Source organism: Rhinopithecus roxellana, chromosome 6 (genome assembly GCF_007565055.1).
Source record: "Rhinopithecus roxellana isolate Shanxi Qingling chromosome 6, ASM756505v1, whole genome shotgun sequence".
Lineage (NCBI taxonomy): Eukaryota > Metazoa > Chordata > Mammalia > Primates > Cercopithecidae > Rhinopithecus > Rhinopithecus roxellana.
The window spans coordinates 25,885,606-26,029,784 of record NC_044554.1 but is presented as its reverse complement, the minus strand read 5'-3'; the positions used below and the strand labels follow the sequence as shown (position 1 = coordinate 26,029,784).

General features: G+C 39.3%; 1 protein-coding gene and 1 pseudogene across 1 annotated transcript; one reads left to right on the top strand and one right to left on the bottom strand.

Moving 5' to 3' along the window:
* Positions 1-24,544: 24,544 nt before the first annotated feature.
* On the bottom strand, positions 24,545-142,437 carry MET (MET proto-oncogene, receptor tyrosine kinase). Its single transcript, XM_030933077.1, has 22 exons — positions 142,043-142,437; positions 118,375-118,424; positions 113,873-115,086; positions 88,688-88,879; positions 76,797-76,931; positions 75,856-76,029; positions 64,106-64,266; positions 62,085-62,187; positions 61,849-61,985; positions 60,993-61,154; positions 60,130-60,229; positions 56,350-56,568; positions 49,461-49,607; positions 47,609-47,765; positions 47,274-47,414; positions 44,065-44,295; positions 41,679-41,759; positions 40,195-40,376; positions 37,062-37,171; positions 35,689-35,854; positions 27,157-27,293; positions 24,545-27,061 (listed from the first exon to the last, which is right to left on the bottom strand). Exons 2-22 carry the CDS (start codon positions 118,415-118,417, stop codon positions 26,851-26,853), a joined length of 4,203 nt encoding a protein of 1,400 aa, XP_030788937.1. The 5' UTR covers positions 118,418-118,424; positions 142,043-142,437; the 3' UTR covers positions 24,545-26,850.
* On the top strand, positions 89,346-89,397 carry LOC115898458 (annotated as a pseudogene).
* Positions 142,438-144,179: the final 1,742 nt, after the last annotated feature.

Here is a 144,179-nt window from a genome sequence, read left to right as displayed (position 1 = left end):
ACTCGGGGTCATTTCTGAAATATTTGTTGGAAAATAAATGTAAACTGGAGAAAGTAGCATGTTGGCATAGTTTCATTTATATAAAATTTCTCTTATCTGATTACCCCAAGTCTCATTGCTAGGAGTATAGGCGTGAGCTACTGTGCCATGCCATCATGTTCTTTTTCTGTTCTAAGATCTCATCTAGGACACTGCATTATAGTTAGCCCTCACGTCTCCTTAGGTCCCCTTGGCTATAACAGTTTTTCACACTTTCCTTGTTCTTGATGCCTTTAATAGTTTTGAGGAGTACTGGTTGGATATTTTGTAGACTGTCCCTCATTTGGGATTTATCTGACATTTTCCCCATGATTAGACTGAGGTTGTGTGTTTTCAGGAGGAAGACCACAGAGGTCAAGTGCTGTTTTCACTATATCGTATTAAGGTTGCCTACGACCAACACGACTTAGCATTGTTGATGCTGACTTTAATCACCTGGCTGAGGTAGTGTCTGCCAGGTTTCTCTACTGTAAAGTTCTCATTCTCTCCCCCTTTCCATAACTGTACTCTTTGGAAGGAAGTCACTATGCTCAGATCCTACTTAGGGAATGGGGGATTATGCTTGACTTTTTGAGGAGCAGAGGCTATGTAAATTATTTGGAATTCTGCATGGGAGACTTTTCCCTTCTCCTCCATTTATTTATTCAATCATTTATTTATATTACTACTGATTTATGAATTTTATTTTATACTTTAGGTTATAATATGATATTTCTTTTCTTTCTTTCTTTTTTTTTTTTTTTGCGACAGAGTCTCGCTCCGTTGCCCAGGCTGGAGTGCAGTGGCATGACCTCGGCTCACTGCAACCTCTGCCCTCCAGGTTCAAGCGATTCTCTTGCCTCAGCCTCCCAAGTAGCTGGGATTACAGGTGCCTGCCACCACACCTGGCTGATTTTTGTGTTTTCAGTAGAGACAGGGTTTCACCATCTTGGCCAGGCTGTTCTTGAACTCCTGATCTCGTGATTCACCCGCCTCAGCCTTCCAAAGTGCTGAGCCACTGTGCCCGGCCTATGATATTTCTTTATATTGTTGCTCAAATTGTACCAGTTTTGGCTACTGGGAACTCTTTCAGTTAGGTTTTATGTTCCCATCATTGTGTATCTTTACACAATGTATACATGTATCTTTATTTTAGGATTTTCTTACTTTTCTAGCACTGGAAAATGCTCCAGGATCATCTTGTTTGGTAGGTATTTTCAGGACTTATCAAAATAACATCAAGCATCTTTCTTTCTTTAGGAATTTGCCCAATTACTGTGTATTTCCAAAAGGACTATCTTATTTATTTCTTGCCCCAGTCTCAAATGCATGAGTTAATGACCTATAAAAACCCACTGAAGGCTGGGCTTGGTGGCTCACGCCTGTAATCCCAGCACTTTGGGAGGCGGAGGTGGCAGATCACCTGAGGTCAGAAGTTCGAGACTGGCCTGGCCAACATGATGAAACCCCATCTCTACTAAAAAAATACAAAAATTAGCTGGGTGTGGTGGCAGGCTCCTATAATCCCACCTACTTTGGAGGCTGAGGCAGGAGAATTGCTTGAACTCAGGAGGTGGAGGTTGCAGTGAGCCGAGGCTGTGCCATTACACTCCAGCCTGGGCGACAAGAGCAAAACCCTGTCTCAAAGAAAAAACAACAACAACAACAACAAAAAACCACAGTAATGAAATACTTTTCTTGTGACAAAGCAAGAAATAAGACAAACACAGAAGTGCCTGTACATACTATACCATAGCAGAACAAACCCCCACAGCCAACAGATTCCAGAAAGAACAGCATGAAATCAATGGGAGATATTGCAAGTTCAAAATGGTAGGTACATAGAACAGGCCACTGAAGACTGATCACCTTTGAGATAGAAACAAGTGGCAATGTAGGAAGCAGGAAAAGGAGAAATTAAAAAGCAGACCAGCCAAACTTGTTACAGTAGGCAAAGTTCTCTTTGGCAGAAGCAGGATGGATTCTAATATTGTTATCAATTACAATCATTTACATAAACTTCCATTTTATAAAAGGTACTTTTATAAAAGTAAAAGTACCTTTCTCACACTTTCATTAAAAATGAAAATGTAGAATGGTTTCATTTGGTCAGGTCTCATGGAAGGCTCTATAAGTGAAGCCCACCCCAAGCCAGGAGCTCTGCTTACTGCTCTTAATCTTCAATGCTTTTGCAGACCATCAACTCAGGAGTCCTCACTTTGTTACTGAAGTAAGTAAGCACAAAACAAAGGTTGCATTTCTTTGGAGAACTGAGAATCATCTGGGGCCCAGAGATTCTTGAGGTTGAATCCTAACTCTAATCAGGGTGTGTGTGTGTGTGTGTGTGTGTGTGTGTGTGTGTGTGTGTGTGTATTTTTTGAGATGGAATCTTGCTCTGTCGCCCAGGCTGGAATGCAGTGGTGTGATATCGGCTCACTGCAAGCTCCGCTTCCCGGGTTCCCACCATTCTCCTGCCTCAGCCTCCCTTGTGACATGTAACTTACCTATATAACAAACCTGCACATATGCCAGTGAACCTAAAATAGAAGTTAAAATAAATAAATAAATAAAATGTGGGTGGAAGCAGATAAAGAGAAGAAAACACAGTTGGTTAAAGCAGAAGGAGCTGGCCAAGTGGCAAAAATGTAACCAAGTAAAGGGTGGCATTCCATACCACCTGTGCCACAGATTTGTACATAGCAGGGCAATGACAACTCCTGTGAATTCGTTCATTGACCCATTTGACAAATATTTTTGAATGTCTATTATGTGTCAGTCTCTGTCTAGGCACTATACAGAGATGAGCGAGAAATCAGTTCCTGCTCTCCTGGAGCATATATTCTAGTGGAGGAGAGACAGGTAATGCAGACGTAAACATGTAGATCAACAAAGTGATTTCAAGTAATTACACATAATAAAAAGAAAATAACACAGGGTTATAGGACAGGGCATCACTGAGAGAGTGGAAGCTATTTGAGACTGGATGGAGGGAAGGCCTCTCTGAGAATTATGAGAAGGGGCTAGCTGATGGAAAGATCTGGAGCAGAGAGTTCCAGGCAGAGGAAACAATTAGGGTAAGATCCTGAAGCAGAAAGAAGCTTAGCAGAAAGAAGACTGGTGAAGTGGGAGGGTAGTGTGCTAGAGGGGGTGGTGAAAGGAGACGGCTTGGAGAGGAAGCTTAGGCCCAACCATGTAAGCCTTAACAAACTGTGGTAAACAACTTGGATTTCATTCTAAGTGCAACAGAAAGCCATGGAAGGATTTTAGATGGGAAAGTTACATGGCCTGATTTATGTTTTCAAAAGGTCACAATGTCTCTTATGGAAGAATGGATTGAAGTGGAAGTCTGAAAGCATGAGAAATGATGGTGGCCTGATCTTGGGGTTTGGGAGCAGAGTTGAGACAGACTGTGGCTCTATTTTAGGAATGGAGCTAATAGTATGTACTTATAGGTAGGATGTCAACAGAGCACCATTGGATGAATAATGATGCCATTTGCTGGATGGTGGAAGACTTGAGGAAGGGCTGTTGGTGGTCAAGAGTTCTATTTTTATTTGTTAAACTGGAGGTGCTTGTCACATGATGATGCCAAAGAGACAATTAAATATATGAATTTAGAGTTGAGGGGGAGATGTGAATTTGGGATTTGATAGATGTTATTTAAACTATAGGACTGGATAATGTTACCTATGGAGGGAGAGAGGATGGAAAAAATGGGTTCTAGGACTGAGCCTAAGCTCTACAACATTAGCATTTCTGCTTAGGAAAACAGTTAAGCAAAGGAGACTGAGAAGGATCTTTCTGTGACATATGTGGAAAATCAGGATGGTACGGTGTCACTGAAGCTGAGAAGAAAGTTAACCAAGGAAGAAGAAGTGATCAATTGGGTTAAATGCTGTTGAGAAGGAGTATACAATTGAAGGTGGAATCAACACCATTGGTGACTTTGACAAGAGCAGATCCAGTGGAATGAGAGACAGGAAACATGACTGGATTGAATCCAGGAGAGAAGGAGGCCTGCAAGTAGAGGTTGTGTCTTTCAAGACATTTTAGTGCAAAAAAAGAGAGAAATTTAATATTGCTGCTGCTTACTGATTCTACCCTGTGCTAGACATTTTTGCAGATGTTATTTACATTGTTCACAACAACCCTCAAGGTATTTTTAAATTTCCATTGTATAGATAATTAAAAAGATGATCAAAATGGTAAAGAAACTCTCATAAGGCCACATCATTAGCAATGGCAGAGCTGGAATTCAAGCCCAGGTCCTTCTTAGTTTAAGTCCTATTTCATTCTGTTACACCATTTTCTCACTGGAGCAGTGGGTTACTCCATTGGGATGATTTGTAGGGACCTAAGAATTCCCTCTCAATTTCTGGGTGGAAATATACTTTTTGAATTATTGCCTTCCTGAAATTTCACTATTAGGGATTAAAGAAAACCTGTTCTTGAAGGTTTTTCAGACTTACTAAACAGATTTTTTTTTTTTTTTTTTTTTCTTCTGAGATGGAGTTACCCTCTTGTTGCCCAGGCTGGAGTGCAATGGCACAATCTCAGCTCACCACAACCTCCGCCTCCCAGGTTCAAGTGATTCTCCTGCCTCAGCCTCCTGAGTAGCTGGGATTACAGGCATGCACCACCATGCCCGGCAAATTTTGTATTTTTAGTAGAGACAGGGTTTCTCCATATTGGTCAGGCTGGCCTTGAACTCCTGATCTCAGGTGATCCACACACCTCAGCCTCCCAAAGTGCTGGGATTACAGGCGTGAACCACCACGCCTGGCCTAAACAGAATGTTAACATGATTTTTAAATACTGTCTATAAGCTCATGACATCCCACCCTTTTCTCAATCCAGAACTTTCCTTTGGGTTCCGGGGTCATACATTCAATTTGACATTTGAATGTCTTACAGGCATTTGAAAAGTGACATATTCCAAATGGTATTATCGACTTCCACACCCACCTCTTCCAATTGTCCACATATGAGTGAATGGTGACAGGGTCCTTGTCCTTTAATTGCTTAATGCAGAAACCTAGTAGTCATCTCCTAATCCTCTCTTTCCTCATTCTCTACATCAGATCCATCAAGAAGTGTGTCTATTTTTCCTTTAAAAGATGGCTCAAATCTGTCTGTCCTTTTCCACATTCAGCATTCCCACTTTTGCTACTGCCCACCTGAAGTGGGTCGTTCCCACAACAGCATCTCGCCTGTTGATGTTAATTTCCTTCTAGCACTTATCCCATGCTATTATAATTTAGTTTCATGTTTTGTCTGTTACATGTCTCCCTCTCTAGAATGTAAATTCTATGAGGATAGGGACTCTATTTTCATTACTGTTGTGTTCCCAGTGTTTAACAGAATTAACACAATGCCAGGCACATGATAGATGCACACCAAATATTTTGGTACATGAATGAAAGGATGAATGAAAACATAATTTCCATGTGGAAGGTGGGGGCCAAAGTCAAGGAAATAGCCCCAGCCAACTGTGACTAAAACAACAACACTTTCCTCCAAAATAACCCACACAAAGTCAGCAAAGTCAGTCTCTCCACAGTCTTTGGGACACTGGCCCCTGGGGCTGGCTCCCTACCGATGACATCCTTTCCTTCTTCTCCTGGGTAAGTTGCACGTTATTCTTCTTTGACATGGCAGTAATACAAAGAACAGCTTCTTGTTCAGTAGTTTACAAAGCACATGCAGGTATATAACTTTAATAACCTGTGAGATGGGGAATCATGTTTTACAGATGGGACATTTTAAGAGTAAGTGAATATGAGTTGGTAAGGGCTGAACTGAGTGTTGGGCCCTCTGACTCTAGTGCAACTCTGCTTTCCACATAGCACTCTTATATTTTCTATAGAAAGGATATTATAACCAATTTCAAAGTATACTAATGTTGTAAGGTCAATGCTATGTGATTTGCCTAAGCACAGAAACCTTTCTATTGAAAAGGGACATCTACTTAAGAATTTTACTTAGGGTTCAGCTTGCTCATTTCTGAAAGTTAGGAAATAAGCTAAAGATTGTAATGATTTATAACTTTCTGAGCCTTTTTTTTTTTTTTTTTTTTTTAGGGACATGGTCTCACTCTGTCGCCCAGGGGCATGGTCATAGCTCATTATAGCCTTGAACTCCTGTGCCCAAGCAATCCTCCTGCCTCAGCCTCCCGAGTAGCTGGGACTATAGGCATGTGCCACCATGCCCAGCTAATTTTTTAACTTTAATTTTTGGAGAGATGGGGTTTCACTATGTTGCCTAGGCTGGTCTTGAACTCCCGGCATCAAGTGATCCTCCTGCCTTGGCTTCTCAAAGTGCTGGGATTACAGGCATGAGCCATTGTGCCCAGCCTACTGAGACCTTTACATGTAATGATCTCATTTCTTCCTCAAAATAACCAACGGAAATAGGTAGAATTGGTTTTATTATCCTCATGTTTGAGACAAGTTATCTGAGCCTTAGGAAGGAAAGGGCTTAAGGTTATCCGCTTATAGGACATTGATTAAAAGCATGAATTCCTAGAGGAACACTACCTGTGTTTGGTTTCTGGTAGTAATACAATCTTGGGTGAATTCTATAATCCTCTGTGGCCAGTTTTTTTTTTTTTTTTTTTTTTTTTTACTCAAAATGAGGATAATAATGGTATGTAGCTCATCAGATGGGGTAAAGATTATATTTGTTAATCAATGTAAAGCATTTTATGTAATGTTTGACACATGGTAATGTCTCAATAAATGCTAACTATTAAAAAGTGACTAAGTCAGGCCTTGGACCAGTTCTTTGCTCTAACTTTATATCATTCAAGTTTGCCATATACTTATAAAATCAAGTGGAAACAAATTTCTTTTGAAGTGCTCTTTTGGGGAGCATCTTAGGCCCAAGAATGTCTTGTTTAGATTTTTACTTAAATCGTACCTGAATTGCAGAGCGAAGATAAAAATTTAATGTTGCTACATCTTATGAAATCACTGCATATGATGTAATTTTGGCAGAGAGTATGCTGAAGATCATGATATCAACATAATTGTTCTTTTTCATAGTTTTCTTCCCAACCTTAAGAATGTGGCAAGGTCTTTTTGTTATGACATATGCTCAGACTTACTGTGTGTCAAGGAGAAAACTTTTCTTTCAACATCACATGTTTAACATATCAGAGGCTGCATCAATTATTTATCACCTTTTCTGTGTCTTTGATTTCTGTGCAGAATATGTTATTCCAAGACCTGGATTAATTTAATCAATATATTAAAAAGAAAGAAAACCAATGGGAGTAATACCAAGAACAGGAGCCATGGTCCTCAGAACCCAGGAACTTATAAATTATTATGACCATGGTTACCTCCCTAGGCAAATTCACATAAAACAAATCAATATTATCTGTCCTTGTTAACAGGTTACTTCATTCAAACAAAAGTTCTAATGGAGCAGGTACTGCTCTCTCCAAATTCCCACTTTTGGCAAAATCTTAATCTTCGCAATGGGTTTTCAGTTTCTTAGAAGGAGAGAAATGACATTCCTTTTTCAAAGGAACCTCTTTGATCACCACTCTATTCTCCTTTCTGGTTTGTCTGCAATCTCTGTAGCTTATCTGGTCACACATCTTTCTAAGGCTCTCCTATGGGATCATGAAGCTGAAGTGCAGATCCTCAGTACCAAGGGCAGGTCTTGATGTTGGTGCTGGTTAATTTTGAGTTTTCAGCCACTGCCACCACCTTATCCCAAGAGAACTCCATGCTATTCCCATACTTCACACTGGAAAAGTCTTCCCTGATGTCCAGTGACAATTTTAATTCTGAGGTTAATACTGAATTGGGTAGTAATCTTCATCTCCGACATGTGGAAACTCTCAACTAGTTTTACATTTCTGTTTATTTTTTATTTTTTTGTTTTGAGACAGTCTTGCTCTGTTGCCCAGGCTGGAGTACACTGGCTTGATCTCGGCTCACTGCAACCTCCGCCTCCCGGGTACAGGCAATTCTCCTGCCTCAGTCTCCCAAGTAGCTGGGATCCCAGGCGCCTGCCACCATGCCCAGCTAATTTTTATATTTTTAGTAGAGATGGAGTTTTACCATATTGGCCAGGCTGGTCTGGAATTCCTGACCTTAAGTGATCCACCCACCTCAGTCTCCCAAAGTGCTGGGATTACAGGCGTGAGCCACTGTGCACGGCAGAGTTCTACATTTGAAATGATGCTGGAGACGTCCTTTAAGATCTTTACAGTTCACGTTCTAAAAAGTGGGAAAATAAAGATGACCTTCTACTTTGGAATTTGGTGAGAGTTGTAGCATGATAAGGTTGAAGAGCTACTCTTTAGAGCTAGAAAAACTGGGCTGAAATCTTGGCTCTGTTACTAGCTGAATAATGTGGATAAATTTTTAATCCATCCTTAATTTCAGTTTTTTTTTTATCTGCAAAATGATCATACTAACACCTAAGTGGTAAGCTATTTGGAGGATTAAAAAAAATGATGTATATGAGTTTCAATGCCCAATGCATAGTAAATCCTTGGCTTTTTTCTTTTTCTTTCATAGTGCAAGTGCCATGGGGAGCTAAGCTTTATATCGGGGGCTCACAGACACATTTGATATGGCCTGAGCAATTTTATTTTTTAAAAAATGGGTTGACTGGGCATGGTGGCTCACGCCTGTGATCCCAGCACTTTGGGAGGCCGAGGCGGGCAGATCATGTGGTCAGGAGTTTGAGACCAGCCTGATCAACATGGTGAAACCCCATCTATTAAAAATACAAAAATTAGCTGAGTGTGGTGGCATGTGCTTGTAATCCCAGCTACTTGGGAGGCTGGGGCAGGAGACTTGCTTGAACCCAAGAGGTGGAGGTTGCAGTGAGCCAAGATCGATGCCACTGCACTCCAGCCTGGGAGACAGTGCAAGACTCAGCCTCAGGGGGAAAAAATGGTTTAAGGCCAGGCACGGTGGCTCATGCCTGTGAACCTAGCACTTTGGGAGGTCACGGCAGGAGGAGCCCTTGAGCCCATGAGTTTGAGACCAGCCTGGGCAATATAGCGAAACTCCACCTCTACAACAACATTTAAAAAATGAGCTGAGTGTGGTGGCATGCATCCATCTGTGGTTCTAGTTACTCAGGAGGCTGAAGTGAGAGGGTCACTTGAGCCCAGGAAGTCAAGGCTGCAGTGAGCCATGATCGTGCCACTGCATTCCAGCCCCCTGGGTGACAGAGTGAGACCTTGTTCCAAATAAATAAATAATAAAAAGAGCTAACATATATTATAAAGTTGGGAAATTTTTTATAAAAATCTGGTTAGCTGGCTTTTCTCAGAGAGAAAAAAAAGAAGATGTGGTAACATTTAGCCCGAATTACTAAAGGGCCAATCTTGACTGGAGTTTAGAACTATGAGAATAAATATAACTTAGAAGCTGCTGGAGGCTGGGCGCAGTGGCTCATTTCTGTAATTCCAGCACTTTGGGAGGCCAAGGCAGGCAGATCACCTGAGATGAGGAGTTCAAAACCAGCCTGGCCAATATGGTGAAATCCCATCTCTACTAAAAATACAAAAAATTACCTGGGTGTGGTGGTGGGCAATCCCAGCTACTTGGAAGGCTGAGGAAGAATAGCTTGAACCTGGGAGGTAGAAGCTGCAGTAAGCCAAGCTCCCACCACTGCACTCCAGCCTGGGCAACAAGAGTGAAACTCCATCTAAAAAAAAAATAAAAAGCTGCTGGAATCCCTCAAACACTTTAAGTCTTGAAAGAGATGTGACCATGATCTGAGTCACATATAGTTACAACTTCTGTTTCTCAGAGTATAGATTAGCTTGCTATTTTATTTTCCTTGTTCTGTACAGTGACTGGAGAGAATTAAGTGATGTCAGGGACAAAAACTTCCTCTTTCTTAGTTAATGGTCCTTATTACGGATTAACTTTCCCTTTATTGTCCTGCTTTGCTTAGAACACGTGACAAAAATCTCATGATACTTATACTCTCTGTAAAAAATGTTAAATGTATCCTTCCCAAAAGAAATGCTGCCTGTAACATATTAAATTGCTATAACTATGCACCAACCTTGTATGAAAAATGTCATAATCTTGCTAAAAACTCTCTATTTCTGTATGAATAAGTGAAACCTTAATTTCCCATTTTGAAGCACGGATTCCATTCCTTTGGAGTTTGTGTTTCCATGTGGGCCATCCTCAAACTTTATGCTTGAATAAACTCTCTTTATATTAGACCCTGATCCTTTTGTTTAGTTTAGGTTGACAGTACTGACTGTCTCCTTTAGATGGGGTGTACATCCTGCATTTTATCATAGCCTCCGGTATACCCTATCTTTCTTATTGGTTGGGTATCATAACTTTCCATGACGTGCCAGACTTCTGTGGGGGGTTGTTTGAGATCCTTGGAGTTAAAAGTCCACCATCATTAAGGTATGTACTTGAAATTGTTTTTCTGCAATATTGGGTCCAGGAAGACTCTCTAAGACCTTTTAAGGATGGAGGACATAATGCCAGAAAAGACAGATATACTGGATTACATGAAAATTTGAAATTTTTATATGACAAAAGACATAAACATAGTCAAAGGACAAATGATTGTCTGGGAAAATAATTTGTAATAAATAAAAATGGTTAATCTTTCTTTTTTCTTTTTCTTTCTTTTTTTTTTTTTTTTTTGAGATAGAGTCTCACTCTGCTGCCCAGGCTGGAGTGCAGTGGCGTGATCTTGGCTCACTGCAACCTCCACCTCCTGGATTCAAGCAATTCTCCTGCCTTAGCCTCTCGAGTAGCTGGGATTACAGGTGTATACCACCACGCCCAGCTAACTTTTGTGTTTTTAGTAGTTACAGGGTTTCACCATGTTGGCCAGGCTGGTCTCAATCTCCTGACCTCAACTGATCTGCCTTCCTCAGTCTCCCAAAGTGCTGGGATTACAAGTGTGAGCCACTGCGCCCAGCTAAAAGGTTAATATATCTATTATACAAGAAGATTTTGCCACCTGCTGAAAGACAAACAATTGAATAAAAAATTGAGGAAAGGATAAAATGGGGCAAAGGCTGTGGAAAGGCAATATAAAGAAATGCAGATGGCTACAAAACACAAACACAGGAAGTCAACTTCACTGTTAATCATGAAAAAGCAAATTATGACAGCAGTAAGAAACCATTGTTTACTTAGTCGGCAGTAATGAAAAAGAATGCTGATGTCCCATGCTGGTACAAAATAGGGAAATAGGTATTTTCAAATATCGTTGGGAGTGTGAAAAGGTGCAGTCCTTGGGGAAAATAACTTGCCTAATATCCAATAAAATACAAACAGTGTTTGACTTAGTGACCCCACTTTTGGGACTGTATCCTAGAGTAAAAGGCCAATATGTTAGATTACATGTAAAATATTTTTTTTGTAGCATTGTTTGTAACAGTGAACAAAATAAACAAAGAAAATTGGAAACGGCCTGAGTAGATTCTAACATCCATTCTACAGATGGTCAGGTAGCAATGACAAAGACTGAATTAGAAACTGGAGGAATACCTGTGATATGCTGCAAAGTCAAAATAAACTGTTGCAAATTATGTATACAGCATGATCCTATTTTTGTTTAAAACTCTAAAATCAACATATGTGTATATCTTTCTGTAAAAATGAGAGGCATGTAAATACGGAGGTGAGAGAATCTACAGGAACAGAGGGGTGCAGGAGGAGATTGTTAGAGTCTGCTAGAATGTTAGCTATAAAAAAATCACATCTTATTTTGTACATAGAAGGCATACATTCCTTATGTAAAAAAAAGTCAAATAAAAACATTTTAAAATGTTTTTCTTTAGCAGTGGGCAACTTACATGTTCACTCTGCTAAAGCCCCTCGATCTTGAGGAAGCATAATGATGAAGTGCTTTCAGGCACCCAATGGTGAAGCTGTCTGTTCTGATTAGGGATCAAACCTTTGACTTTAGTCTCAACAGCACAAACTTCCAACTGAACCAATACCCGCTGTTTACGCATCATCATAGCAAACTCAGAGACTGCTTGCAAATTATGCAAATATACACTGGTAGAGGATCACACACCTCCCTAGTTAACTATGCTTTTATTATATGTTAGGCCTTTTAGTTCATAAACAATTATGACATTGCATTTCAGTATAGTGTGAAGGTAAAAGTATGCAGTCTTGGCTGCAGATATAATAAATGTAATTGCCCCTTTTTTATTGATTTACTCAGTGTTCTTTAAAATGTGGGATTAATGTCATGTAAACCATATCTGCTATTGTCACAACCACCTATAGGTTTCAGATTAGTAAAGTCTTTGAAATATGACTCTCCTCAGCAGAAAGGAATCTGCAGCACTTGGCATAAAGATTATAATCTTTGGCCTTCCTGTGGTAAGATTTATAACTGTGACCTTAGGCTCTATTTCTTTTGGAATATAGTCACTTTAAGTTACCAGTGATGATTGCTTTGAGTTACTAGGTCAGCATGAATTGCCTAATACAATGTCAGCTTCGTGCTTCCCAAGGGCTGGGCGGTATTAGGGACACGAAACAAAGTGAATTTTAATGTCCGCAGAAGGCAGTGCTCTGATATATGAGCCGCCTCAGTAACAATGAATTTCCATGGCAGGAGATTTCAACACCAATTCTTAACCTCTTCCATGTTCTGCATTCTTTAATTCATGAAATATTATGAGTTCATTTTTAATTAGGTGAAATGATCTGAAACTAACTGGTAAAAGGGAGGAAAAGGAGGAGTTACATGCTAGCTTTACCTTAGGGCTAACCTTTTCCTGGAATGATAAAAGAAGGAGTTGTATGAGCTAAATTCAGCACCCTGCAATGCTGTGAATGCACTTTGACCTAGAAGCTGAAATGAAGCCTTCCTCCCACTGTAGTTCAAAAATGAAGATTCATGTTAATACCCGGGTGGCAAGCAACAAAGTATGTGTAAGTTTGGTTTTTACTATTCAAACATTGCCTGCTTTCAACAATTAAGTCACCTACAGTGTAAGAAACCAGACCCTTCTTTGATACACTACATTTGAATGTGTTGTCAACACTAGATGGCACTCAAGGGTTGCTTTTCTAGCATGTTCTTCCAGTTCCAAAGTCCTTTGCCCTTAATTACCTCCTTTAAAAAGAGCAAACATGCTGTTTAAACAAAGGGTCCCTGTAGTTGCTCTGTAGTTCTGTTTTTATATTTATAGTCATGTAATCAATATGTTGGAAGAGTAATTAATTTTTAACCTCAACCTATGGGGAGATCAAATGTTAGTGGAGTTAATGGATGGAACAGGCTTCATTATTCTAAAGTAACACTAATGATTAAGCAGGGAAGAAAGTTGAGGGTTGTAAACAATAGTGCCATCAAACACAATCCTATAAAGCAACAGTGCAACGTGATCATGGGATGCTGACCTCTTGCCAATCTTCTTCAATATGACTGTTGTTTCTGTTTTAGTTATCTAGATCCTGCTGTGTGATTGAAATAGTCTCCTAACTCATCTTTTAATATATTTCCTCTAACAATTAATGCTGTTGGAGTTATTATTTCTAATAATAGTTCTGATTTTGTTGCCCCTCTGTTTTGAAAGCCTATCCTCATTCCCCATTTCCTAACACCTTAGAGTGATATTAAAGGTGCATCTTGATTTGGGCTCTCTCTACACTCTTGGAGCATGCACCCCAGTTTCTAGATTCTTCATCCACAATATTTCTGCAGTGCTTCCTGTGCACCAGCCTGTGTGCTTGTGTTCTTCCAAGAGAGGTAACCCAGTGAACAGCATTGCAGAATGTCCATGGCACAAAGGGTTCTGGGTGGACAAGATCCTGGAAAGGGGTGCATTGGCATGGCCAGAGCTGAGGGGCTGGAAGCCCAAAAGAACAAAAAACTCATCTTTTTTATTCTGATTATATTTTCCTATTACTCAACCCCAGCCTTGAATATCCAAACCTACTTCCCCAGATCATGAGAAAATAAGAGAATCATTCTGTTATAGGTGGGGAGACTTATCATAAATTGCACACCAAGGCTCATCATCAATAGACACATTACTGTTTTCCCCAAATATTATTATATTCAGATGAATCTTTCTTGTTCCTTAACTATACTTGTACTTTTCTGACTTCATTGCTGACATGATCCACTTTATGGAGGATGTCCTTTTCCTACCTATCCATCTGGGCCCAACTCAGAAGCATCTTCCACATAACCTTCCTCAATCTCTTCTTTTATAAGGAAGGTTTTAAAGTGTATTGACTCAGGTTTTCCCTCCTCCTTCCTGAAGGGCAGGAAGCCATCTGGACCACAAGGTGACCTTGAGGATAGAAGACATGCCTGGGGATAGTAGAGTAGAAGGATGGGAGCCTGGGTCCCTGCCAACATCGTGCAGCTTCTACACCAGCCCCCAGCTGCCCATCCTTCAATCTGTTTTGTCTAAGAGAAAAAGCTCATCTCCTGTAAGCTACAGTTGTTTTGGGATTTTCTGAACCTAATTCTGATATACATGCTATAGGTTAATTGTGGGTCATTGCTTTTTTTTGTTTTTAGGAACTTTGTCTAATTATGATAAGATAAATGCTTTCATATAAGTGTAAGCAGGAGTTAAGATGTTTAAAGGGAACAGGTAAAAGAGGAATGCACAATTTTCTCCTTTCAAAATAGAAGACAGTAGTGGATATAATTTGTGTAATTTAACATGCAAACTCTGGAACAATTTCAATGAAATGAAATTCAGAAGAACAGAGGAGACCTGTCATTTGGGATTACTAGTTGTGATCTATAATGATTTGCTATGGTATGATCTTACCTCACTGTTACAGTCAGTGGGGCCTAGATAAATTGAGCTAAAGGAAGTGTTAGTTTTTTACTCCTTTGCTATGCAGGCGCTCAGTTGTCTTTTTTTTTTTAGAGCCAGAGATTGATTATATTTGCATGGTGGGAATTGGTGAGGAGGGAGAGGATTTAAACAAAAAGAAGAAATTAACATTTGTTGGGTATCTTTAATAGGCTAGTAGCAAAATGTACATAATTTTAAAAAAATCGGCCAGGCACGGTGGCTCATGCCTGTAATCTCAGCACTTTGGGAGGCTGAGGTGGGCAGATCACACATAATCTTTACTAAAAATACAAAAATTAGCCAGGCATGGTGGCACACACCTGTAATCCCAGCTACTCGGGAGGCTGAGGCACGAGAATTGCTTGAACCTGAGAGGCAGAGGTTGCAGTGAGCTGTGACTGCGCCACTGCACTTCAGCCTGGGTGATAGAGTGAGATTCAGTCCAAAAAAAAAAAAAAAAAAAAAAAGCCAGAAATGGTGGTGCACACCTGTAATCCCAGTTACTCAGGAGGCTGAGGCAGGAGAATCAGTTGAACCTGGGAGGTGGAGGCTGCAGTGAGCTGAGATCAAGCCATTGCACTCCAGCCTGGGCCACATAGCAAGATCCTATCTCAAAAAAAAAAAAAAATCTTTGTAGGTGATAAGCTAGCATTTTACGACGAGATAAGTAACGCCTCTTCAATCTCACCTCCCTGACCTCTAAACACTGTAGTGCCCTAAGGCTGCATCCTTGGCCCTCTCTGGTATCGATCCTTAGATAATCTCATTCTGGTTCCATGGCTTCATACCACCAAACGTTGATAGTTTTGTTGTTTATCTGTCATCTTTCTCTTTTTTCTCTTTTCTTCCTTTCCCCTTTTCTCCCTTCCGTCCTCCCTCCCCCTGCCTTTTGTCTCTCTTTCTTTCTCCCGGCTTTGGAATAAATGCCCCTTGGAAGCAACAGTCTTGGCAAGTATATTGCCTGCTGTATCTTCCTTCTTTACTATAGCACCTATCATGTAGAAGGGTCTCAGTAATATTTTTAAATCAAATAAATGAAAAATCGAATTTGCCATTGGGCAAATGATGACTAGATGGCAGAGCTGAGATAGGAACCTGGCCCTAACTGGCTTCAAACCTTTGTTCTTTTGATACAACTCCTCACTAACAGTCAACCAGGACTCAGGTCTTCTTTGGTATTAAAGGAAGCATGAGCAATTTTAGCTAAAAAAGTAAAGAATTTCAGTAATGATTTGGTTAATTTGTGTTCCCTCTAAATGATTTTACCTGAACTCCACGGATACTTTGGCTAAGTACACATTTTAAAATTGGAATTATTTAAATAACTGCCTAACACACATTTTTTTTTGCTCCCATTTATTATTCTTTCTACGTATGAAGAACCATTTCCTTTTAAAAATAATGTTGCCCATACCCTTATGAACTAGTTAATTTTCTTTCCAACATTTTCTTTTGGGCCATGTAGATATGACCTAATAGTCACTGCAATAATGCTGTTGTTTCAAAGGGTAGAGACCTTTTTTCTTATAAAAATTGAATGTGAAGAAAAAAAAAAACCCTCATACAGTGTGAGAATGCCTGTTTTTCTTGGTAGTATTTCATTTCCTTAGCGAGACTATTTTCTTCTGCTTTCCATTGTCAGCAGACAAAAAATATACAATTAAATCAAGGAAACCTGGCAGGGCCGATTTGGGAAAATTGAGTGAAATCAGTTTCTGATTTGAACAAAGAGCAGTTTATTATGTTGGAAAAACACTGTTCTGATGAGATTCACGCTCAACATGTCTCATGTTAGCACCGGACACCACCGCGGAGCTCCATTTGTGTTTATCTTTGAGAGGGGGTAGTGATTTTACCCCCAAACTTTGAACTCCAAAGAGGACATGGAGTTTTTTAAGGGTCAGCTAGCGACCAGCACCCAGAATGTTCAAGCAGAGGCCCAGGGCCAGATTCACTGCCTTCTCCAGCCTTGAGCTCTTTCATTCTGAGGACGGATTTGTGTAAACAACTCCAGCAATTATGTGGGAGCAAATGAAGTGCTGGGGTTGGTTAGAGGGAATTTTGTGAATCAGATGAGTTCTATGGAGATTTTTAAAGTAAAAAAAAAAAAACAAAAAAACATTCTGATGAACCATAATAACACTTTGTACTTGTATAAAATCTTATACAATTTAATATTTACGTTCAATGCTGTGAGGTATAATCTTAATTTTTTATAGACAAGAAAAGCACAACTTAAAAAGATTAAGTGATGTGGAAGGTCACACAGGTAGTAAAGTCAGACTGGATCAGGAACCTGGTCCAGTTTCTATTAGGTTGATACTACCGAAAAGAATGAAGAAAATCAATGTCTGTTTTCGTGATTTTTACCTTCAGACTTTTCTGAACTGTGCCAAACTTTGGACACCTTTGGAGGTAATTTTATTCTAGAGTCTTGAATAAAAATAACAAAAGTAAAATCAACGTCTCCAACAATGACTGCCACTCTTTGAGAGCTTTGCACACATTGTTTCATTCAATCTTTGCACAATCTTAAGAGGAAGCCACTGTTAGTATTTCTACTTTACGGATTCAGAAACTGAGGCTTAGGAGGGTTAAGCAATTGGTCCAAAATCATACTACTGATAAGTGGTGGAAATGAGTCTGACCCAGTGTGTCTGATTCCCGAGTGTGTCAGCTAACCTCTGTGCTATCATGAATATATCCAGAGTGAGAGTGGGGGTGGGTGGGCCTGCCAGGCAGTCTCTGGGCACTGAATTATGACTGGATTAAGTCAGTAATATGATGTCAGGCAACTCAGGTTTCCACATGTGGCTCTTTATGTAACAGGCAAAATTAGATTGGTGTGCTTCTGCCAAAAGGACAGTTGGACCGAAGGCAAGTAACTTGCTACAGTAAACAACCCATCTTCATGATGCATGTTTGCCACACTTAAGTACAGTTCAGCCTCCTAAAAGTTGTCAGTCAGCTGAGATTCTGAAATAATCTTTCACAGAGTGCTGCTTATCATAAATGGGTGATTTATTTTTATTACCTAAGTTTAAACTTTTTATAACTTCCAAGCATCTGGAAACTTTCACTGCAAATTTCCATTGAGAAACAGAACTAGAATTTTAGAAAAGCACACTATTTTGTTGATGAAAAATATATTTATTCTGCTTTGGCAAATAGAAACAAGTGAATCTGTTTCTTGAATTTTTTTATTAAGAGAAAATCATTTTAATCTCCTCTCCATTTGAATAAAAGTTGAGCAAAACAAATGTAAAGGATACTGGTTTGAAGTAATATCAAATTATACGTCAGTGGGGGAAGGGGCAGTTCCCAGAGCTTGGTCTAGCCCTGTTTATATGGCTCATACCCCAAAGGGGGAAATTTCTGTTGGGAGTTCAAAGTCACAGAGGTAGAAGAACAATCTTCTTGACTGGGGAAGGGTGTGCTGAGTCATAGTCCAGTCAATAAGACAAAGGCTATTGAAGGATGTAGTAGAGTGTCTGGTTTAGTTTAGTTCCACTGATGCAGAGTGGAACATTTCTGGAAAAGTGCGTTAATATTGGCTACTCCTGGGGAGTGAGGATGAAGCGGGAGAGAAAGTGGTAGGAGGATATTTCCTCTTCACTTTGTATCTTTTTGTCCAGTTTAAATTTTTTTCCTCAAAAATGTATTTTATGATAAAAATAAACAAAACGAAACAACAAAGGATCTGCTCAGGGAACATCTAGGAATGGGCATAGGTTTTAAAGCAGGAAAGTGAAGTGATCAGATACATAATTTTAGTAGCTCTTTTGGGATTATAAGGCAGAGGCAATACGGAGAGCTAGAATCAAGAAGTCAGCTGTTAGAATAATCTTGAAATAAGATGTTGAGTAATAAGTTCTAAGTGAAGTATAATTTTGAAGCAGTATTCTAAAGCCCACGTAGAAGATCATCTTTTTTTTTTTTTTTTTGAAACAAAGTCTCATTCTGTCGCCCAGGCTGGAGTGCAGCGGCCTGATCTCGGCTCACTGCATCCTCCGTCTCCCGGGTTCAAGCAATTCTCATACCTCAGACTCCCGACTAGCTGGGATTACAGGCACCCGCCACCTCGCCCAGCCAATTTTTGTATTTTAGTAGGAGATGGGGTTTCACCATGTTGGCCAGGCTGGTCTCAAACCCCTGACCTCAGGTGATCCACCCACCTCGTCCTCCCAAAAGTGCTGGGATAAAAGTGTGAGCCACTGCGCCCGGCCGAGGATCCACATTTTCTTCAGATCACAGTATTTAAAATAAAATGATTTGAGGCAAACCTAATGTTAGATCTTTGATATGCCTGCACTAGAGGGAGTTGAATTTGTATTACCAGATTACTTCTCTGTCAGTAAAACAATGCATAAGTAAACATATCCTTAGACTAAAAGTACAAAAGTACAAAAGTAAAAGTACATACAAATATCTGAAAGAAGAAAATAATAAAGGATCTATAATTTGTGAACAACAAACAAATTTAAAAAATTGAGTAAGAGCAGGAAATGATGCATTTTTTTTTTTGCATTAGCTTCTCCCGCCACCCCTCTTTGAATCAACCAGTCTCCATAATGGCAGCCCTGATTTTTTACTTTCTGTCACTGTAAGCATTCATTTACTAAACCAATAGCAGTTCATTAAGCAAGACTAATTCCTGAGAGCATTACCTTAGACCATTTGCTTTTAGGCAGTCATTAATTCCCGTGACATGTCCTGGGATTAGATCATTATTGTTGTCATTATTATTTTTCTCAATTAAATTTGTTTTCAAAAACGCATCTATGTTGTTTTAACGCTACATATTTCCTTTCTGAAACATGTTTTTTAGTGCTTTTGGGACGGTGATTTGCTGCTTCTTCATCCAGGTGTTTCCATAGGCCCTTTCTCACAGCTTAACAAAAAATTAGAAAAAGTTTTGCAACAGTATCACACTAGGATATCTGAGTGTCTCTGTAATTTTTCTTTACTGAGACTTCTAAAATCATTTCTGAGGACCACCTGACTGACTTTAGACATGTGGCCTCTTGGGGGCAGGATTTCACAAAGCCTCTGAATTCAGCGTTTCTTGTTTACAAGAATTGTTGCCACTGATGAATATGGTGGTTGTTTAGTCACAGTTCTGCAGAAGGAAAGCCCCAGTTTGTCTATAATGGAAGGAGCAGATGTCACAGGAACAAAGTGGCCAAAGTCAAAGTGAGGGCTTTGACTGGCAGAGAACGGGCTATTACCACATCTCCACACTTAGGCTTAGAGACATAGAGAAGAAAACTCGTAAAAACAGCGGTGAAAATTATAAACATCCAAGAAAGGTAAATGAAATATGGTGCTTAAAAATTCCAGGCTGCCCAATAAAAGTAGGAACTGACATTACAGATCCCCTGGACCATAAATGAACAACACAAATGGTTTGGAGAACCAGCGAAAAACAGTTCTGACATGTTTGGATGCCAAAGATTTTTAAAGTTGATCTCTTTTGGCCTGGTAAGATTTTATGCATTTTTGTCGTTCCAGCCAAGAGGTCTAAGGATTAGTGGATGTTTCTGCCAGCCTGGAACTCATGTGGTGAAAAGAATGTACTCATGTGACAGTGAAAAATTGAATGCACAAAGACAAAGGGCTTCTTTTCAAGAAAGGAATAAGAACTAATTCTCATTGTAATCTGGGCCCAGTGCTTTGAAAATAACGTTAAATTAATAGTTAATTTAAATCAGAGATTTCTGTTTATGCATCCTAAATATGGCCATTTTCATCTCAGAATCACTTCTCTAAGAGTACCTAGTTTTCCACTGGGTTTGGTGGCTCGCACCTATAATCCCAGCACTTTGGAAGGCTGAGGTGAGGGGATCACTTGAGGCCAGGAACTGGAGGTCGGCCTGGCCAACACGGATAAACCTCATCTGTACTGAAAATACAAAAATTAGCTGGGTGTGGTGATGCATGCCTGTAATTCCCGCTACTTGGGAGGTTGAGGCAGGAAAATCACTTGAACCCAGGAGGTGGAGTTTGCAGTGAGCTGAGATCGCATCACTGCACTCCAGCTTGGATGACAGAGAGAGAGTCCATCTCAGAAAAAAAAAAAAAAAAAAAAAAAAAGAGAGTAACTAGTTTTCAGAATGCTTGAACAGTTAGGGTTTAACTACCCACGAGAATTGGACTTGAGCCCTGTTCTAAACTGGTCTATATGAGGAGCTAACTCTTTATTAAAATAATGAGAGTAATAATAAAGGAGTAGGAGCTATTTGAATATTTGGATGCTAATTTATATACACTAATAATTATAAATATATTTGCTTATTTTAACCTACATGTTTTATTGATAAGAACAAAAATACATTCATCAGAATAGCTCGGGAACATCAATGGAAGATAAAAGGGAGAAGACAGAAGTGCTTTCGGTTTCAAATGTTTGTTAAATATTTGCCTTGAAGCCAACATAGTACTAGTTGGATGACAAGATAGTAAGTCCTATTAATGATGGGCTTTTCATTACAGTAGATATGCTTTTGCAATTTTCCTAGATTTCTGCCCCGGGGTCACATAGTAAGTCAATAGTAGTTATAAACCTCTCAGCATTGTGATCAATATCTTTGGCTGACGTAATCTAGATCTCTGGAATAATTTACAGCAAAGGACAATTTGGGCAATCATCCATTTTATTACCTTCAATTCACCAACTGAAATATTTCATTGGTTTATGACTGAAGTTCTTTCCAATTCTTTGATAGATAAGGAATTGAGATAGTCCTGAAAGAACCCCTCAAATATGAAAAAGAAAAACAGCAATAAGCATTTCTTCCTTTGGGGCATAACGTCTGCATACCTCTCTGTGTCTTGGAACTGTCTGAAGTGCTACAACAGTGAGTCATATGTGCCTGTGTAACTTGCTATGTGTGTCTAGTCATGTATTCCTTGTCTTCCGAACACATAGCACATAACTAAAACAATACTCTACTTACTTTACGTTTTCTTCAACCTGAATGATCATTAACCATCTATTAACATTTGAGCAAAAATAAGGAACCATAATAATTTCTAGACACCAATACTGAAGACTATGATCTTATTCTTGCACCCTCATGCAACACGCCTGTCATTTAGACAGAATGTTCTCCTCCATGTCTGTTGTGTATTCCAGGTCTAAAGGCTAAAACAGAAAAAAGGAACCTGTCATAGGAGAAGTGATTAGAATGATAGTGGGGAGTGCAGAGAAAGAAGTGAGGGAGTTCCCTTGCCAGTGCCACTGTCTTGTCACCTTTCTCCTCTCTCACCCTCACTGTCATTATCAATGCTCAGGATGAGGCAGAATCATAGCTGTTTCTACTGTATATAAAGCAGGTGTGAGGTGAAGAATGGGGTAAGAAATTGGCTGGGCATGGTGGCTCATGCCTATAATCCCAGAACTTTGGGAGGCTGAGGCGGGCAGATCACCTGAGGTCAGGAGTTCAAGACCAGCCTGGCCAACATGGTGAAACCCCGTTTCTACTAAAAATACAAAAATTAGCTGGCGTGGTGGCGGACACCTCTAATCCCAGCTACTCAGGAGGCTGAGGCAGGAGAATCACTTGAACCCAGTAGGTGGAGGTTGCAGTGAGCAAAGATCATGCCACTGCACTCCAGCCTGGGCAACAGAGTGAGACTCTGTCTCAAAAAAAAAAAAAAAAAAAAAAAAACCAAAAAAACCAACAAAACCAAACAACAACAACAAACTAAAACAAACAAAGACAAAAAGAATGGGGTAAGAATTTGGATTTAAACATCTGTAATGCCCCTCCTAGCCTCATTTTGCTTTAGCTAACTAAGGCTACCTATACATGGGCTTTTATTGTCTAAGACTAAAGATAATAATGATATTACAATAATTGAGCAACTATGGTATGCCAGGTGCCTTTATACACTTTTTTTAAAGTTCTCAAATAACTTTGTGGGGGTAACCATGATTAACGTATTTGACAGATGAGAACACAGGTTTAGAGAATTGCAATATGTTGCCCAACCTGAGTCAGGGCTTGGTCTGTTGCCCAGGAACATGCACTTTGTATATGTTTAAACTGTGATGCCTCTTCAAGACAACTTAAAAATCTAAGAAGTGAATAATTCTAATATTCATTAATTATGTAATTTTATCTGTCTGTTTCATCAAATTCCTTGGGGTGAGAAGGACTGTTTATTTTTATATCCCCATTACCTAGCAGTGTCTGACATACATAGGTGCTTGATGAATATTCGTTGAGTTAAATAAAATACTAATCAATTTCTTTTATATAATGCTAACTCATTTCCTGAACTAAATCAGGTAGATTAACAATGCCAGATGTCAGCATTCAAGCATGTGATGTATTTCTACATGTTATATATCCCTTCTCCCTATTTCTTTAAAGACGGAATCCACTGTGTAGGTTAGAGAGCAAATATATAATTGATGCTTATATGGTGAAGCGAAAACCCTGTGATAATTAAAAATGCATAGCACCAAGCCAAACTTTATAAAGGTCTATCTTTCTATTTCTCTTTCCCCAGAAAAGTCTGCCTTCTCCATATCAGTGTTCTCCAAACATCATGGGAGCTACCTAGGCAATAACTCTATCCCTGGTAGTTTAAAGTAGGCTGGGTGTGGTGGTTCACGCCTGTAATCCCAGCACTTTGGGGGGCTGAAGCAGGTGGATCACTTGAGTCCAGGAGTTTGAGACCAGCCTGGCCAACATGGTGAAACCCTGTCTCTACAAAAAATACAAAAATCAGCTGGGTGTGATGGCATGTGCCTGTAATTCTAGCTGCTCAGGAGGCTGAGGCAGGAGAATGGCTTGAACCCAGGAGGTGGAGGTTGCAGTGAGCCAAGATCATGCCCCTGCATTCCAGGCGGGGGAATGGGGGTTGGGGCAGAGTGGGATCCTGTCTATAAATAAATAAATAAATAAATAAAGTGATGGGGAATAAGAAAATGCTGTTTCGGTTCAGCAATTATTTGAGAATCTACTAAGTGCTGGATTCTAGAGATGTAAAGGTGACAGGTTCTTGTCCTTATGGGAGACAGTTGGATTGAACTTCCTGTGGAAATGCATCTTTTGAGTAGGAGAGAGTTTGGCCATGAGCGGGGATTGAATTATCTCCCAGTAAAGAATCAGTCTCCACTGTATTTTGTAGGCATTCTTTTAAATTGGGTTTTTAAAAAATTAGATTTCTCCAAAGTGTCACACAATTCTTAGATAGCTGAAGTTATCACCTTTGAATTCCCTTACCATTACAAGAATATACATGGAGATAACCTGAAGGTAATTTCTCCGGTAACTGGGGGTAAAAGGGTGGGCACCTGTGTAGATAAAGAGTAGTTTTGATGGGGCAAGAAGGTCTCTCTCTCCAACCCGCACCTAGGTATCTGTGTGCCAACGGTGGGGCTGCTGATCCATTTTTGTGTCTTCTAGTCTAAGGACACACCTTGCTGGAGAAGAGCACCATGATAAAACAGGAACCAGGTGCTCTAGAAGTTGAAAGATCGTCAGAAAAATGCAGGTAATCAGCAACTTAGACCAAACCCTTGGAAAGACAGAGACTTCCTGAGATTCGGGGATGCATGTTGTTTTACTACTTCCTCAGCATTCACTTGACTAAGGCTCTCCTATGTGGAGGAGCTCCATGCAGCCAGGTTAAATCAATCTTAGGCTTCCTCTATCATTATGCAAATGTAGGTAATCAAGCATGACTGGCAATAACCAACTATCAGTATACAAGGTGTTGCATCACTTTATTTTAATTGCATGATTTATCAGAACAAGAACTATTAACATACAAAGTACCATTCAGTTCAGCTGCAGGTATAGGCAGTGACAAGTATCTAATTCTTAGAAGAATCACTTACTCTCACAATCTGTCCAGACACATTAATCTAAGGACAAGTTTATAAATAGCAAACATGATTTTCACATTGCAGTGTTCTCAAGAATGTATATACAAGTGGGTAGTCCTGTTGATGGGATGTTTTCCCGAGTTCTTTCTGTTCTTGATGTGTTCATTCTTTTGACCCTGGTAGAGATAGTTCTTTCTTTCCACAGAGCAGATTTTCTTTTGTCATCCACCATTTACAATACTCTGTGAATTGGTATTACTTGTTAGATTTATGAAATGGCAATATTTGGATTGTAATAGCTCTTGAGTACGATTCCTTGTGTCTTCTGGTAAGTCTCCGCGTTATCAGAGAGCTTTTAGTTATAATCACTTTCCTGCAACAACAGCCAAACTCAACCACTGAGTTTCAGTGTGACACACCCTCTTTGTAGCTTGCTGGGTTAACCCTTGGCTTCAAGTCCTGGTGATGTAATGAGGGTGGGGTGTATTGGCAATCAGTACATTTCCTTATCGCAATTTACAGTCATTGAAAATCATGCTGTCATTAATCCCAGTCTGACATACCTTTTCTCAAATATTCACAGTGCAGTGTTTTTGTGGCCTAACAAAATTTTTCTCATGTCATTAAAAATAAACATTTTTATAAAAATATAACACTTTAAATGTTTACATCGACAAAACCAGTTAGAGTAACCTACATACACCACATGCACTATACAGTAGTAAGCACAAAATTCCACAGAATGAAACATCACAAAGTCCTGCTCAGGGTGGCTATTCCATCCAGGTGAAATAGCTGGGATTTTCAATTGCCTTTTTCATTGTTTGTTTCTAAGGTATGTTTTGCTTAACACAAAACACACCTTAATGCAAAGTAAAACTCCCCAAAAGTTTTGTTTCCAATTGCTTGTGTGGTGGGAAGCTGACACCGAGACAGAGGCTAATCTTTTCAATCTATCCACCCTTTCTTTGCTCTACCTATGAGCTGTGATTGGAACCAATGAACCTTTTAATAAGATGTATCCTGCTTTACAAACATGCTGACTTACCTTTAAAAATATTTATCAACAAATTACTTGTCTTATTTTGAGTCGTCATTTAAAAAAATACACACAAAACATCTACATGTTCACATTCATTAGATCAGAGTAGCATCATTCTCAAACAGTGGGTTTTTATATGACAACTAAATATTTCATGATGACTAAATTATTTCATACAAATCTTCTTAATGTCATCTATGTACAATACATCCTGTACATTTATAAGCACATTTTGTGTGATGCTATTTTGAAACTTTGACTGTATTGCCTGTAAATATTCTTCCAACCAAAGGAATGTCTATACAAAAATTTAAAAGGGCTGGGTGCAGTGGCTCATGCCTGTAATCCTAGCACTTTGGGAGGCTGAGGTGATTGGATGTCTTGAGTCCAGGAGTTTGAAACCAGCCTTGGCAACGTGGCAAAACCCCGTCTCTACAAAAAATACAAATATTAGCCGGGGATGGTGGTGTGTGCCTGTAGTCCCAGCTATTTGGGAGGCTTGAGCCTGGGAGGTGGAGGTTGCAGTGTGCTGTGATCACGCCACTGCACTCCAGTCCCAGCAACAGAGTGAGACCTTGTCTCAAAAAACAAACAAACAAAAATTTAAAAGGGAATGTTTATTTAATGGGCGAATGACACCATCAGTAATGAAAAATGTTATTGACCATACAACACACAAAAGTTTTTTGAAACACTAGAATTCTAAATGAGTGGCCTGCTCTGGGGCTGCCACGCCTGTCCTGAATATTACTATCTCTGCTGAGTTTTCTGTGATCAAGAAGCCCTCAAAATTCACTGCTTCAGATTCCCATATGAAGTCAAGTGGCACCTGATTTTTAAAGAATTCAACCCAGAATTCAAGTTTTGGGACTCCAATATGACAGGAGTGTTGTCACGGCTGCGGGCCGTTGGTCCGTGGCCTGTGGGACCAAGCCTCTGGTTCTGATACTCTGTCAGATAAGAAATTCTTTAGAATCCAGTAATTTAAATAACAATACAAGTCCTATAATAGTGCAATTTTGGCAAGAGCAAAGAATATCGACGGCTTTTTAAAGGTCAGGCAGTGAAAAAATCATTGGACAAAGTGTGGACTGTTGCTTTGACATTTTACTAGCGCTCTGATGTCTCCCAGAAGGAGGCTGGTCATGTGTCCACCTCGTCATCAGCGTTATCTTCTGATGACAACAGAGAAGGATATGGAGCGACACATTTTACGTTCACATAAGTAGCGTTTACATGGACATAGTGCTCCCCAATGAAAGTAGAGAAGATCGCTGATATCCGGGACACCAGTTCAGAAAAGGATGGGCGCATTTCGGCTTTAGGGTGCCAGCATTTTAGCATTACTTCATATCTGTTTCAAAAAGAAAGAAATGCTGTAAGAGACCCTTTGAAGGCAGGCATTTCTGTAAAAGTAAAGAATGTAAGAGGTACAGAAAGACTACTTACAAGGGGTCTGGGCAGTATTCGGGTTGTAGGAGCCTTCTCCCTTGCAACAAGTAAACAGTTATATCAAAGGTGTTCACGTCAGGATAGGGTGGGGCTCCTCTTGTCATGAGCTCCCAGAGTAGTACGCCAAAGGACCACTAGTAAAACAAGAAACAGGACAGTCCAGGTGAGAGATGTGACCATAGAAATACGAAAGGAAATCAGGAGGTCTTGGTAACTAAACTTGGCTTTACATACTCAATATGGTTTCTGTTTTGGGCAACAGTTTTCTTAAAGGCAATTATTAAGCTATACATTTCATGACTTGTTTAAACAGGTAAGGTTTAGATTATAAATAAATGTAAAGTTTTCAAAAAGAATATCTGAAGTCCACAAGATGATGAAGATTCCATCTGTAGTTAGCAGAATACCTCTTCCAAATTCTCTCCTGCAGTTTCAAAGCATTAACATGTTTCTATCCTTTTCTTTTCTGATAGCTTTGCTATGATTGTACATTACTTGTAAAAGAAGAAGAAAGCCTCCCAAAATTTAAATTTGTGTGGTTTCAAAATAAACGTAAATACTCTTTAAGAAATGTAACCACATTGAAAGGTTAATATTAAAAGGGAAGATCTAAATCTGCAGAAGTAAAAATCCATATTAAAAATCAGAAATAATAAAACTGCAAGGCAACAAGTCTCTCTATTGAAAATTAATTTCAATAAAGCTGCCACATGAAAATGTTAAATGTTAAATCTTGTAAAATAGCCGTATCAGTACTATATAGGAAGATCACAGGGACATGGAGAGGTTAAATGACTTGCTAAAATTCCCCAATACATCTGAATCCACAATGGGATAAACATTTAAGAGTTCCTGACCCTTAGGTCTTGTTTGGTCTACCGAACTTCACTAAACATGCAATTTCTTGATTTAAAACACTGTGCTCAGGATACACCAGGTCATACATATTATCTCCCCCGGACATGTGCCCACGCAAGAATGACACTAGGAGAGTCAGCATGGCCTGAGGCTGCCCCTGTGGAGAGGATCTGGGGGACAGTTCTTGCCCAGCAACACTTCCAGGCCACTCTAAGAGTAGGAAGCATAAGGAGGAAGAAATGAAGGAAGCTTGGAGCAGAAGGAAAATCCACACCAGACAGCTGGAGTAGGAAGACATAAAACCAAGAGGCAAGTGTAGCTTGTAGTACCCAGCAAGAAGGAGAATAAAGCCTGCCTTTGAACACTGCGACTGAAAGAAAGAAATGAGGTAGATACTGTAATTGCTGATACGAATTTCCATTAATGACTTCTTTGCCCAAGTGCAAGAACCCTTGAAGGCTGCTGACTGCCTTGATCTCAACAGAAAACTCAAACCCCTTGCCAGAAGGGAGCTACAGGACTTTGCTGTCTAATTCAGCTTTGCAAAACAGAAGTTTACAAAGCCTGAAAATCTTAGCAATCACTTCTGACAACATCATTGTGTTAACTTTCAAGTCCCAGAATATGCGCTAATATTTAAAATCAATTTAACAAGTATCAATTGACCCTTGATCACATACGAGTAGGGTACTGTTCATGTTACTAGATAGGTCCCAGGGCTGAATGAACAAGGTTAAGAGAATTGTGCAGGTAACTGTCACACAGGACAATAAGATAAGAGCTGTAATATAGAGCAGTAACATCAAAGAGGCACAAAGGTTGCCAAAAGTCAAAGAGGTAATAGTAGGGTACTGAGAAAGGCTGCAGGAAGAGAGTGACAGTAAGGTGGGTCTTGAGGAACAGGGAGACTTTGTTTTATAGGTGCAGGTAATATGAGGGCAGAGAGACAGTTTTGGGTGGAGGGGTGGGGCCAGGAGTAAGAGTACACATGTGTTCTTTCTTTTCTTTTTTTTTTTTTTGGAGATGGAGTTTTGCTCTTTTGCCCAGGCTGGAGTGAAGTGGCACAATCTTGGCGCACTGCAACCTCTTCCTCCTGGGTTCAAGTGATTCTCCTGCCTCAGCCTCCTGAGTAGCTAGGATTATAGGAGCCCACCACCATGCCCGGCTAATTTTTGTATTTTTAGTAGAGAAGGGGTTTTGCCATATTGGCCAGGCTGGTCTCGAACTCCTGACCTCAGGTGATCCACCCTCCTCTGCCTCCCAAAGTGCTAGGATTACAGGCATGAGCCACCACGCCCGGCTGCGTATGTGTTCTTATTAAACCATAAGTATAATAGTTCACGTTGCTTGACATGTTGGAGTAGGGGAAGAGATTAGGGACCCATAAGATTGAAATGGGTCTGTGCTGTGGAGGTTTTTAAATGTTCAAAGTGGGTTAGACAGGGCAGGACAAGGTGGCTCACGTCTGTAATCCCACCACTAATGCATGCCGAGCTTAATACCTAGGGGATGGGTTGATAGGTGCAGCAAACCACCATGGCACACATTTACCTATGTAACAGATCTGCACATCTTGCACATGCACCCTGGAACTTAAAATAAAATAAAAATGGTTCAGATGGTAAATTTTATGTATTTTTTTGCCACAATAAAAAAGGGATGAATTACTGATACATTGCTACTACTGACACAACAACATGGATGGCTTTCAAATGTAATATGCGAAGTAAAAGGAGACAGACTCATAAGACTACTGACTGCATGATTCCATTTATATGACATTTTAGAAAAAGTAAAACTCTAGAGACAGAAAATAAATCTGATTTTCTGATTTCCAGGTCCTGGGGATAGGGTAGAGGTTGACTACAAAGGAGCATAAGGAAATTTTCTGGGATGATGAAACCATTCTATGTCCTGATCGTTGGAGTGGTGGTTACACAACTGCATGCATTTGTCAAAACTTGAAGAACTGAACACTAAAAAGAATGATGAGTGGGTAGATTACACAATGGTGATGCCGTTAATTGAAGCCAGGAGGTGAGAAATTGAGGGTTTGGCAGGAAAGAATTTGATTTTGAATGTGGTAAATTTGTGACATTGATGATGACATCCAGGTAGAGAGAATCAAAGGTGGTTATTGATGGGAATGCTTCCAATTGTTGGTGGAGGATGACCCCTAATGACAAAAATCCAGGGAGAGAGCTACATCTGAGAGAAGGAAGAGAAGCCATTGAAGATAAAGAAAACAACCTAGAAGCAGGAGGAACACCAGAAGGTTCAGTGTTCCAGAAACCAAAGGAAGAGGACATTTCAAGAAAAATGAGCATTACGATAATGTTAAATGCTTCAGAATGATGAGGCAGATAAGAACTGAGAACAAGGAAGTCAACACACAGTTTAATGGAAGAACTTGTATTAAGTGTGAAACAATGTGTAATACAATTGCAACACCCATTGCAAAAGGGATCAGAGAAGGGTGTGAGTGATTTCAAGTGTAGTGACACTCCGATTTTGTTTGAATGGACTTAAAGAGTATTCAGACTTTAGCCAAACTCCATTTTGGCATTTTCTAGAAAGAAAACCCAATCTACAAGCAGGCAAGTTTTTGGTCATAGGTTTCAACATACACACAGCTCATTACATGCTTCTGGAAATGTTCCACGTCAACATTCAAGATTGTGCTGTCCTGGAAGTAAAACACTGTGCAAATTTATCCACGCAGTCAGTAACTATTTCCCAAAGCAGCATTACGTACAGATTATTCAGCTTCAGCCTTTATGTAGCACAACATAGTGTCTTTTGATGAGAGCGAGACAGAAATAGCACCATCCTATGTACAGAAACCTATGTAAATTTCCAGTCAAGTATCTGAGTGACTGTAGCTATGGGGGAAGCCTTGGCCTCTTGCTGTCTGTGTGTGTTTGTTGGGGAGGTGGTGGTATTGTTGTGTGTATGTGGCTGTCAAGAAGCTTAGAATCCCAACACTTGCCCTAAACATCCAAAATTTCATCAGGTTCTTTTTCATAAATCAGCTTTTTTGAGGTGTAATTTATAGATCATAAAATTCACCAATTTTAAGTGATTGGTGATGTTTAGTAAATTAAAGTGATTAAATGATGTTTAGTAAATTTATATAGATGTGCAGCTATCATATCATCACAGTCCAGTTTTAGGTCATCTCAACATTCCAGAAAATTCCCTCATGCCCATTTGTGGTTTATCTTCACTCCTTCTCTGGGCCCCAAGCAACCACTGATTTGTTTTCTGACTCTATAGTTCTGCCTCTTTCTAGAAATTTCATATAAATGGAACCATTCAACATGTAATTTTTTTATCTGCCTTTTTTCACTTAACATAGTGTTTCTGAGGTTTATCATACTGTAGTAGGCATCAGTAATTCCTTTATGTTGATGAATGGTTTAGTCCACTGTATGGACACAACACATTTTGTTTATCCATTCACCAGTTGATGGACATTAAGATTGCTTCTGATTTTTGGCTATTATGAAGAGAACTACTATAATCATTCATGTACAAATCTTTATGTGGGCATGTGTTTCATTTCATGTGCTCATTAGCTAGCTATTCATACATCTCTTTGGTAAAATGTCTATTCAAATCTTTTGCTTACTTAAAAATACTGAGTAATTTTGCCTTTGCTATGGTTTGAATGTGTCCCCCAAAGTTCATGTGTTGGACACTTAATCCCCTCCCAATGCAACAGTGTTCAGAGGAGGGACCTTTAAGAGGGAATTAGGTCATGAGGCTCTACTCTCATGAGTGGATTGTCATTATCTTGGGAGTTACTTCATTATTGTGGAAGGGGGTTTGTTATAATAGAGAGTCTGGTCACCTCTTGCTCTCTCTTGCACTCTCTCACACCTGTGTGATGCCTTTCACCATGTTATGACACAGCAAGAAGACCCTCAGTAGATGTGCCCCCTTGATCTTAGACTTCCTGGCCTCCAGAACTGTGAGCCAAATACATTTCTGTTCATTATAAATCACCCAATTTGTGGTGTTGTGTTATAGCAGCACAAAACAGACTAAGACAGTCTTTTTTTTTTTTTTTTGAGACGGAGTCTCGCTCTGTCACCCAGGCTGGAGTGCAGTGGCCAGATCTCAGCTCACTGCAAGCTCCGCCTCCCAGGTTCACGCCATTCTCCTGCCTCAGCCTCCCGAGTAGCTGGGACTACAGGCGCCCGCCACCTCGCCCGGCTAGTTTTTTGTATTTTTAGTAGAGACAGGGTTTCACCGTGTTAGCCAGGATGGTCTCGATCTCCTGACCTCGTGATCCGCCCGTCTCGGCCTCCCAAAGTGCTGGGATTACAGGCTTGAGCCACCGCGCCCGGCCGACAGTCTTATTGAGTTGTAAGAGTTGGCTCGGGCTCTTAATGGCAGACTAACACTCAAGTCTGAATGAACAGCATGTTCTTGGAGGATGGGTTAATTCTCCCTATCTTTTGCCTTTACCTGCCACTGTCACTAACATGTCCCCAGTCTCCCTCTCTAGCATCCACTTCTTTCACCTCTTTCAGAATCTTTCAGGATCAAAATCCCAGGCATTAAGCAGTATCACTTTCTCTTATCAGTCTCATGCATGCTGAAGCCCTGGTCCTCCATCATGACCTGTGACCTACTTACTTATTGAAAACAAACCCCCAGTCACCTCAACTTATTCTCTAATAGTTCCCCTACCTCCTCACAGGACCTGAAACAGCTTTCACTTGAAGCCACAATTTCTTTGAAACTCTTGCCAGTAGGGGCCACACCTTTCCCTCTTGCTGATTCACAGATAGGTGGATGAGATGACTTCTTGCTTCCCGTGTCACACTCAGATCTCTATCCCATCATCTCTCAAAAGCTACCAACCCTTTCTCTTCAAGTGCATGTCCCCCATGAACATTATTTTCTGACTACCTTGTTTGCACATTTTCCTTTTTGAGTTGTTATCCTCAAGGACTGAAACATCAAATGTTTCTCTACTTCCAGACATCACAGTCCTCCAACTTACAACATGTGAATAGAATAAGTGTACTCTCCAGTCCATTCAACACCTGGGCTCCTCAGCACACTCTAGACTGCCAAAGCACTCAAGTTACTCAGCTTCCAAGACCCTTCTGGTGTACTGAGTAGCAGTTGGCTCTGTTGAGCATCCAATTTCTCCTTGAAAATTTCTCTTCCTCTGACTTTGACGGTGGTCTCTGCTCCTGGGTCCCTTACCTCACTGCTTTTCTCTTTCTCTTTCACTTTGTATACGTAGGTTCTATTGAATAATTGCTTTTGGACTCTCAAAAGCATATTCCCAGCCTTGACCCCTGCTATGGACTGAATTGTGTTCCCCGGAAATTCATATGTTGAAGTTCTAAGCCACAGTGTGACAATGTTTAACGATGGGGTCGTTTAGAGGTAATTCGGTTTAGATAAGGTCATGAGGGTGGGCCTTCATGCTGGGATTCGTGCCCTTTTAAGAAGAGATACTAGAGAGCTGGCTGTCATTCTTTTCCTTTCAAGTCGTCTTAGAGAATGATTGGTATGGTTTGGATTTGTGTCCCCATTCAAATCTCATGTTGAATTTTAATCCTCAGGGTGGGAACTGAGGCCTGGTGGGAGGCAACTGCACCATGGAGGTAGATTTCTCCCTTTGGTGCTGTTCTCACGATAAAGTTCTAAGGAGATCTGGTTGTTTAAAAGTGTGTGGCACCTCTCCCCTTGGTAACAGCTTGTCCCCACCTTGGTCCTGTTCCTGCCATATAAGATGCCCCCTCTCCCAAGTTGGTCCTGCTCCTGCCATGTAAGATGCCTGCTCCCGCTTTGCCTTCTACCATGGGTAAAAAGTTCCCTGAGACCTCCCCTCAGTGCTGGGGTATTGCCGGGTGGGACTGTGAGAAGAGGGCCACCATCTTCCATTCCCCAGAATGGCAGATCCACCGACAACTTGCACCGCGTGCCTGGAAAAGCTGCAGGCACTCAATGCCAGCTGATGAAAGCAGCCATGGGGCTGAGCCCTGCAGAGCCACAGGGGCAGAGCTGCCCAAGGCCTTGGGAGTCCATCCCTTGCATCGGTGTGCCCTGGATATGAGACATGGAGTCAAAAAAATTATTTTGGAGCTTTAAGATTTAATAACTGCCTTGCTGGGTTTTGGACTTGCATATTTTGGCCAATTTCTCCCATTTGGAATGGGAGCATTCACCCAATGCCTGTACCCTCATTGTATCTTGGAAGCAACTAACTTGTTTTTGATTTTACAGGCTCATAGGCAGAAGGGACTTGCCTTGTCTCAGATGAGACTTTAGACTTGGACTTTTTAGCTGATGCTGGAATGAATTAAGACTTTGGGGGACTGTTGGGAAGGCATGAATGTGTTTTGAAATGTGAGAAGGACGTGAGATTTGGGAGGAACCAGGGCGGAATGATATGGTTTGACTCTGTGTTCCCACCCAACTCTCATGTTAAATTGTAATCCCCGATGCTGAGGCAGGGATGTGGTTGGAGGTGACTGGATCATGGGGGCAGATTTCTTCCTTTGGTGCTGTTCTTGTGATAGAGTTCTCAGGAGATCTGGTTGTTTAAAAGTGAGTGGCACCTCCCCCAGCCCTGTTGGTCCTGCTCCTGCCATGTAAAATGCCTGCTCCTATTTTGCCTTCTGCTATGGGTAAAAGCTCCCTGAGGCCTCCCCAGCCATGCTTCCTGTAGAGTCTGCAGAACTGTGAGCCAATTAAATCTCTTTTTATAAGTTACCCAGGCTCAGTATTTCTTTATAGCAGTGCGAGAATGGACTAATACAATGATTAAAGATTGCAGTCTAGTCTGATTACAGTTTTGTTTCCACATTACCAGAGAATAAATTCCATACTCTCTAGTTCGGTTTTCAAGGAACTCTATGACCTAGTGTATTTTTCTCAGTTTATTCTCGTAACTTCCCTCTGTGTTTTCTGTTCTTGCCAAATAATCAACTAAGTATTGTTTTCTTAGAACTTTACAGGTGCTTACACCTTCCTGCTCTTCTGCCACACCTGGATCGGTATTTCCATTGCCCAGCTGCCCAATTCCAAACCTGCTATCCTTTAACCCAATTCAAATGCCACTTCTCCTTAGGGTGGAAGGGGAATGTGGTGAATCTGGCTGCCCAGGTGAGTATTTCTCCCAGCCTCAGCACTCAGGTGCATGCCTTTTGAGGGCTGGTTCTGTGCGAGAAGGATGGCCTTTGCAGATAAGGGAAGTCACTTTACTAGCTAGGCCCAGGAATCATGCCCTCACTGCTAGACTGCCTCAGTTACAGCTTCCAGACTTCTTGATGTGGAATTCTTGCTCGCCTGGGGCTATGAGAATCAGGGCTCATTCCAGGCCACCTGTGTCACAGTCATTGTTGACCATCCCATCTCTTCCCTTCAGAGCCAAAGTTCTTGGCCGACAGGGTTCATGCCTGGTTCAGCTCTGGGCTTCCTAATGAGCCAATACGTTGCCCCACTCAATAAATATTTTTGAATAAATGAGTGAATTTATGAAAATATACAATGTGTACATATCAGACAAGTTCATTTTTACATATGAAGAAAACTGGAATTGGTGATGTTGAATTTCTTTTTAAATTAAGTAGTGATAAAATTTCAAAAAATGTTGGATATGAAAGTAAAAGAGGAGAAAGTCAGAGACAACCAATACATTACCACATCTGACTTGGTGGTAAACTTTTGAGTTTGCAGACTTTCCAAAGCCATCCACTTCACTGGCAGCTTTGCACCTGTTTTGTTGTGCACACTATAGTATTCTTTATCATACATGTCTCTGGCAAGACCAAAATCAGCAACCTTGACTGTGAATTTTTCATCCAGCCTACAGAAAGGACAAAAATTATTACCCGTGGTTGAAACAGAATAATTTACAATGATGCTGAATATCTACAGATTAAACAAGTGGCTTCAGTATTTGAAATCCATAACTTCTGAAGGAAATACTTCATCTAGCCTCTATTGACTGACACCAAATTACAACAGAATTCTTGAATAAAAATGCTCGACATTGGCATTGCCAGTTCAACAGGCTGAGGAAAGAGATCATGAATTGTATGGCGTAAGAAAGTCCTTTTTGCTTTAATGTAGATCTGCAGTAGTTAAGTCTGTCTTCCCTGTGGGTTTACTTTGGTTGCTAAAGGGAGTATGCCAATTGACTACCCAAGCAATCACCAGTCTTCACTTGTCAACTTATTAGCAATACTCATTTTTATGGGAGAGCATGACAGGGGACTGATAGTTTACTTTTTCATTCTTAAATGAGCTAGGTTAGCACACAAAACTCATATATCCCACCACTGAGGTAATAGAGAACCAGGATACACAGTGAAGCATCTAAGAAAAACAGCAAAGTTCAACAAAAATCAATTTCCGCTATCTGGAGCTATGCATCCTCTGTTTAAGCTGGCTTTTATGTTGTTACATTGACCAAAACCAAGGTAGGAAATTAATAGCACAGCTCTTTCATTCACACATACCATAAGTCATGAATCAGTGCTATGAAAGGGAAAACATGAACTCAATTACAAACTGTTGACTGTTGTATTATATAGCCAGGCAGCCAGACACAAATAAAGTTCTTTGTATATTCATTCCCAAATACCATTTTTGGTAGGGCTTCTGCAGCCTGGCTTCAAATCTACTCTTGGGAAGTTGCAATATGTTGGTATTTGTGTTCCCAGCCCTCTCCTTTTCACTGTCAAATGTTGAAGATCAAGTTCTCCCTCCCCAACACTAATGCAGTGTGAAACCACAACATTGAGAGCTACTGGAGGGAAGGGCTGAGAAAAGCAAAAGTACACAACAGCTGTTTAAGACCCCCTATGGAGAATCCTTTTAAATTCTCCGTTGGATAAAGTCTGAAAGTCCCACCCACATCCCCAGGGCTTACACATCGATTTAAAGTTGTAACAGAAATAAAGGACTTTTGCATGAGAAGAGAAAACAGCCTAAGTAGCATTGAACAGTGGGAAACAGATTCCTCCTTGTCACTTAATTTGGACTGTGGGCACAGAGATTCTAATACTTACATACAGTTTCTTGCAGCCAAGTCTCTGTGGACAAACTTTTTGCTTGCAAGATATTTCATGCCTTTGGCTACTTGAAGACCAAAGCCAATAAGATCTTTTACAGTTGGATTCTGCAATCAAAGAGAGTTAGAAAAGCATAAACTAAGCACCTACTGCTCTAATTTTGATCTTAGAATTCTGAAATGTTTATTTATAAAAAATTATTTTGTCTCAAAAATTAGTTTGGGCTTGGTGTCTCAAGCCTGTAATTCTAGAACTTTCAGAGGCCAAGGCGAGAGGATGGCTTGAGGCCAGGATTTTGAGATCAGCCTTGGCTACACAGTGAGATCCTGTCTTTACTCCCATGCACCGTCCACAAAAAAATTAGCCTGGTGTGGTGGTGTGCACGTGTAGTTCCAGCTGCTTAGGAGCCTGAGGAGGGAGGATCACTTGAGCCCAGGAGTTGGATACTGCGGTGCACTATGACTGTGCCACTGCACTCCAGCCTGGGCAACAGAGACCTCGTCTCCAAAACCAAAAAACAAAACAACAACAACGAAAAGTGTGCCCCATTGACAGATCAACCATTTGTGAAGTATTTATTGTATGCAAAACACCAGGCTAGTTGTTTTCATAAATTACAGCTACTTCTACACTTCTGTCAGGCAGGTGTTATAGGCTCCATTTTCCAGATGGGAAAATGGAGATGTTTTAAAATGTGGTTTCATTATTTTCCAGGTATGATGAGGCCAACAGAACAGGAGACCAATGCCATTGAAAAGATAGTTTACTACTCACAGTTTGCTTGAGGAGGGGGAACACCCTGTCATGCAGGGTCACATGGTGGAAACCCTGGGGTCTGGAGGCAGGGAGAGTGAGGGGAAAAACATGAGCAAGAGCCTTCATTGTGGTTTCCCTGGGGAGAAACTGGTAAGGCAGGGTAAGCAGGTTTGGAGCTGGCCAATCTGGAGTATTTCAGCAGGCTCCGAAGATAGTTCTAGTTGTCTGGAACTGGGCCCTGGGGTGATTAGGGCAGGTGGATAGTGGCCCAAAGTGTAAGAGCCTGATAAAGGAAGAGGTTAGGTAAGGGCTCTGGATTGGTTGGTTTGCACAAGGCAGGTATGCTTTGAAGGCAAGTTGTTTACTATTTGTAGGAATTAGCTAGCCCTGGGAGGGACAGTTCCTCCAGGGTCAGTAAGGCCCAAGATGTCAGAACATTAGAAACACGCTGTGAATAGAGGAGGCTCAGAAAGAAATCAACCCAAACCACTCAGCTGTCAAGTCTGGTGATGTCACCGGCTGGCAGTCAGGAACGGGGTATTCTCCTTCAACAGTCATTGAGGAGTTTGTCAGTGCAAGATGTAGTCAGTGGGAACCCTGCAAAAGGGCTGTAGCCCCCCTCAATGCACACAGCATAGAGAAAGGCCAGTTCCTGGTTTTAGGTTTCTCTTTAAGGCACATCTGGGTTTGTGGTTGTTCTCAGTATCAACTCCTTGGATTAAAAAAGGCCATGGCACTATTCTGTTCTGGATAACAAGAAATCTCTATCATGCTTTAATCCTGGGGTAACAGTACTCTAGAGAAGGTAGTACCTCCAGCCACATTAATCCATCAGGGTAATAACAAAAGTTGAAGCCGGAAAGTGGGGTCTGTCAGGGCAGCTGTGTGCTTTGTAAGGTCAATTCGCCTTATCTGCAAAAGTTCACTACCAGGGAATGTTTTATTCTTTTGGCTGAGTAGTATCTCATTACTCTCCTAGAGCTTATTTTCTCTGATAATTTGACCCCATATTTATAAAGTTGCTTTTGATCAACTTCATTATCTCCCACAGAGACTTGGAGAGCAGGAACAAAGACAGAGCCTGAGGCCATCTATGAATTCAGTTCTTGAGATTCTTCTTCCCACCCTCCCTTGTCCTGGCCTGGTGACTTTTAAGTCCTGGCATAAATGTCATGAGAAGAATCTACCACTTGCAAGAACCTAAGAACCTTGTTTTGTAACCCTTAGCTGATTCATTCAATAACTGTTTACTGAGAGTCTATGTGCTAAACACTGTTTCAGGTGTTGGAGCCATAGCAGTGAACAAAATACACAAAAATCCTACCCTCATGAGCTTCCACTCTAATGGGATGAGGCTATGTGTACATATATATGCTTATATATACATCTATATAGCTATTGTTTATTTGTTTATTATCTACTACAGTGCTATTCAATAGAAATATAAAGCAAGTCACACACGTAATTTAAAATTTTCTAGTAGCCATACTCAAAAATAAAAAGAAACAGGTGAAATTAATTTTCACAATACATGTTTCAACCTCAAAAATCCAAAATATTTCAGCATGTAATCAGTATAAACAACTACTAGTGAGATATTTCACCTTTTTTTATACTAAGTATTCAGAATCTGGGATGTATTCTACACCATACATCACACTTCAGTGCAAACTAGCCTCCTTTTACATGTGGCTCATGGCCATAGTATTGAACAGCTCAGGCCTTGTGTATCAGATGACGGTAAGTGTGATGGGGGAAAATAGAGCAGGGAAGAGGAGTCTGTAGCCATGAGGGTGGGTGGTCATTTGCAAGTTTTAAACAGATTAGGGAAGGCTTATGTTGAAGATGACATTATGGCCAAGAGCTGAAGAAGATGAGGAAGTGAGATATGTGGCTATTTGAGGGGAGAGTGTTCCAGGCCGAGGGAGCACAAGTGCAAAGAGCACCTGAGGTATGAGAGTGGATGGTAAGGGCGAGGAACAGCAAGGGACGCACCTGGAGTTAGTTTTTCAGGTGCCTTCTAGAGTTAACATTCCATATGGACTGAGGCTTTCTCAGCTTCCACTTCTCCTGTGCTGTGCACAGTTTCTGGCACACAGTAGACATGCGAAGGTGACTAAATGTCCCCATCAGGGCGAAGGTAGAACAAGGTTGCTTGCAGAGCAAGTGAGAATCACCGGTCCAGGAAACCCTTCCGGTGTCACTATTTCCCACCAGGATAGAAGACTTTGAGGTACATTTGAATGATGCTAACATTTTAAATGGGCATTTTTGGCTACTAGCTTTTTAAAGACTCAGAGCAGGCAGGCCTGTTTTGAAGGGATGGCTGGCTTACAGCTAGTTTGCCAGTCAGTAAGCTTGGCAGTCAACTTACATGAGTCTCATTTCGAATGAAATTTCGAAGATCTCCATGTTTCATGTATGGTAGGACCACCAGTGGAGACCCTTCACTTCGCAGGCAGATTCCCAGGAGCGAGAGGACATTGGGATGACTAAAATCTTTCATGATGATTCCCTCGGTCAGAAATTGGGAAACTTCTCCTATGTCAGTGATTCCTAAGAAATCCAGTGGTGGAGACATTAACTTCATTATGGAACAGTGAATACTTCGTCAAATTTAGATAGGAAGAGCAATGAAATGGAAAGCCATACAGTTAGCATCTTGTCCTGAGGGTTTGACTGCAGAGTGTTCTTTTTACAACACATCTGAGTGAATGATGCCACTCTGCACTATGCCTTCCAGTCACCTACACCCACTTTTGCAAGACAGAGTCCAGTCAGCCACCAGATTGTCTCCTATAAACTTAGTGCAAAGTTTGTACTTAGGTTTCATAAAGACTGTACCTTTATTTCCCTCATGGTCAGACTTCCAACAAAATTAACCATGTAGAACACTATTTAGCATGTTGATTTGTATTTTTAAAGGACTGAAATAGTTGTGGCAGTAAAGTATCTTGCAGGAAAACTTTTCATTTGTGCACTTAAAGCTCATTAAGTCCCATATAAAGTTTGTAGTAGAGCTGGTTACCATTTTTCAGGCTGCTGCAATTTGCAAGCAGAAAATGAGAAATGGGAGTAGAAAACGCAAGCATGTGAGATCTGTCAACACAGGCAGAGCCAGGGACACTATGTATGTAGAGTACGCTGTTTGTGTAATATAGTAATTTATGGCTGTAATTATGGTTTGGGGTCACCAATGAAGACTTAGTTTGTATTTGGAAGCATTCCCTTAAACAGAGCATGCATTTCATCTTAAAAAGATTTTCTCAATAACAGCTAAAATTTTAAGTAATGTTCCAGCACTAAAAAGGGGTAAGTTTCATTTATTTAGAAAGTTCATGTATGTGGAATGCCTCATTCTCCAAAAATGTGGATAAATGAGGTATTACCATACTTATGATTTTTCAATTTTTGGCCAGCGTCGTTTTCTCCTGTTTGTCTTATTTCATTTTTTATCTTTTTAATGGAAGTTGTGGTTAAAAAATAATTATAGTAACGCCTCTGGGTAAAATGAGTCATTACTTCTGTATGTGCCAACATGCTTCCAATAGTTTCCATAAATGTCACTTGCAAAACAAATATTATAAGCCAGACATAGTTATAGTTAAATGATACTCAGTTCATCCAAGAACCTCATTTCTCTTACCCCCTTATTAATGAGGGCTCTGAGGGATCATTTCAGAGGAAACAGTTCAATGAAAGTCTAGAACAAAACAAATTTTCAGGATTAGGCCTATAATTTCAGTGGTAGCTGATTTTTCCACAAGGGGAAAGTGTAAATCAACATTTTATTATAAGCTATTTATTAGATTGCAAACCACAAAAGTATACTCCATGGTTAAATAAAATGCCACCTACTGTTCAAGGATTTCACAGCACAGTGAATTTTCTTGCCATCATTGTCCAACAAAGTCCCATGATATACACAACCAAAATGCCCTGTGCAAAAGAAAGAACTTGGTTAGTACTGCATCACATCTAATTATGAAATCATTATGTATCAAGCCTTTTATGAGCTTCGTTTTATTCCTTCTTCTTTCTATACAACAAAAGAGTATGTTTAAAAAATACTTTTAACAATACCATTGTAGGTGTGTAGGTGTGTTTGTAAATATATATGTAGATGCGACACCTTTCACCCAAGAATATAAGCAATGTGATGATTTAATTCATGAATAAGTTGTAGGTGATATGATTCATATTAAAGGCTGATCTAATAAAATATTCAACCATAGTGGAACCACTGAAAAGGTGAGTAACATCTGCCTCATCAAATAAATGTATTTTTAAGGATGACATAGTATTTTAAAATATGAAAATAAAGTTAACCCACATGAAGAACTAAAATGAACACATAAATAAGAACTAAAAGAACACATAAAATAAGTTCCCTATATTCTAATAAACTGAAATGAAATAAAAACATTACCATTAAAAATAAGATTAGTATTATAGAATAAGGATTTCCCCATTAGTCACTGGTTAATACGTAATCCAGGCTGGCAGAAACTGACAGGCAGTTGCCCAAATGAAGCCAATTCACCCTGACTCACTTCATCCAGTTCTCTCTGGCTTTGACCACATAATTTTCCCAATGGTAGCCTTTTATCCAGTGGCAGTAATTTTCCCCAGAGGTGCCAAGTGTCTGATAGCTGTGTAAGTCATTCACTAATTAATTCATCCAGCTGGCCAAGACACCTTGAGTGCCTCGTATGTGAGTGTCAGGCATTAGGCTACCCTCTAGTAATGCAAAGAAGAATAAAATAAAACCTATGCTTTTGAGTGCTCCTATTCTCCTGGAGAAAAACATATAAATACATAGTAGCTAATATTTATAGAGCTGTTAGTGATTATAACTTCAAAAAAATTGCCATTTTAGTACCTTTCATGATAAAAAATTCTAGTTTTCCAGTGTGTAGAATTAGAACACAATTAGTGGGTCCACACATTCTAAAATTGATGCAATTACTGAGATTTACAGGCCTATGACAGAACTATATAATGCTCTGAAGAGAAATGGAAAGATGTTTGTTAACAGTGAAGCCACTCTTGGGGAAGAAGGAGCACGGGAAGGATTACGCCCTGGGGTGTTTGACAGAAGAATGTGTGGATGCTACCACAGGGAAGTGAGAAGGCCTTGTGTTCATATAAGACAAATCACGCCGTCAGCTTCTCTTGTATCACACTGGCAGATGCCTGTACAACCTCTTGCAGCACATATAGAATAAAAGGGATCAGAGGCCATTTAGTATTAAGGGTAAAAGCTTTTTAGAAAAAAAAGAAAAAAAGAGTGAAGTTCATTTCCTGGTTTTTGATTGGTTTCTTTTCCTGTTAAATATTTCCACAAATACTGTTTATGCTAGCTGTTATTGCTGCTCTGGTTAGCTTATTACAAATATTCATTTATCTTTGTATAAAGAAATTGGAGTGCATTGTAGAGATGATATATGTTGCTTTAGATCAGGGGAATGCTATAAATTCTCTGTCTTCTGATGCCGTCCAGCAGTGTACAAACTGCTATAAACCAGGCTTCGTAGAGTTTGTCACTGTTCTCAGGGTAAAGAAAGATTGGAGAGAGATTGAATAAAAATATTCAAAATCAAAGGAGTGATATTTATTTAGTTAGTTAGTTATATTTCTTTATTTTTTTGAGACAGAGTCTCGCTCCGTCGCCCGGGCTGGAGTGCTGTGGCACAATCTTGGCTCACTGCAACTTCCGCCTCCCAGGTTCAAGCAATTCTCCTTGCCTCAGCCTCCCTAGTAGTTGGGCTTAAAGGCATCCACCACCATGGCTGGCTAATTTTTGTATTTTTTAGTAGAGACGGGGTTGCGCCATGTTGGCCAGGATGGTTTTGAACTCCTGACCTCAGGTGATCTGCCTGCCTCGGCCTCCCAAAGTGCTGGGATTACAGGTGTGAGCCACTGCACCTGGCCCTGAATTTTAGAAGAAAGTAAATGGCACCTTCGAAGAAACTATAGTTGCTAGTACGCACAGGATGAGGATGAACTGTGATTTAGTTCTAATATGTTTGGGGGATTATGCAATTGCTTCCATGCACAGGGGCAAATCCCCACAGATATGATTTACAGGGCTGCATTTCTACAGAACAGAAATCAAGTACACTTGTTATCACTGCTCTGTCAGTTGCTTTCTCCATTGTCTAAGTTCCTAATCTGCAAAGGCCAAAGATAAAATGCTTACTGGAAAATCGTATTTAACAAAAAGCTGAGTGGAAATACTTACCTCTTCCTATGACTTCATTGAAATGCACAATCAGGCTACTGGGCCCAATCACTACATGCTGCACTGCCTGGACCAGCTCTGGATTTAGAGCGCTGAGGTCAATGTGGACAGTGTTTTGCAGTAATGGACTGGATATATCAGAGTCTCCACTAGTCAGGATGGGGGACATGTCTGTTAGAGGATAGTGCACTTGTCGGCATGAACCGTTCTGAGATGAGTTAGGAAACTGATCTGTAAGATGAAGGAAAATTATTAAAGAACAACAGTAAAACCTCATTTAATGGGGATTGAAACAGGAAGAGCTTTTATAGTGGAATTAGTTTGATAAAGATGATAATAACTTGGGGAAAGATACTGAGTTATATATACAAGCATTTCATAAAATGTTTACAGATTTTCATTTAAATAGACTAAGTATTAACTTTGAAAGCTTTTTACCCTCATTTCCTTAGACATTTCTCTTTTTATCAATAGGAAAAAGCCATGCTTACAGTTTATTTTTGAATATACTATGTCCTTAAGAATGGAAGCAACAAAGGTAGTTGAGCAATTGCCTGATCTCACAAAAATCCAGCTCAAATGTAAGAAAATGAAAAAGACACCTTTTTGAGAGACTACTATTTATTAATGGAATTAATTACTATTGTGCAAAACCTATGGATTCCTGGCCAAGGGAAAAATACACATATGATTGGAAATAAATACTGGTTATATTCCCAGAACTGAAACCTTTTCACATTAGTAGTAAATTCTCCACTGTGCAGTGATGGCACTGGATTTAGTGTTACTGTTGTTTAGAGAAGGCATGTTAGGTCTCGGTTAGTGGACCATCTTTATTGTTTAGTTAAGGGCATTACGAAAGGGGTAAACATTCTTTATAAGTTGATCTTTACAACCAAAGCTCTGTAAGAACCTCAGGCAAAGTTCCCTTTTGCAAGGAGAAATGTTTTTCATTTCAGGGGAAGAAATTGTGCTGATAGTCAATTTCTTAATGCCAAATAGGGCCAAGAAGTCATCCTTTCCACTTTCCCTTTCTCTTTCCACTGGGAATTCACATATATCAAGGAGGAGGCATCATAGCCACAGCAACTGGCAGGAAGATAAACTAGGAATAGTATTGAAATGTATTAGTATGTAACACAGGGAGAGGGTTATGTGGGGGTTCCCTATTGGCACCAAAATATATCGTTTGTTTGCAAATAAGCAGGAGAATCAGAATCTGAGAGAAGGGCACAAAAAGAGTGCTGTTAGTACCTTGACTATTCCTAATCCCACTTAAGCATTTTTAGTATTTTCTACAGTGGACAGTTTGATCAATAATAAATGAACTTGGCCAAAAGTGGTTCCAGAAAAGCCTTGGGCATCAATGATTTGGGCATCAATTATAGTAGACACTAGCCAGAAAAAAGACAGGTGCAACCTTTAAAGAGGGATGTGGAAGATCAGGGAAGTACCTGAAATGTTGGGTGGGTGAGGAAGGAAGGAGCCTAGCCGAGTACTTGCTCCTTTAATTCCAAGGAGTCAGGGTCTCCAAACCTTCCCCAGGGGACTGAAAATGCCAATCAGCCTCTCTAAACTCAGTTCTTTCATCCTCACTTCCCAAGACTTTGCATCTGGAGATCAGAGCTCTAAATGCTTAAAGGTGCAGACATTGAGGGAAATCCTTGGTGAGACACGGATAAAAGTCCTTTGGCATGAAAACGTGACTCTTCAGCTAAATTCAAACGTGCAGAAACCAATTGAAACCATCATTGTGCAACCCTGGTGTCACACCACATAGAACTCTAGGTATCCATGAAAAAGACTGATGAGAATGCTGTCCCCACCGGATGTAGAGAGGAAAGATCTGCAGTTGCCTCTTCATTAGGTTTTGGCTGTGCACCTATTTTCTCATTCTCTCTAGATGACCCTCTTTTACCTGTTTTCTTTTCATGTCTCCAAGGAGCAGGCTCAGTGGAGAAAAGAGTGTGAAACTCAACCTTCTTAGCAATGATGACAGAGCTTTGTTGAGTAAGGAGGTTCAAAGAAGATTAGGTAAGTTTTTTTTTTCAAAGAAAATTTGTAAATTTTAATGATCTCAGATTAGAACTATGAAATGTGCATATAAAATACTAAATGTGGGTATAAAATACCGAATAGATCTAAATTTCAAAACAATAAACTAGGTTTGATTTTTCCACATGGATAAAGGAATGGATTTTTAAAAGTGAATGGAATCAGGGCAAAGACAATGTTTACTATGTGTATCTCCATAGAAGTAACATAAACTTCAAAACACAAGAGGTGGTGAGTGTTGAAAATGTTAAAATGTTAAGTGCTTCATTGCTCTTGAACTTGTTTGGATGAGCAACTTCTAACTTTTCCAGTGTCCTCAATGATCTATGACTCATTTTATTTGTCCAATGGTAAATATTCAACCAAGGAAATGCTTGTACTTGACTCACATCCTGTAATTTCTAAAGATAATGGAGCTGATACAATACAGACATTTTGCTTTTACCAGGAGATTTAAATAAAACAGCGTGAAAAGCTCTGGTTAACCTGAACATTACTAGGCATAGTGTTTTACAAAGCTGATGATATTGACCCCTCCTTTTTTTCATAGTGTAATCGAAGGTTTTCCTTGGCTAAGTCTCAAAATACATTCAAGTCCTAGAATACTGTGGGAAAAAGGCTGTGTGCTAACAGTTCATTGAGAACACTTCAAAGAATTACTAACAGTATAGTTTCAATGTTTGGGCTTCAACAGGTAAAAAATGCAGCAGTTCCAGCTTACATTTAAATAACTATATTTTGTAACTTAACTCTTCCTGGATTGTAAAAGAGAGCTTCACAATTTCTTACCATTGCACTTAGATCATAAACAAATTACTTTTGCTCAAATGATTTCAAAATTAACCTTTCCGTGAGATGAGAGCTTATGGACTCTAAAATCATAATGTAAAATCATAATATGATTTTATGTTAAAATATGATTAAAATATGATTTTAATGATGTAATATAAATGTAATATACATTTTTAAATGAACATAGGTTCATTTAAAAATAAGAGCCATTTAATGCTGTGTCAAATACTTATTTGTCAGAGGTAAATACTTCCTTAAGGTTTTTATAAAAATATAAATGCAAAACCAAAAATAAACAACAAAGTCACAACCCACTGAGGTATATGTATAGGTATTTCTCAGAACAAGAAACTGAAATATACCTTCTGGAAAAGTAGCTCGGTAGTCTACAGATTCATTTGAAACCATTTCTGTAGTTGGGCTTACACTTCGGGCACTTACAAGCCTATCCAAATGAGGAGTGTGTACTCTTGCATCATAGCGAACTAATTCACTGCCCAGATCTTAAAACAGAGAGAAAGAAAGAGCTCGTTAAAGACAGCTATCGTGGGTCCCAGGAGACTTTGACCCAGTGCCCAGAACTCATGGGTTTTATGGACTATGTATAAGACAGCACACAAGAATGTATGACAATCTTAAACTGTAATGACTGTGTTCTTAAGGTAACTTCTAAAAACGAACCGTAACAAAAATGCACCTTTAATTTGCTTTCTCTTTTTCAGCCACAGGAAAAGCCCAAGTAGTAGTAAGAGTGCTATTGATATTGAGACAACACCAGCAATCAATCCTGTGAAATTCTGATCTGGTTGAACTATTACTTTTCCAAGGACGGTTGAAGAAATTGCTTGCTTCCACTAAAAATGACAAATAAAGAAAAGTCAGCATTTAGCCATGATAGATATTTATACTACACAGGTTGTAGCAAAACCTCTTTGGGCCCCGAATACCACCTGGTTATTGCCATTCTACAAATGGCATAACTGCTTTCAGGATAGTAAGAGATTCCTCAATTTTGCTCCAGTGTTCAAATAATTAGGGGACACTGATCCCTGAAGTACTTATATGGTACTTAGCTGTTTGTATTTTTAACTAGGTATTAGGGATAAAAAGATCTACAAAAAACAGGAACTGAAGTGTAGAAGGGGAGACAGACATATAAATAAATGATTACAGTACAGTGTGGTATGTACCATAGAAGTGTGACTAAATAGTAATCAACAGAGACAATGGGACATTAATTCTGTCCTGGATGGTGGGGTGGAGGGCAGAGAAGACTTCCCAGAAGAGGTAAACAATTGCACCATTATGATGCAACAATAAAGTCTCAAAATACTTTTACTTCAGTTTTGATACACAGCAGAAATCTTTGAAGTCCCTTCTGGCTCTAACATTTTATGATTTTTAGGATTTACGGTCCTTCTGAAATTCCAGCTCTGATCTCATGATTCAGCCTTTGATTTTCTAATTTTTGTGTGTTTTTCCATTTCATAACTTTTCAGAAGACTTCAGGAACCCTTTAAAAATCACTTACTCTTGGATAAATGTGGGATATATACAATGGAATATTATTCATCCACAAAAAGGAATGAAGTACCGACATATGCTACAACGTGGATGAACCTTGAAAACATTATGTTAAGTAAAATAGGCCACACACAAAAAGACAAATATTGTATGATTCCACTCACATGAAATATCTAGAATAGGCAAATTCTAGATCTAGAGAGTAGATTAGAAGTTATCAGGAGCGGGAGGAGAGAAAGGTGTGTGGAGTTGCTGCTTATTGGTTATAGAGTATCTGTTTGGGGTGATGAAAAAGTTCTGGAATTAGGTAATGCTGATGGTTACACAACACTGTGAATGAAATTAATGCAACTGAATTGTACATTTAAAAATGGTTAAAATGGCAAACACTATGTTACATATATTTTACCACAATTCAAATAAATTGACAATATAATATACCAAAACCCATTGAACTGTACCCTTTCAATGGGTGAATTGCATGGTATGTGAATTACATCACAATAAATTTGTTAAAGAATAAGAAAAGATCACTTGCTTTGGTTCTAGGTTGTTTGATTCAGTTGTCTACATGAAAAAAGTTACTGTAAAGTAGTTTAATCCTTATTTTACTTTGTTTGATGCATGCACTTTCCTTTATTTATGGGACTCTATGCATTAGTGATCACTGTGATTGGCAGTGGAACACTGGTTCTGGCCTCCTGGGGTGGTGGGAGGCAGTAGAAGGACACTCTTGGAGACATCCTTATTTCTTCTGAGAATTACAGCAAATTTTGGGAAGAGTGTGGCATGATGGAGAAGCAGTGTGGGTTGAAAGAACTTTTGAGATCTACCTCCCAAGCTTGGGGAAGGAGACAATGTGACAAAAAAAGTCACTATTTCTAAAATAACAACAGGAATGGAGGCTGAGTTGATGAGCCAAAACCCACACATAAATGAGCTTTAATGATTTATTTTAAGCCTGAGAATGACATAATTACACTGGTTTCCTTATTTACATCATGAGAGGAATGCAGGAATCCCACCTCTATATTTAGCTCGCTGTTCAATTTCAGCAGGTCATTGGGGACCGTGCATAAAACGGCTTCAGAATGTAAGTGTATATTCTCACAACTCTTATTTCCAACTTTTAACACTTCACCTTTAACTGCTTCAGGGTCAATATCATTTCCCTGGTAGAAAAAAAAAAAGGTTGTTAACACTTCACAGTTCTGCAGGAATGCTAACAATGGCAAAAGAATATAAATATACCGCAAACACAGGCCATGTTGTTTGCCAAGGCACATGATTCTATGATACTGATTTTCATGGCAATTGGGATGGCTGAAGGGGAGCGAGACAATTTCAGGGCACGTACTGGTTAGGAATTATATAACTTTTGCATCAAATTGGACCTTAGAGAAAAGGAAAGAGGTTCTTGCTTCACATCCTTAAACTCAGAATGATGTCTTACCTATCATCACCTCACTATTGTCTTCGGGGGTATCAATGTTTGGCAAAAAAGACGCCATTTAGAGATTCTGTTGTTGCACTACCTAACACTGCCTAATGCAGAGATTCTCAGCCTTGACTTTGCTTTTGGAATCACAGTGAGAACTTTAAAAAATACTGATGCCTGGGTCTCATCTCCAGAAATCTGATGTTAAATCGTTGTTAATGTGTTAACACTGTATTATGTTATGCTAATATTAATACATTCTTTGTTTGAGTTGGGTAGTTTACTTTCATCCTTCTTGCACACTTGAGTCCTATGCATAAATGAATTCATTTTTAAAGAAATTTATGTGAGATGCTGTATGACCATTATAATTTGAGAGCACAATTCTATTACTTTGAACGATTACATAGTTCCACAAAAAATTTTTCTAAAGTTAGTTAATGTGACATATTTAGTTAACTGAAGTTGCTATCAGGCATTTTAAAAACATCAACATTTTGTTTGAGAAACCTATAATTAGCCTTGCAAAAGAAGTGCAAACCTAGGTATAATTTCTCATATCAAGACCTAATGAGTACAGTTATTTATTGAGCAAGCTATTATTTTGAGGTGACGTATATCAAAACATATTACTATTTTTCTTATGGATAAAGACCAGCCCGTAATAGCTACAATGCTGCTACTTTGTTTTATATAATCTTTAATACTTGGCAAACTCCATTCACATACATGGTCTCATATGGATCTCAATAGATTGATTGGTCAGGCAGTTATTACTCCAGGAAAAGAAGTGGGAAGAAAATACTTCTTTATAACCTGCTGTTGGAGTTTCAGATAAAATGGAAATAGACAAACCCTATCCTTATGGTACTTCTAAAAGCCGTATGTGTAGTTGATTGAACCAGGTCAGCCACACAGGCGGACACACACAGAAGCACATCAATCTAAGAGATGACTTTAGGGCTTCAAATGACAACTTATTGGTTAGGTCTGAAGGGGGATAAAGCCCTTATCCACATAATGTAGGGAATTCAGGGAATGACACAGAAAAGAGATTAAAGAGCTGTAGGGTTTGATTTATGAGAAAATGTCTAAAATGTGTCTTGCTTGCTTAGATAATAACTAAGGTTGGGGGAAGGGATGAAGGTACAACATTTGCGTTTCCAGTGCTTATTGTTTCAGGCTTAGGATCTCCTTGGTTGTTGCATAAAGACTTCTCTAAAACAAAAACAGATAACACATCCACATCACATATCACATATCTACATCTTATGTTATATGTAGATACCAAAGGATACAGGGTAAGTAGTGACTTGTATAAGCAACTACTATCAGTTATATATATAATTGTTTTAGAGGTGTAAAATCCCAGATATTACAAAAGTGATACTTGTAGCTCACTTCTATATAACAATGGGGCCCAAATAAGGAAAAAATTTTAAAAGGTATGGGCCAATTTTTGTCATTTAAAATAAAAGAAAATAAACAGATTTATTGAGATGTTAAAAAACTTCTATTTAGAACTTTTACTATTAATTACATTAATATTTATTGTTGAATATTAACTATTATTAAATAAAAGTCATTCAACTGCTTCAGAGTGATTTCAGTCACTAAAATCATAATATGTGGGTTTAAAAATAAAGCAACAAAAGAGAGAGCTTTCTGATCTTTAATCTCCAACAGACATAGAGCAATTTAGTTATAACCATCTCATACTATCCTGAAAATATACTCCCCCTGAAGTAGGTATTATTGCTTTACATATGAAGAACTGTTATCTGCTTTACATATGGAAAACTATTATCCAGAAAGGGGCTAGATCATGAAGCAAATCAAATTCCGTTTGACACAAAATCTACTTACCATCTACTGTGTGTTAGACACAGTTCTAGTTACTGAGAATATAAAGATGAGTAAGGATTTCTTCCTCTCACTGCAATGTCAAAATGGATCCATTTCAAAAATAAAAACTAATTACGCCCAATGTGCTATATCAGGATGTACCAAGTCTCTTTCCTCGCCAACTCTGGCCTGGTGTGACATGTTTCTATCCAGGATTCAGGCCTGGAGACTCATGTCTGAGATGGCTACAGAACCGAGCAGATGGGAGTGGAAGTGGGTAGGATCTGAAAAATAACATTATGAGAGGAAGCGTCCTTCAAGTTTTCATACATCCAGGTGGCCTGGGCAAGATCCAGGCTGGGTCTGGGCAAGTCAGTACAGTTTGGTAGCAGGACCCAGCTAGGCGAGGGTCCAAAGTCCAGGGAGATCAGCAGTAGGAAATTAGTGAGGTGGTGGTGAGGGGGTGAGATTTACACTTCACATAGAGGACACAAGTCCCTCAACTTAGGAACCAAGCAATGAACCCTCACAGACAACTTCAGAACTGAGTTCCACCACATGTTAATAGGCATTTTGGGGAAAACTTCTCTGGCCATTTGGGAAAAGCTGGGCAAACCAAAATTAAACTGGTGGCTTTGCTGGCTAGTTGGGGACCTTTACTACTAGGAACTACGAAACCACAGGAATAGATTTTTTACTATCTTTACTATTAGGTACTATGAAACTACCTTGGAAAAAAATATATATATATTTATATATATTTTAAATATATATATATAATGTGTGTGTGTGTATGTGTGTGTGTGTATATATATGTGTGTATATATATATGTATATATCAGAATACCCATTAACCTGGGCAGCACAAAGAAATACTAGTTTGGGAGTAAGCTATGAGCACCACTAATAAGAATAGGTCTTGACACTGGGCCAAATAACCTCTGAGAAAAGAATCCTTCACTTTTATTCTGTCTGAACTCAGAACTGAGTTCATGGTGGTTTTTACTGAGATTGAGGGGGAGAGTTGCAGATAAATTATTCAAAGGGAGAAGGACAACCTCTGGCTGGCTCTGGGCAGCAGGTGGATTGGGATGATTCAGAACCATGCTTCCTTCTTGATCCTTCCAATGTCCACACACTGATGCTTCACCTTCACCTGAGCTCTCAGCATTTGTTCTTGTGATGACAGTGTCATAGACCAAGTCCCTGCTCCCTGCCCTGGCTCATCTTCCTGTGCTCCTTCCTCTTGTTTGACCTGACTTTTCCAGATTGAACTTTTGAAGCATCTTTATTCCCATATATTCCTATATGCTGCAGAATAAGATAAACCCCCAAGGCAATGTCAGGCAGTCCTTGTTCCAGCATGAAACAGAATACTTCTCTACTTTTCATAAGATATGCTCATGCATAAAAAGTCAGAAATAAGATACTTAGGGAGAAATACAGTTTCTTTAAACAGAATCAATTTTTAGATATTTATAAAAAGTTAAGAGCTACTCCCCTTAAATAATTGCATAGATATATAAATAGCACATGATAGAAAAGCGTCTCTATGATGGTATTTTAGAACACATTAAATGAGAGTTAATATAAGAAACACTGTAATTTAGTGCATGTAGTGATAGAAGACTAAATTTGGAACCAAGAAGCCTGAGTGTGGGCCCCAGTTCTGCTGTTTGCTCCCTGGGTGACCCAAGACTAATCAGCTAATCTTCCTAAACCTTTACCTATCTACAAATGGGGGTCATCATCACTGACCTCCCAACCGCATGGGTCCACATGAGACTCAAAATGAAATAAAACATGCCAAAGTACAGTGTCAACTGTAAAATTCCATACAAACATGAGCTGTTGTTGATAGAGGTTCTTGGGGAGTCATGGATACCCACAAAGAGGTGCCTACTTTTGATGACCACTGTCTACAACTGGTTTTGGGGGACTTGAAGCCTTGGCCATGAACTACCTTCTCCATCCATGGGGCTTGGGATTCATTCTGAGGGGTGACTTATGCTTGACCCCTATTGTGTTCTCTCATCCAAACTTGGCTCACCCTTTTGCCCATGGTGTAGTCACTGGGCTTACTACGAATTGAGGAACTCTCACAACTAGGGCAGGAAACGATCACAATCTCTTTTCAGCCTAGGAACTCTTGCACGCATGGCTGCATGAGGAGCATGAACTCTTCCTGGCAATAAAGAACATATCTCATTCTAAACACATGATTCTCTCCAGAACACTTTCATTGATGAAGTACACGTTTTCTTTATTCTTTTCTTTTCTTTTCTTTTCTTTTTTTTGAGATGGGGTCTAGCTCTGTCTCCCAGGCTGGAGTTCAGTGGTGTCATCTCAGCTTACTGCAACCTCTGCCTTCAGGACTCAGGTCATCTTCCTCCCTCAGCCTCCTGAGTAGCTGGGATTACAGGCACCCACCACCATGCCCAGCCAATTTTTTTTTTTTTTTTTTGAGACGGAGTCTCGCTCTGTCACCCAGGCTGGAGTGCTGTGGCCGGATCTCAGCTCACTGCAAGCTCCGCTTCCCAGGTTCACGCCGTTCTCCTGCCTCAGCCTCCCGGGTAGCTGGGACTACAGGCACTGCCACCTCGCCCGGCTAGTTTTTTTTGTAGTTTTTAGTAGAGACAGGGTTTCACCGTGTTAGCCAGGATGGTCTCCATCTCCTGACCTCGTGATCCGCCCGTCTCGGCCTCCCAAAGTGCTGGGATTACAGGCTTGAGCCACCGTGCCCAGCCCAGCCAATTTTTGTATTTTTAGTGGAGATGGGGTTTCGCCATGTTGGCCAGGCTGGTCTGGAACTCCTGGCCTCAAGTGATCCACCCGCTTTGGCCTCCCAAAATGCTGGGATTACAGGCATGAGCCACCGTGCCTGGCCGAGAGGTAGAAGTTTTAATGTGATCAACTTAACGTGTTGATAGTTAGATTGCTGACACAACAAATATTTTCTTATGCCTTTGCTTTCCTCTCATACATAAGTAAAGTGAAGTATGAAAAAATGTTGAATCATGATACTAAAATAATCTCCCTGAACTGCCGCTGCTCCCACTCGATTACTATTCTGTCACGTGGTAGGTGCTATACACTTGTCAGAGAAAGAGTTATTCTATATATAGGCAAGAAAATAAAGTGTTTTGTGCCTGTCTCTAGAAGACCTTTTTGCCATGTTGGGAATACCATTGACAGGCCGAGGATGATGCCAAATTATGTTTTTCTTGGTCCAACAATTTTGTAGGATGTTGAATAATGGGTATTTAATTTATGGAAAAGGAAGTTTTCTCTTCCATAAAGACTGTGCTTGGAAGGGTAGATAAAGAACCGTTTATCTCTAATCCCTTCATCATAGATACAGAAACAGAAAAATAGAGTTTCTCTGGGTGTAAAACTATTTGCACATAAACCTTTGTTATCATCAAGAAAAACCAAATGGAATCTTTCAAATGGCAAAAACAGTAATTGTTGAAAGCAAAAGGTCACACTAGATTAGTTTTATTGAAAAAAAAAAGAAGTGATAAAAGCTTATTTCTCCCTTTCTAAAACTAATTAAAGAAGCAGATGAAAGGACTTTGCTGTTGTAAACACACTGTTCATTGGACAGGCTTCCATTCAATTTCATGCTGGGCTTGCTTAATTATCGTACAAAACACAATAATGAGGTTAGCAAACTTGTAGGAGCGTGAACATATGCATAAGCTGGGCTGTAGTTAAATTTTTGTTGAAAAAGTCAGAAAAATTTTGATGGAAATATATTATTACTTAGATGGAGATGACCCATGAAAGCCTATATTGCTCCCAAATAAAGACTATCCTATTGCTTTATGTTTGTTCGTATTTGCATTCAGATCATCTTTCAGGAAAAAAAAATTCTAAATGTTTTAACAACATGTTGAAAGATAAATATTTTGCTGTTTCTAGTGACTGCAGCTATGAATAATTCAAGTCTTGAGCATTTTGCCTGTGTTATTATTTGAAGTAGAAATAACTGAAGGGACATAAAAAAGCTGCACTCTAGTCTGTATTATTCTGCCACTCTTTTGTCACTTGTCAATCACCTAACCTTTCTGGGTCTTAGTGTTGTTTGTTTGCAACAGGCTTGCTTTAGAAAAGATGACCTGTTATTCTCTATTAAATTATATTTAGAAGCTAATATGTTCCTAAGGTGGCAGATATCTAGTTCCATTTACAAATTAGCTTAAAGATGACCACACCCAGATACAAAATTCCAAGTATTACAAGGAAGTATAGAGATACAATTGATGCATTTACTTTCACAGCTCTTATGTTTTATCTTATAATGAGCACATTTAGGTAAAATGTCCAGGGAAACGTATAACATCAGCAAGATAATGCATCACAGGGATCCTCTTTAACGGATTTGTGTCCCACATTTGCTACATTTTAATACATACACAAGAAAGGGTTTTTAAATGGTTCATTAAAATGCAGTCCACGGTTATTCTTATCTTTTAGTTTTATGCCAAAAAGATTTGTTTTTCAGAGCTTATATATTTGCTGGTGTTGTATAAGATACAACGGCCAAGTACAACAATTGTATTCCCATAGCTATGAAGTCAATTAAGTTTGAGCTGATGATTTAAGACAGTGTTTAAAGCATTTCTTACCTTAATTTCCAGTACATTTTCATTGCCCATTGAGATCATCACTGGCTTTTCAAAAGGCTTAAACACAGGATTATGTACATAAATGAGATCAAAGTATTTGGAAAGGATCCCATCTAACATGAAAAAGGCTTTGGTTTTCAGGGGGAGTTGCAGATTCAGCTGTTGCAGGGAAGGAGTGGTACAGCAGATTATCTCTGAATTAGAGCGATGCTGACATGCCTAGAGAAAGACACAATTATCCACTGTAAACAGAATACGGCTTGGCAACATTCAGAGCAACTTTATAATTCACCACTCCAATCAATTGAAAATATAGAGTTTTCGAAAAAAATCTGTATTTAACTTCTTAATGTTAGACTATACATTTCTGGAAACACGATACATGCAAAATTATCCAAACAACCCAACCTTCAAAGAAACACAGACCTCCACCTGCCCAGCATAAACCATGCTGATGTATCTCAAGCTGGCCCTCATCCCATCATTTTATTTTCCTTAAGAAGACAGGACAGTCACCTGGAGGAACTGCCCCTTGTTGTGTGAGGCAGGCAGGCAGACTGGGAGCTGGGCTTTGTGGGGTTAGAACGCTTTGGCTCCTCTCCTAGCTTTAACCCAAGCTATAGGAACAGAGGCAGGGCCCACACTAAATAACTCAGTTTCCTCATTTAGGAATTAAGATGAAAATGCTATTTACCACGTAGGATACCACATGGTAAAGTGCTTTGTAAAGTGCCAAGCACCATATGGTGAACATGATAATTAACTATGTAGTTAGGTAATCTTATTAGTGTGTTTTAAGCTATTAATTATTAAATGATAGGTTCTGTGCAAAATGCTTTACAAGGTTGGTCTCATTTAATTCTCATGATAATCCTATCAGTGGGTATTATGATTATGCACAGTTTACAAATTAAGAAACTGAGCTTTGCAAACTTATGTCATTAGACCAGGTCATACAGCTTGGAGTGGCAGAATAGCGAATATAAATCCTAGGCCATTAACTCCAAAATTCAATGTCTTCGCTCCCATGCTATCTTTTTGTTCATGACATATTTTATATTGAAACCTTTTCCTATGCTCTCTATTTTACAAAGCCTCTGCTATTATTATTTCATGCCCTTTCATGTCTCATTTCAAATCTTCCTCTTTGGAATTCTGATTTATGGAATTTTGGAAAATGTAGCTTCCTCTTGATTGTACTTAGACTAAACCAGCAACACATAGTGGTACATCTAAGGTTAACAGTTGCGTTTTTCCCCCAAGGAAAAGACAAACAAGCAACAACATCCCTTAGATTTCCTTTCCTTTGACAAGTATAGTTGGGGATAAAACAATTACTTTTGCCCACAATACAAAAAGGACTCAGGATATACATAAAAAGGACAAACAGAATTTGTTATTTGCTATTCTCTTTAAAAAATAATTAAAAAAAGGTCTTACATTAAAAATGTTTATCAGCAGCAGATAAAACTTATAGAGACATAATATGGATAAAATTATATTATTGAGTTTTATATAAAATTAATATTATAATGCTAAAAGCTATTTATTCCTAATGGACATGAACAATTTTACTGTCATCACAATAATGTTTACATAACAAGAAATCTGAGAACTACACACTAAACTGCAGGCTTCTGGGGCATAATGTACACGTTAACAAATTAATACACATTTTGTTATGAAGATGATTGCTTTTGTTTTGAAAGGATTACAGTTTATTGGACTTAAAGTTATTGTGGCTGGACCTATATATCTAAATCAGACCTGACCAAGAGTTTTTCCTTGTTAAATAATAAATGGGTTCAATTCATCATGGTCAGCTTTAAATTCTATAAGTGGCAGGGAACATGGAAGGAATACATATCTCTTTATAAAGTAGTTTTCACAAACGACAGTAAAATAAATAGCAAATAGTAAAATAGATCCACTGCATTTTTCACTCTTGTCCGATTCTAATGCATACTTCTACTGTACTAACATGTTTGTGGCTAAAACAACAGAAGTTTATATTTCCAGAAAAATAAACAAATAAGATGTTTATTGTCTACCATTGTTTGAATCATCCTTGGGATATGCAACTCTTATGTGTGACACCTAAAAAGTTTTTAATAAATATTTGATTACAAGTGAATGACTGAAGCTAAAAGGCATTCTGCGTGTCACCTTAATGCTAGTGAGGGAGAAGAAAGGAAATTCAGTCATTATCTTAATAATGTACGCTCAGCATTAATTCGATAAACTAATAATTTCTCAGATTTCTACTTTAAAAGGTCTCATACCAACACCAAAGAGGGTTACTGTTATTCTTACTTGGTTAATGAAAAATTGTTATGCTTTGTTGTGGAGAACTGATGTCCTTTAAATTAATAGCAGCGGTGCTCTAACTTTGTTTGTGGCCATGTGTTGGGATTGGTTTCAAAATCCTTTGCTTCATGTGGTGACTCCCTAGAGCACAATTTCTCAGGAATATGATAAAAATCTAATAATACTCTTTAGAGGTGATGCAATGTGGCTGATTGAGAAGGCCAAGAAAAATCTTATTTGAAATGACCTTATTATTTGGTGATTTGGCTTGACATTTTTAGCCCCAAATTGGTTTTTGTAATTAAAGAACATTGTGGCTTTAGTCTTCAAGAAATATTGGATGGGGAATCTAAAAGGAAGTGCTGTAATTCAATCTATCACCTGACCAATCAAGACCTTGCTTGAGCAAGAGCACTCAGAACTTTCATTCTGAGTTGAGTGCACAAGTCCAACTAGATTATGGTATTTTATACTAAAGAAAAACATCAACAAAATGTATGGAATCTTTGGAAATAACACCAACCTTTCTAAGGTCTAAACTAAAACTACCACTTTAATGTGACCTATATAAAATAAGGATAGGTGGAGAAACAGCAAATAACATTCACACTTTAGGACATAACATAAATATTTGAATGCTCTTTTCTTGTTACTTGATAACGTGCTAACAAAGGGACAAGAAGGATGGTAAGAAGAACAGGAGGCTGTAAGAAAGCATATGTCTGCTGCTTAGGAAGGCAAGAATACTGTTGCAACGTCAGCGACTTTTTCCAAGGATTTTATTAGAGCAAAAGGGTCCATGTTCTATGATGCATTAAAAAGGGACTAGGGAAATGCTGTGATTTCCATTTGTACTGACTATCTGTAAAAACACTGCCTCAGGCCAGGCGCAGGGGCTCACGCCTGTAATCCCAGCACTTTGGGAGGCCAAGGTGGGCAGATCATTTGAGGTCAGGAGTTCGAGACCAGCCTGGCCAACATGGTGAAACCTCGTCTCTACCAAAAAATACAAAAATTAGCCAGGAATGATGGCTCGTGCCTGTAGTCCTAGCTACTTGGGAGGCTGAGGTGGAGAATCACTTGAACCTGGGAGAGGGAAGTTACAGTGAGCCGAGATCACGCCATTGCACTCCAGCCTGGTTGACAGGGTGAGATACTGTCTCAAAAAAAACCCTCAAAACCAACCAACCAACAAACATAAAAAAAAAAAAAACGCTGTCTCAAATTGGTAATCTTCATTCTTGTCTAAACATTATATATGCATGTGTGTATGTGTATGTATTTTTTCCACATGGTTAGCCCAAGACTCTAGATAATTTCAGTTGTTAAATAAAAACTACTATTTGGCTACATTGCAAGGAAATTAACTAGCAAACCTTAAAGGCGAAACTGAAATGTCCCAGGTACCATGAAAGCCACGTGGTTAGAGGCAGAGATGCAGAGCTGAGTAGAACCATTGCTCAAAGGACTTACCACTGTAAAGTTCCTTCCTGCTTCATGCACATTTATGACCATCCTCGGGACACTAACTGAATGCAGGTTTTTCCCAACACCTGTTATTGTGCTCCCACCACTGGCAAAGTAAAATAGAAAATTGACAATATTGAGAGGTTCTTTCCACCAAGTACTGTAAGAGAGGGATTCAATTTAATCACCTGCATTGATTACAAGTCAGAGGCACAGTCAACATCAAATGGAAGTTCAAGGGTAACTATTCCTTGGAAACAACTTATTTAACTTGAAAATATTTTTTAAAATTCATATTTCATAAGCTTAAGAAATGCATTTGTATTTTATTCACCGAATTACACAAAATAAATATTTCACTTCTCTGAAAAAAATACAAAGAAAACCAAACTTAATTATTGTTGCTAGACTGATAGAGTTAACGGAAACAAGGCAGATTGAACTGGGTCCAATGAGATACCAATTCAAAGAGAGTCTGGCATAAAGAAAAGGACAAAAAAATACTCTAGAGGATGGAAGAAAAAAGGTGATTCCATTTCTTGGCACTAAGCTAACCTTAGTGCCAAGAATTGATATGTACATAATGTAAGTGCATGTATACTATAATGCCACAGTAAACTATTGTGCTATAATCTGTTTAAATGTAACAGAACAGGATAAAATACTTCTTGACATGAACTAGCATTGATGAGTCAAATTGTACTCAGAACCCGAAAGTAGTTTTCTCTCCTGAATTGGAAAGGCAGCCTTCAAAAGAAACACAACAGCATCAAAGCCAGAGGTAAAACTGCAGTTCCTCTTGACTATCCTATAGCAAAATCATCCTGGTATTCATTATTTTCTTATACCCATCGGAAGCTTCTACTTACCTAATAAAAGATTTGGTTGGATGAATTTCATAGACAATGGGGTCTTCCCGGTAACTGAAGATGCTTGTCTCTCGGTTGGCTAAGTCAATTTTCAATTTAACAGCAAACTCAGTTGAAATGGTTTGGGCTGGGGTATAACATTCAAGAATACTGTTTGACACACTGAACAAAAAAAGTTAAGAAAATGAAATCTTAGCTATTAGAGATACACATATTTTAGAATTATATCCATGAATCAAAAGGATATAACTCAATGGCTTCTAAGTGGGAATTTCCTGAGTGGAAGCCTTTTCTAGTGTAGGCTGTTTAATCTGACTGGATCCCAAACTTAAAAGTTTGGTGTACAGAAGCTATCCTTCACTGGAAAACATTTGGGATTAAAAAAAAAAAAAACCTTTAAAGTACTTTTGGTACTTGATTAAACTGAGCTCTTCCAACTCTAACAAGCAGAAACATAACTGCCTTCCAAACCCAGTCTTCCCCATTTCTTCCCTCCCCAGAGTGACTTAGTCTAATGACAAATCTTGATGAAAATGTTTATTTTAAATTATTGTCAATGACCAGACTCTCACAGCTCATAGTAAAGCTAAGATCCTAAGCTATAACAATAAAGAGGGTGGATGGGAAGACAAAACTGAAAAGTAGGATTGCTAAGAAAAACAAGAGAAAGGAAGAAAAATCAGCAAAAGGAATAGATGAATTTTGGAAGGAGGAAGTTTTGTCAGTAGGGGAGTAAACAAATAAACATCTTGATTTTTTTTTTTCTCCACACACACACAAAACCAATCTGCTTAATTTTTAAGGTACAGATATTAATTCAAATTAATAGATGCAACAAAAAATAAATTTACAACACCTTTTTAAAGTACATGTTTTTCCACCAATTGAAATGTGTCTAGAATTCCCACTGTTTAGGTAATTTCCAGTTAAAGTAAGTAAAGTGCCACCAGCCATAGGGCCATATTTTGGCGAAATACTTGTTATTATAGGATCCTGGAGGGGAGATAAAAACAAAACAAAGTAACTTGTTCAGCTTATAATTCTAAATAGATTAAGTAAAAATCAAACATGATAGGACAGAATCTTCCTTACCACATAGGAGAATGTACTGTATTGTGTTGTTCCGTGGCCATTTGAAATAATTATGGACATATTGAAATGTTTATTCATGGCAGGACCAACTGTGCATTTCAATCTGGAAAAAAACCCAAAGTTTAATACACGACAAATCCAAGGCATTTTCTGGTTAGGTTGTTTTATAGGAAGTGACATTAACTCTAAATAGTGAGCTGACTGCTTTGAATAGCAAGCAGAGTTTCAAGATAAGCATTAAGGCCAAAAATTATACAACTCCATTTCTATATTATGATAAACTTTATTTTTATTTTTATTTAAAAAGAGACAGGATCTTGCTCTGTCACACAGGCTGGAGGGCAGTGGCATGGTCATAGCTCACTGCAGCCTTGAACTCCTGGGCTCAAAGGATCCTCTGGACTCAGGAGTTGGAACTAGAGGTGCATGCCATGGCATCTGGTTAATTAAAAAAAAGTTCTTTTCTTTGGTAGAGATGGAGTCTCACTATGTTGCCCAGGCTGGTCTTGAATTCCTGGGCTCAGGTGATCCTCCTGCCTTGGCCTGCCAAAGTGCTGGGATCACAGGCATGAGCCACTGCACCCTGCCTATACTAAACTTTACATTAACTGTACTATAGTACTTATACAGAAAAACAGGAAATATTAGACCTTATCCATGCAGACCTCACCAACTGAGTAGTGCATAATAATCTAAGTTTGGATAATATTAATATTTGGGGATAATGTTTGGTCTACTTCAGATAGATAGTATCTCAGTAGCATAGGAAACAATGGGCTAACTACGAATAGGCCAATCTCTTCATTAAACTATGTCAACAGGTACATTTCTGTGGTTATGCTTGTACATGCTAATTTAAATTACTTAAATGATAATGAAATTGTGATGGCATTCCATAGAATTATTTCTGAATGAATAATCATATTGTTCTGAAAAAATTTAAATACAATTTGATTTATTAAATAACTTTTTAAAGAAGAGAATGAATTCTGTTTTACTTTTACAGGTCCTGATTTATAATGCAATGATTAAGAGTTTTGGAGATTTACAAGGGAGATTTCTAGAAAAAATTTGTTTTGCCATTCAGCTAACAAATATTACCTTCATTGGTGTTTTGGTCTCAGTAAAATGGATATATTTGGACCTTTGTGTAACCCTGAAATGAATTCAATTAGATATAAAATAACCATCTGATAGAATGGGTTCAACCATAAAACTTTAAATGTTTGCGTGTTGTTATTATGTGATAATGAATAATTTCTGGATTCTCTGATGATTATGGAATTCAAAGCTTGTAGAAGGGTACATGTAGAATACAGTAGAACAAGCACGGGTCTAGCATCAGAAGCTGATCAGAGCTGAGTCTGAAGGCTTATTCAGCTCTTACTCTCTGGATTACCTCTGCGAAGCCACACTTCACCTCTCTGAACTTCAGGTACCTCCTTTGTATTATAGGAATCATACTGCTCCCTCCCAGGCCCATGGGGATGGTTCAGTGAGATACAGCCCATATATTGCAGTGCCAGTAAATATAAGCTGAATATAAATTTTAACTCCTCTAAAAAAGTCTCAAACGTGTGATTCAGCTGCCTCACTACATTGCTGAGGTTTAGAAAGTGAATTTAAAAGAGAGGATCCATGCTGAGCTGTTTACTGATTTCTGTAGAAAAAGCCTTTGGAGACTCAACATTTGAAGACTCCAAGGATGGAGTGATCCTAACTAGTACTACTCTCGCAAATCTACTCAGACAACACTTGAAGACTTGTCACATAAATGGTTGAGAAACTCCTAATTCTGGCCTCTTGTCTTCACCTAGGCCTTGTCACCTTTCTCTCTCTTCAAATCCAATGAGTAAATGGGATTGCAAGAACAAAACAGAACAGACCCACAAGGCATGTGACAGGCCAAGACCCTTTTTAGTTCAATAGATGAGCTTTTTGAGCAATTTTAAAACAAACATTCATTCAAAAACAAAACCTATTTTCCAAGCACACCCCAGCAAAGCGTTTGAGATCCTTACGTATTCATCGTGCTCTCACTTAAAGTCAAGGTGCAGCTCTCATTTCCAAGGAGAACTCTAGTTTTCTTTAAATCAAATTTATTATTCCTCCGAAATCCAAAGTCCCAGCCACATATGGTCAGCCTTGTCCCTCCTTCAAGGGGTGCACTAGTTGGGAAAACCTACAAGGACAACATAGAACTTAAAAAAAAATCCAATATATTACAATTTTTCATATATGTGGAAAACAAACAAACAAAATGTATATCCTTAAATAGTCTGAAATTCTTTCATTTTCCCACAATTTAGTAAAAATTTAATTTTCACTAAAGGAAAAAGGGTCACAAATTTCAGAGCATCTGGAACAAACATTAAAACTACATGACATGCTAATGAAACAAGTTGTTTTCAGGAGATCCAAAGATGGGGCAAAGAGCAGATGCAGCTTGGTAGGAATAAAGAGCCTTTTCGAGTCCCTCTGTTTTGTCTTCTTTTCTCTTTTCTTTTCTTTTCTTCTCTTTTCTCTCCTTCCTTCCTTCCTTCCTTCCTTCCTTCCTTCCTTCCTTCCTTCCTTCCTTCCTTCCTTCCTTCCTTCTCTCTTGCTTGCTTTCCTTCTTCTCTCTCTCTTTCCCCTTCCTTCCTTCCTTCCTTCCTTCCTTCCTTCCTTCCTTCCTTCCTTCCTTCCTTCCTTCCTTCCTTCCTTCCTTCCTTCCTTCCTTCCTTCCTTCTTTCCTTCCTTTTCTTTCCATTCTTTCTTTCTTTTTTTCTTTTTTTTGAGATAGAGTCTGGCTCTGTTGTTGAAGCTGGAGTGCAGTGGTGTGATCATGGCTCACTGCAGCCTCAACCTCCCGAACTCAAGCAATCCTCCCACATTAGCCTCCTGAGTAGCTGGGATCACAGGTGTGGGCCACTATGCTTGGCTAATTTGTTTTTCTAGAGACAGGGTCTCACTATGTTGCCCAGGCTGGTCTCAAACTGCTGGGCTCAAGTGATCCTCCTGCCTTGGCCTCCCAAAGTGCTAGGGTTACAAGCATGAGCCATTGGACCTGGCCCTTTTTGGGCCATTCTGAAGTGAATTAATCTTCTAGTGCTCTTTTGCACAGGAGTAGAAACACATTGGGCCCAGACTTTTACTTGCTCATAACTCTGATTGTAACTCTTCATCAGCCTTCAGACTGAGCTCTGATCAAACTCCTTCATGTGCCCTATAAGCCAAAGTCCAGCCATTACATGCCTTGCTCTGTGCGCTGGTTGTGTGCACTACATTCTTGTTGCTATGGTATTCCCCAGCTAGAGACAAAAGTTGCACAGTAAAAATACTTCATTTGGTATCCAATGTTTGCTCAGTTGCATTCAGCAGCTAGCATAGTATGAAACACATGGATGGTTTTTTAGTACATATCTGCCATTCATTCATTCATTCATTCATTCTTTACTTATTTATTTTTAGAGATGGGGGTCTCACGCTTGCCCAGTGTGGAGTGCAGTGGCATAGTCCTAGCTCACTGCAGCCTCAAACTCCTGGTCTCAAGCAATCGCCCTGCCTCAGCCTCTCTGGTAGACAGGAATACAGGTGTGCGCCACCTCACCCAGCTAATTTTTCAATTTTCTGTAGAGATGGGGTCTTGTGATGCTGCCCAGGTTTCATTCATTATTTATTAATAAAGCACCTCCTACGCGCCAGGCACCAACAAAAGAATACGTGAATCTACTTCTTTATACCTATTAGTTCACATTTATTAATGACTGAAGATTTTTCCTTGTTCTTTAAGTATGGTCACTATTTGATGTATACCAGGCTGGTTAGTTGACACTCTCAGCCTTTTAAAAATTATATAATATTTAATACATATGTTGTTTCTTTTAGAAATAGATAAAAACAGAACCAGAGAGGGCCCATAATCAGTATTATAAGAATTTTTCCTAATTATCTTCATTGGCATTGTTTTACATCTCATTTTTAGGATTAAATTTTTCCCCCAGTGGTTGATGTTAAGTAAATAACAGGCTCATTTTATTATTGCAGACTCATTTTTGGTGTGCTATCAATGGATTTATTGCTAAAACTTGGTCAGTCATGATTTAAGACAGCATTAGGCACCTATGAAGTGTGTAAGATAATTGCTCTCAGCCTAAAACTATTAAAACAAAACACATTTCCAAGTTAAAAATAAGCTTCTTCTCAGCAGCTTTGTGACAATTGAGAAAGGAAATGCTCTTTTGGGGGTGGGGACATATTGTAAATTGTGCTGTAAAGTACAATGGTGGGAAAACTAAGATAGAGGCAACTCAAGAACCAGTAAAGGTATTTGCTAAAGCTCCATTTGTGAACATCTAAAAGTGATTCTTTTACAATTAAGAAGGGCTTTTAGCCAAATTCAGACTTGCAAACATTTCCATCCTTCCTAAGTAAATAATTGCAAACAAAAGTCTTAACTTACCCTTGTTATCAAATCCCTTTAAAGTTTTAGCGTAAAGCTTTTATGATAGCCATTTTACCCATAAAAATGCATTACACAGTTGTGCCTTTCCTGAAAATTTACCTCATCCATGTCTAGCCAAATGAGAGCTACTAGAAAAATAAATCTGTTTATTATTATTATGGTAGAAATCCAGTAGGAGAGAACAAGACATCCAACCCTCCCAGGTCTCTCTTCAGCCTGAGGCAGTCACACAGCTGCTGCAGGCTCTTCTAATGAGGAGGCTTCCCCACTGAAAACAGCTGCCCAAGGCTGATGTTGGCCTGATTCCACTGCCTACATGCCATCTTTCTATGTACAAACTGAAGTCTGTCACTCTACACATATCATCACCACTTTCTATAAAAGGCAAAGGGATTGGATGATGATTTGAGAAAAGATGCAGAGAGCTGTGCAACTGGGGCACTGGCAATAGGAAGAGATACTATAAGCCCTCTGCTAGCCCCTCAGTCAGGATCCAAAAGGCTGGCTCTACTTAGCTTTTCTCTCTGGGCTGGGCATTTTCCCCTTAGCTTATAGGGTAACCTTTACCCTTCTAGGGAAAAAGGAAGGAAGCAGTTGTGAACTACACACCCTTGGATAGACCCAACAATGGCTGGCAAACTCTGAGTTATCCTGAAGGGCAGAGAAACTCTGTGGGCAGGAAATGAGCGTCCGGCATAAAGCCACAGAGGCTGGGTCTCCTACCTGTCTGGATAGGGGAGATACAGCCACAAAAGTAGCCCTTGTCTTTTCACAGGTGAAAGATCACATCACTGATGGGTCCATTCCAACAGTATTTTAAATGATCATATTTTCAAAACCCATTAGGATAAAACATGAGAAAACTAAAAAACAAAAACCAAACAGAACAAAAAAACTCCAAACGGGGTTTCCTTTCCTCTTTAGTAGAGGTCACAAATATATTTACTGGTAGCAGTATATTGCCTGCCTCCCCTCCTACCCCCATATAATACTGCTTTTCTGAGTATTCTTATCAATTAATAGTTCTATGGTCTCACTGGGGTTGAATTTTCAACCCTACAAGATACGATAACTTCGTCCTAATACATTCAGAATACATTAAAAAGTACTCTCCCTTTTCTGAAGCATTTCTCATTGCTCTTTAAGTATGAGATCAGATACCATACTTGAAACAAAATAATGAGCTTTCAATCCTGAAATCTGTCATATCTAGAACTGCAAAGAATTTTAGCCACTGAACATCCTATACCTTGAAAAGCAGGTTAACTTGCAAGTATTAGAAAGTGAAACTCTATACATTAGCTGGATTTTGTGCCTGCAAAGTTGAAGACACTTAAGATTATCTGTCATCTACATTAGGTATTTCTCCTAATGCTATCCCTCCCGTAGATCCCCACCACCCGACAGGCCCCTAGTGTGATGTTTCCCTCCCTGTGTCCATGTGCTCTCATGGCTCAACTCCCACTTGTGAGTGAGAACATGCGGTGTTTGGTTTTCTGTTCCTGTGTTAGCTTGCTGGGAATTATGGTTTCCAGCTTCATCCATGTCCCTGCAAAGGACTCATCCTTTTTTATGGCTGCATAGTATTCCATGGCATATATGTGCCGTATTTTCTTTATCCAGTCTATCATTCATGGGCATTTGGGTTGGTTCCAAGTCTGCTATTGTGAGTAGTGCTGCAATAAACATACGTGTGCATGTATCTTTATAGAAGAATAATTTATAATCCTTTGGGTATATACCTAGTAATGGGACTGCTGGGTCAAATGGTATTTCTGGTTCTAGATCCTTGAGGAATCGTCACACTGTTCTCCACAATGGTTGAACTAATTTACACTCCCACCAACAGTGTAAAAGTGTTCCCTATTTCTCCACATCCTTTCCAGCATCTGTTGTTTCCTGACTTTTTAATGATTGCCATTCTAATTGGTGGGAGATGGGATCTCACCGTGGTTTTGATTTGCATTTCTCTAATGACCAGTGATGATGAACTTTTTTTTCACATGTTTGTTGGCTGCCTAAATGTCTTCTTTTGAGAAGTGTCTGTTTATATCCTTGGCACACTCTTTGATTTTTTTTTCTTGTAAATTTGTTTAAGTTCCTTGTAGATTTTGGATATTAGTCCTTTGTCAGATGAATACATTGCAACAATTTTCTCCCATTCCGTAGGTTGTCTGTTCACTCTGATGATAGTTTCTTTTGTTGTGCAGAAGCTCTTTAATTAGATCCCATTTGTCAGTTTTGGCTTTTGTTGCCATTGCTTTTGCTGTTTTAGTCATGAAGCTTTGCCCATGCCTATGTCCTGAATGGTATTGCCTAGGTATTCTTCCAGGGTTTTTATGGTTTTTAGGTCCTATGTTTAAGTCTTTAACCTATTTTGAGTTAATTTTTGTATAAGGTGTAAGGAAGGGGTCCAGTTTCAGTTTTCTGCATATGGCTAGCCAGTCTTCCCAACATCATTTATTAAATAGGGAATCCTTTCTCCATTTCTTGTTTTCATCTGGTTTGTCAAAGGTAGATGGTTGTAGATGTGTGGTGTTATTTCTGAGGCCTCTGTTCTGTTCCATTGGTCTATATATCTGTTTTAGTACCAGTACCACACTGTTTTGGTTACTGTAAACTTGTAGTATAGTTTGAAGTCAGGTAGTGTGATGCCTCTAGTTTTGTTCTTTTTGCTTAGGATTGTCTTGGCTATGAGGGCTCTTTTTTGGTTACATATGAAATTTAAAGTAGTTTTTTCGAATTCTGTGAAGAAAGTCAGTCAATGGTAGCTTTATGGGGATGGCATTGAATCTATAAATTACTTTGGGCAATATGTCCATTTTCATGATATTGAGTCTTCTATCTATGAGCATGGAATGTTTGTCCATTTGCTTGTGTCCTCTCTTATTTCCTTGGGCAGTGGTTTGTAGTTCTTGAAGAGGTCCTTTACATCCCTTGTAAGTTGTATTCCTAGGTATTCTATTCTCTTTCTAGCAATTGTGGATGGGAGTTCACTCATGATTTGGCTCTCTGTTTGTCGATTGTTGGTGTATAGGAATGCTTGTGATTTTTGCACATTGATTTTGTATCCTGAGAATTTGCTGAAGTTGCTTATCAGCTTAAGGAGGTTTTGGGCTGAGACGATGGGGTTTTCTAAATATACAATCATGTCATCTGCAAACAGAGATAATTTGACTTCCTCTTTTCCTATCTGAATACCCTTCATTTATTTCCCCTGCCTGATTGCCCTGGCCAGAACTTCCAATGTTATGTTGAATAGGAGGGGTGAGAGAGGGTATCCTTGTCTTGTGCCGGTTTTCAAATGTAATGCTTCCAGCTTTTGCCCATTCAGTATGATATTGGCTGTGGGTTTGTCATAAATAGCTCTTATTATTTTGAGATACGTTCCATCAATACCTAGTTTATTGAGAGTTTTTAACATGAAGGGGTGTTGAATTTTATTGAAGGCTTTTTCTGCATCTATTGAGATAATCATGTGGTTTTTGTCATTGGTTCTATTTATGTGATGGATTATATTTATTAATTTGCCTATGTTGAACCAACCTTGCATCCCAGGGATGAAGCTGACTTGATTGTGGTAGATAAGCTTTTTGGCGTGCTGCTGGATTTGGTTTGCCAGTATTTTATTGAGGATGTTCTCATCGATGTTCATCAGGGATATTGGTCCGAAATTTTCTTTTTTTGTGTTGTGTCTCTGCCTGGTTTTGGTATTAGGATGATGCTGGCCTCATTAAACGAGTTAGGGAGGAGTCCCTTTTTTTCCTATTGTTTGGAATAGTTTCAGAAGGAATGGTACCAGTTCCTCTTTGTACCTCAGGTAGAATTCAGCTGTGAATCTGTCTGGTCCTGGGCTTTTTTTTGTTGGTAGGTTATTAATTACTGCCTCAATTTCAGAACTTGTTATTAGTCTATTCAGGGATTTGACTTCTTGCTAGTTTAGTCTTGGGAGGTTGTATGTGTCCAGGAATTTATTCATCTCTTCTAAATTTTCTAGTTATTGGCATGGCGATGTTTATAGTATTCTCTGATGGTAGTTTGTATTTCTGTGGGATCAGTGGTGATATCCCCTTTATCATTTTGTATTGTGTTTATTTGATTCTTCTCTCTTTTCTTCTTGATGATTCTGGCTAGCAGTCTATCAATTTTGTTGAGCTTTTCAGAAAACCAGCTCCTGGGGTTTTTCATGTCTCTAAGTCCTTCAGTTCTGCTCTGATCTTAGTTATTTCTTGTCTTTTGCTAGCTTTTGAATTTGTTTGGTCTTGCTTCTCTAGTTCTTTTAATTGTGATGTTAGGGTGTTGATTTTAGATCTTTCCCACTTTCTCCTGTGGGCATTTAGTGCTACAAATTTCCCTCGAAATACTGTTTTAGCTGTGTCCCAGAGATTCTGATATGTTGTATCTTTGTCTTTGTTCTCACTGGTTTCAAAGAATTTATTTATTTCTGCCTTAATTTTGTTATTTACCTTGAAAAATAATGAATGTACCAGTTATTTACCCAGTAGTCATTCAGGAGCAGGTTGTTCAGTTTCCATGTAGTTGTGTGGTTTTCAGTGAGTTACTTAATCTTGAGTCCTAATTTGATTGTAGTGTGGTGTGAGAGACTGTTTGTTTGCATTTGCTGAGGAGTGTTTTACTTCCAATTATGTGGTCAATTTTAGAATAAGTGCAATGTGGTGCTGAGAAGAATGTATATTCTTTTGATTTGGAATGGAGAGTTCTGTAGATGTCTATTAGGTCCGCTTGGTCCAGAGCTGAGTTCAAGTCCTGAATACCTTTGTTAATCTTCTGTCTCATTGATCTGTCTAATATTGACAGTGGGGGGTTAAAGTCTCCCACTGTTATTGTGTGGGAGTCTAAGTCTCTGAGGACTTGCTTATGAATCTGGGTGCTCCTGTATTGGGTGCATATGCATTTAGGAGAGTTAGCTCTTCTGGTTGTGTTGATCCCTTTACCATTATGTAATGACCTTCTTTGTCTTTTTGATCTTTGTTGGTTTAAAGTCTGTTTTTTCAGAGACTAGGATTGCAATCCCTGCTTTTTTGCTTTCCATCTACTTGGCAAATTTTCCTCCATCCCTTTATTTTGAACCTATGTGTGCCTTTGCACGTGAGATGGGTCTCTTGAATATAGCACACCAATGGGTCTTGACTCTTTATCCAATTTGCCAGTCTGTGTCTTTTAATTGGGGCATTTAGCCTATTTACATTTAAGGTTAATAGTGTTATGTGTGAATTTGATCCTAGCTGGTTATTTTGCCCATTAGTTGATGCAGTTTCTTCATAGAGTCAATGGTCTATACAATTTGGTATGTTTCTGCAGTGGCTGGTACCAATTTTTCCTTTTCATATTTAGTGCTTCCTTCAGGAGCTCTTGTAAGGCAGGCCTGATGGTGACAAAATCTCTCACCATTTGCTTGTCTGTAAAGGATTTTATTTCTCCTTCACTTATGAAGTTTAGTTTGGTTGGATATGAAATTCTGGGTAGGAAATTATTTTCTTGTGCTGAATATTGGCCCCCACTCTCTTCTGGCTTGTAGGGTTTCTGTAGAGAGATCCAATGTTAGTCTGATGGGCTTCCCTTTGTGAGTAACCTGACTTTTATCTCTGGCTGCCCTTAACATTTTTACCATCATTTCAACCTTGGTGAATCTGACGATTGTGTGTCTTGGGGTTGCTCTTTTCAAGGAGTATCTTTGTGGTGTTCTCTGTATTTCCTGAATTTGAATGTTGGCCTGTCTTGCTAGGTTGGGGAAGTTCTCCTGGATGGTATTCTGAAGAGTGTTTTCCAAGTTGGTTCCATTCTCCCCTTTACTTTGAGGTACAACCAAGCAAATGTAGGTTTGGTCTTTTCATATAGTCTCATATTTCTTGGAGGTTTTGTTCATTCCTTTTCATTCTTTTTTTCTCTAATCTTGTCTTCACACTTTATTTCATTAAGTTGATATTCAGTCTCTGATATCCTTTCTTTTACTTGATTTATTTGGCTATTGATACTTGTGTATGCTTCATGAAGTTCTTACTGCAGTGTTTTTCAGCTCCATCAGGTCATTTATGTTCTTCTCTAAACTGGTTATTCTAGTTAGCAATTCCTCTAACTTTTTTTCAAGGTTCTTAGCTTCCTTGTATTGGGTTAGAACATGCTCCTTTAGCTTGCAGGAGTTTGTTATTATCCACCTTCTGAAGCCTGTTGCTGTCAATTTGCCAAACTCATTCTCCTTCCAATTTTGTTTCCTCATTGGCAAGGAGTTGTGATCTTTTGGAGGAGAAGAGGTGGTCTGGTTTTTGGAATTTTAAGCCTTTTTGCGCTGGTTTTTCCTCATCTTCATGGATTCATCAACCTTTGGTCTTTGATGTTGGTGACCTTTGAATAACGTTTTTATGTGGATGTTCTTTTTGTTTATGTTGATGCTATTCCTTTCTGTTTGTTAGTTTTTCTTCTGACAGTCAGGCCCCACTGCTGCAGGTTTTCTGGAGTTTGCTGGAGGTCCACTCCAGACCCTGTTTGCCGGGGTATCACCAGCAGAGGCTGTAGAACAGCAAAGATTGCTGCCTATTCCTTCCTCTGAGAGCTTCATCCCAGAGGGGTGCCCACCAGATGCCAGCCAGAGCTCTCCTGTGTCAGGTGTCTGTCGACCCCCACTGGGAGGTGTCTCCCAGTCAGGAGGCACAGGGGTCAGGGACCCACTTGAGGAGGCAATCTGTCCCTTAGCAGAGCTAGAGTGCTGTGCTGGGAGATTTGCTGCTGTCTTCAGAGTTGGCAGGCAGGAACATTTAAGTCTGCTGAAGCTGCACCCTTTACACTGTGAGGGGAAAATCACCTACTCAAGCCTCAGTAATGGCAGATGCCCCTCCCCCCACCAAGCTCCCAGGTCAACTTCATATTGCTGTGCTGGCAGTGAGAATTTCAAACCAGTGCATCTTAGCTTGCTGGGCTCTGTAGGGGTGGGATCCTCTGAGCTAGACCACTTGGCTCCCTGGCTTCAGCCCCCTTTCCAGGGGAGTGAATGGTTCTGTCTTGCTGGCATTCCAGGTGCCACTGAGGTATGAAAAAAAACCTCCTGCAGCTAGCTCAGTGTCTGCCCAAATGGCCACCCAGTTTTGTGCTTGAAACCCAGGGCCCTGGTGGAGTAGGCACATGAGGGAATCTCCTGGTCTGTGGTTTGCCAAAACCATAGGAAAAGTGTAGTATCTGGGCTGGAATGCGCCATTCCTCACAGCACCATCCCTCAAGGCTTCCCTTGGCTAAGGGAGGGAGTTCCCTGATCCCTTGCCCTTCCCAGGTGAGGCAACATCCCATCCCACTTCAGCTCAACCTCCGTGGGCTGCACCCACTGTCTAACCAGTCCCAATGAGATGAGCCGGGTACCTCTGTTGGAAATGCAGAAATCACCCACCTTCTGCATTGATCTTGCTGGCAGCTGCAGACCAAACCTGTTCCTATGTGACCATCTTGACAGCCACCTCGAATCTGTCTTATTTTTTGCAGGAAGAATGCTAACTGTCATGGTCTACTGCAGCATGAAATCTTCCTAACAACTATGAACCTAGAGGGATTTATGGACTCAGCTGCCCTACCTTCCCAACTGCAGCTTAAGCCTCACTGACCTGTGCATGGAAGCATGCAACCTTTGAGAATCATCAACTATAGAATGCTAGAGTTAGGAAGGGTGAGAGAGGAGGGAGATTTAATTATTGCAAGAGATTCTCTGGTTCCAGAACATTCTGAAATATTTACTTTATTTTTAAGCATTTTAGTATAGCTTTTATGCTTAGTAAAAGGAAGCACATTAGTTAAATGAAAGGTTTCATTTGAACAGGTTATCAAACCATTTTCTCTACTTAAAATACCAGCTTGGTTATTTTTGAAATGAAATTCTTGTGATTTAATTGCATGGGCACACACATATATTTTCCATATCTATTTCATGGAATAGCAGAGTTCAGATTCCTAGTGTCTCAAATTGCTGAGGTTGTGTGTTTATAAAAGTATAAAATTGCACATGGTTCCAAAAGTATGCTGAACAACAAAAAAGTGCATAAATACTACAGTATACATTTGTTTTCTTACTGTATTTTTAGTTTATTCTCTGGTCGATCAAGCTAAGTCTTAATAACCGTGTCACACCTAACAGAAAATAACTTTGTTTAAAACCCAGTCACCCACTACAAGTCTTGCTCCAAACTGTAACTAAATGAAAACAGCCATGCACTCAGGGGTGGTTCTTGTTCAGACTTGCACATTTTGTTTACTTGGGCATGAACCAGGTGACCGAGACCTTTAACTCGAATCTTTCCTAAGAACTATTTACTAAAGTCCAACATTTTCCACAAGCAGGCAGAGAAAAATACATGCTGGGTTCTCACCAGGGAAGTGTTTTTAAGCAAGATGTTTTGGACCAAGAAATTTTTTTTAAATTGCATGGAGATTTTCACAGTGCCAAATATATGCTTAAGCAACTAAGGCAATGGAGTTAGCATGGCTGCGATGTTAGAGCTGATGTCCATTGCCAGAAACTGAGTTCTCTATCAGCAAGAGATGTGCTTGTCTTGTTCTGGACTATATCTCCCCACGGACAAGAGGGCAGCCTGCTAAATGGCACGCACTCAATAAATATTTTCAGAATGAATTAAAGAGTGACATGGCTTACAGAAGTATAGACGTTAGTATAGTCATCAGTTGAGCCTTTGCTTTTTTTCTGCGAGCACTGAAGGAAGACTCACAGCCACCCATGGGTGTTGAACCTCCACCTGCCTCCCACATCACCCTGGGAAATAATCTTCAGTCTCATCTGTGAACAGACTAGGCCACCATCTATGCACCAGACAGGAAGAAAACTGTCCTGTGTGCCCCAACATGGCAGGGATCACCAGTTTGCAGGGTTCAGTTCAGGGTTCCCGGATATGCCATGAGCAGATCTGTTTCTGTGATGGAGGCTCATGTCTGGGCACTTGACAGATAAAGGAAGTGGCGAGGAATCAGAGAGTGGGTGAGTCAGGAGGGAACAGGCCCCACTGTGAGAAAATGGGGAGCACTGTTGCTTATTCGCCATCATTCTTTTATTCACACGGCACTAAAGGTGAGCAGCTGCCCAGGGAGAGAACCTAGACAATGTGAAGCAAGTACTTCAGCTGCAGGACGCGGGGGGATGCCCAAACACCGCCCCCCGCCCACCCCAGGGATAAAGCCATGAGGGAGATGGTGCTTTGGATGACTCACAGCTAAATAAGTAAATTGAGTTTTTAATTTTTTTTCATTAGTGGGATTGGTATCAAAAAACAGACAAACAAACAAAAAACATGTATGCCAGCTGTTAGAGATTCCTACCTTGTAGATTGCAGGCAGACAGATCTGTTGAGTCCATGTCCCACTGGGGCAGTCCTCCGATCGCACACATTTGTCGTGGCACCAGCCACACTGAACAAACGGTGGGGCAGAGAGGCACTGACTGCAGGACTGGAAATGTCTGCAGCCCAAGCCATTCAATGGGATCTTGGTGATCTGTGAAGAGAAGGGGTGGAAAGGGCTTCCAGAGGGGTATCTAGTTTGTTCATTAATTACAAAGCAAGTACACAAAAGGTACACGTAAATATCATTTGATAGAATTTACTAGACTTAGCACCTATGTGTGCAAATCATGTCATAACAGTGATTACAATATTAAAAATCTGATTCCTTCCTTTCCTCTATTGTTAGCAGGTATGTGAAAAAGTAACATTATTGTCCAGTGAGCACAGCATTGTCATGCAACATTAGAGGTTCTACATAGTAGGGACATTGTGCCCTGTCTGAGATGATTTTAAAATAACAAGACAGTATAATTTAAGTGATGGGAACACACTCTCGAACCTCTGGAAAATTCTAAGTAAGGTTGCATATCATTCCGGCATCAAGATGCACATTCTTCTCTAGGAGAAAAGGGATTGTTGGTTGGAGTCGGATTCCAATGTACATTTCCAGGATTTATCTGCCTGCACTAGAGTTCTGCCATTAGGACTGTAATTCTCATTCTGTGTATTTGTTTTTCTTGTTGAGAAATATAGGACAAAAGGAGAAGTTTTGAAAAAGACTTCCCTTAGGTCTAGTCTTCCTTGAATAACAAATTAACTCGATTTCAGAAAATCTCTGGAATACTCACTAAAGAACCTAATGGAGGAGGGGTAAATTTAAGATGAAGAGAGATGTTATAAAGGGCCAAATGACACTGGTTGTAAACATCCATTTGGGAAAAACCACATCTATGGAAATTCCCTGTGAGAACAGCTTACCTTCTTCCCTGTGACAACCAGTGTGTAGCCATTCTGGTTTAATGGATGCTCCACGATCACTTCTGGAGACACCGGGTGAGAGTCCAGGAGAAAATTCACATGAGGGGTTGATGGTCCTGATCGAGAAACCACAACCTAAAAAGCAAAAAAGTTATAACATCCTTATTCCAACAAGCTCAGTTTAAATATAAGTGGAAAATGTGGATGATAATGGTAATAACAGATTAGCAGCAGGGCTTGTGGGTGCTTGAACTAAAGACCCAACAGTTCCTCTCATTGTAAATCAATATGCCATCTTCTAATCTCTTGCCTTGAAGTCAAATTATCTGAACCCCCAAGACAGACTTTGCCTATGGTCTTTTAATGGTTTCAAGGGAAGGAGATCTTTCAATCAATTGGCAACACATACAGACAAATCCCTGCAATTGTATTGGGAAATGGAGGAACAAAAACTCTCTCCAGAAAGAAGACACCACACATGCTACAAAGATTCTGGATTATTTTTTAAATCTATCCTCTTAATCCTCCCCGCCAGGCAGTTTCCCTTGACGTAATGGTTAAGAGTAGTGGACGCGGAGACTGGAATACTGGAGCTAGTTCCAGCTGTGCTACTCTTAAGCCACATTTATAGATCTTTTCAGGTCAAAACAGGCCCCCAGCTACTTTGAAATGATGTGCTGTATTTTTTATAAACCACTGTCCCACGATATATTATTACTTGGATTATAAAACTCTGCTTCTTGGTCTGGCTTTAAAATAAGGTCTGATGGTTTTAACAATGCCTGAGAAATGAGGTTTGATGATTGATGTCAGTTTTGCTCTCAGGTATTTAAAATTTGGGATGTTTCCCAGCTATCTAATTTCCATCTGTCCTGTTCCTAGAACCCAGTAATAATAAAGTTCAGAAAGCATGATTGACAACAATTGGGATAAAATCCGAATGATTATCTTAGATGAACACTTAGATTTTTAGGAGGGTGTTAGAGTTCTCAGAGAAACTTTCACTCTTAAGTAGGCCACTGGGTTGCATATACATGAAGGTGGAGGAGGCTCAGCACAGCCCTAGACATGAATTAGGCAATTGTGAAATTGCTTAACATCTCTAATAGTCTTCTACATTTCATTGAATGCGCATTTACTCGCAGTAGGTATGAAATCACAGGACAAACAAGGGCATCTGTGCGATTACGATCACATAGTCACTACCTCTACCTCAGCTTTCTCATTCATATAATGGGAATGAAAATTACAGGAATAATTAACTGCTTTGTACTCTAACAAACACATACAACATATAAATGTCCTGGGGAACAATTGTGAATCTTTTCTTCAGCACCATAAAGGAGCCAAGTAGCCTGAAGCAATTTGGGAAGATTCTCAAAGTACCTAATTTGTTCTCAGAGAGTAGATTGTTGATAGAGAAACTAACCAAGCCGTACATACAGCCGTAAAAGTTAAACATCATGACATTTGTGCTCTAATGTTTGTTCTACCCTAAACACTCAATGCTTTCAAAACATCTCCATTAAAAAGGGTGGTTATATTTGCACAGAAGTTAAGTGATGGATCAAGGGTCACTTGGTCAGGATGGGAAAGGTTGGAAACTATTGTTATTTCCTAAATTTAGGGCCCAATAGGTATTGGTGACCTTTGCAGGCAAAGTGAACAGAAATTCAATTACCAGTCCCACCTTCCTTTGGGTGCTGGTTACAAGCAGAATATCAGATGTCACACTTCCAAAGCTTCTATTTCAAATTATCCAGATTTTGGCTACCCAATATTGCAATCTTAACTCCCTTCTGGTGCTCACCACGTCTCATTTTTCCTATCCTCCCTCCCAGTACCCCCCATATTTCTTTGGCTGTTGCCAATCACTTCAAACTGCAAAGGTAAAACAAAACACAAAACACAAAACAAAAACAAAAACACAAAAGCAAAAAACTCCTTTTCTCACACATAGGTCAAAAGCAACACAGAACACCAGTCTGTCTTAATACCCTGACTTTGTTTTCCATCTCATTCTGTGCTTTGCACTTCACTGAAGATTATTCATTACTATGAACCTTGCAATGGACATCTGCATTTTGTGTCTGTCTCCCTGGTTTTCTCCATTCTACTTAGACCAGCTACAAAACAGTCACCTCCTACGGCTCTTTTTTTCCTCCTACCTTCTTGCTCTCTTTAATACCATTTCCTGAATCTATAATAAGCAATCCCTTCTTAATTACTAGGTCATCATCTGTGACTTTATGAAATATCTGAACCCCATCCAGATAGTCCTTTCCCAGAAAGAATTAACCTTTCTCTTTCTTTTTGGAAGCTCTTTGCATCTCTGGACTTGGATTGATTGATATGTGTATCCTCTGTTAAAGAGCTTTGTCTGAAGAGCACCAAATGTATGGTACTTTCATAACAGGTAACTGAGTCACACATTGTGCTAAGTGCTTTAAATGGAGATTTTGTTTACTCCTCACAATAACCCTATAAGGTAGGTACTATTATTTTCCTTAAAGAAAAATACAACATAGAATTTCAGCTAGAAAGTACAAGAGTCAGATTTCCACAGAGCTTTATCTGAGGCCAGAATCCATGTGCTTGACCTCTTAAACACTCAACTGCTAGGCCTTTGGAGCACCAGAGTAAATATCATTGAAAAAGCTTCAACTCTGAGCTCCCAAGAGCCACTCGTGAGTAAAAGTACTAAAACAAATTTCACAATGTATTTGCCTTGCCAGTTACTCTGTGTTTCAGTAATTTTTGCTGCACAAGTTAAGTGTGCCTAAGGAGAAAGTCTCTGCGTCTAAATAGTTTTTGATGGCATAGAGAAAATGCTACTAGTACACTTCACCAAGCTCTACTTTTGATCATGAGTTAGCATGAGTGTTGCTTGCTATAGAAAATGGGATGAAGATGAGAAGACAGGAAGGCACATGGAAAAGTGAGGTGACTTGGAAATGAGAATGCCATTTGGAATTTTGCACAGAGGTTGTACCGCAGATGCAAATGCCTTTTAGTTGATCATTAGCCCGTTCTCTGCAGGGATACCTACTGCTGTAAATGTTTTTCTACCCTTAATTCTTTTCTTTCTCTTATTGCTAGGATTCTAAATAATCGATTAACCACTTTAACTCTCAAAATACCCTTGAAGCAATGCGTACCAGAAATTAGGAGTTCCTTTTGGTTGTCATGGAGATATTTCTAGGGACAGAACTAAATTTGGCATGTAGGTGTAATTCTTATGATAAATAACCTGGCAATCGTAGAAGAATTAGCACAAAATAGAAGACCAACAATTATCTTTTGAGTTTCTACTGTTCAACAACTAATCTTTAGTATTTAGGTCACAAAATATTTTTTCTTTATAATGGCCTTGAAAATACAGGACTAACACATTTGGGGCAGGGCAGAATCTGAATTTACTGGATGGTTGTGGTTTTGATCTCACATAGCCTCTTGTAGGTAGCACATGGGGAAGAAATACATGTACAAATAAAACTGTTGTGGCTAGGCCCCCAAATTTGTAAACCTGAACGAAGTAAATTTGTGTGAGATATCCACAAATATGTAAAGGCCCTATCTCCTTACCTCCCACTAGACAGTTTTATCTTTAATTAAACTATTTAATTAATAGAATTAAATTTGAAGAATGATGAATACAATTTAACATGTTTGTATGAGGTTTCTGTGTACTTCCCCCATTGTTTTTAAAGTGGACAATTGAACAGTTTTAAATTTTTTAATTTTTTGAGACAGGGTTGTAGAATGCTTTCATTATCTCAAAAAGAAGCCCCACATCCCTTAGCCGTCATTCCCAGTCTCCCCATATCCTCTTAGCCCTTGACTACCACTAATCTACTTCCTATCTCTATAGATTTTCCTATGCTAGATACTTCATATAAATGGAATCCTATAATATGTGGTCTTTTTGTGCCTGGCATCTTTCACTTAACACAAAGTTTTCTTTTTCTTTCTTTCTTTTTTAATTTTTTTTTTTTGAGACGGAGTTTCATTCTGTTGCGTAGGCTGGAGTGCAGTGGCGCGATCTCAGTTCACTGCAACCTCCGCCTCCTGGGTTTAAGCAATTCTCCTGCCTCAACCTCTTGAGTAGCTAGGATTACAAGCGTGGGCCACCATGCCCAGCTAATTTTTGTATTTTTAGTAGAGACGGGGGTATCCCCATGTTGCCCAGGCTGGTCTTGAACTCCTGACCTCAAGTGCTCTGCTCACTTCAGCTTTCCAAAGTGCTGGGATTACAGGTGTGAGCCACCGTGCCTGGCCTTAATATAATGTTTTCAAGGTTCTTCATGCTCCTTTTTATCACCAAAATAATATTTCATTATACGGATATGCCACCTTTTATGAATTCATCACTTGATGGACTTTTGGGTTTTCCACTTTTTGGCCATTGAGAGTAATGCTCCTATGAATATTGACAACTTTTTGTGTGAACATATATTTTCACATCTCTTGGGTACCCAGAAGTGGAATTGCTAGGTCTTATGGCAACTCTATTTGACCCTTTAAGGCAGTGTCAAGCCATTTTCTATAGTGGCTGCTCCATTCTACATCTCCACTAGCAGTGTATGAAGTCTCCAATTTCTTGACATCCTCGCTTATACTTGTTATTTTTTATATTCTTGATTCTAGCCATTCTACTGGGTGTGAAGTGGTACTTCATTGTGGTTCTGGTTTATGGTTCTCTGCCAAATGCTTTCTTAAATTAAGTAAGAGGGTTCACAGCCTTCCTCCCATTCCTCCTGCCCAAGAAAATATTTGGGTATTCCCTGCTTGATACACCAGTCAGTGTTCTGAAGAACAGTCCCTCATGGTCAGACTGGTCTTCTGTGAAGCAGAGTCCTGGAGGGGCTGGAGGCAGGGGAGGGATGGAAGGAACAAAAGTGGCTTCTCCTTAGGAAAAGCAGTCAGAGCAGGAGACGAGGCACTCCCTAGGCGCCTGTGCTTGGCAGAGGCAGTGAAAGGTTGGTGGCATATTCTATGGGTGGGTGCAGAGCAGAGGTGTGGGAGGTGGCGCATGGTGGGGCTGGAACAGCGTGTGTGAGAGTGGACCTCTTGAAGGAGAGGGAGAGACCCCTGGAAGCTGAGGGTAGAACAAGACATAGGGTTTAATCAGAGTTGCTTTGGACTAAGAACATTTCATATCCTTTAATATTCTTGGAGAGATCTGAGTAACCACTGGAATGCTTGTTGGTATTGTACTACTTTCATTGAGGCACCAACATCCAACTCTACTGGTATGGGTTCCACACATGACACTCTCAGTGGCCTTCAATGGATCTGAACTGGATGGAAAGCATGTTAGAAAACATGCAACACAGCCTTTCTTTGCATAGTTATCCTGGGATCAAATAATAGTAGTGCCAGGTGTGGTGGCTCACACTGGTAATCCCAGCACTTTGGGAGGCTGAGGCAGCAGGATCGCTTGAGCCCAGGAGTTCAAGACCAGCCTGAGCAACATGGGGAAACCCCATCCCTATAACAAATCAAAAAACTCCCCCCCAAAACACAGTAAATCTGACTGGAAATGATTCAGTCTTACAGAAATATAGATTAAAATGTAGCCAAGAAGCCTACATACAATCTTTTGAAGATTGAAGTTTCCTTTTACATGAACAAAAAATATGCATTTCTATTTTAAGGCCAATAAAACTGAATGGGAGCTTTGATATCATCTAGATTGATTCTAATTTAGAACTTAAGAACAATATAGGATTTCTGTTGAGGTATAAGGAAAGCTTCATTCTTAATGAAAGATGTTGCAAATTATTGGATTTTCTTTTTTTTAAAGTGAGAGGGTCTTGCTCTGTCATTCAGGCTGGAATGTAGTGATATGATCATAGCTTACTGTAATCTCTAATTCCTGGGCTCAGGCGATCCTCCTGCCTCAGCTTCTCAAAAGGCTAGGACTACAGGCATGGACCACCACACATGCCTAAGTTTTTTTATGTCTTGTAGAGATGGAGTCTCACTATGTTGCCCAGGCTGGTCTGGAACTCCTGGCCGCAAGCAATCCTCCAGCCCCTGCCTCCCAAAGTGTTGGGATTATAGGCATGAGCCACCACGACTGGCCAATTATTGGAAATTGAAACTCAACGAAAAAATGTGAGTGAAGATGACACTATTCATAAATGGATCAGGTTATAGCAGGATGTGACCTATGAATTCAGAGAGGACATCTGTTTACCCTGGAGTTCCCAATACAGAATACAGACTCTGGTCCTCAAGATATATCTGTTGCCTTAATATACAAAAAGACTGAAATAAGAAGCTTATTTAAGCCTTAATGAAGGCATGAGGTTTTTAAATATTTCAGAATCTAGATTAACCTAAAAGAGTTTAATCTGCATTTTCTAGGTATTTCTGATGCCTCTTTCTGCTTTCCTGTTTCAGGTTTCCTATTTTCTTCAGTATGTGATAGAAAGTGGTGTTTATTTAAAAAGAAATCAGAATATGAAGAGTAGAGTTATCTGTTTCAATTATGGTAAATATCTAGTTTTCTGAAAAAGAAAAAAATAAAAAATAAGAAGTAGAAATTGCTGATTGGTACTGATAGCTCAGAAAGTGGTAAGACAAAGTGCCAGGTAGCAAACAGTGAAATAAATGAAGTTTACTCTGTTCTTCCCTTTGTTCTTTTTGGTAAATGGGTACAAGTCCTTCTATACCAACTTGACATTTTAAAGGCCAGATACATCCAAAAGGCAAAACAATTTTCCTCTCTGTTACAATACTGATGTGTGTGCTTCAACTTTCTGAGATGAGTCAAAATGAGTCAATACCAGATTGAGGCATTTGTAAAAAAGTATTTTGAACATCTAAAAACCAAGTAAGTTAGGAAATTTGTTTAAATTTTAAAATAACCGATTCATTCAAATCAGTATTTCAAATATGTTGATTGCAGAATTAGCTAATTTATACACAAGGTGTACCTCTTTCTGAAATTAAAAAGTAATAAAAGTTCAAGAAACTACTGATACATCATATATATTTCATGTCTTAAAATGTCTCTCTGCTTTTTCCAAAAGCACCCATGCAAGAAATCTCAGTTACTCCTTGCTACCAAAAGCCAAAACAGAAGCTTAGCCTTGTCCTCTGATTTCAAATATTTATGATATTTTAAATTTCTATGCATGTAACAATGTACAAAGTATGTCTTTCAAGGCATGTGTCAATTCATTTTGGGAGACTAAACATAAACTGGACTTGATTTTTAGTTATGGACACAACTGAAATTATTACTTCTAAAAAGTTCTTTCTTACACAAAAAAAATTTCAGAACTCTTGAGTGTATTTTCCTCTAAAGAAATATACCAAATCTTCTGGGCACAGTGACTCATAGCTGTAATCTCAGCACTTTGGGAGGCCAAGGTGGGCAGATCACTTGAGGCCAGGATTTCTAGACCACCCTGGCCAACATGGTGAGAAATCCATCTCTACTGAAAGTACAAAAATTAGCTGGGCATGGTGGTGCATGCCTGTAATCCCAGCTACTCAGGAGGCCAAGGCACAAGAATTGCTTGAATCCTGGAGGTGGAGGTTGCAGTGAGCCAAGATTGCACCACTGTACTCCAGCCTGGGCAACAGAGCAAGAGTCTGTGAAAAAAATAAAAATAAAAAAATAAAAAAGCCAAAGCTAACATTCTTTAGGGTTAAAACTAAGTTAATGATGTACACATAAAAAAAGGCAGAGGCAGATAATATTTTTATCTGATCATTTTATAAAAGAGATGGGTAAGTTAGAAATCCCTAAAGAGAATCATTGTTCAAGTTGAAGCTTCCTTCAGTTGTGTCTCTGCCAGATGTCCACAACATTGACGAATTGGGGATCTGCGTCTACATACTCTAAAATGGCAGTAATTCCAAACGTGATGCATACTACAGGCTTCTCAAAGAAAGCACTGACATTCCATGATGGGGGCACGGGAACTGAAGGAATCTGAAGACAGGAGGTCAATAGATAAACGAATTCTTCTTATTAGAAGTGAGTAATTGTTTTTAGGTTCACTGATTACAACACAGTCCTTTAAACAGTGGTCATAAGTAATGATCTTGAACATGGGACATCTTTTTAGGTGATCTCTATCTCCTTGGATTTCTTACTTAAGATCCAACTGGTCCAGTTAAGAGGCAGAAGAGAACAGGAGTGATGAGTGGGCAGTAACAGCATTTAGAAACTGGGAGAGGGGAAAGGGGCATGCGGGAAGAGCTAGGATGGAACCACGGAGCTCAGAAGCAGTGGTGAGAGTGCCCAGGCAGTGGCCACTGGGAGCAGGCACAGTGTAGTGCACACAGTAGTTGCCCAGTGAATATTTGTGGAGCTGAACTTGAAACAAGTCTTGAAAGGGCCCCCCACCTCCCCCTTGCATCCCGGATCCACTCACTCTCCCTGGCCTGATAGTCATGCACAAATATTTTAATAGCAATGCTTTGCATTTAGAGATTAAAGGCCTTATACAAGTGCTGTTAAAAAAAAATCAAGGAAGCATTGTTTTGGATGTAGATTAGACGAGGCGCTCAGAAGGGAGACGTGGACAATCCCTGTGATTAGTCCTGTGATCTTCATGAGAATCCCTCTTCCCTCTCCCACATAGCTGCGTACACTGTGTTAATGTTCCCAAGTCTGGCTCTGTTCTACATCTCCTTCACCAGTTTGTAAGAAGGCACGTTCTCATTGTTCACTTACACTATCTCAAACATTGCTTACCCTACTATTTTACTTCAAAGCATCCCAAGAGAGTGATCATGCAAATAAAAATTGTTTTTAAATCTTCATCTACATTGACATGGCTCTACAGATATTGAGACTTAAATATATGGATGCATCAGTATTTTCAGATACAGCTGCACCTGTACAAGATAAGTTACATATCATTAAACGTTAGGACATGTCAAAAATGTCTTCTTTGCCATACACAAAATATTGTTAGCTAAACAATATAATTCTTTCTAATCAAATAACCACTGTGAAATACCTGATTCACTTTGCACCCAACAGCTGGGGCTGTAGCTTGTGTTCCCAGCCAGAGCTGAACATAAGCACAATAGGAAAGACAGAAACAGCTGCAAACTCTTGGGAGAAAAAAATTTGCAAAGCAACTTTGCCATTAGGCTTCAGGGTAGGAAGGAAGTAAAATCGTTTTTCTGTTCCTTTTTGTGCAGGGCAGCTGTCTTTGGGGAAAAAAATGTCCATTCTATTTTGTAACAGAAACTTCATCGTATTTACTAAAACACGAGCTGTGGAAACTTAGACCTAGCCATAGATTTAGCACTGTGGCGCAGTCAAAACATTTACAGAACTTTGTAGGAAGTCACTGCTCTGACAGATTAAAGTGGGAGGTCGCCATATCCGTGCTCCACTCCTGACTCCTCCCCCACTATTATTTACTGTAAATATCTGGACTTCAGTGATGTTGACTGTTTGATCCTTCAAATGCTTTAGGTTTCTTTATAAAATATAATGGAATGAAATTCTGTTAGGCAAGCGTCAGAGAAATAGATCCTCTATGGTTTCGAATAGCCCTTTGTTCATATGTACTATTATTATCAGGTAAATATGTTTATCTTTCCTACTAAAATTTAATTTCTTTTTTTTCTTTTTTTTTTTTTTTTTGAGGTGGAGTCTTGCTGTGTCGCCCAGGCTGGAGGGCAGTGGCGAGATCTCCGCTCACTGCAAGCTCCGCGTCCCGGGTTCACGTCATTCTTCTGCCTCAGCCTCCCGAGTAGCTGGGACTACAGGCGCCCGCCACCACGCCCGGCTAAGTTTTTTTATATTTTCAGTAGAGATGGCATTTCACCATGTTAGCTAGGATGGTGTCGATCTCCTGACCTCGTGATCTGCCCACCTCTGCCTCCCAAAGTGCTAAAATTTAATTTCTTAAAGGTAGGTTCTGTGTCACTGTTTCCTTTGCTTCATTCATCTAGTAAAGCAAAGTTAGGTAGTTCTTGATACTTATTTGATAAATTAAAAGCCACTTTTAAAAAATCAGTGATACCAGTACTTTTCATAAAATAAGCATTTATTTTTACCTTTTGTTTTGGGTGCATAGTTAACGGGCAAAATATCATTTATTTTATACAAAGGCTGGCAGATAAGAATAAAACATTTGCTACAGCGTTTCTATAATGAGACTGACGCGTGACATATCCTTCAGGCGATGGACTCTGTCACGCAGCAGAATTTACTCAGTTAATAAAGCAACACATTTAAATAAGGAATTTTATCACAACTTTAGAATGTGGAAATAGGCCAGGGAACTTTTGATGTTAAAAAAACGTCAGAGCTAAAGTAATCATAAAAAGCTTATTCATACAAAACCGGATTGGCAAGGTAATGGACGATTTTGGAAAAAAAAAAGCAGGAATAAAGATAAAAGGGGGCAAATCAACATAACGAACACATTAAGAAATCAATAGATGCCAGCTTCTCTAGTCTGTCTTTGCATTTTTGCAATTTTATAGAATGCAATTTTATATAAATTAAAAACATGTATAAACACAGAACAATACTACACATTTTACACATAATAGATGTGACCATATTTCAAATACATGAGAGCGCATGTCTCTGTGGGAGGGGCGGGGCATCCCTCCTTCAGGTTTGAGAAGTTAAGGATAGAATTAAACGGTCAAGATGGATGAGTTGGGTAAATAAGCACAGTGGAATGGACACAGGAAAGAGGGGGAGAGAAGTTGTAGTTCACTGTGGAGCAATAGAAGGGAGATTACTATGTGAATAATTAGATAACAGGACCTGTATGATTAGTTTTGGGCTAGGAAGGTTCTACTTATGTGGTTTTTGACCTTGAAAAAATTCCACCATGCCATTAGTACAAGAAAAACATAGCTTACAGGTTTTAAAATATGACAATGATCAATATCCAGGCTGCTATAAAGAGAGTGGTAATTAAAGAAATGTTTTGTAGAAGAATACACACATAGGATGTATAGATAGGCAAGTTATAGGAAAAGCTTATCATTCTCAGTTGATTTACTGGAGGTTATTGTCTGATGGGGGTATTAATTACATCCGACAATTATGAAATGAGCATCTCCCTTTAAAAGATATTTCTAGTATTCATAGAAGTCCAAGATTTCCAGAGATGCTATTGTCATTCTTCCCTCATCAAGAATCTACTAACAACTAACAACTCATGTTGAAAGCACCAATAACTGCAAAACAGTAAAAGCTAATCCAACAAGAGAGTATTTTAGTTTTTGCAAAGTGCTGTGGTTCTTGTATCTAGGAAACACAGTAAGTTGAAATGGAAACTTTTGTTGTATGGAAATACTGTTGCTATCCATTAAAACCATTTCTTAATAAAATCTGGATTTTTTTTGTAGTTGAACTTATTTGCGTCCAACCCTATCATTTTACAGAATCAGGAGATCTTGAGTTACAATGGAATTTTGATGATAATGTTGTCCCTTGCTAACTCCTGCCAATATTTCTCAATGATGTGAATGTTTCTTCTCATGGAGATGCGTGGTTCACACAATAGCTCTCCTTTGATTTGTAGCTTCCCTTGAAATAAAAAAAAATTGCCCAGAAGTGCTTTAATTGTTTCATTTTATTTTCCAATCATGTGACAGAAATTATGAATGGGGGGAAAAAAAAACCAAAAACACCCCACACCATTCCGGATGAGAAAATTAAAGCAACCAGATTCAAACTGAAAGCTTCAAGAACTTAACAAAAAGAGACAACACATTTAACAGAAAGTGGACCAGGCTTCACTGTTTGGCTTTCAGTCTGTGTTCCAGTTTCTACTATGATTTGGACTTTACAGTATTTGCAAATACCTTACTACAAAAACAAAAGCAAATTAATTGCATAATACCAGATAGAACAGGCACAGCTACTCTCAGAAAGCACTTACCTGCATGAAGCGACCCTCTGATGTCCCAAGATTAGCGATGGTGAGGTCTCCTTTCACAAAGGTGGATATAGATGTTAACAGGACTTCACTGAATTGACCCATGAATAAGTCAACGCGCTGCAAAGCTGTGGTAAACTCTGCTCGATATTCATCACGGCGCGCTTCACAGCCTGATGAATTTCTCAGGAGCGTCTGGAATAAAATATGGTCATAGAGTTAATGTGAGTCCAGACGTGAACAAGCTGGAAAGAAACATTTCAGTGTGTCTTTTCAGAGCTTGGAGGAGAATGGCAAGGATAATCATGCAAATAGACCAATAGCCACAGATAGGCATAAATATTTCCAGTGACCCAATGGCTCCAATTTCACAAGACATTATTTACAGACTCTAAAAACTTATTATCACAATTCACGCCATGGTTCAGTACGTGCATGCCTAAAGATGGAACTTAGCTACTGCTATTATAAGAGAAACAAAACTTTTAAATGTCTGAGCCCTTGATGCAAAGGTAATGCCTCTAGCAGGCAAGTCTGATGAGATGAATTTGAACTGGAATATAAAATAGAGAGAACTAAAAAAATAGTACTTACCTTACAGAGCTTGTGTAACTATTAAACAAGATAGTTTATATAAATCTCTCACAACAGTACCCAGCATGAGTGTTATATTTCTTTTAGAATTTGTCTAGCAGGTTTTCTGGAAGACCTCCCATGCAATAAAAACAAAACAAACAAAGAGCCCAGCACTTGTAGATAACATCACTTCAGTATCTCCATTCACATGTCTCGGAGACCTCAGATTCAACAACACGCCCATCGCCCATTATAGAAACCACAATCTTCCCCCTGCCTGATCTTAGGATACTACACACCTCAGTGAATGTCTCTACCATTCCTCCAGGTGCACGAGTCAGAACTCTAAGTGTCATCCCCAATTCCTCCCTCTCCCTCTGTCCCCATATATGGTCCATCACCAATTCCCAACAATTTCATTTCTAAATGCCTGCTAGATGTATCCAGTCACCTCCATTGTGCCCCTCCTCCCAATTTTCATCCTAGCCACTCCACTCCTTCCTGGACTACTACAGTGGCTTCCTAACTAGACAAACCACATCCACTGTTACCCTTGCCAGGATGATCTGTTCTTCACACTGCAGCAGGATTTTCTTTTTCAAACACAAATCTGACCATATCCCTCTCTATTTAAAACACTCATGCTTCCCCATTGCTCTTAGGATAAAGAACAACATTTTTAACATGGCCTGTATGGCTCCCTTCCCATTATCCAGCCCCTGCCCAACTTCTCCAGATCTGTGTTCTTAGTGCTCCAGTGAGCAGGCCTTCTTTCAGCTCTCCAAATATGTCACGTGTTCTTCCATTAAGGGCCTCTGCAGATGCTATTTCCCTGCTTGAAATGCTCCTTCCACTTCCATTCACCTTATTAACTCCTATATCTCCTTCAGATCTTAGCTTATCACCATTTCTTCAGGAGGCCTGCCCTGACCCCACTATCTAGGTCAAATCCTTCTAGTATAGCTTCTCATAATACCGTCTACCTGTGCACCATAGCATAGCTGTAACATAGTTACAAGCTGCCACTTAACATTTGCTTGTGTGATTTATAAGATAATGTGAAACTTCTCCCAAGCAGCTCTCTGCGAGCAGGGACCCTACTCGTTCACCACGGTATTGCTAGTAGTTGATTAAATATCACGCAAAGTAGATGTTTAGTAAATATTAATTGAATGAATGAACATGTTAATCAATTATAAGTAGATAGGGGATGAGTATAGATATATAAAACTATATTATTAAAGCTTTTTTTTTTCCCAGAAATTGAGGAAGTTAAAAGAGTTTGTAAGGGACAAATGGGAGTATTTGGCTCATCTGTCCTGAGGAGATAGCTGGGAATTGGCAAATCTGGGGTAGATAATGGGAACAGGAGAAGGTATTAAGGAAAATGATGTATACCTTGGAAGAAAAGGAGAGCAAATTTCATTACATCTTTGTATGTAACTATAAGTCCAGGAAAATCATTAGGAAGTAAGAAGTTCTCTATTATTGTTCTATATGATAATAATCACAAAATGATCAAAGTATATTTCAAATCATTTTACTGTTTAAGAACAAACAAACAAAAGTTTCTGTGTAGCAACCTTATTCCTTAAGGTCACATGTCTGCCACATGCAATGCAGAGTTTTTACATCTACTGACTTTTTATGATTAAAAACCACCTAAAATGCTCTATTTTATATATCAACAACTGTTTCTTCACTTTCAGTGGCAATAAATTAGCAAACAGAATCTTAGAGATGCTAAACCCACTGACTCTTATAATTAATAAAAATGTTTTAGGTCTAGAAATTTGCTTTAATATATTAGTAAGTGCTATTTCCTTGTTTAATTGGAAGCATTTCTTCACTAAAGTACTATGGATTACTCTGAGGAGTAGCAGATAACTGAGATGTACCAGCAATTCGATAGCAACCAATTAATTGATAATTAAGTTTCTATTGGTGATCAATCATCCATTTTGCAGAGATAGCCAGAGCTCAGGGAATCTCCTTAAAGGAGCAAAGACCAATTTTAAATCTAAGGCCATTTGACCTATTCCATTATAGAAGTGGCAGCTCTTCAGGGTCAGGTTTTTGTGGTTGTCTTGTTTCTTCTTTCGTTAGTGTTTCTTCATCTCTAAGTCTAGGTGACATCCTGGGAACTTCAAAGCCTCAAACTTGACCTGGCGTGTGGTGCTGCCAGAGATATAATGGATCCACTGGGATATAAAAACAATTTGGTGGGTGTGAATGAGAGTCTTTGACCATAAACTAGCCACCTTCTATCAACAAGAGCACAGGAATTGTCTTACCATCTTTTAGTCCCAAGGCCCTGTATTATGCCTAGCACACAGTAGGCATTTAATGACAGCTGCTGAAAAATTAGTGCATCTGCAAAGTCACCAGAGATAAAGCCCATTTGCCTATTCAGTTTGCTTTGTGGTTGGTCTTGCTGAATGGGGCCAGCAGAAGAATGAAGAGGAGATGACCACTAAGGGTCTCCTCAGAGAATCTGCAAGCTTGCAGGAACTCACTGATCTTTTGTAAATGGAGGGAGAGCAATACAACCAGAACTTTAGCCTCTGTGCACCTGTTTGCACACATGTAAGACACAAATGTAGAACTCTGTATTAGGGTTAATGCAATATTTATATTGCACACTTCAAGCCTTCTCCTTCACGACAGGAATTAGTGAGATCTCTAAATAGTATCTCCTCAACAACTAATAGGATTAAATTATGTCTCTATTGCCCCACCCACCAAATAAAATTTGTAAATATAGAGACATTGCACAATGTTGGAATAGGATCTGCAGAACTTCTTGATCTTGTCTTATTTAGAGCTAAAAAATAAACTTGATAGGTTCAAGAGGCATTCAAATTTCATAAGCCAGGGTACTCCAACATTTTTCTTTTTCATTTTCTCCATAGCTGAGATCTGCAGAAGAGGTGTTGAGGCACTAGCTTCTAGGAAAAAGTAACACTCCAGTATTCCCTGCAGGAGAGGTGCTCCTTGTCTCTTCCTATGGAGAATCCTGATAAACTCAATGATTGGGATCAAGGCATCAGGGACTGGCTTACAGAGCTGCACCCTGTCTTTGAGCTCTAACAGTAGGACTTCAAATAACAGGGAAGGCTTGGAATAAGCTTTCAGTATCTCAGATGTAAAGCCTTGTGCAAATATGAGTAAATCTCAGTCTGATTCACTATGTCCCTCAAAGATAATCAGCAAATATGTTTGCTGCTCATTTGTGTGGAAAAGATGGGGTTGCTTCATCTCAGCACTGTACACACAGTGCCTGGATGTGGCATTTAGGGTGGGACTGGGGCCTAGCTGGAAGAACAACTACACATTTGCTGTCAGGGGTCTCCTTGCTACCTGTGCTTCCCTCAAAGCCAGGTGTTCTCATGTCTTAGGGTAAAACTGAGCATCGCTGGCAGAAAGCAGTTCTTTGGGACAATAGCTGCTTCAGGGAACTGCAGAAGAGTCTAAAAAGCAGGTTTCACACCAGCACCAGGAGGGAACCAGCCTGACTCTCTCCCATGGTAACAAAGGGAGGAAAAAGGAAGGAAGGAAGGAAGGGAGGGAGGAAATCAAACTTTTTCCTGCACCCAGAATGTGCCAGGCACTGAGGTGGGCATTTTCATGTACAATAAGACCCACAACAGCTCTGTGAGGCTTTATCACACTTAGTTTCAAGGAGGAGGAGACTCCGAGAGCCGAGGGCTCAGTCACAGTGCCTAGTTCCCATTGGAGCAGGCATCAGAAAACAGCTCTCTCTGATGTTCAAACTCCTGAATTTCTTTTGCTTCTGCTTACTATTCTGGGGAATGTTCTGAGGATTGCACAAATACAAAAATGGAAAGGGCTTTCTAGATCATCTCATTTAAGTCCCTAATTTTAAGGCTGAAATTAATCTTTATTTTCCGGATAACAGCAGAGATAACCACTAGCATTCTGTACTAATCAGCTTGGCTCTCAAACCTAGCTCTCCTTGTTACCTATTTTGGTTATGAACATACCGTGCTTGCATTTAGGTAACTCTGAAATTTCAGTCATCACCACTTCCTCTTTCTCTGGCATTTTCTATATCTAACCAGTCACTAAGTCCTGCTCAGCTCCGTCCACAGTGCTGCTTCTGAGCAGCCCTTCCAGCCACACCTGCACTCCTGGCCCAGCCTAGGTGCTTCCTCACTGGCCTTCTGGTCTCCTATCTCTTCTGCCTTGAAGCAGTCTCAGGCTGTCATTCCCTTCTTCAAAGCTTCAGTTGCTTCCCAAAAGCCTGCAGGAAAATTCCAAGCTCCCTAGTATAGCTTTCAAATCTGCCTTGATGTATCTTTTTAGCCTTTTCTCCATTAAGGTGTAAGGCAAGGCGACCATCTAGGACTTCCAGTGAATGTTAGAGTGGCTATCCTGAGTCAAGACCCTCCCATTTACTGGGTCCTTGCACTGCTTTGGCAGCGGTGCTCCACCTTCCACAGTCACCGACACCCATTCCTTGCTCAGGTGAACCTGAGGTGAACCAGCTCTTTTCTAAAATCTCTCTTTACGAGTTCATTTGAATGTGAGAGGTACATGTGCTTTATTGGCTGGGAAAGGGAAATAGTGACAAAGAATAAGGTGGACACTATAAAGCTGCAGGAAGATACTATAAAGCTTGAGATCTCTGAGACAAGAAGGAAACCCCATGCATCCAATAAAGAATATTCTCTGGGCACACACATGTGTAGCGCAACTACAGGCAAAGGAAAGACAAACACACGACTTACAATTGTTATTTACCCACTTTTCCAGGAAGGGGAGGAATATTGCTAGGATGGGATATTCAGGGGACTTCACAGGTAATATTCCCTTTTTGAGCCTGGTGGTAGAGATATGAGTATTTGTATTATATTATATTATACTCACACACAACACATATGTATATGCGTGTGTATGTATATATAGTGTATGTGTGCACATATATGCATATATATAGTTATGTGTTGCATAATGACATTTCAATCAATGATAGACTGAATATATTATGGTGGTCCCGTAAGACTCTATTTTTTTGTTTAAGTTGTTTTTGAGAGACAGGGTCTCCCTCTGTCACTCACGCTGGAGCGCAGTGATGTGATCATAGCTCACTGTGACCTCAAACTCCAGGGCTCAAGTAATTCTACCACCTTAGCCTCCCAAAGTGCTGGGATTACAGGCATGAGCTACCACACCCTGCTAATAATATCATATTTGTAATGTGCCTTTTCTAGTCTATAAATATGTATACTAGTACCTCTATAGATATATTTACACATTTATATCTATAAATATATACTAGTATATTTAAAGATATATTTGTGTATTTATAAAGACATATTTATATCTTTAGATATATTTAGATACACAAATACTTAGCATTGTGTTACAATTGCCTACAGTATTCAGCAGAGTAACATGCTGCACAGGTTTGTGACCTAGGAGCAAAAGGCCACACCATACAGTCTAGGTGTGTAGTAGGCTATATCACCTAGGGTTGTATAAGCACACTCTATGATGTTCGTTGTATAAGCACACTCTATGATGTTCGTTGTATAAGCACACTCTATGATGTTCGCACAATGACAAACTTGCCTATTCACACATTTCTCAAAATGTAAGCAGTGCATGACTGTACATATATATAAAAATTATATCATAAGAAAAATAAATTTTAAAACAATGAATAAATGGAAAATGAGGATGTGGAGAGACCCTATTAAGAATTTTCCCCAACCCAACTTCTTGATGTCCTAAGCAGTTTTGAAACATTCTCATGGCTTTGCTGAGCTCACAATTATAATGTTACGTAACATTTGCAGAGTAGATTATGGTTTTCAAAGTACATTATCTCATTTGCTCCTCTGAACAAGTCTGTGACTTGGGTTTGTTATGATCATCATAATTTTACAGATGAAGAAACTAAGATTCAAAGAGTTGAGTCAATAAATATCAGAGTTTGAATCCTAGTTGTTGATTTTGAATCCTATATTCCTTACACTACATCATACTTCCTATGTATAGGCTCCTGTGGTATTTCTGAGTTGGGATGCCTAAGAGCCTGTTCTAAAAGAAGAATGAGTGTGTCCATGGGCCAGGGCTGGTTCTAACCCACAGAGGCATTGATGAATTGCATGACCTTAGCATTTGTTCCTAGTGTTTACAGCGTGTTAGACACAGTTCTAAGCATTTTACAAATATTAATTCATGGAATCTCAGAACAAGAAGCCTAGAAGGAAACGGAGGCACTGAGTGTTCACATTCCCTTCAATGCAGGGCTAGGATTAAGCCTAGGCTATCTGGCTCCAGGGTCTTCACCTCCAATCTAGCACATTTTCTGCTTGTAAAGGGAGGGGTTGAGCGAATTGATTTTGAAATTCTCTTCCAGCTTTATGGGGTGGCTTCCAAAAGCTTCGCTTGCTGATTTTTTTTTTTCGACTCCAAGGAGTGAAAAAACCTGTTATCAGTCTGCTGTCAGAACACATCATTGCTTGGGATGTTTAGGTGACCAAATGAGTAAACAATCACGGTCCTCCAATCACTACAGGTTGCCCAAAAATTTAGATACATTCTGGATTTTATAGGAAATTTTTAAAAAGCATTGAGCATTTTAAGGCTTATCCACTTCTAAAATAATTATACGTCTCTGAGAAACAACGGTAAACAACGTATTTTATTTTTTATTTTTTAAATTTTTATTTATTTATTTATTTTGAGATGGAGTCTCGCTCTGTTGCCCAGGCTGGAGTGCAGTGGTGCGATCTCGGCTCACTGCAACCTCTGCCTACCGGGTTCAAGCAATTCTCTGCCTCAGCCTCCTGAGTAGCTGAGATTACAGGTGTCCACCACCACACCCGGCTAACTTTTTGTATTTTTAGTAGAGACAGGGTTTCACCATCTTGGCCAGGTTGGTCTTGAACTCCCGACCTCGTGATCCACCTGTCTCGGCCTCCTAAAGTGCTGGGATTACAGGCGTGAGGCACCACGCCTGGCCTCCTGTTTTATGTTTTTTTAAACTTGTTGCAAACTTACTTCCTTAACCCAAAGTCTTATATACTGTCATATAGTTAAAGAATAGGAATTCCTCTACAATTTGTAAGCCTTGATGTGACATGTCAATTAATCTAGTCTTTCTTTACCTTTCTATGAGTATTTGCCAGATATTTTTTTTACCTGACTCAGTCATACAGCTTTTTTTGTAAGAAGAAAATTGAAGTGCTATATATCTCAATATATTTGATTCAAAATGTTTCCCCTAATTAACATTATGATGTATGCAGTGAATATGCAATTACATTTAATTCAGTGTAATTAAGAATGTGGTATATTTAAAATAGTGATTCATTTAATTGATCTATAGGACAGATTTAGCTCATCTATAGATAATTTAAATCAGTCTTGCAGACAAAATTTCAAAAAATATACTATCTAGTAAAATCTTTGCCAGTTCACTTATATCACCTTTCTCTCTTCTTTGACCATGACTAAATATCAGAAGCATTTGAATATACACTTTATTCATAATCATTCTTTGTACAAATTCTAGCTAGATATAGTAATGGTTTTCTGGGAAATACACATTTCGAAACAGAAAGTCCCTCTTTGTCTAGAGCTTTTCATACGGTTGACTGAAAACTTAATTGCCTTAATTTCAGGAATTCTTATTTCCCTAAATTTCACTCATGTGTTTTTTTTATTAAGTAGAACTGGGAGAGAGGACAGCGTGGAACTGACTGCACGCAGGGAGGCACAGAGCTTTCAATTTCAGGGTCTGGCTCTGTTTCTTATAGACATACTTTAACTCTTTACAGTCTGTACTCAGATGTCTAAGATGTTGACACTGAATCCAGAATTCTCTGTAAAATACAGAACAGTCAGCTCTCTGGCAGAGCAAGTCCTTCTCTTTGGGGTCCTTAATGCATGGCCAGACTGTTAGGGTGCTGTGGTAAAACCCTAAGAATCTGAGCAAGTTGTTCTGTGCTATGAAGAGGACTCCATCTGATGTGCTCAAGGCACAGTTGAAAAGAAAGAGGCTTCCGCAATACTTCTGTTTCCACTAACTCCGCTGGAGTAAGTAATCCTGCCTTATGGCTTCAATAGCCATGGCCTGGAAGTCCTAGCAAGGGAGCAAAGCTGGGGGGCAGAGTTAAAGAGGCTTCAATTTCTTTCTGCCCTAGACAGAGAGGGCATGCTCTGCGGCTGTGTGTGCAGCCAGACAGCCGTGAGCACAGCATAAGCAGGCATCTGTCCAGCCCGCCACAGGCTGAGCATTGGTGATTCACAAGGTGATGGAAGCTATTGTGGCTCTGCCCTCACAGCCTCGTGGTGATGACCTAACTCTACACACTCCATGGCCCTCTCTTCCGAGGACCAGCCCTGTCTCCGCAACTGCCTTCAAGCTATGTTTGAATATGCCATCGATGATGTTCAAAGTCATCACTTTTCTCTCCAAACTGATTTCCTCTTCTAGCTTCCTATTTCTCAATGCATCAATAGCTACCCTCTCTATAAGTTTGAGATCTGAACCATCTTGGAGTCTTTCCTTTATTCTCTTTCTCTCTCTCCTCTCCCTCTTTCTTTCTCTTTCTTCCTTCCTTCCTTCTTTCCTTCTTTCTTTCGTGCGGGCGTGGCGTTCGTTGCGTCTTTTCTTTGCTTTTTTCGTTTCTTCGGCCTCCTTCCCCTTCCTTCCTCTTCTTTCCTTTCTGCCTTCCTTCCTTCCTTCCCTCCTCCCTCCCTTTGTTCTTTTTTTTTTTCTTTCTTTCGTTTCTTCCTTCTGGTCTTCTTCTGCTTCTTCTTGCTTTCGTTCTTTGTTCTTCTCTTTTTCTTTCTCTCTTCTTTCTCTCTCTTTCTCTCTTTTCTTTCTTTTCTTTCTTTCTTTCTTTTTCTTTCTTTCTTTCTCTCTCTCTCTTTCTTTCCTTTCTCTTCTCCCCTTCCTTCCTTCTTTCCCTCCCTCCCTCCTTCCTTCCTTCCTTCCTTCCTTCCTTCCTTCCTTCCTTCCTTCCTTCTTTCTCTCTCTCTCCCTCTTTCTTGCTTGCTTGCTTGCTTGCTTGAAAGGCTGTGGCACTGGCACCCAGGCTGCTGTGCAGTGTCACAATCTTGGCTCGCTGCAACCTCTTCCCTCCTGGGCTCAAGAGATCCTCCCTCCTCAGCCTCCAGAGTAGCTGGGAATACAGGCACGTACCACCATACCTGGCTAATTTTTGTATTTCTTTGTAGAGATGGGATTTTGCCATGTTGCCCAGGCTGGTCTTGAACTCATGGGCTCTAGCAATCCTTCGACCTCAACCTCCCAAAGTGTTGGGATTACAGGCATGAGCCAACATGCCTGGCTGATTCTTAGACACTCTTCTAGCGAATTAAAGGAAATCGCCTACATGGCCTCCTACAGTCTGATTCCTTTGATTTTAGAATCTTCTTCCTTAAGCCCACTTCTACAACTTTTTGGCGTAATGCTCCCTAAATACCTTCTCAGCATGTCCTGTGACAACCATGCTAACCTAGCAGAGAACTTGGGTCAGGAGTGGCCCTGCCCTTCCTGGCTATGCAGCTTTAGGATTCCTAGATCTTTAAACCTCAGTTCTTCACTTGTAAAGAAGGGAAAACACATATCTATATAACAGATTTGTTTTGAGGCTTAAATGAAATGAATCCAGTGTCAGAAACATATTAAATGGTCACTTCATTTAGAAGACCTACAGTAGACTGATTAATGTCTTCCCAAAATTCATGTCCACCTGGAAAGTCAGATTGTGACCTTATTTGGAAATAGGCTCTTTGATATATAACTAGTTAAGGATCTTGAGATGAAATCATCCTGGATTTAGCGTGTGCCCTGAGTTCAATGACTGTTGTCCTTATAAGAAGAGAGGACACAGAGAGACATGGTGGACTGTCACGTAAAGACGGAGGCAGAGATTGGAGTAAAGCTGCCACAACCTAAGATGCCTGGGACACCAGAATTGCAAGAGGCAAGGAAGGAGTCCTCCCTAGAGCCTCCAGAGGGAGCATGGCCCTGGCTGATGCCTTGATTTCTGACATCTGGCCTCCAGAACCATGTGACGATAAATTTCTGTTGTTTTCAGCCACCCAGTTTGTGGTAATTTGTTATGGGAGCTCTGGAAAATGAATACAATAACATACCATGTGACAAGCTGTTCTAGGTGCTGAAGGATATGGCAGCAAATAAAAAAGACATAAATCCCTGCCTTGTGCAACTAAACAGTTATTATTATCACTATTGTTGGTCTAGTGAGTCCTCATAATGCCTATGAAGACAAAATCCAGTTGTTTAGATCAATGAGCCTCAATTTCATCATCTGTAAAATGGAAACACTCATACCTACTGAAGAGAATTACTTAAGTTCATAAGTGAGGTCATCCATGACTCTCCAAAATTTGTGGACCTGTTATCTGCCCACTATTATCTTACATTATTCTCTAATGCAGGGGTTGGCACATTTTTTGAGAAAGGGCTAGATAGAAAATATGCTAGTCTTTGAGGGTCATGGGGTCTCCGTGGCCTATATGTGTCTGTCTGTGTGTGTGTGTGTGTGTGTGTGTGTGTGTATGTGTTTAACTGTATAAAAAGGGAAAAATGTAAATAAAATAAGTTTTCACTTGTTGAGTATATAAAAACAGACTATTGTTTGTCAATCCTGTCAAATGCTTCTACCTTGGGTCCAACCTCTACATAGGGAGGCAAAAGATTGACACATACAATAGCTAACTGATGCAAAGTATAAGAACTCAGCTGATAGTTACATTCTGAAAACATGGTACTGGCAGTAAACCCTCTAAGACTAGGAAAATAATAAGATCCGTGTGGGCTTAAACAGCTGGAGAAGGCTCATGGCAGAGGTCGAAGTTGAGCCAGTTCTTAATGGAAGCTGGATTAGTAAAGAGAAAAGAGAGAGAAATACTTGAAGCAGAATATATTTTATGTATATGTGTGTATGGGTTTATATACATATGTGTACAAATGCATTTAAATATAAATGAAATAAATCCTTTTTTCTTGAAGTACCACCACAATTCAAAAGAATCAATTCTACAATGATATGGACTTTGGAATTCTAAGTGTTAAAACTTTTGCTTCTTTATCATCATTTCCTAAGGTGAATCAGATCTGAAGCAGACTGTGTCCATGTGTTTTCGGTTAGCAGCCTTCATACTGCACTTCAATCATAGCCAGGAGTGACAGAGTGATTCATAAAGAAAATTGTTCCAAGCTAGGAAGGTTTTAATGCTTAGTGCAAAGAGGTTTTCTGCTTTCCTCTACTTAGTTGACAGAAACCAAATTTCAATGCACTTACTCATAGAAGTATAAGAGATTTTCAAAAGACACAACACCAATTACCCTGCGCTAACAAATAAAACAGAAGTAGTTCTTCTTGGAGGTGATAAGAGCCATGGTCCGTTTATGTGCCTAACAGTGTCACAGTCAATAGAAACAGGTTGGTAAATGTCTTCACGGAGGGCCAGGAGAGATGAATGATGGATGTAACAAGAATCCTTCAATTGTGCCGCAATATATCGTTCAAGCCCACGACTATATTCTAGCCTGCCATTAATCCAACTGTCATGACCTCTTATCCCTCCTTTCCCTCTTGCCACCATGGAGTGAGACTCTTTACTTATCTGCTCCCCTTGTTTCTGATAGGACCTGTTGATCAGAAACATCCATCTGTGGGCTTCCCTTCTCAGCGGACAAGGTCCCTGCCAGAGGCCCTTATTCAGTTCTCACTGCATCCACACCAAGGCCAAGCTCAGGAAAGCTTCTGTCCATACCAAGCACGTACTTGGTGCCTTGAAGGTTGACACTGGGATTACGATACTGTGGCCACAGGAAGGATGGTGTTGATAAAGACCTTTATACCCTTAACTTCTTTTCCTTAACCCATATATCATTTTCAACTTGAAATCATAGATTGGTGGCCGATAGTGAAAATCTGTGGATTTCAAATGAAAGCTTCAAGGGTTATCTCTACTGGTGTCACTGCTCAAGCCACTCCCACTAAAGCATTGCGTAAAGTCCCTCTTACAGATAGTATCACCCACTCAAAGGGTGAGTGCTATTGAAAGGCTTGAGAAAACCTTATGGGAGCAGAGAAAGTATTCTCTCTTTCTCCTTTTAATGACTTTAATTCTGAGTTCCAAATTTCGATTACAAAGCTCTGGAATTCCTATCTATTCACCCTCCCTATCTTGATCTTTCCTTTTCCTTTCATTTTTCTCCTTCTTTGTTCTTTGATCAATCTTCATTGCAGACTGGTGAATGGAGCAGGGTGTGTGTTGGGGGGAGGGCAGGCGCATAGGTAATAGTGAAACTCCCCAGTTTTTCTTCAGTGCTAATTTAACTCTTGAAAACTCCTCAGTTCTATAAATTAGTTTTTAGGGATTTAGGGGAGAGACCGAAAAACTGTTTTATCTAAATAATTATTTTTGCGAATCAGCATTCTATTTATAGTAATATATTTTACATACAGGACTCTGTCATACTTCTGTGGTCATCTGATAAATGTATATATTTTTCAAGCTATTGTTTTAGGTGCTGGGACTGTGGAGATAAATGCCATAGTTCATCCCCTCAGGGGGCTAATGATGGAACTGTTGGACACATTACCACGGAGTGTGGTAAGAGACATGGTAGAAATAAGCAGAGTGCTACTGGTGTGCTCAGGAAAGGCAACAAATCCTGAATATTGCAGGGCAGGGGATGAGGTGAAGGCTAGGGAAAATGTCCTGGGGAAGGAAATGCTGGCGTGGAAGTTTTAAAGAATAGGGAAAAAGTGTTAACCTGACAAAATAAGTGTTAAAAGGAATCTGAAGCAGACCAAGCTACACGTGTTAAGGCAGGGTTGTGAGGGAGGCTGATGGATTCTGGGAACTATAAGAATGACAGGTTGCGGGTAGGACAGGGTGGCAGTGCTGTGCTTGAACCATCTCATAACAGTTCACAGAGCCAAGTGTGCACATCTCTTCCTCATTGTTGTTCTGTGACTAATGCTGTTTCGGTGGCACATTGAAACTGGCTCAGTGGGATATTTACACCATAGAAATTGGCAAATGCTACAAATGAGGGGCTTCTGCTGCCCCTTCTCCCAGAGTTTAACATTTACCAGCACATCACTGGGCCTGAAGGAGGACCAGGAAATAGTCAGGGCCAAGGACAGAAACTGCTTAAATATCATATTATTATCCCTCAGATTATCATCAGATATACAAATAGGTTTGCTCTTAACAAAGATTACTTACTCCAACAGCGCTTTAGATAAAAATAGATTGGGTGGATATGAGGAGGAACCACCAAGGTCTAGTTTTATCTTATTGGCATCATTTTCAATACACTAAACAACAAAAAAAACCTGTCTGGAAAGATAATATACAATTTTCTTTTTCTGCTTTGTAGAGAGAAGAAAAGAAGTAAAGATTTTTAAACTTCGTATTTACTATGAATGAAACCAGGCTTTATTTTGAAGAAGGAATACAAGACTGAATTAGAGTACGCTAATGAAGAAGTCTGAGATAGGGTAAATGATTCCTTGGAAATATTAAATTTCTTGATTAAATAGGTGTTGCTAGTTGTCCCCAAAACAGCAGCTGGATAGAGTGCTTAAGAAACTCTTAAATGAAGCTGGAACACAAGAATGAGAAAGTCAACATGGGTTAATGACTGAGTAAGGTTGTTTAAACTATTACTTAATCCCAATTGAGGGTTTTTGAGCCACTAGGGAACTGGGTTCAGATTGATAGACAAGAATAAGGTTAGCAGGAAACACAGCATTAAACAAACAACAGTTCAGTTTAATTTGTGATTTACCCATACTTCAGAGTACAAAAGGAAAGCTTTGCTAATAGCAAGAAAGGTAAAATGAAGCCACGCCAACGTCGTTATTAAAATAATTGGCCAGCCATCCACTGGAACCGAGATTTTATTTATACATTGGCAGTGAAAATAGAAAAAGTGACTATTTCTTAACTAGTTCTTGAACTACCAGCATACAGGGTATTAACTAAGGTGCTGGGAGTTTTAACAGCTGGTTCCAAGAGCCAAGTGCATACAGGGGAAGCTTTCATATCTAAAGATCACACAAATACTTAATTAATATTTACTTATGAAAATTTAGGTGTTTACTTTCCAAATATTTCATAATCCTTCTTTTTTCATGAGTTCATCTGTATTCAATTGGATTGTTATCTCATCACCAGGGTTATAAGACATCAAATAGCATATAGTTAACACCATGGTTACCCTAGATCTCACAATAATTTGGAGTGTTTTTTTTAATAAGAAAACTTCCTTTTGTTAGGTGTGGTGAAGTCCTGGTGTACATTTTTTTCTGTGATTTGTAACTGTGCCACAAAGAGTGAACTCCCAAATTTCAATACCGAGGTCAACTTGTTTTTCTGTGCAGAATCTACTAAAAACAAATGGAATAGGAGCAATTATGCTACCTACTCAGCCTAAAAAATGTAATTGCTACTCATGTCTCATGATTTTTCTTAAGCATTTGGTTTTAAAAAGAATCTAGACAGAAAATCTCAGAATTAGTCACAATTTACCATACTATGGTATTACTTCTCAAAGCAGGCCTCTTTGTATATAAAGTGGGTCCTCTTTGTACATGTCAATAATCTCTGCTTTGACCTTTTGAAATTAATTACAAGTTTTACCTACTTTGTTAAACTGCTACTTATATATTACAAATCATTTTTCAAACACAGACTAATATCCTTAATATCGGGCCAGTAACAGAATTGATCTTGTGTTTTGCATGCCCAACTCTACCTGAATCAGTACCTTTCCTATAACAGTTCTGAAAGTGAGAGTGAGTTTAGTTGAGAGTAAGAAACATTGCTCATTTTTTTCCACACTGGCTCCAGATAAACCCAATGTAATTGGTGTTTTTCACATTAGAAATACTTCTCAATTACTCTTACTAATACATTTATTCATTCTGGTGTACCATGATGTTGGAGCCACAAATAAGTTTACATTTAACAAATCATCAGTTAGATTATGCCCTATTAGAAATTCCTCCTCTTTATTCATTTAATTCAGTTCCTTAAGCCCCAGGATCACCTAATTTGACCTCATATTCATCTCTATTATTGTACTTTAGAACATTTCCAGAGTCTTGGACCTTCTCATGTTATTGAATACATGAAGAAAAATAGTCTCACTTTCCTATTATTTTTCCTGAGGTTGTGTGTAACCCCTATACACAGTGTACTCTTGTAAACAGTTTTTTACACTCAAGATACTGGTTGCCTTACGGGAAAATAAATAGTCCTCTGCCTGTAATTACAGCCTTCAGGAAGGGGCAAGCCGGTGACCTCTCTGACTTGTAGGCACAGGAATAAGCCCTGAAGCCTCCTATTCCCTTGGAAAAAACCCCTTCTTTCTTGGCCAAGCAAAAATAAAAAAAATGAACACAAAGAAAGGTGAATATTTCTTTTGATGCCTCATACATCTTTTTACACCTGCATTTCAAATCTTCCTGGTCTGTAGAGATGACTAAAACGATACTGCATATGATTCAGTCACACTTCAGCAATTCAGATGGTCTCTGTTCGTTGTGTGAACACATAGATTTCTTTTGAGAATCCAAGTTTTTATATCAAGTAAAATCAACACTATTGTTTATGATTTGCAAAGTATGTGCTTAGGTACAAAGAAGCATGACAAAGTGCCTGCCGTACAAGACACAAACTTATTTAGCTATTTGCATGATTAAATATATATAGATGAACAGGATTAAAATGAAAGAGAAAAGCAAAATGTGTCTGTAGGTAAAGATGAAGGCATTGCCTGTAAACCAGAACAATATAAAGATGGCACTGACTGGAGAGCACTCATTTGTACTTTCATAGGTGCTCATGATATCCTTGTGAGCACTTGTCTCTCCTTTGGCCCTCCATGCACATGATTCTCATGAGAAGGAAATGGTCTAAAAATGGATGCAATTGTGCAGAGTACAGTGCACAGAGGCAGAAAGACAATGTGACTTGGGATCACTTCAGCATCACATTCCCTTGAGTTCTATTAACGTTTGTAATTTTGATAGTTTCAAAAGTGTTTATTTCATGTGTTCTCAGATTCTTATGTTTCTCTTGGTCATAAAACTTATTGGTAATAGGGCAATCCCTTCCTCCCCCAAGAAGAACATGTTCTTCTGACAAATAGGGTACCAAGTGTTGGCCATAGAAGGAAGAAGAGGGAAACAAGGAAGAAACAACTTGGCTTATGTAAGAAATAGTGATTTCCAAAGAAGCTGATTAAGGTGACAGGCCAGGAAAGGCAGTGACTGTGAGCACGATTTAAAGTATATTCTTAGCTTCTAGTAATCTACATATTATTTTCTTCATATGAAGAAGAACCACATAATAAAAAGTGACTTAATTCATTTAGAAATCAAAAGAATGTTTAAAAACATTCACAGCTGTTTATTTTAAGGCAGGAAATGTTATAAGAAGTTAAATTCTCCAGCATCATACTACTTCTTGCAATGTTTTTCTAAGTGTAAGATAGTATGCACTAATGACCTTAAGAATCACTTAAGAATCACTTAAGAAAGCTGATTGAAGGTAGCAGCTTGTAGTTAAGATGTAAAGCTTGCGAAACAAGTAATGACCATTAGTTTACATATTTGCACATGTACTAAAGACATATTGCTTTCTTTTCTAAAGTTTTAATCTTTATGTAAAAGTTAACTTTCACCTCCTCAGGACAGCCTTTTGTGACTCAACTACCAAATTTAGATATTCCCTTTCATTTGCATTCACAGATGTTTATTTCCCTCACAGCATATTTCATAAATTATCAAGATGTATTTGTTCATTGGTGTGACTGAATGTTTACTGTCATCTTCACTAGTCTATCTGCTTGTTGAAGACAGGTACAGTCTAGCTCATTCTCCACTGTAATACTATCAGGTTTAGAGACTAAATAAATTTCTGTTGAATTTCTGGTTGAATCTTGGTTACATGAATTAATCCTTTCCTCTGTCTCCTGCTGAAAACAATGATTACAAGGTTTTGGCCCTTTTATGCACTAAATAAAATGGTTAGGCTTCTAGCACTTGTCTTAAACTAATAAGATGAAAGAACAAGCAGGTAATGTAATTAGCTTAAGATAAATGGAAAATATTGCACAGTTTATTGTCAAGATATTTTTTAGAGATATTCGTTTTCGCTATTGACTGCTACTGCATTAGTGCTTGTAATCTTCTTAGTGCATTAGCACTAAACACTATTGATTCACTCAGAGCTAACAGACCATTTTAATCTGTGCATTTTCCCCATTTCCTGAGCATGACTTCACCTATAGTTTAGTTAGTAGACTGGTTGCTAGATGCAAGTGTTAATCGGACATTTTAAATTTAAAGCATTTTTAGAAAATTTAATATCATACAAATTTACTTTTTTGATACACAGACACAAATTCTAGCTAATCATGAATAACTATATGTTTTGAGATGATGATTCAGCAAACTTAATTTTTATAAAATCAGCCCTAGAAGAGAATGGTTTGCAAATCAAAACTAACCTTAATTCACTCCTTTTACCTGGGGCACGATTTGAAGTATCATCTACCATTTTAGTGTCCTCTGACTGATGAACATTTTGGTGATTTACCCAAATAAGACAAATGAAGTCCCACTTTCCTCTGATTTCACAATGTTTTTTTGCTTGTGTTATAGTTATACTGTTCACAAATCATTTTTCCCCATTTGTGATCACCAAGAATGGTTAAAACAAAGCTTTAGTCTAAATTAGCATACATCTGCTAGACATTTTTCTTTCCTCTTGTGGGGAGACTGGAAAATATTTCTGAAGTATATATGGGTTGCTACACTTTGCTCCAACATTAGCCTAGGTCTAGGGTGAGGTGCAGTAAGCTGCTTCCCAAGGCAGAGTGAGGTTTTTAGAATAGGAAGTCAACATGGCTCAGCAAGTAATCCACATGCAAATGAACCTGCCTGGAACATTTTAGTTGGAAAAAAATATGTAATTAGCAGACTGGAATGTATCCAGGATCCTAGATTCGGTTACCACATACACTATTTAAAAAAAAAAAAAAATTAAGGGAAGGAGTTCTAATGACTTCAGGAGTAGCTGAGCCCTTGGTTTCATTTTCCTGATAATGAGCAGTTTACAGTCCTCCCTGGACACTGGAGATGTGACTTCGGGCACATATCTGGGCTTTGAATCATTGTGAACTCTGTGTGCCCACTGAATCAGTATCTGTGCCAACCCATGAATAAGCAGTGGCAGAAATTCCCGGAGGGCCTTCTATCTACATTCTGACAGGTCCTCATTTTTCTTATTAGACCGAGGAGATAAGAACATAGGGTGGGATGGCCACTGATAAGGCAGAAGTCTGAAGTAAGGATGTAACACCCAAAATGTGAAACAGTATTCGGAGTAAAAAATCCATTGTTACTCAAGGAGGTTCATATCCTTATCAATGCAGCATCCCACATGCTTCCAGAAATCTCTAATCATGTTTATGTCAATGAAAATATCATGTATCAGAGTTGTGAATTCAAAGTTTTTAATTAACATTTGGACTTAACAAAAATCGACTTGAAGATTTATTTCATTTTGTACAAACCCCTTCCTGTTTGCGATACCAGTTTTATCAGGTGAATCTCTGTGTAGAAATCAACTACCTAAATAAGACACAGGTTATAATGCCACCTGTTTGAAAGGACATTAAGAAGAATGTCAAATTAATTTAAAATGCATGTGGCATAGTTAACGCTTCATTCCCCACACAAGTGAGAGATATTATCAATCATATCATGAATTAATATAACCCATGGTAAAACCTACCCACAGTTTTGGTGATGGTTTCAGCATTGTGTTCTCTTGCTATTAGGTTATAAAAACATCACGGCTTTGCTTTTTCATCTTTTCTGGGGTAGAGAGACCTGTGAATGAGCCACGTAATGGTTTAAAGAGCGGTAGCAAGAGGAAGGGAAAAAGCAAAAGGAATTAGTGGTTCATTTTGTAATATGTTTTCTAACACCCCCAGGGTGTGCCCAGTGATCTCAGGGGGCATTACAAAATTCTGGAAAGAAACTAATTTTAAATTTCTTTTAATAAAAGAATGCAATATGCCACTCTTTGTGGAATGTAGCATGGATAATTAAAATGAAGAAGTTAGGAAGCAGTGGCTTCCTGAGCCTAGGAGAGGATGAAGTAGTGTCTAGAGAAGAAAAATAAATGAAGTGTAAAATTAATGACCTTTTACTTACATTTTTTAAAAAGTACATTGAATCTTTATACCTCAAGGATTTTCTTTCTTGCAAGATTTTGCTTTGGTAGCTATTACATTTGGCATATGGCCAAGATGTTTAATATTTAGGTTCGGAAGACTGTCTAATATTAAGAATGAAGAATCCTTAACAACATTTTTCATATTGGATAACATTTTCTCATTTTTGAACACAATAAGTAAAAAACTCTATAATCTGACTTCACATTTTTCATCCCTAATACAAAATACATTCTCTTGAGAGTGCTAGATTGTTTAAATAAGGCATGCCAAACCAGTATAATTACAGGGATGTTATTTGTAACATTGACTCCACATTCACAGTTCAAGTGGTGTGGGAGATTATAGATATATGGCCTATAAAAGTTATAAATCTTTGTTTATTTTATTAAATATTATGAGACATGCCCTGAGGATGACAGATCAATAACGGTCCTTGTGGTTTCCTGATGGAAGGCTGCAATTATTTTCTTCCATTACAACTTAAATGTAACTCGATTTTACTCATCTATCATCTTTATAATCATACTAAAGAAACATCACTGTATGTTTATTTTTCTGCCTATTCCTATTATTCCTTGTTTGCATCTTGTTTTAATTTTTGTCCTCCTTTAAAGCTGTTCTAATCACTTCGCTTTCTTCCTTTGATGGCTCTGAGTAGTGACTCTTTAACTTTGGCATTCTGTGAAACGGAGACGGAAAATTACTACCTTAACTTTCCTTTATTTTGGGAAGCAGTTGGCTACTCTTTGAATTTGAGTATAAATGATGTTTAAAAACAAGGAAGCCCAATACAAACAACCTATGAGGTTCATTTTTTCTAAAACTGCATTATCTGCAAATTCCTGAATGCAAGATATGTCAAAGTACATAAAAGTAGTATCTTATGTCATGCATACTTAGGATTGAAAGTGAGAGGAAGGAGAACAAATTATACCTTCGAACTTGACTATAGTACAGTTTTGATTCAATTGTCTTTCTCCCCATCCTCTGCACCCTCAAACTACCACCGCTCCTCACCCCATCTTTTTTTGGAACTATTAAATCTTAAGAACAACATAACACAAATTAAGCATTATGGAGGCAGGTAACTCATAACAGAGAGGGAAGTGAAAGACCCTTGTAAACAATAGAACCAGAAAGTGCCTCTTCCAGAAAATAATCCAATCATTTGAATTTGCCTTTCTTTACGCAAGTATTCCTTACAATAATAGCTGCTATTTATTTTGTGCCAAGGACCAAGTTGGGACCTTTTACAGATGTTGTTAATATACCTGTCCACACAGGAGTCCTGCATGCAAGACGATGGGTTCAGAGTTTAAATAATGCTCTCATGGCCATCCAGGTAGAAAATGGTGGAGTTCAGATTTGAACCCACATCTCTGACTTCAGTCTCTTTCCATTAGTCCATGCTGTCTCCCAAAGGGCTAAATTTATAGTCATCTTATTGTGCCAGGTACGTCATATACATTATCCCAAATTTTCACAAAACCCTGTGAAGTACATATTGTTATCTGCATGTTAGCAATGAGACTCAGCCTCCAAGAAGTTAGGTAATGTGGCAGAAGTCACATGGCTGGTATGCAGTAAACCAGGACTTCCACCCAGGTGTGTCTGGCACCAAATGCTTTTCCCCTTCACTTGATCCAACTTTGGTCTTTAAGGTCGTCAAGATGTTGGTGAAAATATTTGCTACAAGTCTTTCAAATGCTTACCTATAGAGCAAAACTTTGATAATAGAACTGCAAGAAAAGCAGTATTGTGTATTAACTGTATTTTCTGAAAGGTGAGAGCTATTTCAAGAACCCTTTTCTAATTTCAACTTTGATTAAATTTTTTTCTAAAATATATTATTTCACTGTTTTAATAAATATTCTATAACTTAGGGAACAGGACCTTTGCTGATTTGGGGATTTAAAAAATTCTCTTATTCTGCATCGATTCTCATTTGTAGGAGATTGGGCCAATGTGTACTGATTCTCTTTTTTTTCCTGAAATTGTCACATTAATCAATCCCTTATAGGTTAGAGACCGTTAGAGATTCCACAGTCTTAAAATTAAATTCCACTTAATTTTAAGCAAGTTAATGAAATTTTTGCTACTGCTTATCCTCAAATAGAGATGAAGGTTTTTTCTCCCTACATATGGGTCTTTACAAAGGTTCCATTCATATTATGGGACAATTTTCTCAATTATTTTATTTTGAATAATAATGTGCTATTTAGAGAATATGCATTAGCCTAAAACAACTTCAATCAATACTAGTTTAGTATGCTTCCAGAGGTTGATTGATGAATGGGTAAAGGAGAAGGTAAAGATACTTAAACAGATTTAGTAATTATTTGTGGGTGTATAATCTCATAGTACTCAATGTTGGAAGTCACTGTAAACAAATTCTTCAGAAGCACTTTCAAAAGCAACATAAAAAACAGACACATTGTGAGGATCAAGAATATATTCTTATAGAACAACTGATACAGTCAACAACATTGGTATTCTATAAGTGGGCACTTGTGGCTTGGGATAAGTTTCCAGAAACAGCATCATATGTGGAGACAAAGAGTTCTGAAGCACAAATAGCTTATGGGTGAAGATGATGAGCACTGGGAATTATCAGATGACTCAGAGGGCTTTTGTGATGTCATCAATATGAGAAGATGCATGTGAAGAGTTTGCATAGACATATTTCATGAAATGTGAGACTGGGAAAAGCAACATAATATGTGATCCTAAATAAGCAAGTCAGGCCTGGTACACCTGCCGGACCCCTAAAATGTGAAAGGCCCTTCCCTGGAACTCCCATTATCTGATCTTGTGATAGAAACACTTTTTACACATGGAGGAGAGCTCAAGGAGTGCCAGGAAATCCCTCTTTCAGCAATGTGTCAACACTGAGGACAGGGCAGAAGCATAAGTGGAAAGTTACAGCTGCAGCTTTCTTAACCTTGTCCACAAGAGTCCCTTTATAAATGTATTAGAGATGTTAATAACAAAACTACAGTATGTGTGTCTTTTCACCAAACTTGATGCCAAAGTAAAAACTCAGTTCCAAGAAATTATTAAAAGGGTCACCTGATTTCTGGCCAAGTAAATCTGCCAAGACAAAATGGAGTCATCTTATTGCTTGAGAGTCCTGCTAAACAGCTTTGATCTTGTAATCATTTTGTTTTTTTTGTGTGTGTGTGATGAATGGCTCTAGGTGCCTTCATTTTGGCATTAAGCTGGGAGATGATTATACGCTCATTATTGGAACAATCTGAGGTCTTGATGGGTTATACGAAGACAGAGAATATGTGTAGTCCCAGTCTCAGAAGAAGTTTGATCTTTGTAACCAGAGAAGATAAACAGGCAAATAAATAGAGGAGGTTTGAAGGTATTTGTCTATGGAATTTGGCCAGTGTAAAAATTGGCTTCCTTTGTAAGAAGACTATGTTGGCAAGTTCCATCTTGTTTCCTGCAAGAATTTTTGTGATGGGAGTGATAATGGTTTCAGGTGTGGCTAGTGCATTTTGGGAATTTTTCCTGGGCGATAAAACTGACCTGAATTTCATTGGATAATCCCATCTCTTTGTGTCCCTTGAAACATTAAAAAAGTCAAAGAGGTAGGATAAAATTCAGATGTGTTTTGAGAATTTCTAGAATTGGTAAGTATTTTTACATCTCTAAGGATTGAAATGTACAAAATTTAAAAAATGAGATATCAATATACCTTTATGAATTCAATTTTAAATTTTCTTTTTGCCCTACCCTTCTTTTTAATTTTTAACAAAGAAAGATTTAAATAGCAAATCCATGTGCTCTAGGAGCCCTGGAGGAATTCCTAATAGACTCTTTTAAAACTTGTGTCTCAGAATCAACTTACTGGGTGCAGAAAAATATCTTCTCTGTAATGCTATTAACATTATATTTTTATTTCCTAATCCCAGGTTTCTGAAAATCATTTTGTTTCCTTTCATTCTTTTGTAGTTTCTGGTAAAGAAAAGAGGGCTTCATGAGGAATTCTATTGCTTCTTTGCAACATATATTAAATGTATGCAGGGGGAAATAAGTCTTAGTTGGAATGTATGTGCATGTATGTTATGTATATTCATAGACTTTGGAAGAGAGAGGAAGGAAGTTTTGTTTTTAGTTCACCAAAAGATGAACTGACTTTCTTGGAAGTATTTTCCTAGCATCATAAAAAGTTAACTACAGTTTCCATCTAGAGAAGTGTCCCAGACATTTCAGCAAAAGTCAACCAATTGTTTCTGAATTAATATGCCCTTACCCCTCAGCAAATTATATACTTTATGCTATTGAGGACATGTTTAATGTTCTTCCTGATTGCAATTATAACCTTTATATCTTATATTGAAAACTGCTAAAGTAAGTGAAACATACCATGCCAAAGTCAAACTGTCTTTAGAAAAGCTATAATATTTGTTCATTCAATTACGGTCATAGAAGAAACTCGAAGCCACAACAAACACTCAGACCAGGTGATCAACTGACTAGCAAGATAAATTCTCCAGGTATAGCTCGTAGCTGTTACTATATTTAAATCACAGCACTAAGAATATCTCTAACAGCTTCTATGAAAATACCGTTTCATATACGTATAAATAATCATCAGCCAAAATATTTATGCTTATAAATATCAAATAACAACCAGGTAAAGTGCCAAGCTAGAACTTGGTAGACACAAGTCTTTTCCAGAAGGAAGTCCATGATTAAAGTCAAGCTCTAAAAGAAGGACTTGGGAGCAAACATCTCCTCTCTACTCTTACAGGTTGTTTAGAGAAGTATACTAGCTCATTTAAAAACGTTTTATTTACCAGCATTTCAGAAGAGATTTTTTAAAGTTAAGTTCCTTTAAATAATGTCAAGAATACAGATTAATCATTTGTGTATCAGTGAGAGAATATAATCTCATAAGGAACAATTATTTAAGGTGTACAAATTAGCTTGAGCATCTTGTAAATGTTGCAGAGATTATACAGAAATGTCAATAATTATGTTTTATGGGAATTGCTGTTGTGATAAAATCTGCGTAAATCTGATCAGAACTACAAAATCTTATATGGGAAATAACTTTAATATAATCTGAAGTGTCACGAGCACACAAATCTGAATTGTAAAAATATTTTTTCTTTTAGTTAACATATTACATTTTAAAGATGTTAGGTGTAAATGAAGATTCAATTTCTAAATTTTCTTGGAAAAAATCTGTAACTATTTTGGATAAATACCATTTACCAAGCACAAAAGAAGTTCTGGATATTCTTTTTGAGACTGATACTTATTTCTAATTTACACCTCACAGTGTGTAAGTGGGGACTGATGTGACTTACCCTATTAAAACAGTGCTCATGATTGGGTCCATAAAAATGCTGGAGACATCTCACATTGTTTTTGTTGACGATCTTGTTGAAGAAGTCGTTGACATATTTGATAGGGAATGCACACATTGCAGATCGATCCATTGGTTCGGCAGAATCTGGCTTGCTTTGTGCGAACACCCCAAAGAGAATGTCATCATTCAGGCTGGCTCCTATTTGTCTAGCAAGTTGGGCCCCCGGCTTGCTGACATATGCAGCCTGAAGGATATTAAACACTTCCTTCTTTGTGGATCTCTTTTTTCTCTTTTCTGTGAGAATACACTCTAGAGGCATTTCCATGTAGGAGTGCAATCCAGAGTTTATGGAACAGAACCTGATTATTCTTGTGTGAAAAGTCTGAGCATTTAGAGTTTCCCTTTGGACTGACAGGAAGTAAATAAAATTGTTGCTTTCAAAGGCATGGACGTACTTAATGGGGTAAGAATCTCTGAACTCAGGTAAAACATCAATGTAGGACTGGTCTGTCAAAAACATAAAACCATCTTTCGTTTCCTTTAGCCTTCTCACTGATATCGAATGCAACGGATGATGCGGGAAATAAGAAGAATTTATGGTATTGCCTACAAAGAAGTTGATGAACCGGTCCTTTACAGATGAAAGGACTTTGGCTCCCAGGGCGCTCACCACACAGTCAGGGCACTGGCTGGGCTCTTCTATCTGTGGGGAGAATATGCAGTGAACCTCCGACTGTATGTCAGCAGTATGATTGTGGGGAAAGACATGTCGCTGGCAGGTCCCTCTGTTGACGCTGCCACAGCTAATGAGTTGATCATCATAGTAGGTGTCGACAACTAGAGCCATGTTGATGTTATCTTTCCAAACGCCTCCTGATAAATTGGCTTTGCTGCTGCAGTCCTGACACGGGAAACAATCTGGGTGTTCCAGCACAGGCCCGGTCTTGTACTCAGCAACCTTCTGAAGGTCTTCCTCATTTAAAACATAAATGTAGTTGGTGGCACCGAGGAAAATGTGATGCTCATGTAGAATGACATTCTGGATGGGTGTTTCCGCGGTGAAGTTGGGAAGCTGATACTTCATATTCACATTCATCTCGGACTTTGCTAGTGCCTCTTTACACTCCCCATTGCTCCTCTGCACCAAGGTAAACAGGAGCACGAGGATGCCAGGTGCAAGCACAGCGGGGGCCTTCATTGTGAGAGGTTTATCTGCCAAAACAGGTTCAAGGTGAGAGCAGTTCAGTTGTCAGAAACGAAGAGAAAACTGAAAGACCTATGCCATTTAAACGATCAGAAATAAAGCTTCCCAACTGGACTTTTACATAGAAGGAAAACAAAAACTCTAGCCAGTTTCACATAAAGATGCATTGTGTGGTTGGACATGACTCCACATAGCTTAATTTTAGAACTCAAGCCATGAACGAATAATTTTAGAGAACCATTGAGATGCAAACAATTTTCTGTATTAAGGTTGATACAGTAACTAAGTTAGACTCATTCAGCAATGAAAGAAAAAACATAGCAACTTTCTTTCTTAACCCCTTGCTGGTTGTTTAATGTGGTTTAATAACTGTGGTTAATGACTAGGTTGATATTTAAAGTTTCTCTGTTAGTCAAGTAGAGGAACTGCGGTTCAGATTCATTTATTCTAGAAATCACAGCAGGCATTGTTTTCTTGGGAGCATGTAGAATTACTAGGCTAAATTTAGCTTCCTTTTGGAAGAAAACAATCATAAATTCTAGAAGCAATATGATCACATGCTGTTTATAGGATTTTGTGTGGAGAGGAATGGTTTGATTATAATTTGGCTACAGTTAACCTATTGTTTTAGACAGACAAATGTTTAATGTAGGATCACTGGGAACTGAAAAACAGCAGGCTGAAAATGTATAAAATAAAACATAATCTTCAGAACTAAAGTCCTAGAACCACTTCTCAGGGAAAAACAACATATTGTTCATTACCAAGTCAAAAAGCTATTTAGTAAAAAGTACATTATTTTAACGTTTCATTGTATGCATATAGACAGTATTTCTATGAGGAAACATGAATGGGCTTGTTATTCAGTTTTTAAAACTTAAGGTGCACAAGTTATGAACATTGTGAGTTCTCCTTATAATAATTATAGGCAGGGTAGCAGGTTGGAAAGGAGAGGCCTTAGAATGAGTATAAACTAAATAGGTATGACTTTTTTTTAATAGCATAATTCTGATAGTAGAGGGGGAGCCTCTAAAAACATACTAGGCATTGTGACTGTGCCAAAGACTAACCCTGGATCTACAAAAACCACATCAGAAATCACTGAGCAGCTGGTATGTGCAGGGCTCTGTGCTTGCACTATGGGAAATGGGACATAGCCACTGCCCTTCAGTGAAGCTGCAATGTGGCTAAGTGATAACCCATATATGCTGATTATTGAGGCACTGTACATGGCATTGCAGTACCCTGCACAGCATAAACCAAAAGCTACAAGCGTCAAGGGAAAAAAGCACAGCCTGTACTTAGGATTTTTATGATCGTGAGAAACAGAGACAAATTCACTATGTTGTGAGGTCCAGGAGAGCAAGGACAAGGTTTGTTTGGCTCATCATTGTATCCCAAGTACCTGGTACAGAGCCTGAGATGCAGAAGGTGTTAAACGAATAGATACTGAATAGATGATGAATAAAAATTAAGCCACAAATTCGAAGTTATGTAACGGTTAAGGGTAGTAGCCAAAATTTGCATCCAAAACTTTTGGACTCCAAAAATAATTTTACCCTACTAATAGTCTAAGAATTGGGGACTTTAAGAGGTGATTGATAATCATTAAGGAATTTTGAGCTAGAGAGTGATACAATGAAGGTTTTACTCTAGGAAGACTGATCTGGAGGCAGGGTGGCCTAGAACAGAGAGAACCTGGCAATGGAAAGACCAGTTGACAGGCTATTTTTATATTCCACAATGAGGTAACAGGTGCCAGAACAAATATGGTAGCCTCAAGGATAGAAGGAATGAATAAGGGACATATTTGAGTAAGTAGGATTTGATACCCTAATGTATCAAACATGGTGCAAAACAGAAAGCAAAGACAAAAAAAGATGATTAGCAGTTATCTTGGAAAAGTAGAACAAGTTATAAAACTAGGGTAGACTGCACTGGGAAGTTAGGCTGAATATACGGGAATGGTAGATTGGTTTTAACAACATTGAGTCGGATGTGCTGCTGGGAAATGAGTGCATGTTCTCCTATAAGGATGACTAGTAGGTTTTACATTATTCACCAGGAAACAGGTGCCTGGAACAAGTGAAGAATGAAAACTCTGAGCAGACAGAGCATTAGTGCCAAAGAACAGAGGCGGAAATGAGAAGGATTCTGAGAAGCCTGCCTTGACTGGGAAAGCGGCATGATCAGTCTTGGGTGAAACAATATCTGTCTTAAGTGAGACACATGAGTGTCAGGTATTTGCCACTGCTGCACTAGAAGGAATAACAATTTAGAACTTGATTGGCAGAGTAACAGAGACTCCACTCGGACTAGAAATAAACTTTGCACATAATCTGCATAGAGGTGATGGTTAAAACCAAGAATGGGTGTGTTCATGAACAGACTAGATGAAAGAAGAGAAGGCAAATGACCTAAATCTTAGGGGATAGCCACAGTAGAGAAATCTGTGGAGGAGTCAAGGAAGGTTAAGGTCAGTGAGGCATCAACAGAGCAAATATTGCACTGTGTCACAAAAGCCAGGCGAGGGTCTCAAGAAGGAGGATGTTGGTCCACATGGAACCTCTTTGTTGATCTTCAAGGCAGTAGTTTCTATAGCAGTGTCAGATGTTAGACTGAGGGAATGGGTGACGAAGAAGTAGAATGTTTGTCAAAGGGAAGACAAGCAGAAAGCAGTAACAGGGTGAAAAGGAGTTTATTCTTAAATTGTGGGAAAGACATATGATTATTGGCAGGACCTCCCCTTTCTTCTACTAACATTTATTGGATGTCTACAAAGGCATGATGCCCTTCCCTGGGAAGCTCAAGTCACTTGATGGAGGCAGTGGGTTAACGGTTATCAGAATGCAGAGGAAGGGAGACCAACTCCACTGGAAATGATGCTAGAACCGAGTCTCAAAGGAGGATAAAGAATGAAGATTCCTGGCTGGGCACAGTGGCTCATGCTTGTAATCCTAGCACTTTGGGAGGCTGAGATGGGCAGATCACTTGAGGTCAGGAGTTTGAACCCAGCCTGACCAACACGGTGAAACCCCATCTTTACTACAAAAAAATTAGCTGGGTGTGGTGATAGGTGCCTGTAATCCTAGCTACTTGGGAGGCTGAGGCAGGAGAATTGCTTGAACTTGGGAAGCGGAGATTGTAGTGAGCCAAGATCGTATCATTGGGGGTACAGGCTATGAAGGGATAAGCAAAGCTAAAGAACTGTAGTTGGACCAGAGGAAAAGATGAAGCCTCAGTAAGGCAAAGCCATGTGATAATAAAAATAACAAGAACATATACTGAGTGCTTACCATGTGCGAGGCATTCTGCTAAACACTTTGATTTACTCTTCATCAACACCCTGTGAAGAAGGAAGTATTATTATCCTTCTCTTCTAAATAAGCAAACTTGCTAAAATCACACAGTTAGAGCCAGTCTTCAATTCCACGTCTGGCTAAAGAGAACCCATTCATGCTCTTAAGTGCTTCACTATACCGAAGCAGCTTCCCAAGCGAGGCGGGAGCATGCACTAGAACAGAAGTCAGACAATCAGACCTCTGATTCTAGCCCTTTCCCTCTCTAGCTGTGTGACTCCAGGCAATCATCCACCTCTAAGTCCCAGGGTTGGATATTCTCACATGACCATTTTAAGGATCAAAAAGAGATCTCATCTCTGAAAGCACTTTGATCAATAAAGAGTATATATAAATGCTTGCTATTTTATCTGTAATTCTCATTGTTTTGCAATGTACTAGCAAATTTTTGGTGCTGGTAGAGGGAATAACAAGGAATAGAAGAAAAGGATTAGGGACAAATTGTTCTACTAGAGGGCAAATACAAACTGTAAACCAAACTGCAAATATGTATCTAAACCATCTAGAGCACAATGGGAAAAATAAATATTATGTGAAAAGTTAACTGCACTTATCAATATGGTATCAGTGTATCTAACAAAATTGAGCCTAATAAATAATTTATTGCTGTATTTTCTGTAGAAATGATAATGAAAGAAAGGAAACAAATGAATTATTATTGCCAAAGGGAGTATTATAACCAATTTGCATGTTAGTTGATGTCCATTAACGCAATGTCAAGTGTGAATGACGTTTTTTCTTCTATGTTTTTTGAAGAAGTCTTCAAAATCATCTGTAATCCTAGCACTTTGGGAGGCAGAGGTGGGCAGATCACGTGGTCAGAAGATCACGACCATCCTGGTCAATATGGTGAAACCCTGTCTCTACTAAAAGTACAAAAACTAACTGGGCATGGTGGCGCGTGCCTGTAATCCCAGCTACTTGGAAGGCTGAGGCAGGAGAATCTCTTGAACCAGGGAGTTTGAGGTTGCAGTGAGTTGAGATTGCACCACTGCACTCCAGCCTGGTGACAGAGCAAGACTTCATCAAAAAAAAAAAAAAAAAAAAAAAAAAAAAGAGAGATACTGTATTAAATTACGTTTTTAAAATAAGATTCCTATCTTAAGGTTGGCACATAAGTCACACACTGTACTAAATCTCAGTGGACAAGAATCCAAGAAAATGTACACATGTAGAAATCGGCTTTTTGTTATTTCATTTGATGAGATGGAAAATCAGTGGGGAAGTAGAATATATTTTCTATTTAAAGAAAAACCCTCGCGGAACACAGTTGGAGTTAGTACCTTAGTCTCCTATACCTTCTTTATATTATCTGTTACCATATGGTGATGCCATTTTTCAAGTGAATACATCCAAAAAAGGTTAAACTTTTTAATTAAAGAAAACAATGGGACTAGGGCCCATTGTCGACAACAGAAATTTTAATTAAAACAGAGGTTTCTGTTCAAACCTCAGATAATGAGAAAATGTAATCACCGAAAACGCCCCATTTCCTTGATCATTCCCATTAATAAAGGCCTGGTCCCCATTAACAAAGGTGTGTGTTGGTCAGATCACATCTTTTCTGGGAAATGTTTTGTGTCCTTCCTAAGGAAAGGAGGGAGACCTTTTAGACATATTTGGTGCTGAGCTGGGCACTAAGATGATAACTGCTAGTTAAATCAGTGACAGCTGAGAGGCCAAGTGCACAGGCACTGAGCCAGATTTTAGGGTTTGAATCCAATCACTGTCTCTGTTACCTTAGGCAAATAGGTCTAAGCCTCTATTAAAATATGGGCAGGATTATAGCACCTACCTCACTTTTGAGACTTATTCTAAGGATTCAATGAGTTAATGCATGTAGAACACTGCACGGCACATAGTAGGTCAATGCATGTTCTCTATTGTTTGTACACGGCCCCCAACAAACACTTACAAGCATCTAAGTGTCAGATACTGTACAGAGTGCTGAAGATACAAAGATAAATAAAACACTTTTGAAATGTCAATGAGCTCTCAGGCCAGTAGTGGAGATAGACAGATTATAGTTTAAACTCAATGTGGAAATGTCTACAGAGGCCCTTAAAGGAGAACTTAACCAGGACAGAAAGTCACGTGGGCTTACCAATCAATCAGTCATGGTGCTTTCCTCATAATGCATTCACAATTCTGAGGTCAAACAATGGAGAGGACCTAGTTTTAGTTGTGGCAGTGCAGCTAATTATTTGTATGACCCAAGCAAGTTACCCAACTTATTTGAAAATTATAGTGTTGAACCAGCTGTGTGCTGGCTCATGACAGCCTACTATGTGCATCTCTTCCCAATTTGTGTTTCAGTGACCTCATCTTGGCAGCCTGAAATCAGCCATGGTGGGTGTATTGACACCATAGAAATTTGGCAAACACTACAAATTGGGGCTTATTAAAGCCTGTAGGGGGATGGTTATTAAATATTTAATGGCATACTCCTGGGTGGAACTAAAGAACTTCAAAGTCTTTCTCATTTCTTTTTTTTTTTTTTTTTTTTTTTTGAGACGGAGTCTTGCTCTGTCACCCAGGCTGGAGTGCAGTGGCCAGATCTCAGCTCACTGCAAACTCCGCCTCCCAGGTTTACGCCATTCTCCTGCCTCAGCCTCCCGAGTAGCTGGGACTACAGGCGCCCGCCACCTCGCCCGGCTAGTTTTTTGTATTTTTTTTAGTAGAGACGGGGTTTCACCGTGTTAGCCAGGATGGTCTCGATCTCCTGACCTCGTGATCCGCCCGCCTCGGCCTCCCAAAGTGCTGGGATTACAGGCTTGAGCCACCGCGCCCGGCCGTATTTCCCATTTCTAATAATTTTCAACTCTGAGATTATTCCCCTATGACTACATTTTACACCAATGCCATTGACTTGGCATATATTGCTTTCACTTCCTCATCTATATAACCTGCCAGATCTGGCTGTGTGAGCATTTTAATATTTATATTGGTAGTGAAATACTCCAGAAATACTTTCACTTTTTGTATATTTTTGCCCTGATACATTTATCCCCCCATGATGTGTTTGGATCAGGCTTTCAATATAGACTGTCTTTTCATTGTTTCTGTTATTTTTTCTTTCTGAAATAGTGCTAGTCATTTAACCAACTTTGAGTTCCTTGCTAAAAGGAACATGTAAAGATGATTCAAACGGACTGAGTAATTCATTCTCTTAAAATGTTGTGCACATATCAGGTGAAAGTGAATCATCTATAAAACATTTCTTTTATTTCTTTTCAGATGAAAGTTAAGGTAATATCACTGGCAAAACATTTCCTGGCAGTGATCATCTCAGCGGCCCTTGGCCACTATTGATATTTAGGATTACTTCCTTTAAAGAAGATGGCTGTGTTATTAACAGCTACAAATATCATTTCAGCCTGCCTTTAAAACCAGCGACTTGATCTGTCCACCATCTGCCCACCTCTAGTTTTCTCATTCAAGTAGCTTACATTGGTCTTTTCATTTCCCAGAAATCTAGCAATACATTTAAATCTCTAAGTATTCATTGAGCAACTGTCAACACTATCATTGTCCTCATCATAAAAACATTGCAGAGCCTACAAAAATGTATAGTGTATTCAAACATTGATTCCTCAGGAAAATACCAACAGAGGCAATAGAACAACTTTTTTCTTGAGAGAGAGACTTTCTAAACCTTGACACAGGTAATTTTGCTTTCTTTAGGGATTAATTTTCTTAGCAGTCATAATTTATAACTATGCAGATAGCACCTTATAGTACATAGATATGGTCAGTTCCATCATCTCTTCTAATCATGATTATCTTATAAGGTAAGCATTATCCTATGTTTCCAGATGACAAAACTAAGTTTCAAAAAGAAGAAAATATTAGCTGAAATCTAAACAAGCAATTCAGTTCTTCTGAGTGTACTTCTAATTGTTTTAAAATGTATGATGCTTATTTGAATTGTTTTAAATTATTTGCATTTCTTGGAAAAGATTTTTATTCCAAAGGCACAGTATTTTAATAAATACCTCTTTTTACCTTCCCAGAATCCACTGTCTCTTATACTGGCAACTCTTTTGAAAACTCTCCCTCTCCTATCTGCTGGGACTGTCAATCACATGGTCTACATCTTTCAACACAGAATGAGTGTGCAAACCAGGCTGGCCTTTCAATGAACTCTATTCTCTTGACATGGAGCTTGGTCAGGGCTGAGTATGTGGCCAAAGCAAGGCCAAACAGAATCTCTTCGGGGATTTAATATGGATGCTGGAAGAGGGCCTCTTTCCTTCTGAGAGCATGAGCACTAAAGATGATTTTTATCTTGGGATGTCTGATGCCCATCTTTGCCACTATGTGGAAAAAGTCAGCCTGAGCATGAAACTGACCCAAGAGGCCAGAAAGCCCAGACACGGAGGGAGGCAGGCTCCTGATGTGATTGTTTGAGCATCTGTATCCAGCCATGTCTTAAGCTAAGGGAAGCCAGTAAAATTTCTTCTTTTCTTCCTTATTTCTTTTTTTAAAATAAGTTTAGTAATGATTCTTTTTATTCCTTGCACCTGAAAAAGTCCTAAACTAACAATGTCCAGTAGAAAATACTACAAACTTGAGTTTAAACACAAAGTCAAGTGCATAAAACCAACTTTATGTAAAATATTCAAGTAATTGGGACTTGAATAATTATTTTAAATATTTCACTTTGCATTTGGGAACATATCTATTAGTTAAGATTTCTGAGGTGGTATACTAGTTTTTTCTTATTATATAATTCCAAAATCTTCTACCATATTTACATAAGATAATGTCAAAATGGAAATAATTGATCTAATTAAAGAGTTAAGATACAGAAACTGGAAAATATTTTAACATTGCTTTTAAGTGCAAGAAAGGGATTTATGATGATGGAATATGGCTGAAGGCCCATATTAAGGAAATTACAGTCATAAAAACAGCCATGGCTAAATTTCCAGGAAGACTTGCCAGAGTGAAATCCTAAGGAAAAATCTTAACCCTGTCCACATTTATATTATGTTTATTAACTTTAAAAGTAGGCCTATTAAAGTTAAGATTCCAATAGAAGATTCCTGATGACATTTAAAATACTGTGTTTATAAACACTCACTGTTTATGAAGAATCATATTACATTGTATTATAAGATATTAATCAAGTATTTGGGAGCACCCAATGCATGCAATGTACCTGACTAGATACTAAGAGTTTCTTCCCTCAAAGAGTGTACAGTCCGTGGATTTGAAGATAACACGATAAACTCTGAAATCTAAATTTGTAACCTAAATGGAAAAGTGGATAGATCTACTGGGCTGAAAGCAAATTTGTAAGCATGCTTGATTGAATGTTTGATTCTTATGCCTAAAGACTTACAGTTAGTGTTATGATCATCAAAAGCGCTACATTGACTTTAAAAAGATAAAATAATAGGCTGTGTCAAAAATCCCTTCTATTGTAGCCAGACACTACCTTGACAATGGTTTCTAACAGTGAATCGAAGGGACAGGAGGAATCTTCAGAATTTTTCAGCCCATTCAACTGCTCTTTGGCATAATCACATTTAAACACTCCAAAATATTCCGGAGACAAAGTGGACTGTAGTGGAGAGAGTGTGGGTTTTCCTGTCTGACAGACTTAAATGGGATGTGAATATGGCCTTTTTTGCTGACATGCCTTCTGATTTGAGTGTCAGTTTCTTACATTCAAAACATGGTGATAATCATATACATCTCATGGGTTGGCCATGAGAGTTGGAGATAAACTGTGAGAAACGCTGTCATTCAGTTATGCAGCACACCCTAGCATTTAATAAATGTAGCTACTATGCTTATTATCCTAACTTGTGCTTTGGCCAGTTTCTGCCTGCCCTCAAAAAATGAGGAAGTTGGCACAGTCCCTTGGGTGAGACCACTCCAAATACCTGGTGACTGCTTCATCACTTTAGTCCTCTCATCCACAGTTTAAATAGTGTTATTTCTTCTTTTCCCACCCTTTAGCCATCTTGTGGTTTTCCTCTAACCTCGGTTCAAGTTCTTGAAGTCCTTCGAAAATTGCCCCCCAAGACAGAGGCCACAGTAACGGCCTCCCATACTAGAGAAGTAAAAACAAATAGGAACCAGTATTTTAACTCTTTAAAAAAGAGTTAGCCCAGGCCGGGCACTGTGACTCACGCCTGTAATCCCAACACTTCTGGAGGCTGAGGCCAGACGATTGCTTGAGTTCAGGAGTTTGAGACCAGCCTGGGCAAACTCCAACTCTACAAAAAATAAAAAAATTAGCCAGGCACGGTGGCATGTGCCTATAGTCCCAGCTACTGCAGAAGCTGAGGTGGGAGGGTCACTTGAGCCAGGGAGGTTGAGGCTGCAGTGAACCGTGATCACACCACTGTACTCCAGCCTGGATGACAGAGCCAGACTCTGCCTCAGAAAAAAAAAAAAAAAAAAAAAAAGAGTAAGCCCATATCCCAACAGAGATTTAGCGAGTAAAGATATAGGATGCTGAATTAAATTTGAATTTCAGATAATTTGTTTAGTGTAAGTATGTCCCATGAAAGTATTTTATATGACAATCCTAGTTGTCAGCAAATGGGGAAAAATAAGGGAACAATAATCTTTTTTACCCACAGAACTCAGATTAAAAAGATTTGGGCCAAACCTATTTATCCTTTGGGCTAGAATGTTTTTTAAGGTTTCTGTGGCATATATGTATTGCAAAACTGCATAGCATTTTTTCACTTGGGTTTGCTTCTGTACATCTAAGACATGCTTTAAAAGTTCCTGACAGGTGGTTTTAAGTGTCGTATGAAGGTATAACTATGTGAAAGGGAGTAAAGAAATTTTTTCCCCCTACAGTTGTACTGTATATGGCAGCCTGTCATTTACATGAAATTTCTGAAACAGAAAGGGTATTCCCAGGTTGATTTACATGCTTTATTTATAATAAATGAGCTCATTAAAAAATTCATATACAGGTGGCTATAGGAGATAAACAAGTTAAGCTTCGTACAGGAATGATTTGCACATGTTATAATTAATGTTTCCAGGGGGTGCTCTAAACAGTTTCTTGGTTATTACACAAATGTTGTTTCTTTGACAGACAGTGCTTTTATTCAGATTCTTATCAGCTTTTGCATCCCCTCTTAGTCCTATAATCATTTAAAAAGTTGAAAACTGCTGCCTCTTAGCATAAGAAAAAGCCAATTGTGCATTTTCTAGTTGTAACATATGATTGAGACCATTATCCAACCCTGATACAGCAAGAGTAAAGATAAAAAGAATAGAATGCCATTATATCCTCAGGATTATCCTTTATAAATTTATATTCTGTCAGCAAACATCTTTGTCCTTTTAAGAATGGTTGAAAGTACTCAACTTCTGGGAAAGAAGAATAAATGGACATTTGTTTTTACCATTGTGCATAATGTAAAAAATATTGTTCAGAAATTACGTTGGACTCTCAGAGCCCTGATTGACAGATGGGCTTTTGTCCCATTAATAAATTGTAGGTCAAACAAAAATGTTTCATTGCCCTTGAAAGTGTGAAGCTTGAACTTCCCCAATGTAAAGAAAGTGCTAAAATGCATGAAAACCTATACAAGTATGTTTTTTTCATATTTTTCAGCCAAATGGATGGACATAATTTTGTGATTCAGACTGTGTAGCAGTGTTACCAGTTTTTGTTCAATTAATCCAGGAACACTGAATAACACAAATCCACAAATCACATTTGAGAAACATCTTTCCAAGTCTATATTTAAAAAAAAAAAATAAGCCAAGCAACCTTTGCCAGTTGCATTCAACTACAGGGTTTGGAAAGGATAAACCTACTGAACAGTCAGAATGTGAACCACTGAAGGGAGACAAGTTGGAGAGGAAGCTGGTACATTACTCACGAATGAATCAGACATTCCCTCCCTTCTTGTTTGAAAATGTCCTCGGCATAAAGCATGGTACAATTCCAAACGAGGAACTGTGCTCAGGATTGAATTTATATGACTGATCAGTTTCCTTTGCTGTTATCAAAAGCAGATATCAAATGGCTGTGGAGGAATGCAGGTGGTGAGTGAACCCCATTCTTTTCATAGTGGCTGTCACATAAAGAAAGAAAAATCAGCACCCAGGGACAGAGAGACAAAGGGGAGAGGTGTGAGGGTGCCAAAGGCCAGGGCCCCTCTTGCCTGAAAACGTAGAGCCTTTGAATGAGGTGGGCATTCCTTGTAATGCTATTTTCTCTTAGGTCTGAATTTATTTTGCTTATTTTGCTCACACCTTAGAAATTTTCCTGGAAATCAATGTTTGCAAGTAGACTCTGACACTGGAATGAACTAAGGTCTCTTTTTCACGATCAAAATTGTCGGTATATGACCTTTTCTTATTTAGGCAAAGTAGACAAGAATTGTTAGAAATCATGAGAATACTGTGAATGTGAAGGAATAGCCAAACCTGGCCATATTTTGTACAGGTGTAGATTCCTTGGGTGAACATAATGCAATTCTAACAGTGTTGGAAGAAGAATTAAAGCATATAAATAGCATTATGTTGAGGTCAGTATGTCACCAGAAAATAAAGAACAAAACAAAACTATTTACAAATATCTTAAACACTTTTAAAAGAATAGAGAATGCTGAGCAAATGGATTCTCGTAAATCTAGGATAGTACAGAAAAATAAGTACAGAATCCAATTTCTGAAACTCAGTAAACACTCTGGATCCTTGAAAAATCAATAAAGCAAAAGGTTAGGACAACCTGAAAACAACTGTGCTTAGGATTGCATTTACGTAACTCATCTATTCAAGGAAAAGCAATTCAGGACAGGTTGTGTGTATATAGGCGGTATGTGTGTTTATGGGAGAGGAGAGAAACAGAAGAGAGAATAGAGGGCAAGAAATTAAAACAAATAACTTTTCCAACCATACAGGTGTTGCCCCTTGACTGGGAATCCCCACCTTCCACCCGCAACACTCCCAGGCTGTGCTGTCAAGTGTGCGCATGTCAGTGGAGCAGCATGGGGAAGAAGAGCTAACTACACAGACAGAAAGCAGGGCCAAGGAGTATTTCAGAGGGATACTACTTGAGCTGTGTCTTGCAGGATAAGTTGGAGCTGCTCAGGCACAGCTGAGGTAGGGGACAGACAGTCTGGATGGAGTGGACTCGCACACAGGCACCTGGGGAGAAGGTGCAGGGTTGTCCAGGAAGTTGCAATTTGTATAGAGGCCAGGTGGACTGGGTTGACAGTGGAGGAAGGTATAAGGTTAGGCTGCGGCCACGTTACAGAAAGTCTGATATGTTTTGTTGAAGAGTCTCCAGAGAATTCCGAAATCCATCTCTCCAATATCACTTTTGTCTACGCAACAGCTATTTAAGACCAAATTTGACCAATATTTACTGGGGTCCTACTATGCGTCAGATGCTTGGGATACATCAGTAAACAAAACCCAACACCCCTGCTCTTGTGGAACTTACATTTTAGCTGAGGGCAGCAATTAATACCCATAACAAGTTGATGATGTAGTGTTTTAGAAGTTGATGTGTGTTACAGGGAAAAACAAAAAGTAAGGTTGGGGCATCAGAACTGCCTGGAGGAGAGGTACAGGGATAGGTTTGTAGTTTGGAAATTGGGAAGATGGCTTTTGTGGACCCAGCTGAGATGGGAAAAGAGATTTCTGGGCAGAGGCAAGAAGGAAGAACTAAGTGTGTCTGGTGTGTCTGAAGCACAGAGAGGGGGCCAGTAAGCCTAGACTTTGGTGACCGGGAGCTGAGATCAGACAGGATGAAGCAGCAGAGCATCTAAGACCGCGCAGGAACCTGGGAGATTCAGGTTTTTATTGGAGTGAAATGAGGAGTCATTGCAGGGTTTTGAACAAGGAGGGGATTATGTTGGAATGTAATCACCTTGATCGTGTGGGAGAGAAGTCTGCTAGTGGCTGGGGGGCAGTTCAGGGCAACGGTGGAGTGGTGAGGCCAGCTGGGAGGCTCCTGTGATGTTCCAGGAGGGGGACCTGGTGGCCTGGGCCAGGAAGGAAGGGGAGAGTGGGGAGATGTGGCCGAATTCTGGTTCTATTTTGAAGACAGAGCTGTTTTGTCACATGCCTCAGATCAAACTCCATCCAGATTTACTGATGGAGTCAGATCTGAGGCATGTGAGAAAAAAAGGAGTCAAGAATATGCCAAGGATTTTGACTTTTTTAACAGAAAGAATGACTTTGCCAGTTACCGACATGCAGACTCTGGTTGGTGAAGCATGTTTGTAGGATATGAGGAGACCAGGAATGTAGTTTTGCCCATGATGGAGGTTTTTTTATTTTTATTTTTTTGACATGGAGTCTCACTCTGTTGCCCAGGCTGGAGTGTAGTGATGTGGTTTTGGCTCACTGCAACCTCTGCCTCCCAAGTTCAAGTGATTCTCCTGCCTCAGCCGCTTGAGTAGCTGGGATTACAGGCATACATCACCACACCCGGCTAATTTTTGTATTTTTAGTAGAGACAGGGTTTCACCATGTTGGCTAGGTTGGTCTTGAACTCCTGACCTCAAGTGATCCACCCACCTCAGCCTCCCAAAGTGCTGGGATTACAGGCAAGAGCCACTGCGCCCAGCCTGACAGATATTTTTTAGGCATCTAAGTGGAAATGCCGGGCATGCAGTTGGATGTTTGAGTCCCAGGGTTAAGGAGAAAGGTCTGGGCTAGAGATTTAAATTAAGAAGTTGTCAGCATGTAGATGTCAGGAAAAGCCATGAGAGTGGATGGGACCTCTGAAGAGAGGAGTGTAGAGAATGAAGAGAGGAGGACTGAGCGCTGGGGCCATCAAAGCGAATAGGCCAGAAGACAAAGACAGATGGGACAAGAGACCAAGAAGGAGCAGTTGGATATCCTTCTGGTACCTCCATCTACTCCCACAAAACCTGGTCTCCCTCTCTGTATCCTACCTCAGTGCTGAACATGTCCCATATTTCCAGGACATCATCCTTGACGCCCACCTACAAGTGTTTTAAACATGTCCATCTCCTTATTGGTTTCCATGCCCATGGTCAGGGCAGTGTCACTTCATACCTGGATTACTACAACAGCATCCTTGCTGGTCTTCCCTCTCCATTCTCACCCTGATCATCTTTCTGCTAGCATACCAGAGATATCTTTCTAAACTGACAATTTGACTATGTCACTTCTTTGCTGAAAAAAAGGTCAACCCCTTGACAGAGCTTACAAGCCACATATCATTTGTTTCTGCCCCACTCTCCAGTCTTGCCTCTTGCCATCACCCCATTAGAAATCTAGGCTCTGGCCACTCTGCCCTCTTCAGTTCTTGAAGCAAGCCATGTGCTGAGCCACTCTGGGTTTCAGCACATGTGGATCCGTTTTTATGGATATTCTTGCCCTCAACTTCACACGGATAAGTTGTCTCTCTTTAAGCCTCATCTTAGGGAACAGTTCTGGCAAGCCTTCTCTGATGCCTCTCTTACCCTCTAGTAAGGAATTAGGAACTCTCCCATGTGCTCAAACATCAAACCGATCTTCCCCTTATCTAGCCTTTATCATGCTATATGGTAACTTATTTATCTGTGTCTCCCATCAGAGCATAAGCTCCACTTTTAGCCCTTAGCATAGTGTCATTACATGGCACTTGGTAAGCATTAATTGAATGAATGGACAACAGAATCAATTAATATATGAAAGAATGTTCCTGAACAAAGTTCACGGAAACAAAGCATTGTGGAAGGAAAGGAAGGACTAGATTACACAGTTACTAAAGTGATAAAAATTATGTGGGAATGATTCAATATGGATTTTGATTGTAGAGGAGACTGAAAAGCCAAGAATGGCTAAAAAAAATGTCTCTCTGGGTATCATAAACCAAGGTAAGGAAAATAGGGAGAAGAGACTTTGAGGGTAAAGATAATTGGTTGAGTTAATAACCCTGAAGCTACGCTGAGGCAGCTTCTGGTCATCTAAGTGGAGGAGTCTATAAGGTAGCTGACAACATGAAAGTGGTGGTGTAGAGAAAAGAGGAAGTGAGAGAGAGAGCGGTTTGTGAACCACTCGTCCATCGGTGTACTGGAAGTCACTGAGAGATCACTTGTGAATGTGTTTTGTAAGTAGAAAGGAGGAATTCAGATGGAGCCTTAAAGAAGACTAGAATCTAAACTTTACGTTCTAAAGGGTAAAAAGAAAAATTGTAGGCAAAGAAAATGTGAAGAGGTAAGCTAAAGGAGAACTTTCAAGAAGGGAGAAATAAAATGTATGGTATCAAATTCTACAGAGGGGTCAAAAGGGATGAAAACCAGTGTCCATCAGATATGGCCATGAGGAGGGCACTGGTGATTAGAATGAGGACACTTTCTTGGGTGTGTGGAACAGACTGCTTGAGTTGAATGACTTAAGAATGAATGGGAATGAAGAAAGTAGAGAAACTGAGTTAGACATTTATTTTAAAGAATTCTTTATTTAAAGGATAAAATGGAAACAGGAGTGACTACTTAAGGAAATTGTGTATTCAAGATCCTATCAGGATGCCTGACGTGTGTGCTTTATTTCTTTCTAGAAGAATAAGTTGAGTAAGAGTTGAATGAAAAATAATAAAGCCAAGGAATACTATGCAGACATAAAAAAGAATGAGATTCTGTCTTTTGCAGAAACACGGATGAAGCTGGAGGCTGTTATCCTTAGCAAACTAACAAAGGAACAGAAAACCAAACACTGCATGTTCTCACTTATAAGTGGGAGCTAAATGATGAGAACCTATGAACACAAAGAAAGAAACGACAGACATTGGGGTCTACTTGAGGGGGCAGAAGAGGGAGAGGAGCAGAAAAGATAACCATCGGGTACTAGACTTAATACCTGGGTGACAAAATAAACCCTGTGACAAGAGTTTACCTATGTAACAAATCTTCACATGTACCACTGAGCCTAAAATAGAATTTTTTTAAAAACGAAAAATAGTGAGGGAGATTTTAAAGATGGGAAGAGTTGTAAGGTGGGTAGGATACATGAAGGAGGTGCTCAAAGGTGTGGGGAAGAACGGGGTCAAGACTTAGGTAGAAAAGACTGTTTCATCCTTTGAGACAGAAAGAGGTAATAATGGATGACATGGAAACCATTGGGCTTGTGTTTACTCTCTAAAATATAAGGGAAGATCTTATACTGAGAATAAGGGGAGCCCAAAAGATGCAAGAGCTTAAGAAATGGTGAGAATTTGGAATCACTGCAGTGAGCATGGCGAAAAGTGGGACTGGAGACGTGCAAATAGACTTTCTGGTTAAGAGAAGCAGGTGCTATGAATTGGGCAAAATGGGAAAGAACCAAAACAAGAGTGAAAGTTCACTCCAGGTCATCCCTTACCCTAATGCACAATGCCCATTCTCATTGAATGTCTACACTGTCAGTAGAAAGTCTTGGGCATTAAATGGTTACATAATTATGAACTCAGTGGTAAATTCCTTGTCATGTTTATATAATTCATCAGGTCTATGGGCCCTTATTAAGAGAAAATGCCAGCATTTGATTATTTTTATTTCAAAACCAGTTTTATTGAATTCTGCAAGGAATTACTTCAGGGAAAAGAAAACACATCGAAACAGATACTCTCCTCTCTTTTCAATAAAGCCAACAGTCTAAAGATGTTAAAGAAATGAATCACATATAACGATCATCTAACTCTGAAAATTAAAACCCATTTAGGGATTATGAAGGAACCTTGATCCTGGATACCAATCTAAGTTATTTGTCTAATATCTTTAATAATGTTTGGAAAGTAATTAATCAACTTATGACATAGATTCAAGGGCTGTAACCTTTCATTGTCATTAATGAAACTGTCTGGGATTTTATCTGCACTTTTCTGGTGATTTAAAGAACAATTTTTTTTGGTAGGCTCTTTGAAGACCAAAAGAATGTTTAAAATCACTGGGCCTTGACGTACAGATTTCAATGAACAATAATCCAAGTATGTGTTAGTGAGACTGAAATAAAATTTAGAAATATCTTAATTTTGACAAGACAGAAAGGGAATTTTTGAAAAGTCCAAAATGCATATTCATTTCTGTTAGGAGGAAGCTTTTTTTTTTTTTGTCGACAATCTCTGCTTTTGTTACTTCTTTACATAATTCAATAGAACTTAAAATATTATACTATTTGATGCTCATTAAAAACAACAACAGCTAAGGTAATATTTTGAGCCCAAAGGTTCGCCTAGGTCTTAAGTAATCATATTGGTTTGCTGTCTTTGTATTAACCAGAGAGTTGTGAGACCACAGGCTCACTTCGGAGAGTGTAGCCATTGGCTGGAGCCAAATGGATTCTGTCTGAAGAATGACAGTGGCTCACCTAAGACCCTCAGAGGAGCAAAAAGACAGGCAGTGAAGGCAGGCCTTGATAGAAGCTTTCCTCGAATCTTTATATCACTGTCTGAATTCGTGTTTAGAATAGAAAAATACAATTTCTACATCCATGCTAGTATGAACTTTGTATAGCCAAGGACCAAAGAAATGGTCTCAAGGTAATATCCTCAAGGAAAGCTAATATATATCCCCAGAGACAATATCCCAGTGGAAAAGGATTATAAATACAGGTTTTAGGGCCATCACTTTTGATCCCAACAGGAATTTATAGATTATAATGAGCTGATATGCCAGAACATTTCAGTCATGAAAATGGTGTAAAACCTTTATAAATTTGCCTGAGTTTTCTTTTCATATTTTGATTTCCTCAGAGAAAATGGAATTTCATTTAGAGTTCCTGGGAGTAGATAACAGAGTGCTTAGCACATGCCTCTGACACTCAGAATAAAAGCTTTTTCTACTTCTGTGACAACCCTGCTATTCTTCCTGGTAACTGAGGGGAGGACAGACTAAGAGGCCCAATTTAGGACTGGGTAGATGATAGTCTATCTTTCCCCAGAATCAAATCACGTGTAACACAAGTTCGTAGAAATTTAGACTTTGCTTACCCTAGGCCCTACCATTTTCCCTTGAGCTTTACTGTATTCCACACCCTCCCTCCCCCACTTTTTCTGAGACAGGGTCTCTCTTTGTCACCCAGGCTGGAGTGCAGTGATATAATCTCAGCTCACTGCAGCCTTGGCCTTCCGGGCTCAGGTGATCCTCCTATCTCAGCCTCCTGAGTAGCTGGGACTACAAGTGTGCACCACCATGTCCAGCTAATTTTTGTATTTTTTTAAGAGGGGGGTTTTGCTATGTTGCCCAAGCTGGTCTCAAACTCCTGAGCTCAAGCAAACCACCCACCTTGGCCTCCTAAAGTGCTGGGATTACAAGCGTGAGCCACTGTGCCTGGCCTATTCCCCATTATGACCTGCCCCTTTGCTACTTAGAATTCAGGCAGCCTGATTCATTTTTTTTTTTTTTTTTTTTTTTTTTTGAGATGGAGTCTCGCTCTATTGCCCAGGCTGGAGTGCAGTGGCCGGATCTCAGCTCACTGCAAGCTCCGCCTCCCGGATTTACGTCATTCTCCTGCCTCAGCCTCCCGAGTAGCTGGGACTATAGGCGCCCGCCACCTCGCCCGGCTAGTTTTTTGTATTTTTTAGTAGAGACGGGGTTTCACGGTGTTAGCCAGGGTGGTCTCGATCTCCTGACCTCGTGATCCACCCGTCTCGGCCTCCCAAAGTGCTGGGATTACAGGCTTGAGCCACCGCGCCTGGGGCAGCCTGATTCTTAATGGTACATTCTCTTTATGACTTACGGTACACTCAAGCCCATGACCCTTCAGCATATCCTGCCCACCTTTCCCCTTCCTTTGCCTCATTGATCCAATATCCCACCTAAACCTCCAGCCCTTCTCCTTTATTATCTATTTTCTATATATGGCATAAGAATTGTCGCAAAAAATCTTTCTTAAATTGAACTACATTTTCCCAGCTGTTCAAATACTCAGGTAGTCATTCATTTTTCAAGTTGTGAAACCTTTACATTGGAATTTTAAAAGTCATATAAATATGAATGTGTACAAAAACATTGATATATGATTTATTACTGATGGTTTGGTTCCACCAATGAAATAAAAATTAGGCATGTCTAAACAAAGCTGTATAAATAAGTCACTGCTGATACAGTGCTATCTACAATTACATGTCAAAACAAGCTGTAATGATGATATATTTAGTAAATCTTCAGGTTAACCTAACAGAATCTCTATTTTAAGACCATATTAACACAGTTTTCCTTTTACCCCCTGCCCCCTCAAGATATAAGAAATTGCCAATTCCATCACCCCAGATATGATACTAAAACAACACGCTTTTCATCAGGAAAGGTTTTCTGAGGATAAAATGTGATGAAACTCACTATATGGTGAAACTCACTATATGGTATCAAGAAAGATCTCAATGCCTATGTTTTAGCATGATAGTTTATTTCTTTATGAGAGAAGGAGCTTCTGTCTCCAAAGCAGCCGTTCTTTAATCATGTCATTTGAAATACACTTAAAGCTATGTCGAATTCATATAGGAAGTCTAGTTACCAGAAAAGTACACATTCACAAACAGGAAATCTAACTACAGCAAAAAGGTGTTTTCCCCCCACACAATAGAGTTCAAAGATGTGTCATCCATGTAATTTGGAGCAATACCCAACACCACTCTTATGGCTGAGTTTTCCTCTCTCCCTTCTCCTATATTATGACAACTTGTGATTATAGCATTATGTTTTCTAAGCCTGTTTGGACTTGCTGCTCTTGCTTATACATACAAGAGACCTGCCCTTTTTCTGTGCATAGCTTTCAATCAGTAGGCATATCAAGGTGGGAGGAAGGATGATAGGAATAGTAAAAGGGGAAAAATCAATTTTTCAGAAAGCATATGGCAACAACTGAATATTTAATCAAATTAGTCTAGAAATTCCTTCCTCTTTTCAGCACTCTGTGCAAGGCAGTTGCTTCACGGTGCAAAATGAATTTCAATAAATGTCATATATTTAGTAAGACGGCTTATTTTAAAAATTTGTTGAACGAGGTCACTGACTCAGAATAGATCTCATTCCAAGGTATGACAGATGGATATCAATATTGAATAGAAGAACTGACATTAGCTAGAAGTTTCTGGGCAGAAGAAAGAGTCATTCATTTAGCTCTCTACAAAATATTTACTGATTACCTACTATGTGCCAGAATAAAATGATAAATATTTGGGCTGTGTATTTATATTACAAAACAGAGAGGAAATGTGTCAAAATAATTTCCTTGGGGTTAGTAAGGATTACAGCTGAATATTACTGGTAAATAAGGACTTTAAAAAGTACTTACAATTTTCACATTGCATCATTCAAACATCCATACTGTCATGGTTGCAGGATTTTAGACCTAATCAGATTTTTGAGGATGCTGTTTACTGACGCTTAGCAAAAACCAACTTCCTATTTTTCTCTGGAACAAAAAGCCCTTACACAACTTTAAAGATTTCTTGGACATCAAAGAGCTTAGAGGGACATACAGTTTGTGAGTAATGATTTAAGATTTAGTGAATCAAAAACACAAGGATTAAATTTCCCTAGTTTTAAAATTTAATAGCTAATATGCTGGTCTAAACACACTCTGGTCCCAAGCAAAGCCAAAATTTCTTTTTAAAGTTAGGTTGAATTGTCTTACCGACCTAAAACTTGGCTGGGTTTTCCTTTCCCACATGATTAGGCCTCAAAGGAGGCAACCTATCTCTAATAAATTTACCACTTCTCTTTTCCTCTGACTTGCAACGACTATGCTATTTCAAAGGTCTCAGCTTTGAATGCCTTTCTTTACATTTTGAATAAAACATTACAAATTAGAAATCTTCCACAGTCTTATCAAACAGTTATTCCCCCAAGTCATTCTTTTTTTTAAAAAACATACAATTTCCAGTTGGACCTGAGAGTCTAGGTGCTGCCTCAGAATTCCAACTATCAAGGAGTAGGAGACCATTTCAAAACAGGAACAGGCCACTGATCTTAATATGTGCACTGTATATGCACTGTTTCATGATGTATTATTATAATTGCATTTAAAATAGTAGGAAGAAATAGAGTACATAATCTTCCTTTCTAACACAGTGGCCTTCTGGAGGGCTGCTAGCTTGGGCATTTTAGGATTAAAGGAAATAAGTTAGCACACAACCTGTTTGAGTTTTTATTCCTTTGGAAAAATAGATTTTAACACTGATCTGATTGCTTTTAAAGGGCACTGGAAACCAGGAGGGCAGTACATGTTTTGAGTTTCAATGGCAGGTTAATAACAACGGGTGAAGTTTAGTCATATCCAGAGAGAGAGAGAGAGAGAGAGAGAGACAATATTCCAAAAGGTGGAGTTTATCCTGAATCAGAGAACTTGGAAATGAAATTGATGCAAAAAGCCATGATGGATTCAGGTTTCAGAAAATGACTACTTCAGTTTAAGAATGACATAACTAGATGACCCTTTAGTTTAGAAATGTACATAGTTTGATGTAAAGTATGTGGGCTGATGAGTTTAGAAAAATAACTGCGTGCCAATAGGAACTGACATAAAATATTGGTCTTAAAAATTTGCTTAGTTAATTTTCCAGAGAATTGCAGTTAATTTTCTGAGAATTTTAGAAAATAAAATATTTTGTAGAAGCAGTCCTGGGGCTCTTGGGCCATGCATGCTGCTGCAATTGGGACCATCAGGAGCCCAATCTGGCTTGCAGACTTTCTGCCACTGTAAGCTGTATGGTGTTTTAAAGACACTGAGTCAGCATTTTAAAATTGGGAGAGTCCTAGCTTCTCTTGAAAATTTGAAAGATACTATCACATGGGCCCAGGCCATACACTGAGCCTCACAGCAGCTCTAATCATGCCAAGTGGTGACTGCCCCTATGCTTTTCCTAAGCAGTTTGTCAATCCCTAGTGAAACAGTTTTCCTCGTTTAAATTACCTGTTTACAAATCTTGATACAGATATAAATAGGGGAATGAGGGAAAAGGAAGAAAAGAGGAAGAAAATCCAAGGCAGTGACTTAATACTGGAAAGGAAAAGGAAGGAGAGTGAAAGGGAAAGAAAGAAGTGCATAGAAGACAGAAGCTGCACACCATCAGCAACTGCCTCTTGCTGTCTTTACATTTACACTGCGGAAGGGATCAGCGGAAAAAAAGCCATGGGTATCGCTCTCAACAAATCCCACTGCGCCAGGCTCACAGTGTGGAAAATAAGAAGGAAAGTTGTCCAAATGGAGCAATATCGCTGACAGAGGATGGAGTATGGGATGAGATCAGGTGAGTGCCAAAAAAAAATAATAATAATAACAAAAAAAAATCTGGATCTTCTTCTTCCATGTCACATAAACCAAGAGATGTGGGCCACTCCTGTATCTTCATCTTTAACATGGTAGCTAATGATGGCAGGCACTGTCCAGGTATTTCCCTACAAAAACAGGGGCACTGTTCAGGTATCTCTCTCCAAAACCAGGGACTCTACGGACAGTTGTGCAAGCTTTGAACTGCACAATTTCAGGAAAAACAAGATGAGAATAGCACTCCTGAGAAGCGCTCCTGATATGCGTCTGGCTCACTTCCTCATCTCCTTCAGGCTCTAGCCCAAAGCCCACCTTTGAAGACAAGCCTTCCCTGACCTCACTACTGAATTTTTCAATCACCATCCCACTCCCTCTTATCCTTGACAGTCCCTATTCTCTTTTCCATTTTATTATGCTTGAAGCTATTATCATCACCTGACATACAACATATTTTAGTTATGCATTTCTTTGTTTGCCAAGTCAATAGAACAGAGTGTCATGAGGTTAGAGATTTTTGTCTGTTTTATACTCTGTGGAAATGCCAGATTTTAGAACTATGCCTGGTAGGTTGTCAAAAAATTATCCTGAATGAATGACTAAATCCTCATTCACATTCTTGGAGTACGGGAACCTCGCTTCCACGATAACTTGTGATTCTCTAGGCACATTTCATAATTGCTATCCTTCATTATATTAGGAGATACACATTTTCAGATTCTATTGCCCATTATATAATTGCCTATGGGCCCTACAGCTACATAACTTATTACAGAAATTAAAATCAATGGGATTAACCTACATAAACATAGTTGCACACATTTATGCAATCACAGAGAGAAATATGTGTACCTGGGTATGTGATTACAAAGTAAACTGTTTTTCATTTCACTGTTCTCACACCTCCTGCTACAAATGCCACACGTGATTTTTTCTCTCAATTAAGTTTTACAGCTTATAAAAGCACTTTCTTCGTTTTGTCCCATGAAAAGCAAAGTAGTCAGATTTTACTGGATGTTTTTATTGAGACAAATCCCAAGGGGAATATACTAAACTGTTTAACACAGCTGAAAAGATATCTGAGAATGGGTTTTCTGATAGGATAGATTACAAAATTATTCATGGCTCTTAATCTGATAACAGGAGCAGAATGCCCCACACATATGAATGAAACCTTTTCTTGGTATGTCTCACTACAAAGAAAAAAAGAAAAGAAAAGAAAAAAAAAAAAAAACAAGAGAGAACTGGAGAAAGAGAAGGTGAGAAAAACTCCAGGGACTAGATATGTTATATTCATCATTTATCACTACCTTAAGCATCCCTAATTCTACCTCCGTGGAAAATGTTTCCAATAGTTGATGGCTGGGGAGAAGTGGTACGGTGCTATTGAAATAGCATGGAGTAGTCTCAAGCTCAGTTTCCTTGTCTATAACCTGAGAATGTGAAGATATTATCAGACTTGCCTATCTTGTAAGGTTGTTTTGGTATCAGAAAGACGATGTATGCAGAAGCAGCCTGAAAATTTTAAGGTTTTCAAGTTCCAATCTTTGATTTTTTAAAAAAAATTCTATTATTTCATAGCAAATAGGATGATTTCAAAAGTGTTTCTCGTGTGATGTCCTCTTAATAATTATGAATTTGGGTTCATTTTATATGTGATGTTTGTCTGTATATCTAGATTGTAAACTTCTCAAGGGCAGGTTCCATTTTTTTCTTTTACAGAAAATGCTGTAGTACCTAGCACATAGGATACTCAACCTATAGGTCCTAGCTATTTTTGGTCAGGCAAATGTGGATCTGGCAGCAGCTCAGTGTCAGTTGAGAACACATCATCAAAGTGATTCTGAACTAACATTAGTCAGTGTATCTATCATTTATTACTGAGAAGTGACTATTTATTTTGCACTGAGCAAAACCCATGAAGAAACTCTGCCCTGAGGGCTTGATGTCAAAAACACTAGTTTCAGCATATACCAGCCAGGAAAAGAAGGCTCACTTCCTGACACTTGAGTTTCTATATACATTTTCTCCCCTTAAGAGGGCACAATGAGGAAATTGAGTATCCCATGAATAAACACAGCAGAACAAGGAAATCTTAGGGATTTAGACCATGGAAAAGAAAGCGTAGATGGCTCTGGTGAGAATCACTAAGCCTAATGCCTAAAGAAGAAACCAGCAAACTGGGCTGGAGAAATGGGGGCACAGAAGGCCTTGAAAGCAGCTCTGACCAAACCAAGGGAAAGGGTTGAGTAGGAAGAGGACAGAGAAATGGGAGGTAATCCGAATGTGTGAGGAACTGTGCTCACCATGGGGGTGTCATCACGTCCTTGGTGCAGCCACTTGGAGAAAATGAGCCAGTTAGAGGATGTTAGCCCCTCTGAGTTATTCACCTTGTTTTGAGATGACCACATTTGAGAAAAAGTTTATTTGAGACTATTATGTAGATGTGCAGAAGGATAATTAGACTGATGCTATTTTAAATGCTATTTTAACAACAGCTAAGGAAATAGATTTTTGAAATGTATTTCTTAGTCTAGCCTTCATTAAGACAAAGTTTTTTTAAAGACTTCAAGATTAATGCAAGGCATATACTTACATAGTCTTAAAAGGAATTTATAAAATATGGATATTTCTCCTGCTTAGCAAAGGGTCATTTTTCTCTATTATAGGTTTAAAAGTAGTGAAAATATTAGTTATGAGCTTTCATATTGACTGGCTGTGATTAATCTGCTACATTTTTATCATGAAGATAAACTTCATCCACTAATTTCGAAAGCATGTAGTATACATCTGATGTAAACCCCTATTGCCATGTATCAAGAACAAAGCAATTTTGAAAAAGCAGTAGTCGGTAGACCATCTTCTATATGCCACAAATTCCATCATGTTAAAAGCAAAACATATTTAAGTTAATAACTATAGCTTATGCACCATTAAGTTTGAAAACTGAATAGAATTTTTAAAACACCAGCACATTTTATAGGCTATCAGACACATTTTTGGTACTACAAAAATTTCTTATGAATGATGTAAATTTTCCCTCTGTTATTCAGCAGTTTAAAAAGAATGAACATTGAATACACCACAGACTTGCAAATGATAGGAACCAAAGTACCTCACTTATGTTCCATTATGGAAGTTTACATGTTCAAAACAAAGCTCAATTAGCTTAGAACAAGGAAGGAAAGCTATGTACCTGTAAATAATCCAAGTACCACTTACACTGTTTACATAAAAATGCAATTGATGTCCCTGTAGCACATAGAAACACGATGTACATCATTTTCAGATCATCTTCATGCAGAAAAAATTCATTAGTCAGCTATAATAGTTTAGCTGTAAGGGGATATAATGTTTTTCTGAATCCATTTGCATGGCAATGTGCATGTGTCTGGCTGATGGAAGCGACAGAATAAACCTCCACCCAAAGCTACAGAATGTGAACAGTCTTCTTAAAATTCAAGAGAGGGTCCAGATAGTCTATATTGCCTCCAACGTCAGTTTTTACAATCTTCTCACATCCGTGGACCATCTTAACATAGCAATTAAAGTATCTTGATTATTTTGCCTAAGAGAGTTGACAATATTTCATTCTGCCCGAGGGCTCCTTTGAACATAAAACTGTGACAAGGTAAAATACACTGGGCAACTATTCATGCGTGAGCCACTGGAGCCCTCTCCAACTGCCAAATTAGCAAATGGCTCTTTTAAAACATGAAAGATATGAATGGGAAACCGTACTTGGGAGTAAATTCTGCATTGACAATAGTCAGGGAAAGTACTTTCACTGGTGCTTTAATTATCGGGTCAGCACTACGACTGGCCACATTGCCCAGCCTCTGGTTATTATCTATTTCACCTAATAAGATAGATGTCCTCCACAAGCCCCAGAAAGAGATAAGGTACGATGGAAAATTGATGGATCACAAGCCCCGCGTGATTGCCAGAAATGAATTCAGACTTTCACAGAAACACCTACCCCTTGGAAGGACCCCGACATAACACAGATAAAGCAAGGCTGGGAACAAGGAAACAGCTAGGCTCAAACCTTGCGGGCTGCATCACGGTGGGACGAGGATGACCGGATCCTTTTTGTAAAGGCTGAGTCAGATCCCAGCTTTAAAACTTGCTGGGCCATAACAGTCATACATCACCCACTGTCCCAGCGCCCCTCTCCCTCCTAAGTCATACAGGTGGCCATCAGAGGCAACACCCTAAAACGACAAGCCCCATTCTAGTTTCGTCCTCCCCTGGCCACGACTCTTCAGTTTCCCAAGCCCGTAAACTCTAGCCCACCTCCGTGGTTTTGCCCCCTGGAACAGCAGTCAGGTCTCTTACGGGAACAAAGAAAGCAGAACCGCTGGGGTGAGGGGTGGGGTGCGGGATTTGAAAGGGGCTGCAGTTTTACCTTGCGGTGCCCAGGAACCAGTGGAGAAGTCAGCGGCGCAAGGACCACCCGCGCGCTCCGCGCCTCCCCGCCTCCTCGCAGCAAGTCAGCTGTCGCCCCGCATCTGGCTCGCGCCCTCCACCCGGCTCTGCATCTGCTCACAAAGCGCTCGGGGCGCCGCGGGCGGCGAGGGCCTCCGGGTCACCTGCGGCCGGGCCGAGCCCAGCGCTCCGCCCGCCTGCCCGCTCGCTCGCCGGCCGCGCTCCCTCCGCCCCTTCCCACACGCGCGCTGCCCTGCCAGTGACTCAGCCGGGCATCGGCGCGCGCGGCCCGTGGCGGCCCGGGCGCGTTGGGGCCGGAGGCACCGCCAGGCGACCACACCGAGGCGCTCGCCTGCCCGCCCCAGCACGTGTACGTCTGCCTCGCGCGCTGTCCGTCCGCCTAGTCCGCGGGTTCCGAGGACCGCTGAGGTGGGGATTGGCACCACCCAGAGGGAAATAGGCCCCCGCCCTTCCTGCCGTCCGCGCCGCGCCTGGCCCCGCGGGGGTCGCGTTTCCTCCCGCCTCTGCCCCGCCCACGACAAGGTGAAACTTTCTAGGTGGAGAAGTTTTCTCGCCCTGACTGCGCGCTCTCCTCCCCCAGCTCAGGCAGTCTGAAGTTAGCACAGCCGGAGATAAGCGGGACCGAGACTCCCCCTCCTGGCGCTTGGGAGGCGAGTGTCACCCCGGGCGCAGAGGCAGGGCGCGCACCCTCCTGGCACTCCGCTCGCTGACCCCGGGAAGGGCGCGAGCTCTGCTCTCCGCCTGTCCCACGTCTCCGCTAACCGCCCCGCGCCCACCCGAGTACAGAGAGATCTGGGCACCGCAGACACAAGGAGTTCATTGTTAGAGGCGGAGGTAGAAGTGGATGGACGAATTGTCCCAATGATTTCATTATGCGACGATTATCCTCTACTGTAATAACTCAGATTTCTGCAAGGAAGAACAACAAGAGGAGTTTAACCCCGAGGAGACTTCCATTTCTTTTTCTTTTTCTTTTTTTCATAGCCGGAAGCAGGCTGATTAAATAACTGGGCAAATAACGATGAACAAGGAAAACAGAACAAAAGTTTCATTCTTGAATGTTGAAATCTTATGATGATTTTTTAAAAAGAGCTTTTGGGGCCTTGGTGAACTCTATCAGGTGTAATTGTGTTGGGATAACTTTATATTTCGCAATAAAAATTGACACCTACAAGAGTAAATGAACACTCAAAGGTAATAGGATCTAAGGAACGGGCATTGCCGGTTAGGACTTGAGTTCGTTCCGACTCTTACACGGGCCTGTTCAAGCATCTCACACGGGCTTGTTCAATCATGGCAATAGATAATGAGACATAGATCTCTTCGTTATTGAAAGTCATGGGTTAAAATAACAGTTACTATGCAGGTTCAGGTCTTATTTACTACAGAATGAAAGATAGAAAAATACGGTGAGAATAGTTATCATTTCCCAAGTGCCAGGCATTACCAGAGGTTACATAAGAGTGATTTCAATCCTCAAAAGAGATTACCTCGTGATTCCCCAGTTTTATGGAAAAGGAAAGTTCCCGTTACGTTGCTATTGAATTGAACCATTTTGCAGGTAAAGAAACTGAGTCCCTAAGAGTTCCCAGAAGAGTCACACATCTGGTTAGTAAGAGGGGCAAGGTCAGAACTTAGCTCTCAGCCCAGTCAGGTGTCCTTCACACCATACCAAGAGGTCTCCGCTGGCTAAATAAACAACGCGACCTGACTGGAGATTTCCTGATACTGCATGGCATAATTTATCAATGACTATAGCTCATTAAAACAAAACAAAACAAAACAAAACAAAACAAAACAAAAAACGAATTTACTGGTTATAAGGCACTGGGCCCATTTATGGACAGATCAATTACAGATTTTGGGTTCAGTAACAGCTTTCAATAAAAGGTGAATAAATTAATGAATTTAAAAAGTTTTACACACACACACACACTCACACACACACAGCCATGGTTGTCTAAAGGAATGATTAGAGTGCTGTTTCTATTTCCTGGTTTCCATAGCAATATGTTAACTGGATTTTTAGATCACATTATGTAGTTGCCTTAACAGGTTTTCTGAGTTTGAGTGCCATGATAAAAATATAAAAGAAA

What these genes read in the sequence shown, in the direction of transcription:
- MET (XM_030933077.1), bottom strand. Translation starts at nt 118,417, where the DNA reads ATGAAGAGTAAATCAAAGTGTTTAGCAGAATGCCTCGCACATG. An exon ending in CAATGAAGTCATAGGAAGAG is followed by an intron (nt 41,760 to 44,064) that starts GTAAGTATTTCC and finishes TCTTTTGCACAG; the next exon opens with GGCATTTTGGTTGTGTATAT. An exon ending in TGCTGTGAAATCCTTGAACA is followed by an intron (nt 40,377 to 41,678) that starts GTAGGTGGCATT and finishes TGGATTTCTTAG; the next exon opens with GAATCACTGACATAGGAGAA.